The sequence below is a fragment of the Hyaena hyaena genome, unplaced genomic scaffold (assembly GCF_003009895.1).
Source record: "Hyaena hyaena isolate Hyena2069 unplaced genomic scaffold, ASM300989v1 scaffold_997, whole genome shotgun sequence".
NCBI classification, from domain to species: domain Eukaryota; kingdom Metazoa; phylum Chordata; class Mammalia; order Carnivora; family Hyaenidae; genus Hyaena; species Hyaena hyaena.
Window position 1 is genome coordinate 432,683 of NW_024081628.1, and position 144,179 is coordinate 576,861.

Below are 144,179 nucleotides of genomic sequence, written 5' to 3' on the forward strand. Positions count from 1 at the left end.
CACTACAAGCTTCCATAAAATTTGAAGGGCAGCCAAGTTGTATGTAAACAACTTGCATTTGTTCACGAATACTTGTACGCATTTGTTCACAAGCCTCAAGAGTCCAGAGAAGAGGGGCAACAGGCTTCTCTGCAGAGAGAATTAGAGATTTGAAGGCTAAGTGACCTTTTGGCTTTGGGAATCACAGAGTCAGTGACAAAGCTGCAAAAGGAGATTCAGTGTGTCCATCAAGGTTGCCAAAAAGAATATACAGTAAGCCATCTGGCTGAGGTTTCCAGGCAGTAAGCCACATCAGGCACGCTGAGACAGTCAGCCCCAAATCTCATGGGACAAGGAAATGGTTTCCATCATGAAGAAGTATCTTTTGACTCCAGAAGAATTCAGAAGCAAGCACAGAAATATTTAAGATAACCAAGGCCGTATGTTGCTCTATTGAGACAAGAGTGTGTGTGCAAGTTTAGTGCTTTCTGTTTTAGAAATATTTAGGAGAAATAAGTCTATCAGAGTTTAAACCTTCTAATTGGAAGTTTTGTTTATTTATTTTGAGAGGAGAGAGACAGAGACACACAGAGAGAGAGAATAAGTGGGGGAAGGACAAATAGCGAAAGGGGGACAGGGAGACAGAGGATCCAAAGTGGACTCCGTGCCAACAGCACAGAGCCTGATGCAGGGCTGGAACTCAGGAACCATGAGATCATGGCCTAAGCTGAAGTCAGATGCTCAACTGACTGAGCCACCCAGGCGCCCCCTAATTAGAATTTAAATGTGTAATTGAGTAGTCAGTATCAGCTTGTAATTTTGGGTTGAAATCTTCTACACTAGGAAGAAGCACCGGCACATTTAAAAGAAGTTTCGGTTCCCTCTCCAGCTGAACAGTTCTTTCTTGTAGATAACCTGAGCACCCGGTGGGGAGGTGGTGTCCTCTCTCTCTTACTGTTCCAGGATGCTGGGCTCCTCAGTGGCAGATGCCTGACCCTGAACCTCGGGGAGAAGAAACTGGAGCAAGAGCATGAGCATGTGGAAGGGGATTCTGAGGACCCCCACCTCAGGCCAGGAAATGAGGACAGGCTGGATGTAGCCCTGCAGAGTGCTCTGAGGAGGAGGAAAGTTTCTGCAGAGATTCTGGGCACAGTACCTCCTGGAGAAGGTCTCCCAGGCCCAGCAGGGAGTGGGAAGGGGGAGGGAGGGTCAACAGAGGAGGAGGCCCCCCGCCCCCCCTTTCCCCAAGGACATCTCCCTGCATCTCCCTGCCCCCACCAGTCCTGGAGCCACCAGGGATTATCCAACACTCTGTCCCCCCAGCCCCTTGCCACCATCACTAAACAGCTACCTCAGCAGCTACTCACCTCATAGGTTCCCCTCTCCAGGCCTCCCCCACTCAGAGGTCAGGAGGCATTTAGGAAGGTCTTCTACCTGTCTCATTGATTTCTAGGCATTCCTTCTATATTCTAACATGGGTCCTTTTCAAAACACAAATTGCAAATGTCAAGTCCTTCTGTGACCTGCCTTTCACTCTTTGTGGTGTCTTCGGATGAACACAAGTTCTTAATTTTTATCGTTTTGTTTTTCAGGCTCTTTCCTCTCAAAAAAAAAAAAAAAGAATTCTAAGTTTGTTATCTTTAGAAGTTTAATATATCCGATTTCTAAGAATTATTTAAACACTTGGAAAGGCTTATTGGTCAAATGATTTTTAAAACTAAAGACCTGAAATGTATTAAATACACAAATGCAGTGTAAAATGTTTGAAGATCTTTGATTAACAGAACCACAAATAGAGCCAAATATTAGAGTCTTACAATTGATTGCAAAAATGTGCTTGGTATATAAAAAGATTTGTACGCTGAACTTTAAGCCTTAAGGGGTTTGAATCTGTAATGATAATAAATTTATTATTAACGTCAAAAGTTGAAACGCCTCTGCATCATCTTTTTCTGAACTTAAAACAGCCCTTAAAGCATGCTAAAAAATTAACACTCAACACTTTTATCACCAGTCCTAATCCCTTTGGTCGTTCCTCTTATGATATGATTTACACACATCTCAGAACTTTAGTTACTCCTCTGAACTGGAATTTATCACTCTGCCTATGGGCACTTATTCCAAAAATTCACATTGATGCTTATCAATGTAACATCTAAGAGGTACCTAGTAATTTAAAACCACTAAGATTTCCTGGTGAAAGAAGCTCTAAAGTTGAGATAAACTGTAAAATAACTGAAATTTTAAGAAGCCAGTCCAAATTTGCTGATTTAGAGCTTCTTGGAGGCACAGAAATTAAGCTATCCATGTGGGCGTGTTGCACAATCAGCATAATGCAGTACCTTCTAGAAACTAACTTGTCTCCAAGTCCCTGCAGTTGGAATTTAGGGACCGTTAGAAACCCCACCCAGCACAATCTAACAAGAGGGTGCAGAAATAAAACAGGATATCTATAGACAGTTTGAGATCATTTTCCCCAATTCTACAAATATTGTTTTAGCATAGGAAAATAGTGCTATTGGCTTTGAATTATTTTCTAGTAGTGGTAGTTTTAAAGGATAAAATAAATACATAATGGATGGGAACTACAGCATAGGGAATATAGTCAATAACATTGTAGCTTTGTAGAATGACTGATGGTAACTACACTTATTGTGGTGACCTTTTTGTGATATATGGAATTGTCGAATCACTGTTGTACACCTGAAACTAATATAATATTATATATCTACTAACTTTCAATTTAAAAAATAAAATAGGGCTGCCTGCCTGGGTAACTCACTTGGTTGAATGTCTCACATTTGATTTTGGCTCAGTTCATGATCCCAGAGTCATGGGATCGAGCCCAGTGCTGGGCTCCATGCTCAGCATGGAGGCTGCTTAAGATATTCTCTCTCTCTCAATCTCTCTCTCTCTCTCTCTCTCTCCTCCCTCTCTCTCCACCCCTCTCCACTTCTGGTGCACGCTCTCTCCCTCTCTCTCTGTAAATAAATAAATAAAAATAAAATATACATACATGATGTTGTAGTGGGTTTGAACGTTTCCTATAACTATAGAACAGCATGGTAGTCATTAAATCTTTATTTTCCCCAAAACAAAAGCAAAATCCATGAATGGAAGATGTCTCCAATTACAAAGTGAAAGGACAGAGGTACAAGACCAAGTAGCAAAAAAGAAATATAGATGTTAAGGTAGATTTAATTAACGTCTTTACACATTTCACCTAAGGCTATGTTTTTCTTCACTATAACTCAGGGGCCATTTCAGTCATAATTGCATATGATTAAATTTAAGAGTAAAAGGAAAAAGAGCAACTTTCTGAGTAACCAATACCAGACTTGCCCTCCATCAACAACGATAAATGACAAATGAGACCATTATTTTTAGACATTGGACACCAGGCAGCACAGGACTGAGGTCCTTGAGAAACGGGAAGCCCATGAAGTGAACAGCACATTCACCCTGGATTTTTGCCTAGGGAAACCTTCCAAACCATAGGAGCCAAGAAGTGAAGTGCTAGTAGGGCACAGAGGTCTCCCTGCACCGAAGAGGGCGAGAGTGAAGTTCAGGGCTGCTAAAGGAATTTGTAGGGCATGGTACCAGCGAGAATGGAGCTGCAGAGATGAGTTCCTAGAAGTCTGTGTGGCAGCTCCTGGCAGATCCTTGGCTGAGGGCAGAGCTGCACACAAGCAGGGAAACCTCTGTAAGGCCCAGCAGAGAGCAGCTGTTCAAGATTGAGTGCTGAAAGAGGCAGCTCAGTGCTGGGAGGCTTTGGAGTTCCACCCTAGCTGGAGTGGGAGACCTTGCTAGGCTCTTTGACCACTTCCTAAGAACCTAGAAAGGCTATGTGATAGGAGGAAGTAATGTGGCCTCAAGTCTGGGGTATTCTTTAGAGCAGAAGTTGGCAAAATTATTCTTCTTGCCAAAGAGAAAAAATTTCAGGCTTACAAGTCATATGTTCCCTTTCACAACGTCTCAGTTCTGTCATTGCAGCATGAAAGTAGCCACAGACAACACATAAATGAATGAGCATTGTTGCATTCCCATAAAGTTTTGTTCATAGACCTGAAGGTGATCTAAGTCAAGGTCATAAAAGGACATAAAAGTAGTCATTATAAATATGTTTAAGGACATAACAGCAAATATAAACTAGTAAACACCCGGAAAATCATAGCATAAAAATGGAAATTATAAAAAATAACCAAAGGGAGGGGGTTCCTAGGTGGCTCAGTCAGTTAGTGGCCGATGTCAGCTCAGGTCATGATCTCACAGCATGAGTTCAAACCCCATGTCAGGTTCTGTGCTGACAGCTCAGAGCCTGGAGCCTGCTTCAGATTCTGTGTCTCCCTCTCTCTCTGCCCCTCTCCTGCTTGTGTTTTCTCTCTCTCTCTCAAAAATAAATAAACATTAAAAAGAATTTTTTAAAAAAATAACCAAATGGAAATTCTATACCTGGAAATTACATTACCTGAAATAAAATATTCATGAGATAAGCATAACAGCATACCAGAAATTGCATAAGAAAAAGCTGGTAAGCTTGAAGACAAATCAAAAAAATCACTCAATCTGAAGAATAGGAGAAAAAAATTGTTAATGAATAGAATCTTAGTAACCTCTATAAAGATACCAATGATCTAACATGTGTAATGAGAGTACCCGAATGAAAAGAGAAAGAGAACATAGCAGGAACAATATATTTGAAGGAAAGACAGATGAAATGTTCCTAAATTTTGTTTTTGGAAAGTCAGTTTACAGATCCAAGAAGCTTGGTGAGGCTTATGAAGGATAAACACACAAAGAAAAACAAACGGAGACATTTCACAGTCAAAATGGAAAAAAATCAAAGATGAGGAGAAAAATCTTAACAGAAACCAGAGAAAAAGGTGCATCATACTCAGGCAAACTATAATATAAACACAAACTGACATTTCAGCAAAAACTGTGGTGAAAAAAATCAGAAAATGAAATTTTTAAATGTTACAAGGGGAAAAAAACACCATCAACTCAAATTGCTGTATCCAGCAAAATTATCACTGAAATGAGGGTAAAATAAAACTTTTCAGATCAATGAAAACAGAAAGAATTTATTGTCAGCTGATTTATAAAAATAGAAGTGCTAAGACAATTTTTCAAGCTGAAAGAAAAAACGAAACCAAATGGAATCTCAGACTTATAGGAAGGCATAAAAAGGATGTAAAACAATAAATATGTAGATAATATTAAATAGGCTATATTTCTTTTCTCTTTGTTCCTTTAAAAGACAATTATTTAAAGCAAAAGTAGTAACATTGTTGTGTGTGAGGTTTATAAAGCCCATGGAAGTAAAATGGATGACAAGTTAGCATAAAGAATGGAGTAAAAAGGGGGCACCTGGGTGGCTTAGTCAGTTAAGCGTCCGACTTTCGCTTAGGTCATGATCTAGCGGTTCGTGGGTTCGAGCCCCGCGTCGGGCTTTGTGCTGACTGCCAGCTCAGAGCCTGAAGCCTATTTCAGTCTGTGACTCCCTCTCTCTCTGACCCTCCCCTGCTCACTCTGTCTCTCTCTCTCTCCTAGAAATAAATAAAACATTAAAAAAAAAAAAAAGAAGGAGAATGGAGTAAAAGGAACTATACTGTTGTAAACTTTCATTTTACATGAAGTGCTGCAGTATAAATTTAACAAAGACTGTAATTTTAAGAATTTTTATGTTTACTTTATTTTTGAGAAAGAGAGAGCAAAGGTGGAGGCAGGACAGAGGAAGACGGAGGCAGGACAGAGGAAGACGGAGACAGGATCTGAAGGGGGCTCCACATTGACAGCAGCGAGCTCAATGTGGGGCTCAAACTCACGAACATGTGAGACCATGGCCTGAACCAAAGTCAAATTCTCAACTGACTGAGCCACTCAGATGCCCCAGGAATTTTAAAAAACAATAGGAGAAATAAGTAGGAATGTTAAAAATTCAATTAAACGAAAAGAAAGTGGGAAAAGCATAACAAAGGAACAAAGACCACATGACAAGCAGAAAACAAAATACAAACTGATATTCGCTAACCCAACCATTTCAACGACTACGTAAAGAGTCAAAGAACTTTATACCCTAATTCAAGGGCATTTGAATTTAAAAAGCAAGACTGAAATACATCTTCTCTCCAAAGGGTGAAATTTAATTATAAAGACACAAGTATAGTGAAGGAAAGATGCATCATGCAAACTAAATGTGAGAAAGTTGTTGTGGCATATTAATATCAATCAAAGTAGATTTCAAGGCAAAAGAGTATTTCGTACAATAAAAGATCAATTCATCAGGAAGACATACTCCTAAATGTGTATGCTTCTATTATTACAGCTTCAAAATGCATGAGATGAAAACCAAGAAAACTGAAGGGAGAAATAGAATAATCGACAGCCATAACTGGAAACTTTAATACCTTTTAGCAACTGACAAAACACTTTTAAAAATCAGCCTGGCCAACACCTAACAGATGAGTATTGTGTCTGGTCTTCTTTCTCTCCGAGGCACCTGGTGTATCCCAATATACTCACAAGGATTGGAAAAGTTAAAATAATTCAATAGACTTTTCCCAGTATACATTTTTATAAAATGCTCTTTTCTTATCACAACCTTGTTTTCATAAACTTCTTGGAGCTGATGGTTTAGCTTATCTAATACATGGAGAACATTATGTACTAAATTCTATTCCCCCCAATTTGTATGTAGAAGCCATGACCCTTAGTATCTCAAAATGTAACTGTGATTGGAGACGGTCCTTTAAAGAAGTGCATACGTTAAAATAGTGCTGTTAACGTGCGCTTTAATCCAACCTGACAAGTGTCCTTATAGCAGGAAATCTGGACACACAGAGTCACCAGCAAGGCACAGATGTAGAGAAAAACCAAGTGAGGACACAGTGAGAAGGTGTGTAAGGCCACAAGTCTAAACGACTAAACCAAACTGACTCCATGACAGGCTTTAAGTTTCCTCTCTGAACTAGAAGGCCTGAGTTTCAGCTTTCCTGAAACTATCGGGCAGTTACACATTGCCCAAGGCAAGAGAAACCACCCTTGCAACACCCAATCAGGAAAGGCCAACGACCACCCTCCACATTACTGAGGGAGAGGCCAGAGATAGAAACTATAATAGGACCCTGTTACCTAATGTTAAAGTTAACCTGTTAGTCGCCGAGAAAGACCCGAGGCTCACTCTGTGATTGGTTGAATTTAAAGGTACTCTAAATGTTGTAATTGGATCCCGACAAAAGTAACGAATACTCTAGACAATGTGTATGGTCAAACCCGCTGTCAATTATGTTGAATTATTATGACTGGATCACTTTTCCCATGTCACAACTTCTGTAACTCCCCCGTCACAAACCCCATAAAAACCCTACTGTGCCCTTTTTCGAGGCTCTCAGCACGGACCCATACGCTGGTGAAGTCTGTGAGCCTGAGCTTAAGCCCCTAATAAAGCCCTTTGCCTTTGCATGTGTGACTCGGTCTCCCTGGTGGTCTCTGGTCGGTGAGGATACTGCGATCTGGGTATCACAGGTGATCACGTGCGAGCCAAGGAGAGTGGCCTCAGAAGAAACTAAAGCCTCTGTGAACTTGATCTTGGACGCATAGTGTGGCTGACTGGAACTGCAGCTGCCACTGCCCAGCATCACGAGAGTTATCATACTGCGTATCACTCGTCCAGGAGAAGGTCAAAATTCAAAACTGGAAATACAGCTTCTACTAAATGCATATCATTTTCGCACCTAATAAAGTAAAAAAAAAAATCGTTAAGTGGAACCGTCATTAAGTCTGGAACAGTCTGTACTATATAAGAAATCAGAACATTTGAATATGGGCTGGAAGTCCCTGAGTGGTGCTAGGGGCTGGGGGTTGGCGGGGGGGGGGGGGGGGGGGGGGGGGGGGGGTAGGGGAGCAGATCGAAGCTGCCATCACCTGACTGGCACTATTAGGCTCTAAAAGATTTCAAAGACTGGGGCACCTGGGTGGCTCAGTCCCTTAAGCATCTGACTTTAGCTCAGGTCATAATCCCACAATTTGTGGGTTTGAGCGCCCACATCAGGCTCTGTGCTGACAGCTCAGAGCCTGGAGCCTGCTTTGGATTTTGTGTGTCCCTCTCTCTCTCTGTCCCTCCCCCACTCATGCTTTGTCTCTTTCTCTTTCTCTCTCAAAAATAAACATTTTAAAAAATTTTAAAGATTTCAATGACCCATCTAGTATGAGTGGTGCTTACACTGGGACATAGGCAGGGAGGCCAAATCACACAGACCAAGGGGTTGGAGTTGGCATAAACTTCTGGAAAGGTGGGGCCATGATGGAGCCCAGATCAGGCTGGTTGAGTTTAACAATCCTGCTGTCTAGATAGATTAAAAGATAAACTAGAAAAGAGCTCTCTCTAGAGTCAGCAACTCAGTCTAAAACGCTCACTGACTGTCATCATGAGTCTAGACATCTGTATAACTGATTTTCTATAAAGGCAAATATTTGTTTATATGGTAATGGATATAAAACCTGAAAATGGAAATAATGATTTATATTTGATAATTTGAATGCGTTTAGTGCTTTATACTCTAATACTTTAAAACATTTAATGTTTTTACTTCTGTTTTAGAAAGAGGATGCAGAAACGTGAAGTGGTTATGTAGCATGTAAGGCACCCAAGACAAATGAGTCTGTTTAAGATGAAATCTGAAGCAGGTGGTGTTTGAGGTTATGGTCAGCGCTGCTACATACAGTTCTATGAGCATGTCTTACGTCAGACAATCATTTGATCTATCCTGTAAGACCTTTTGACAAGTCTTATGAAACAGGTCTCCAGAAACTTCCATGGAAGTTTGTGGAGGGGACAGAGCATTTATTCATTGATCCCTTACCCCATTGGTCAAGTGTTGCCTCATGGAGCATTGTTAACTGCCCCCTCCTGTCTCTTCCTGTCCCTTCTTCCCACCCCCAACCCCACACTTTAATCTTGCATATGTGTGAATGCCAAGAAGGCTCCTGTGAGTGTTCCCGTGAAGGGAGTCACAAAGGCCCCAAAGCAGGAAGTGAGAGGACTGGGGTGTTGGGTGAGGTGCTATTCAAGGGCACCTGCATGAAAATGGTTGATGCCTGTCCAAAACTGGTCACTGCAGCTATGGCCGGAATAAAAGGTGAGGCCAAGAGGATGTGAAGTGATACAAAGTGTTCACTACCTAGGAGCATTTAGGCAAGAGGATCAGAGGGACCGACATTCATCCTGTGCCCTTTTCTCCATAGCATGTTCCCTAGTGCAGGCTGCAACCACTGAGAGGAAGTGGCTTGCTTCTCTTATTTATACAAAGATGCCATACAGGGTAGCAAAGGCCCTGGTTTTCCTCATCAGGTGCTGCATATCACATGAGAATCTTAATTCCGATGTTCAAAAATCTAAAACAAACAAGAAAAAGAAATAAAAGCCATCTAAATTGGAAAATAAGAAGCAAATTAACTCTGTTCAAAAACAGCATGATCTTATATATGGAAAACTCTAAGTAGTACACATACATGTACAAACACACACGAGCCTATTATAGCTAATAAAAGAAATTAGCAAAGATGCAGGATTAAAAAATCATCATGCAAAAATTAGTTGCATTGCTATACATTTCCAGTGACCAATCTGAAAAGGAAATTAAGGAAATAATCCTGGGGCTCCTGGATAGCTCAGTCAGTTAAGCATCCAACTCTTAATTTTGGCTCAGGTTGTGGTCTCATGGTTTGTGGGTTTGAGCCATGCGTCATATATATATATATAATATGTTTATATAATATAAATATAAATATTTAATTATGTATATAATACATAAATAAATTATATAAATAATATAAGCATTTATTTATATAATATAAATATTTATAAAATATAAATATATTATTTATTTATATATTGTATTTATAATTCAAAGCAGGATCTCAAAGAGCTATCAGACAAATGGAAGCATTATTGACAATTACCAAGAGGTGGAGGCAACCTAAATATCCATTAAAAGATAAATGGATATTTGCAATGACATGGATGGAACTAGAGAGTATTGTGCTAAGTGAAATCAGTCAGAGAAAGACAAAGATCATGTGATTTCACTCACATGTGGAATGAGTGAAATGAGCAAAAGGGGAAATTAAGCAATGAGCGAAGGGGGAGAAAAAGAGAGAGACAGACAGAGACAAACCAGGAAACAGACTCTTAACTATAGAGAACAAACTGATGGTTACCAAAGGGGAGGGGCCTGGGGGATGGATGAAGTAAGTGAAAGGGATTCAGGAGTACACTTGTGATGAGCGCCGGGTTACCGCATTAGTGTTGAATCACTATTGTTAAACACCAGAAACTAATACTGTATATTAACTACTGCAATTAAAGTTTTTTTTTTTAGAAAGATGAATGGATAAAGAAAATATGATATATACTTATAAGGGAATGTTCTGCAACCTTTAAAAAGAATGAAATCCTGTCACATGCTAAAACCTTGCATGAATCTTGAGGACATTATGCTAAATGAAATAAGTCAGTCACAAAAGAACAAATACTATATGTTTCCATATAGTTTTACATGAAGTATCTAAAGTAGTCAAGACCATAGAAATAGAAAGTAGAAAAGTCATTGCCAAGAGCTAGGAAGGAGGAAGAATTGGTGTTTAGTGAGTATCAAATTTCAGTGTTGCAAGATGAAAATGTTCTAGAGATCTGTTGCACAACAATGTAAATATTCTTAACATTATTGAAATGTACCCTCTATAATAGTTAAGATGGAGGGACACCTGGCTGGCTCACCCAGTGGAGCCTGCGGCTTTTGATCTCAAGGCGGTGAAGTCGAGCCCCACGTCAGGTGTAGAGGTTACTTAAATAAATAAACTTATAAAAAAAAAGAAAGCATGAAGATGAGCATTTAACACTATATGTTCTTATACCATAATAAAAAAAAGCACAAAAACACCTCAAATGACACCCAAAAATAACTCAGTATTTTTATAAAAATAAAACGGTTGGTGAGAATAACTGAAATGACACCATTAATGAGACTATATATACACAGCTGGCTCACCATAAACATGTACAACAAATTCTAAAAGATGTAGAGCATGTTTTGATATAATCTCCAGCTTTTCTTTCCTAAAATCCTAAAGGAACTGGTTAGAGTTCAGCCTGGATTCTCTATTTGCTTCCCCACTCAATCCTTTAGATGCCTGCTACTTGCTTTGGGATCCTTAGGAGTGATGTCTTAAGGAGTTAGTTTTGCTTCTTAGCTTGTTCACAGAAATTCTTCGAAGACTGAGGTTTTATCAGCTGATTATGATAAAGGGCTTTGCCCATTATTGGCTGCAAAATTCTTGCATGGCTGTGAATTGCCAAGCTCTGCTACTCCATCTGTGGAATATGGAGTAATGGTGTGCTTTCCGCAAATCATTTTGTACACTGTGTATGGTTTGCAACCTATTTTAGTTGTTGAGACTCACTTCCTACTTGGAGTGAAAGCTACAAATAAAATCTCTGTTGACCGCGTTACTATTAAACATTCTCCTCTCCTTGCTTCACGGCCTCCTGCCAACCGTTGCTTAGGAGTGGGAACAAACCGATTTCCTCATCTAATGTTCTGTGAGTTGCCACAAGTCATCCAAAGTGATACAGACAGTAATAGTTGACAGGAGAACTGGAATCTAGATTGTTCTGATCATACACAGGATGTTCTTTCAACTATACTTCTTGACTATAGTGATTGATTATTGGTTAGCAATTCTTATTTCCCAAGAGTTTTATGTTTAGGGGCAGCTGGGTAGCTCAGCTGGTTTCGTGTTTGACTCTTGATCTCAGCTCAGGTCTTGATCTTACAGGGTTCTGAGTTCAAGTCCCACTTTGGGCTCCATTTTACTTTTAAAAAAAAGTACTTAAATGGAGCCTACTTTAAAAACAAAAAAAAATTATGTTTAAAAGATTATTCTCTTTAAATTATTTTTAAAGCCTAACAGTGAAAAAAACTGACCAAAATAGTAACACTCATTAACACAATTTTATAAGCATAGGAAAAGAGAGGGCAATTAACATATATTGAGCATCTATTCTTTAATAGACCTATACATTCTTTATTTCACTTAATCCTCACTACACTAGAGGGTATTTATTGGTAGGCAGGAATTTTTCTCTGTACTTTACAGAGCAAAAGTCTAAGACTAAAAGAAATAATGAAAGTAATGTATTCACATTATGCTCTGGCTGCCATCCCTGATTGGTTAAAGATTGCCCCACGGAATGTTGTTCTCTTGCACTTTTGGTTTGTGGGTCTGTCAGGGTGTCTCAGTGAGTTCCTGAAGACATCCTTCACAGCAAGAACAGGGAAGTAATAGGCCAGCCAGAGATACACAGCACAGCTAAGGCCAGGCACCTGCAGGTTACACCTACACATCTGGTTACTGATGCCAGATGATGTCCAAGAGGTAACCCATATACCTTCATGCTTGAAAAAACATGAAGAATCTTTGGGGAAGATATTCCCATCTTCTTTCTCTGCCCAAAGTATTAGTGATGTCTACACAGGAAGATTTTCAAAAGTGGTCCTCTTGGTTGTAATTATCTTTACAGAAAAAACTATCTGTAATTATCTTTGAGAAAAAAAAAAAAAAAGTAAGGAGGAGTCACCAAAGAGTCGACAGTGTGATCTTTTATTTTACAACATTATTGTAGACATTTGGGGGGTGAAAAATGTCAAACAAATGTGGAGATGAAAAATCTCTGCAGACTGGAGGGGTGCTGGGTGGCTCAGTCGGTTAAGCATCTGACTTCAGCTCAGATGGGGATCATGCAGTTGATGAGTTAGAAACCCGCGTCGGGCTCTGTGCTGACGGCTCAGAGCTTGGAGCCTGCTTTGAATTCTGTGTGTGTGTCTCTCTCTCTCTGCCCCTCCTTTGCTCACACTGTGTCTCTCTCAAAAATAAATAAACATTTAAAATGTTTTTTTAATCTCTGCAAACTGGAAAAATATCTTCCAAGGATATGCAAGAGATTAGAAAACAAACATCTGAGTTTCAACATAGGTGATTCAAAGCTAAAATGATGAAGAGGGAAAAAAGCAATCTGTGCTATTTATATAATTACTATTTGCTGTGAAGTAGATATGGAGCTCTAGAAAATAAATGGAAAAATTATTAAGCTGTAGAAATTACTATAGATGTGGCTGGATACTATTTTTAAATAAACAAGTTTTGGGGCACCTGGGTGGCTCAGTCGGTTGAGCATCTGACTTCGGCTCAAGTCATGATCTCACAGTTCGTGGGTTCGAGCCCCGCGTCGGGCTTTGTGCTGACAGCTCAGAGCCTGGAGCCCGTTTCAGATTCTGTGTCTCCCTCTCTCTCTGACCCTCCCCAGCTCACGCTCCCTCTCTCTCTCTTTCTTTCTTTCTCTCTCTATCTCTTTCTCAGAAATAAATTTAAAAAATATTTCAAATAAATAAATAAAATAAACAAGTTTTCACACATCCACTCACATTGGTATGCCCTCTGGCCCTTTCACATTTAGGCATCCAGGGCATTTTTCCTTTTTGCTTCAAGGCAGGTACTATCTGGCAAAATAAAAATAGTAATGGAGTGAAGTGATTGGCATTTTACTTTCAAAAGGCTGGGCCTTGGCTAGCATAGAGATGCACATAATTTGGGAACACACATTCTCTGAAATGGAGAGAGAAAACTAAAGAGACCAGGTTTTATTCAAGATCTGTGGAGAGGGTAGACCCAACAAGATTTATTAATTAATTGAGGAAGACGTCAAGGCTGGTTCCTGAATTTCTGTCCTGGGTAACCAACCACATAGATGGCGGTGCCATGCTGCTGTAGATGGGACCATAGAAGGAGCTGGGGGGCTGGGGGAGGGGGAAAAGGACTCAGCCTTCAGTTTTGGACATGTTGAGACTGAGGAGCCTAGGAGGCAGCAAAAAGGAGCTGCTCAGGAGATGGCTTGATTTCTGATGTTCAGGAAAGAGATTTTAACTGGAGACCTTAATTTGGAAGAGATTAATACACAGAAGATACAAAGCTATGTCCCTGATGAGACTGTCCTGGAAGAGTGTGTAGAACAAGAAGAGAAGGTGACCCAGGACATGACTTAAAGAAACACCAATAGTTAAAGGATGGAGAAATACAAAAAGGCCCTCAAAAAAGACTGCACAATGTTCAGAGTAGTAGGCAGAAAACGGTAGTGTAACAGAAGCTACCGGAGGAACATATTTTAAGAAGGGATTGGTCAGCAGTGTTGTATACTGCTGAGAAGTTAAAATAGAAACTGAAAAGTGTCCATTGAATTTAGCAATATGGAGTTCTTTGTGACCTTGACAAGAAGCACTTGGTTGGCATGGTGGAACAGAAAGTTCAGTTAAAGTGGGTGGAGGCATAGCAGGGGACAAAGACATCACAGAGGCAACTGCTGTGTCCCCTGGGCTTACAGCCAAGCACCACTGTAATGTTCACTTCCTTGAATGTGTCCCTTGGAGCCATTGCATAGAGGGAATGAGCAGCTGAGTGATGATTGGTCGGTGGGAAGAACTCACTTTGGTAATTTTCATATTTAAAACATAGCCTGATGTTGAACTGAAAGGTGATAAATACTGATCATTCACTAAAGCAAACATTGACTCATTGTGTGTTAGAGCCAGAACAAAAGCCGGGACTTTCAGCTGTTCTTTTATTCGTCTACTAGCTAGAAAACTTACCCCTAACTGATTTCGAGTTCAGATCTTGTACTGGAGATCATAAAAAAACAATAAAGACCTCTACGATTGCCAAACACATCAAGTTGTATACATTAAAAATCTGTAGCTTTTTGTATGTCAGTCACACTTCCATGCAGTGTTTAACTGATAGGCAGTCTTGAGGAATGTCACAAGATACGAATGTGTCTTTACTCTCTGCTTCATCTTAAACCCATGGTTGCATTGGGTTAAAGTAGTGTTTGTAAAGTTTTAAGATATTAAGAAATACTATTGTATCATGTAGCTTTACTGCAGAACAGCACCTCAAAGTAGTGATTAAAGCAACAAACACTATTACTTTTCACAATTTTGTGCGTTGGAAAAATCCAGTGCACGCTTTCCAATGGGTAGTTATGTCTGGGTCTGCTCAGCTGATGTGTGCTGGCTCATTCCTACATCTCCAGGTGGTAGGTGGCTCAGCTGGAATTGAGTGGTGCAGAATAGCCTCATGGTACTTGGCATCTATTAGTAGAGGGATATGGACATGATGTGTCTTTCTTCTTTCAGCAAGGTAGCTCAGGCTCATTCACATGGTTCTCTTAGGGTTCCTAATGCAACAAGACAACAAGCCCTAACACATAAGCACTTTTCAAGTGTCTACTTGTAGCACATTAGTTAATGTCCTGTTGGCTAAGCAAGTCACATGGACAAGCCCAGATTTACTGGGTGGAGAAATAGAACAAGCCTGTGAATGGGAATGCAGGAAAGCCACATTGCTAATGGGCATATGTACAGGGGTGACATAATTTGTGGTTATTTTTGCAATCTGTCACAACTATCTTAATACTCCAAGAACTTCCTCCTAATTTAAGTTTAAAGGAATCATAAATATAAGAGCCATATATATATATATACACCATATGTGAAAAGAAGAAGCATCCTGCTTTTTCTTTTCTTTAGAGGTGGTTCTAAGCCACCATGGAGGAAGGGTATTCTCGGGACTTTGAGTTCCTAAAGGGTCAGGTCCATGTTAGACTCTTTTCTGTTTCCCTAAAAGTATGATAACTTTATTTGAATGAATGAATGGCTTGTCACCTAAATCAACTAACATCAAAACAACAAGAATATAAAGCTGCTGTTTCTCACAGATCTTGATTTTCATGACTTCCTAAGAATAAAAAAAGGAAGAACTACATACAATCAGAATATACAGCGATACACTGAGGCTTATACATTTTGGTTTACTTTTACCGGTTTCTAGATTTTGGACTTTTTCTTCTGTGTTTATAAATATAAAGAAAAAGAACTAAAGAAAGAAAAAAAAGCTAGTGTATTTTCTTTCAAAGATCTGCATATCAGAAAGATATTTATTTGCAAGTCATATTCATTATCGACTGATCCTTGTCAGCTCTTCACTGAAACAGCTAGAGGGCATGGATCTTGGGAAGAAACCTGACGTTTAGAGTATGCATGCCATTAGGGTTATTCAAATTCTGGCCCATCTTCTTTCACAATAGCAACTCCTTCTTTGTGTCACCTATGGGACCTCAAGTAACAGTATGCTTTATTCAGCATATACACACCTTTGGTATCAGTTGGTTTAATACAATCTCCCAGGAGGGAGAAGGCAAGGTAGAGAATAAAATAAACCTAACTTGGCTGAAATATTGATTTGTTTCTGGTGATCTCTGGCTATTGGGTTCTATCACACAAGAAACAGTTCCCAAGAGCAAACATTGAAAATGGACCCCCTCTCGGGGCGCCTGGGTGGCTCAATTGGTTAAGCATCCAACTTTGGCTCAGGTCATGATCTCGCGGTTCATGGGTTCAAGCCCCGCATCGGGCTCTGTGCTGACAGCTAGCTCAGAGCCTGGAGCCTGCTTCAGATTCTGTGTCTCCCTCTCTCGCTGACCCTCCCCTGCTCCTGCTCTCTCTCTCTGTCGCTCAGAAAGAAATAAAACATTAAAAAAATGGACCCCCTCCAAAGAGAAAGAATATATACTCCCCCACATGGTATAGGAGGAAGTATGAGCCATAAAATCATTCTTTTCTGGACACAATCATTATACACCTTATTAGAAACCAGTGGACCAAAGAGACTCAAGCCCATCGGTGGTTTTTACAGATGGACTGTGCTCTGACCCTTCTTCCTTATCTCTTAACCTTGCTTCTGTATGGCATGGAAGAGAACTTGGCAGGGAAGAAGAGAATTCTCAGCCAACTTGTAAAGGAATTGGTTCAGATCACAGTGGCAGTTTATTTTAACTGCATTCAGAGCTGTCCCTCTGTTCTTTCTGGATCACACTCCCTTCCAGGTTTCCGTACACCCTCCACTACCCTGATTTCTCTGCTGCTACTAAAAAGTAAGCCCCATCCTTAACCTTTCGGTTTCCTTTACCTCCTTCCTATGGCCACCTGGATCACATCTGTTCTTTCCCCCCAATCTTGCTCAGCTTTTCCTAACCCAGTAAGGGGGGAATCCATGGGAAGTCACCTGAGAGGCATGGGCTGCCGTTCGAATCCCAGGCCCAGCCCTCCAGCTCAAACCATAGCTTAGACTGTACTTAACTGATGATCTCAGACCGTCCCCTCTATTCCTCCTCCCTTTGTGGACTGAGGTGAATGCAGCTATAGAAACAGCAGTTACTGATGTGGTTTGAAGTGTTGGGGTTCAGAGCCAATGGCCAAGAAAGAATTCTTGAGACATCTTTGGTGCAACAAGGTGGTTTTATTAAAGCACAGGGACAGGGCTCATGAGCAGAAAGAGCTGCACTGGGGTTGTGATGGGTGACTGATTATATACCTTCAGGTTGGGAGGGGATTAGGGTTAGCATAAGTCACTGAGGAATTTTGGGAGCAAGGTTTTCAGGACCTTGAGGGGTATGTTAGCAAAAAATCATATATTACTGTCTAGTAAAACCTTAGTCAAGAGACTCTTCGGATATATATCAGTGGGCCATATACTTGGGGGATGATAACAACATATATCTTGCAGGGGGCAGTGGAGATAAAGGAAGTTTCCAAGGAATTTTTTATGTAAAGTAGACTTACAGGATCCTGGAGATTGGGACAATGTTAAGGTAAGTTTCCCTTTTGCCCTTAGCAAAGGGCAATCATCAAGGCAGCTGAGCTTCTAATTTTTTTTTTTGAAGTTTTATTTATTTTTGAGAGAGAGATAGAGACAGCATGAGCAAGGCAGGGTCAGAGAGAGAGAGAGACACAGAATCCAAAGACAGGCTCCAGGCTCTGAGCTAGCTGTCAGCGTAGAGCCTGACGCGAGGCTCGAACCTATGAACTGTGAGATCATGACCTGAGCTGAAGTCAGACATTTAACCAACTGAGGCACCCAGGTGCCCCATAGCAGCTGAGCTTCTAGAGGAATGCCACTCTGCCTGTCTCAAGGCCTTGTCAACACGCTGTAGGCAGAAAGGAAATTCAATTTTTCCTTTGCCTTTGTTTCCCACATCAGTTACAGCCTTCTTTGAAGACTGGGAAGGATGATCTATAGAGTATGGTCTCTGGATGGAACCTGAATAGTGACTTTAGGCTTTCCTAAGAACAGGAGAGAGGCCAAAGAATGTGCCACTAATGGCCTCACTGTCTGCCTCATTGCCTGTCTCCCTTGAAGGGAAACTACTAGACCTTTTCCATTTGCATTCCAAATATGTCATGGCTTCAGAACAAGAATGCCTCCACTCTTGGGCTTCCAATGAGGAACCACCCATCCACATAGGATCCGGTAAAAATTACTTGTTATTTCTGTCCTGTGAACATGACATATGCATATGTTCATTTGATCATTTTGACAGAAGTTTGGGATATGAGGAACCAACAAGCTTTGCAAAAAACATTGTTTCTGTTTCTCAATCTCCAATAATCCAGTATTTGCCATGACATTTGTGTGACTTCGTTTAGATATAACCATGGACAACACAGACAAAAATATCCCTGTCCTCATAGACTTTACATTCTTATAAATATTTTTGAATTCTTTGATATTTCAGCGCTCTCCTTCTTCCTCCACACTTGCCCAACTGGCATTTTTCCCTTTAGAAAATGATTCCTTTATTTCTCAATCATATCCTCCTTTGGCTAAATTCATCAACTCTCACAGCTCCATTGTCACCTCTAATCAGTCCAACTTCTCTGCCAGGATCCTGGACAACTTCTACAGTTCCCAAGAGGAGGGACCTGGTGTGCTCTCCTGCTTCATGGGAAGAAGGAAGTGGTTATGCTTTTCACCATCCCACATTATTGCTCTTCAGTCTCACTGAGGTGGTTTCAGATCGAAAGCTCTAAACTCACGTTTTATATAATAAACAGGGATATATATCTTTGTGTTTACCCTTATAGTGTCCAGCTTTCACCTCAGGTTTGATAAAGAAAACTTATTCTCTTGGATTCGACATGTGCTAAAAACCTAAAATGAGCAAAACATTCTATTTGGTGGACATATAGGCAAAAGGATCAGTTTGGCTTAAAGAAAAGGCAAAGGAGTAGAAAGAAGTACAGATCCAATAAATAATTTTGCACTGCTTTGAAGCAAGGCCAAAGTATGAACATAAAACATCGTACTGAAGGTTCTGGAAGTTACCCAGGCAGAAGGTTAAGAAGCATAGGTTAACAAGCATAGATTAAAAAGATGACTTTGGAGATGATGGAAGAGAATCCAATTTGAGAATTGTTGTGCATAAAACAATGGGATTTATGAAACCCTGGATGTGAGGGATATAGGACTAACTGAAGTCAAAACTTGGGAGACATGAGGGAAGCCTGGGTAGCTCAGTCCGTTGAGCGTCCAACTTCAGCTCAGGTCATGACCTCATGGTTTGTGGGTATGATCCCAGAGCCTGCTTTAAATTCTATGTCTCCCTCTCTCTTCCCCCCTCCCCCTGCCCTCTGTCTCAAAAATAAATAAACATTTTTAAAAAACCTTAGGAGTTTTGTTCCTTAGGAGGCTCATTCATACCTTTGCCAAAAAGTGTATTATGTTTGAGGATTTTGGAATCGACTTTTGCTTTTTGCTTGATTTTTGTTTGTTTGATTGTTTTAAGTAAATTATGAAAGATTATTCTTAGTAGATTCTTAGTAGATAGTAGAACACCTAAACCATTCCTACATCTAACTAGGATCTAGTGAATATTTTTTAAGGCAGGGAATTATTATTCTAAAAAAAGGGGGGGGGTTCTGAAAGGGCTTATGTGTGTTTTTATTTTGGATAGTAAAACATTTGATGTACCTTAACTATGCAGCATATTTTCAAAATCAGAGATACTTCTTAATCTACTAATTTCTGATATTTTTTTCATCTTATAATTTTATAATTATAAATCATTTTATAATTCCCCAAACTATAACTTATCTCAACTAGTTTTTTAAAAGTTTTATTTATTTATTTTGAGAGAGAGTGTGTGTGTGAAAGCTGGGGAGGGGCAGAGAGACAGAGGGAGAGACAGCGAGAATCCCAAGCAGGCTCCACACTGTCAGTACAGATCCTGATGCAGGACTCCAACCCATAAGCCGTGAGACTATGACCTGAGCTGAAATCTACAGTCAGACGCTTAACTGACTGAACCACTCAGGCATCCATCAACCATTTTTTTAAGTTTACAATTTATCATTGCTATCACGTCAACCTCGCAGATTTTGCAAGTCAATTTATTTTAATATTCTCCTCTGAGTTCAGGAGAGCACCATGCCCTATCTTCCAAGAACACCTTACCTTTATTCTGTGGTACTTTACTATTGTAAAAGCACTTTTGCACACATTAAGTGATTTATTTCATCCTCACAATGACCCTGTGAGGAAAGGAAGAGAGACACTCCAGTCCCCATTTTACACGTAAGGAAATCGAGACTCAGAAAAACTAAGCAACTTGTCTTGTATCACAAGGCTATTAAGTAAAAAAAAAAAATCCTTACTCTAAGTTTTCTGATGTCTGGTCTTCTGCTGTGTTCACTGTATCTGCTATCTTTCTGGGCACCCTATATCTGTATATGGGCCAGGGTATGCCTGTCTGTATCAAAGAATAATTATCAGCTGTGCCTTACCCTTACTCTTCAGGCTACTCTCATTTCCCATCATCACCAGCCAAACTACCCAGACCTCCTGCACACATAAAAAGTAGGAAAACAAAACACTATGAGCCAGTGACACAGAGAGACTAAAAAGTAGTGCAAAGTGTGTTCATAGATAAATAGGTCAACATGTCTCCTTCCAACATCCCTAAACTTGCTCCCAACCAAGAATGATACCTCTGGCGGAAACTGAATTTCAGGATCACTGTGCATTGTTTTGTGCCTGATGAAAAGATAGTAAGCGATCTCCCTTTCCACACATCTCTTAAAGAAGGAGTGAAATAAATAGAAGGGACGAGGATGGGTCCCTGCCTCCCTATCCTGTGTTCCCTCTGCCCATAAAAATGTCCAAGGGCATGGGGTGCCTGGGTGGCTCAGTCAATGGACTGAGCATCTAATTCTTGATTTTGGCTCAGGTCATGATTTCATGGTTTGTAAGTTCGAACCCCATGTCTGGCTCTGTGCTGACAGCACAGACCTTCTTGAGATTCTCTCTTCCTCTCTCTCTGCCCCTCCTCTGCTTGTACTTGCTTGCTCTTTCTCGCTCTCAAAATAAATGAATAAACTTTAAAAAAATAAAATAAAATAATTTTTAAAATGTCCAAGGGTAAAAATATTTGTAATATTCTTGACACATGCTGCAGAATCATGTTGTCAATCACGCTTTGATAGGAAGCTGATTCCTTACATAAGGCCCATAACCTTTTCAGAAGGCTTCTGAATCTTTTTCACTGTAAAACCTAAATATCTGAGAAAAACATAACAATAATGTTACCTATCTCTAGCTTAAGGATTAAAATGTTAAGGGTAAGACTTTGAGGTATCTGGGTAAGGCTATTGAGGGTGCATAGGGCCATGTATTACCCATTTCAGATCTCTGTGTAGAAAGCCCCAAAGAGAGTCTCCTTTTATATCAGATTATTTTTTCCTTAAAAAAGAGAATCTTTTCTTTTTAGAACCATATGGTTTGTGGGATGGAGCCTTACATCAGGCTCTGTGCTGACAGTGCAGAGCCTGCTTGGGATTCTTTCCCTCTGCCTCTCCCCTGCTCTTTTCTCTCTCTGTCAAAATAAATAAACATTAAAAAAAAAAAAAAGAATTTGAGTTCATTGAAATAGGCTTTTGAATTTCATTATTTTACATACTAGGTACACAAGTTCACCAATTTTATTGCATATAAGATTTTAGATAATGTAAGATTTTGTTTGCCTCTTTATCAGCAACATGTGCCTGGTTATGTACCCATGTACAGTGCCTTCCTCTAAAAAAAGAGAATTAAATCCTATTTTGGATAGGCTTCTTATGATTATGATGTTAGGTGGTTGACTAGGCTGGAATGATGGAAGACAGTAATTCACAGATGGTGAGCTCCTCATGATGGCAAAGACCCAAAGCATAACAGTGACATTGGATGGGATGATAGAGTCAAAGAAAAACTCATGGAAAATGAGGAAATCAAAGACCAAAGATGTCAGATGGCCATCCATGTGAATGCAGACTTCTCCTAGGGTGATGGCAGGGTGTAGGGCTGAAGCAAAGACTAAGAGCCAGGTGCCCAAACCAAACTTTTGTGAATGAATAGAGAGACAAGGAGATTGGTGGACAGATTGCATAGCCAGATAGCATTAACCTCAAAGGCACAAGCAATTTACATAAGAGTTGAGGAGTAAATGTCTGGAAGCTGCAGGGAAATGGGAAAAAGACTCCCAACTGGTGTCCAGATTCCAACACCCAGGGAATGTGGGAAAGCTAGCAGCCTGCAGGGGAAGTCCTGTCTGCAGAAACAAGCCAGTCTTCAGGGAGGCAAGGAGACCAAGGGAAACAATGGTGGAAAGCCTGAGAGTATGGACGAGATTGTTAGTGAAGAACACTAGAAGAAGCAACAGGAAGATGCAAGAGATGAAGGAGAGGGAAGAAGAGAAAGGGGAGATTGCATCAAAGGAAAGAAACCACGGTTGAACTAATAAGAGTAAGGGAGAAGATCAATAATGACTTGGGTTTTGCTGGTCACCAGGACCAATGGGCAAACCAATTTAAATGAAAATATCTTTACAGGCTTGAATGGAAGTAGAACAACAACCATATGAGTTCCTCTGGATGCTGGGTGGAGAAGGAGTATACGACAGTGGTTCTCAACGCTAAGGGTGCCTTAGAATCTCCCAAAGAACTTTCATAAAACATAGACGTCCAGGCCCCACTCTCAACCAGTTAAATCAAAATCCATGAAAGTAGACCTCAACACTGGTAGTTGTTGGCAACAGTATTCCTTTTTCGGTTTTTTAAAATTTTATGTTTAAGTAATCTCTATACCCAATGAGGGGCTCAAACTCACAACCTCGAGATCAAGAGTCACCTGCTCTACCGACTGAGCCAGCCGTGGAGCCTGGCACCAGTATTCTTCCTAAGATCTCCAACTACATCACAGCCAGACTAGAGAATCACTAATAGATGGCAAAGACTCTTGAAGTGGGTCCTGGACTATACGTGTCACTGTAACCTAGAAACTTGTTAAAAATTCAAGTTCTCAGGCATCACCCTAGACTTACTGAATCAGAATTCTGGGGGTGGGGCTCAGCAATCCATGTTTTGACAAGCTCTCCGAGTGATTCTGATGCATGCTGAAGTTATAAGAGGCACTGGTATATGAGATGGGTTGGAGGTGGGGCTCCCCTGCTACACAGAGGCCATTATAGCTGTGTGTAGAAGCACGGTCGGCAGAGTTATGTGCTCATCAGCATTTTATGAGACTTCTTCCTGCCAAAATCTTCTTACATATAATTTTTGGGCAGTTTGATAGTAAAAAATAATTGTTTGACCTAAGATTGAACATTTTTCATGTTTATCATTAACATAAATCTTTCATGCTGCTATTGAAACTAATTCCTTTTCTTTTAGTCTAAAATAAAAAAGAGACCAGCCAGTTACTATTGAGTAGAAAAGCAAACACACTGAAAAGGTGTAAGGAGGTAAAAAATTCTCTTCTCCATCTAGCCTGCTTGATGAAGAATCGTAGGATAAAGATAGTGTCTTAATTGCTAACTTTCAACCAGAGAATATGAACATATACAACAACATCTGTTCATAGTCTCTATTTTCATAAAAAAAAAAAAAAAAAAGAAGGGAACCAGTCTCAAAAAAAACTGAGGGAAAGAAAACTAAGAAGAGGAAATTCCTCAAATTAAACAAGTTTAAATATTGGCAGTGAGTGCAGTAAAACACACACAGAAATGTGGTATACATTTCCTGAGAATGTTAGCTATTAAACAGAAGGGATCATGTTTCAGTATTTTCTTAAATAAAACTTAGCATATCCGGGGTGGTCCATAGGTTTTAAATAATAACAGTTTGCTCTCCAATCTGGCCTCACTTAGCTTCCTTTTTCACTGTAACATCTTGAATTTCTCCCAGGGCTTAGTTTGCAATTCACTCAAAAATAAATAAATAAATAAAAATAAATACAACAGCAGCTTCTTCCAATATGGGCTCAACTAACAAATCATTTACACAGAAGAAACTGTCTTTTCATTTCTACATACAAACTATCAATTCAAACCTCATTGCTGCTTACCTAGACTCGTAATTGTTTACTTCCTCCTTTTATTTCACTTTGCTACAAGATTAATTTTTTTTAAGTTTATTTTTTTGAGGGGAGAGGGGCAGAGAGAAGGAGAGAGAGTCTCAAGTAGGCTCTGCACTGCCAGTGCGAAGCCAAATGTGGGGCTCCACCCTGAGAACAGTGAGACGAAACCAAGAGCTGGACACTTAACCAGCCTCACTTAGCTTCCTTTTTCACTGTAACATCTTGAATTTCTCCCAGGGCTTAGTTTGCATCCCGTGATTAATTTTCTTATAGCAAACTTCAAAATCTCTCAGTAACCTATCCCCCAGTGACAACTCTTGAAATACAGATAAGATGTTTACCAGCACAGGTCACAGGGAGCCAGCTCTGTGGAAACGACAGAAGAGACAGGAATGTATTGATCTTAAAGACTGAGAAACCCCTGGGAGACTACAGGCCATCCTAAACCTTGGTTGAGGAAGTTTGCAGGGGTGGAGTATCAGGTAAGGAGAGCCCTGACGCATTCTGCTCTGCCTCTCTCTGATTTCCTTTGGATCCCTGCCTGTCTCAGGACCTGTGAGTCAGAAGGCAGTAACAATGGCCCACCTATGGGGAGACGAGAGGCTGACTAGTGCCCTGAGCACCCAGTCCTCCTTCCTGCATCCTCAGCAAGCCTGCCTAAGGGATAGTAGATCACATATGAGATAACTGTCTTCTCCCTTTTAAAACTTTAGAGGATTCTGGCCATAGGAATGCTTGTTGAAAGGGCAAGAGATGAGTGTTAACATCAGTTCTGGTGTCCCGGGCTTTGTGCCTTGGGGTTCATCTTCTAATCACTTAAAAAATTACAAAAGAGCCATAAACTAAGGCCTGAGCCGTGTTATCTCATCTTTGTAGTTGACAACGCTAGAGGAACATCAGCGTGCAGCCTGAAATACCTGAGGTTAGAACCACTACAGAACGAAAACCGCAAACTGAACAACATATATTGTATCAAGCAGAAAAATTGGGACAAGCAGATTGAGAATTAAAACAAGGGGCACCTGGGTGGCCCAGTTGGTTAAGCGTCTGACTTCAGCTCAGGTCATAATCTCATGGTTTCTGAGTTGAGCCCTGTGTCCAGCTCTGTGTTGACAGCTCAGAGCCTAGAGCCTACTTCAGGTTCTGTGTCTCCCTCTTTCTCTGCCTCTCCCATGCTCATGCTCTGTCTTTGTATCTCAATAATAAATAAAACCGTCAAAAAATTAAAAAAAAAAAAAAAAAAAGAATGTAAAACAAGCACAACCAGAGTTGAGAAAAAGATATTGGTAATAAAGGGGTGCCTGGGTGGCTCAGTCAGTTAAGCATCCGACTTCGGCTTATGTCCTGATCTTGTGGTTTGTGGATTTGAGTCTCACATCAGACTCTGCACTGACAGCTCAGAGCCTAGAGCCTGCTTCAGATTCTCTGTCTTCCTCTCTGTCTGCCTCTCCCCTGCTTGCATTCTCTCTCGAAATAAATAAATAAACATTTTTAAAAAAAGATATTGGTAATAGGAAACAAGAAAAAAGTCAGAAAGAGAGCCAAATGAAAAGACTATATATATATTATATATATATAGTAATCGTTTACTTATATATATTATATATATATATATATATAAAATTTGAAAGAAAGAATAGTAGATAGAATAAATAGCAAGTTGAACATAGCCACAGAATAAATTGTAAAACAGAAAGATCACACTGAGGTAATCTCTCAGATGGCAGGGGGAAAAATAGATTAAGAGAGAAATATAGAAACAAATATAGAGATAAAAGTAGACAAGCTGACTATGGGAAATAGGAATCCAAAAGGAGAAAAAAATAAAAGGAGGGAAAAATATTAAAGGAAATAATAAAAATCAGCATCCCTGAATTAGAGATGAAAGAACTCAAATGGAAAGAACTGAGTGCCCAATAAGAAAGAATAAGACCTCAGATATAGTACTGGAAAATTTAAGTACATGAAAGAGAAAGAAAATTCTGAGAACTTCCAGACAAAAAGAGCTTATCTCCTACAAATTTACAAAATTCAGACAGGCATCAGATTGTTTAACAGCAACACTGGATCCAAATATTTAAGGATTTTCCAGATAGCACTCTGTTACTGATTTCTAATTTAATGCCACTGTGGCCTGAAAACACACTTCGTATGACTTGAATCCTTTTAAATTTATGGAGACTTGTCTTATGGCTCCAAATATGGTCTATCTTGAGCAGACACTTCACCAAAGAAGACATATGGATGGCAAATAAGCACGCGAAAAAAATGCTCAACACAATTAGTCATTAGGGAAATGCAAATTAAAACCGTAATGAAATACCTCCAAACACCAACCATATCAAGTGTTGCTAAGAGCATAGAGGAATTAGACCTCCCCTGTGCTTCTGGTTGGAATGTGAAGTGACTCAACAACTTTGAGAAACAAGTTGACTGTTTCTTCAGGAGTTAAACATACACCTACCATCCAACCAGCCATTCGATTCCAATGCATTGTCCAAGGGAAAAGAAAGTTTATGTTCATTCAAAGACTTGTACCTGAGGGGTGCCTGGGTGGCTCAGTCGATAAAGCATTGGACTCTTGACTTTGGTTCAGGTCATGAGCTTATGGTTTGTGAGTTCCAGCCCCACATCAGGCTCTGCTCTGACAGTCAGGAGCATGCTTGGGATTCTGTCTTCTCTTTCTCTGCCCCTCCCCCACTCATGTGCACACACACCCACACCCACACACTCTCTCTCTCTCTCTCTCTCTCTCGCTCGCTCTCTCTCTCTCTCTAAAAAATAAACTTTTTAAAAAATTGCTCTTTATAAACAACAACAACGACGACAAAGACTTGTACTTGAATGTTCTTAGCAAATTTACTGGCAATAGCTCAAACTGGAAACAATCTAAACGTCCATTAACAGGTGAATGGATAAGTAAATTGCAACACTTTCATACAATGGAATACTAGTCAGCAATACAAAGGAATGAACTATTGATACATACAATAACATGAACAAGCTACAAAATAATTATATAAACAAGACAAAATAAAAGAATATATACTGTTTGACCCATTTATGTAAACTTCTAGAAAGTGCAACTTATCTATAGTGATAAGAAGTACATCAGTGGTTGTGGGTGAATGGGGAAGAAAGGCAGGGAAGGGTGTGAGCGCATAATTACAAAAAAACAAAAGAAAACTTTTGGAGGTGATAAATATGTTCATTATCTTCATCACGGCGATGATTTCACAACTGTATGCATATAGTGAAATTTATCAAAATGTACCTTTTAAGTATGTGCAGTCAGTTGTATGCCAATAATAAAGTGGTAAAGTTGTTAATATGAAAAAAGTTAACAGGAAAATTTTTGTCTGAATAGATGAAATGCAGGTCTCCATTTTTTATTCTAACAAAAACAAAGAGCAAATTAAAAAAACATATATATGTTTTAATAATGTAGAACTCAAATTCTAGATACTGATAACACAGTGGTGGAGAGGAGAAGCCAGAGGGACAGGAAATGATGTATACCAGCTGGGAGTCCAGACAAGAGATGGAAACACACACCTGTTGTTGACAGAGAGGATTTAACATAATTAAGGGATTGTTAGCCAGGTTTTAAAGACCTGAAAAATTAAAAAGGGGATCATTACCAGCACCAGCCCTCCTTTCTTCCAGTAGAAGCAGTCTGTTCCAGAAGCAATGGTTCATTCCAGTTTGCCATGTTTCCAACGTGTGTGCAGCGAGCCCTAACACGCCCTTCAGAGAGTACTACACCTCCTCAGAGCTTTGAGCCTGCCTCCGCGGGGCTCCTCCGCCAAATGTATGGGTTTTAATCATTTCAGTCTCCTCTAATATGCTACAGAAGAATTGGGGGAATATGAACACCACTTATTTAAGAAATAATTAAGGAACTTTCTGTAATTTTTAAAGCAAGATAATATAGTATTCAAGTTGTGTTTCCCCAAGAAAGTCTTTATCTTTTTAAAGATTAACAGTGAAATTGTGACAGATAAAAATCACATGATATCTGTGACCTGCTTCAAAATAGTCTGAGGGAAGGGACTGCTAGAGTAGGTGGGGTCATAGATGAAATAAGATTAGACATGAACTGATAATTATTACAAAAGGATAATACGTGGGACTTCATTATAATAGTCTACATTTATATGCTTGAAATTTTCCACTATCAAGCGTATTTTAAAGAGCATGAACACAGTAGTATTCATATAATAAAAACAAGCACAAAGGAAAACATTAATCGCATTAGAATGGTTGCCATTGGTGGAGGTGGGGATAGAAATCAAAAGTGGAAATAAAAGGAAATAAAAATGAATTAATGAATGAATGAAACAGAAGAGTCCAGCACAGACCAATGACCAATCTGCTATATACTAAGGAGTATTATTGACTCAGATGTCAGCACATTAGAGGAAGAAGAAAAAAAAAAAAAGTCCTAAGTCTTTAGACTGGCATTTTACCTGGTTTTGGATATTGCCTATCTCTTAAAACTTATTTTTTATCATTCACCATGAAATTCTAACATTCCATCATCAAAATAAAACACTCTTGCTGTTGACTATGAACAGCCTATTCTCTGATTCCATGATACAGTTCCTCATGGTCCTAAAATTCTGTCCAGGTCTCATCTCTCCATACCAACTTTTCACCTATCTGTCAAAGTCTAGCCCATATACCACCTCTACATGATGCTTTCTCAGTGTCCTGCTCTCTATTCTCCCAGTGGGGAGAAATTTTATGTACAAAACAAACAGACAAAATAGTACTTTATCAGAATTTTGCTTAACTATTCCTTTTCTAATTTGTTTTAGAAGTTTTTGTTTGTTTAGAGTTTTGTTTTGTTTTTGTATTTACCTACTGTCGTAAAGATCCTGTTCTTTGCAGCATAGTATTCTAGGAAATCTATTGGTTGTGTTCATCTCTGTATCCCATAATGCTTAGCACTGTGTCTCAAATCTTGCAAGTGTTTCCTAAATGATCAATGGGGGAAAAAAAAGAAAGAAGGAAGGAACTACTGGACTGAATGAATAAATTGAATTTCAATTCATGGTTCCTTTAAGGGAGAAAAGTGGTCAACAAAGCATCCAAACTCATTTAAAAACCATAAATAGGATTTGATAATCAAAGATGTTATCAGTTTTATAATTTTTATTTCTCAGCTCTCTAGTGCTTTTTCAAAGCATTTAAGTATATACATCAAACTGTATAAAAGAAACAAAAATACAAGATAAAAGCTGAAAATTCATTCAGAAGCCTTTTTATTAGGATACGGCAACTACTTTATGCCTGCTCCAACAGCAGAAATGTAGAAGGGTGTTTCAACCCTTTGCATTTGTGGGAAGGAAACATCTCCTTCCCACATCTTGCTCTATTTACTTCGGCTGATATGCCCAGAAAGAAGCAAAAACAGCCACGGGGGCAGAAGAAACTCAGAACCTTTTTATGAGAGGTGGCGTAGCTGGCTCTGAAGAGCCAGTCCTGGGGGTGCCTGGGTGGCTCAGTGGGTTAAGGGTCCGACTTCAGCTCAGGTCATAATCTCTCAGTCTGTGAAGGAGCCCCACATCAGGTTCTGTGCTGAAAACTCAGAGCCTAGAGCCTGCTATGGATTCTGTGTCTCCCTCTCTCTCTGACCCCCTCCCACTTGCACTCTGTCTCTCTCTCTCTCTCTCTTTCTCTCTCTTTCTCTCTCTCTCTCTCTCAAAAATAAATAAGCACTTTTAGAAAATTTGAAGCGGCAGTCCGGAGTTCAAATTCTGTGAATGCTTTTCGTAGGATGGTGACCTTGGGCAAGTCATTCAAGCTCTAGTTTTCTTTGTTGGGTTTCCTAATCTATAAATGGAATAACACCAAGAGCATACTTTACACACTGTATGTTAGCCAATTTGACAATAAATTATATTTTAAAAAGAAAAAAGAAAATTAACTCAAATAAATAAATAAATAGAAATGGAGTAACAGCTATTGTGGTCTCCACTGTTATTGCTAACTGCCTCGTCTCAATTTTCCTTTAAGTGACCTGATGCTTTAGAGGGTAAAGGGAGGCTGTTATAGTTTTCCTGTTAAGAAGGTAATAAATGGATTGGAGTGGTTGGATGGCTCAGTTGATTAACCATCGGGCTTTTGATTTCAGCTCAGGTCATGATCCCATAGTTGGTAAGATCAAGTCCAAAGTCAGTGTGGAGCCTGCTTGGGATTCTCTTTCTCCCTCTCTCTCAGCCCCTCCCCCATCCTCTCTCTGTCTCACAAAATAAATAAACAAGCATTATTAAAAGAGAAGGTAATGAATGGATTGGAACCACCTGGGCATACTGTGTAAATTAGTATCTGGGAGGAAAGTTGGCCAAAAAGAGGGTTAAAGGGTCCAGGTAGACAACAAGGTAAGAAGGTGCAGCAGAAGATTCCCTCAGAGACTTGGAAACCATCTGGCTCTGAGTAGAGCTACTTCCCCACCACGGAGAGCAAGGGCAGTCTGGCATTGAGGCCCAGACCCTTCTGGCCTCCGCACACTGAAGCTACCCAGGCTAAGACAACTAATTAGCATTGGGTGAGCAGCATCAGAGGACCTTCTCGCTCTCTGGGCAGACCTGGGAAATGTCTTGTAATCCTTCTGTGGCCTACAGGAACCAGAGAGCATGTGGGTCCCTTGTGGTGACACCAGAGGGCAAGCTTATACACCTGGTGTAAGACATCCCTTACAAGGGGGCTGAGGGGCAGGGCTGAGGACAATTGAACACATTCTGGGGAGGAGAACTGTGGTAAGTTGGGTATTAAAATTTAATGATATTTCATTTTGTGTATAATCCAGATGGATGAGGTCAAGACTTGGCTGTTGATGACAGTACGTACCTCACACCCTATTTTCCCAATTCTAAGATGCCATTAGTTATAAGTTGTGCCATCGATTTAAATAACAGGTTTTTTCTTTTTTTTTTTTTTTTGGAAAAATATTTTTTTAACCCTACCCATAACATCGATCATAAACAACGATTATAAAGTAAATCTTGAATGCAGAAATCATAAATTATAACAAAGAAGAATCAGAGTGGAGGAAATTTGATATTTACACTATTTAACAAACTTTCCTGTTATTCAGCAAGTAAATGCTTTGATGATGGTGAGATTCTTTACAAACATTACTTTTACATTTTGAAATAAGCAAGTATGGTTTTGCACAAAGTTTTTGCAAAGAGGTAAGGATGGATTATAAAAGATTTTGTTTAATAGTCTTTCCCACTAGTTAAGATAACTTTATTTTTTTTAATGTAAACTATTGAAGCAGTAAAACTTTCAGTAGAAAACAAAGTGATAATTTATACCTCAAAAAAGGGGAAAGTGCATATTATATACTTCCTAAAAGCTTTTGAAGTGTTTCATTTGGTCACCAGTAAAGGTTGCTAAAATTTCGTCACTTTATTCTCTATGAAAATGCAAGATGTATCCTACATAAGTATTTAAGTAACATTTTACTGGGCACAAAACACTATGTGCTTACCTAAGACTTAAAAATGAGATGTAGCCCACAAATTGTAGAATATTAATATTAAAACAGGCTTATTAGATGGAGAGAAAAGAATTTCTATTACATGTATAGAAAGGAGTAAACTTGATTAGTTGGGGGATATGAGGAAAAAAGAAATCCCTTCACAACACATTATTTTATCTGTAAAAATAGGTGATTATCACGGTTTACTCCAGGAAACGCAAAGACAATAATAGTTTCTGAAAATGAATAATGTAGAAAATTTCTATGTAGAAATATTTGCCTCCAGCTGCAATTTACTTTTAAAAGCTGTAGAGGGGCGCCTGGGTGGCTCAGTCAGGTAAGTGTCCAACTTTGGCCTAGATCATGATCCCATCCTTCCTGAGTTCAAGCCTCGCATAGGGCTCTGTGCTGACACCTCAGAGCCTGGGGCCTGTTTCAGATTCTGTGTCTCCTTCTCTCTCTGTCTCATTCTCTGCCTCACCCCGACTCATGCTCTCTCTCTCTCTCAAAAGTAAACATTAAAATAAATAAATAAATCAAAACTGTAGGAAAAGTTTGCATGTGTAATAAAAATAAATGTATTTTGTACTATTACCTATAACTTTCATCAGAGATCAATAATTTTATTACTCTGGAATCCTCAATAATTCAAGTATTTCACTATTCAAACAGTTGATAAACATGTTCTTTTAAACGTCGCTTTCCCAGAGAGGCCTTTCCTAAATAGCCACCCCGTCTCATCTAAACTATGTCCTCCTCCCTTATTCTTTGTCATGATACTCTTTTACTGTCATAAAGCCTAATAATTTTAAATTATGCATTAATTCATATGGATTTATTTAACACCAGTCTCCTCCTACCCAGCATGGCTGGAAACTGCGAAGGAACTACCTGCCTTTTGCTCACTTTTTTGTCGAAGTATTTAGCACATACCTGGCACCTAGTAGGCACTTAATAAATATTCATTAAATCTACTCCTATTTCCTCAGTACCATCACTTTCCTCCTCTACCTGCCTCTTTTTAATGAACCCCTACCCTCCCCAGCCCCTCTGTTAACCCCTGTGAAGTAGTCACTGACTACTGGAGCTAGAAGAACATCACTGAGACACAGGAAACTGATGCAGAAACTGATGCAACCAGATGGACGCCATCATCACAAGAAATGAGGAGGAAATGCCCACACTCTCCAGAAATGCTACAGAAAATCAGGAGGGGCTGAGGAAAGAAAAGTCCCTGACCTCAGGGTCCTCAGAGTCAACAGCTGACTTTGCAGGAGAGCCCTGGGCCTGGAACCTCTGTTCTCCTATAGAATTGGGGAAGAGCAGGTGGCAGAGGGATGCCTGGAGACCTGAAAGTGGAGAAGCAAGGTGGTGATCACCTGGATTTGAATTTAGATTCTGCCATTTACTAGCTATATCAATTTACAAGTAGGCTGAAATCCTCAAATTTTCACCTGGCACATGGAGATATTGTCACCACCTCGTATTGTTGACAATTAAATGAGAGGACGCTTAAGAGTCCGAACACAAGGACAGACCCACACTATGGCCTCCGTCAATGGAATGTAGCCTCCATAATTGTATGACCCTGGCCTTGAGTTGGATGAATCAGCCTCCTTGATCTCTTCCTGTTTTGTGAAATGAACCATCTACCCAATTTCTTCCCAACAATAGGCCTCCTCCTAGTGTACCTTCATACACTCAACTTGAGTATTGGACACTCTGCAAGCTTTCTCACAAGATAAAGGATGTCCCTTTTATTGTCTGTGCTTTGGGGCCTGAGTCCAGCTGGGAGGCCACATGCAAAACCTGCAAAACAGTTTTAGATGGTGAATGGGCCTTTGCCTTTTATTAATAGTATCTATAGAGAATGTTCTTCTGTAGAGAACTTTTTCAAAGCACTTTCATATATGTTATGTTGTTTACCTGCACAATGACAATGAACCAGAGCCGGAATTATGATCATTCCCACCAGTTTCTTCTTTAATTTTTTATTTATTTATTTATTTATTTATTTATTTATTTATTTATTTATTGAGATAGAAAGCACAAGCAAGGGAGAGACAGAGAGAGAGAGGGAGAGAACGAATCCCAAGCAGGCTCCACGATTAGCACGGAACCCGACACGGGACTCGATTCCATGACTGTGAGATCATGACCTGAGCTGAAATCAAGAGTTGGAGGCTTAAATGAATGAGCCACCCAGGTACCCCTCTTACTTTTTTTTCTCAGTCTCTTTTCCCCCAGAACCCAGGTGAATAAATTATTTTCCAAGGGTAATATCACTAGCACGTGAATATTTGAAGGACTGAATCGGTGAGTCATAATGAGCTGGTATGTCAGGAATCTAAGACACTAACACATGCCGTTCCTATTTTCTTTTCTTTCCTTCTCTTTATCATTTTCTTCTTTCTTTCATTTTCCCCTCTGTTCTTTCTTCTTCTCTCCCATGTTCTGGTAACTTCTCATAATCTGTATCAGTTTTTATGTCCTTCCTCTGGGACTCTGGAGTGCAATACTAGTGTGATTAATGAATTACAAGCCTCAGAGAAAACAAAACATAACAGCCATTGATTTTTATTACTTCTGCAGTGTCCTAAGTACAATTAAAAGAAAGCCAGCTTTCATCAATCATGCAACAACATGTTAGCTGAACTGAGCTGGTAACAGACTTTAAATGTTAAAGTAAATATTTGCTGGCTTACGTTGGCATGTCTTTGCCTTTTAAATAAACTACCATATAATCATCTGAATATAAAACATCCTAAAACTGCATAAACTAGCCATAACTTGAAAACTAAAACTTGGAAACCTCAAGTCATATTATTTTAATTAAAAAGCGATGACCCTGAATTTTTTTTTAAGATTTTTTTTTTAAAGTAATCTCTACATCCAACATGGGGCTCAAACTTACAAGCCTGAGATCAAGAGTCATGTGCTCTACTGGCTGAGCCAGCCATGTGCCCCCATCTAGAAAAATTTTAAATACATAAAAGAGAGAAAACTCTTGTTGAGTGTGCTATCTTCAACCAGAACTTACATTGTTTTCTTACAAGGAAAAAAAATGGGATTCATAAGCAACTTTGGGTGTAATATACCGAGTACGGATTAGATTATTTACATCTTACAAATGTGACATCATCAAATGTACCAAATTTTGGAAAAATGTGATTATTTGTACTTTCCCTCTTTAGTTTTAAATTCTAGATGTGTTCCACCATCTGCGGTAGGAACTGTTTATCAATACAGTCTGCCTGCAGAACAGTATTGTGTAATGTCAGCAAACGCTTGCTACCATTAATCGTTTTCGTCCCAAGTAATGTTTGAAAACAATAAAAACCTTAATCATGTAACAAGTCCAGTCAATTTAATTAACGTCAAGACAAACATTCCTTGACATTTTGACACTGTTTTGACTTAATGAGTAAATCCCATCATAAATCTCTCATAAACCCTTCAGATTTTAGATACTGTTTTAAATTCTAAACTTCCAAGGCTACATATTCATAACAGAAACCAGAGACTATCAAAGGTAACTAAAGCATCTGACTTTCAATAGCATTCCTCACTGATTACCTCATTTTGAAGTCATCTAAGAAGGAAGCTGTATGCCCTACCGGAAGACAAAGGGGGAAAAATCTTCAACAGAGAGATTTTATCCCCAGCTGGAGCAAAGGGAAATTCTCCAGAGCTGCCGTCTTTGTTGAGGTACAAAATCACAGCACTCGTAGCTAAATCATTAGCAAAACTAACCAGAAGACAGTCTGACACACATAAATCATCACGAAAACAATATGCGCTCTTTATGATTTTCTTCATAATGACACCTAAAATTATTGAGTTTATGTTCTTGTTTATTGTCTGTCTTCTCCCTCTAGAAAGAAAGCTCCATGAAAACAGAAATGTTGCTCTTCCCTTTCACCCAGTATCTTCGGCACCAAGAGCAGGACCCATGCAGAGTGGGTACGTAGTACATATTTGTTAAATAAACACAAATTTAACTCAACTGGCAGAGAATTGTCTTAGTTATATAACCACAGATTTTTACATATTGTCCAAACTTCCAAAAGTTCTTTGTAGCCCAGATCAACATCAGTACTAATTTCACAGCTAGTTTATGGACATATTTAATCCATGTTCTTAAGTATTAAAAGACATCTGTAAAAAAAAATCTCAGTTATTTGTTTTGCATAGTGAAAACTAGAAGATAGTGCCTTACTCTAACTTCAATAATAATATTATCTTCAAGGACAAATTCTCACATTCAAGGTTTCAGCTGTTGTCATGACCATTGTAATCTAATTACGACTTAGAAAACCTAATGAATTTCCCTATCACACATGCCCACAACTACAGGACTGTGCCCCTGACCTTGCTGAGGACAAGGTGAACCCTGATTAGTTTCCTGTATGTGGAAATGGCTCAGTGTAGGTATAAGAGAAATGTTCATTCGTTCACCCCTTAACTCCCCCTTTCTTCTGCCAAAGTACACAGTGGGCCCTAACCATAAAGGCCTATTCAAAATTTCGGTATTACTGTTGGTACATATGATTAGTTTTGCTTTCAACAATGAGAGAGAAAGGGGAATGAATTTGGACTCTGAAGGCAAACAGACTGGAATCAAATCTAAGTTCTGCTGTTTAGTTGCCGTTATAAGTCTCTGGCTGGCCTTTGAGTATGTTTCCTAAACTGCAAGCCTCCAATCCTCCTCTGTAAAATGGGCTAACACCTCATAGAAATCTTTCCCAACCTTTTTCATAACATTCCATACCTTGAAAATGAGAATGCTTTTACTGTAAAGGATGTTGCTGTCCACGGTGACATGTGACCAGACCAGGAGGCTCTGGCCACCCAAATCAGATCCTGCTTTGCCATCGCAAGGGCTGAGGCGAATGTCATTTTGGGATCCTGTTGCTAGGTAGGGCACATTAGTATTCCAAGGCATGCTTTTTGGGCAGCTCTGCCGTATTTGTTTCGTGTGGGAGGAATAAATGTCAATCTTCCTGATCATCAGTTCCCCTCCCTTCCCTAGATTAAGGACAAGCAGAGTAACATGTTAATCTGGGTGCCCATCTCCCTGGCTGAACACTCCTCTGAAGGTGACAGTCAGATGTGCCAGAGCAGAGCTGTCCGCACCAAGTGATGCTTGATGGCAGTCCTGTCTTTGGAGCCCTCCTGGCATGCCCTTCCGTATAAGCTGTGGCCTGACAACCTCCAGCATAGATCCACAGTGTTCCTACCCACAGCCATGGGGGCAGCTGCTGACTAGCAAGCTGTTCTCCACTTTGTGCAGGTATCTTTTTGGGGAGGGAGAAGGTAGAAAAGCCAGTGAAGATTTGCTTAAACGACTCTTACAGAGAAAACACTGGCAGTCCTCACAAAACCTTAAAAATGAGTGGGGGGGCAGGGAGGGGGATGGGCACGGAGGAGGGCACTTGTGGGGATGAGCACTGGGTGTTATATGGAAACCAACTTGACAATAAACTACTTGTAAAAAAAAAAAACAAAAACAAAAAACAAAGTGCCAGAGATCATTTTTTACTCACCATGGCTTTTACAGGTGCTGGGGTTTTGAGTAATAGGGGAGTGCCTTTTCAGGAAAGTCTACAACATTTTACCATTGCAACACCAGAAACATCTGTGGCAGGAAGATATTTTCGGAGTTTACTGTTACTTGAGCTTAGTAATGTTGTGCCTCCTAAAATCCCTACCTTGCCTTAATTGGTGCAACAGAAGTCATTCAGTGAGCCTCCCGCCACCCCACCCCACCCCCGCCCCCATATGTGTTCAATGCTCTGCATGTTATTTTCAGGCTTTACAAGCACTCATCAAAATATCACTTTCCCCCCATTATACAAATGATGAAACGCAAGCACAGGAGTTTGCCCAAGATCACAGAACTAGAAGGGATCAGAGCTGGAATTCCCAATCAGTTCTAACACTCAAGCCAAGACTTTTCCAGTATGCCACGTTCTCTGCCCGGTAGTAACAGAGCTTTTAAGACCTAATGAGTTTTCATTCTTTAAAACTAAATTTTTAAAAAATGTAGGTGGGGCACTAAGAACACTGCAGTTTAACATTAATATTGGTGGGGCATCTGCATGGTACTGTTGGTTGAGCGTCTAACTTCAGCTGAGGTCATGATCGCATGGTTCTTTTTATTTTTTTAATTTTTTAAAATGTTTTTTATTTATTTTTGAGAGAGACAGCAAGCCAGCATGAGCAGGGGAGGGTCAGAGAGAAACGGAGACACAGAATCCGAAAACAGGCTCCAGGCTCTGAGCTGGCTGTCAGCACAGAGCCCGACGCAGGGCTCGAACCCACAAACTGTGAGATCATGACCTGAGCCGAAGCCGGATGCCCAGCCGACTGAGCCACCCAGGTGCTCCATGATAATCTAATGGTTCTTAAGGTCAAGCCCCACACAGGGCTCTGCTCTGATAGCACCAGGCCTGCTATGGATTCTCTCTCTCCCTCTCTGCCCTCTCCCCCATTCATGGGCACACACATGTGTATGCACATGCATGCACACTTTCTCTCTCTCTCTCTCTTAAAAATAAATACACATTAAAAAATTTAATATTGATATTGATATAAGTATATTACTGGTCTCACATGGACAAGAACTAAGTCGAAGAGAATAGACCAGGGCTGGATCAATAAGTAGCCACAAGGAAAAGAGAAACCATATAAAGAAGGGGACTTATCCCCTCTTATCATAGGCTCCATCAACACACTGGAGACTAGTGGTATATTCAACAGCTACATATATTTGTGTACATGATGACTACAAATAAAATGATATTAACCATTGTATATATCAGTGCTTCTCACCTAGTCATTTGATGACCTTAGAAACTCTCACAAATATTGATTAAAATTTTTTTTAAACATTTACTTATTTTTAAGAGACAGAGTGTGAGCAGGGGAGGGGCAGAGAGAGAGGGAGACACAAAATCCAAAGCAGGCTCCAGGTTCTGAGCTGTCAGCATAGAGCCCAACGCGAGGCTCGAACCCACAAACTGTGAGATCATGACCTGAGCCGCTTAACCGACTGAACCACCCAGGAGCCCCTAACAAATATTTAAAGAAAGGCACCCATGTAATATTTAGAGTTAATCTCGATGCATTGAGAAACCAAGGTTTCTCAATCTTCAACATTTTGAGTTGAATAATTCTTGTGTGGGACTGTCCCAGGCATTGTAAGGAGAGGTAGTTTATCCATGAGTTGATTTTTCCCTTCAAAATAACTATTGAATGCCTAAGTATTAAAATAAGCAGCAGCAGGGGGTATGTGTCTGAAAAATCCCTCCCAGAAGTACAACTATGTTATTCCTTTGTTTTCGTTTTTGCTTTTAGGACAGGTCTTACTGAGGCAAAATTGCTTGATATCTAGTACAGTTGCCTTTCTCTGCAGGTGTAATTACGGTTAGCACTTTTTCACATTTCATCATCCACAAATTGCTGTGTGCCAAAGGTCAATTATTTGCTGTTATCTAATCTAGAATGAAGCTTACATATATATGAATGAAGGTGAGTGAAAAGGGGAGGAAAAAAATCGGAATCTTAAAAAAACATAAATACATGCCTTAAAGACTGTACTCATATTTGACAGTGTGCCCACTTTGACGGTAATAATTATCCACGCCAGCCATTGTGGAACAGTTTATACTACATGTGACAAGTAGGGCTTTTTAGTTTTGTTTTTAAATCCAAGGTCACATAATGTAGAACAATAGCCAAAAAAGTTGGAATACAAACAATTGGATAACATCAACTGTCTCCAATTTTAGGACAAAGGAAATTGATTTGCAGTAAGGGATTAGCCTATTGCTCCCTCCTTTTCATCTTCCTGGATCATGCCTCAGTACCAATTGCTCAAATCATCTTTTACATTCCTCACTTCAAGCTAACTACTCATAGGACAGTGAGATTCGCTTAAAGTTAATGGGATGGGGTGAACACCTGAAATGAGATTAGCCATGGGGTGATACTAAAGATGGTTAATTGGGGCGCCTGGGTGGCTTAGTCGGTTAAGCGTCCGACTTTCGCTTAGGTCATGATCTCGCCGTTCGTGGGTTCGAGCCCCGCGTCGGGCTCTGTGCTGACTGCCAGCTCAGAGCCTGGAGCCTGTTTCAGAGTCCGTATCTCCCTCTCTCTCTGACCCTCCCCTGCTCATGCTGTCTCTCTCTCTCTCTCCTAGAAATAAATAAAAATATAAAAAAATAAATAAATAAAGATGGTTAATTGATACATTACGCTATATCCTCTGTACTTTTGTGCTTGCTCGGAAATGTCTGCAATAAAGAATTGTGTTTCTTTAACCACACTCCAGTGAAGAGAGTGAATCTACTAGACTGAGCAATTACCTTTCCTGTCCCAACACATCAATCTTGGCATCCTTATCTTCTTCCCTAGTATCTGGTAAGAAGTTTGGGATATTGTTATGAAAAACCTCACCACTTCACACGTGTCCCGGATTCCATCATGTCTCCTGAGAGATCTTCTAAAGGCATCCTCTCTCATTCCCACATCTTTAGTCTCACCCCATGGACTCCTAGCCATCTTCTTTACACACTCAAGCTTCCTCATCTTAATACAGGCCTCACTTGATGGAGCAAACCTTTTGCAACTCTATATGAAAATAAGCACATTTATGTTTTGAAACATTCATATGAACTAAAAGTCTGCTTTAAAAACCAAGTTGGCAGTGGTTCTTTGTTTTGTTTTGTTTTGTTGACTTGGAATGACAATAGCACATCTCAGCCATATGTGTTAGATACATGTTACATAATACCAAAAAATTGTACTTTTTCCAAGTAATTTAGTGTTATTGACATCAGACAATGTATAGGTTGCGTGGGAAACCTCAGGTGAAGAAGGAAGCGTCCCTGATGATAACAAACACAACTTTGCTTAGATTGACAGCACAGTCCCCTGAGCAAGGGTGGAGACCACAGTCTTCTGCGTACTGCTCTTCTATGATAAAGCCCTGGGGTACTTCTTCAATGTAGTCAAATTCCAAGTACAAAGCGATGGCAGGGGAAAAAAATCCTTCATGCATCTTTTGCATTTTGTACTGTGTACACCTAAGTTCAGAAATAACTATTTGTTTCTACCAATAATTAAAATGCAAAGCAAGAAGATCTTCTCACCGTCAGAACAAAGGTTTTTTGGGGTAAAGGGAGCGTCAAAGGAGAGGAGGGCTTAGCAGAGGTGGTATCCAGCAAGCGCCAGGAGCCCCACGGGAGGCCCTCAGCTTCACCCAGACTGTGAGGTGTAGTAGAAAGTGCACTGTAGTTCAGATCCCTGAGTAGCCATTACTTGTTACTATTACTGGATCTCAGCTGCCTATGTCTTAAACATGGCAACAACCAGGACTGTTCTATGGATTCTAGATCAAAGTGCTCGGCATAAAGCAGGTGCACCATGAAGAGTAAATCACTGAGATCGCCAGGACACCATTTAGAGGATGTTCAAACCAAAGAGGCTGGGGCGGGTGACCGCAAAGCGGCCTGCAAATTTCTCCCTTAGCGACCCTTAGGCACAACCGTCTCTACTTTCCTCATTTGATCTCTGCGAGGTCAGCTCCAGGTTCTCAGCAGAGCTGCTGACTCAGGGAAAATTGGAACTGGCGTGACTATAGGAAAATAGATTTCTTCCTCCGTACCCAGAGGCCCGAAAACCAGCGAATGTGAAATGGCTGCTGCAACACTTAAGAGCAACAGCGGGATGTGGGGGATGGGGCAGTGTCAGGAGCGGAGGGCGAAGACTTTGCCCCCAAGCAGCATCCCCAGCATTGACCTCTAGCACGGAACCTGCACAAAGTGCTGAGTCACGGGGAGGCGGCACCGCGCGCCGGGAGGCGGGCCCGGCGCAGTCACGTGGCGGGGGCTGTATCACAACAACGACGCGGCGTGCAGCGCCCGCGGCCCGCGCCGCTTCCTCCCGCGACCGAGCCCCCCCCCCCCCCCCCCCCCCCCCCCCCCCCCCCCCGAGCATGCTCAGCTCGGCCCCGCGGTTGCTCCGGGTCCCTAGCCTCGCCGCTCCGTGGTCCGGGTTTTCCCGGCTGCCCCGGAGTCGGGGCTTGCGGCTGTCCGGGCTAGCAGGAGTGAAAGGTGAAAGCGTTGTCTGGACCGCCACTTAGCAGTGGATGGTTCGAGCCGACGGAGTCTGGTTTATTTTTCTCGCGGAAGATGTGACCAGGAATCCGCTTTGGGTAAGGCCTGAAGAAGAGCTGATTCTGCAGTCTATGAGCACCTTTTCCATGTAGCCGTCATTAAAGCCCTAAACGGTCTGTCTGGGGCTAGTCGCTGAAAACCTATTCGTAGAAGTGCCGAAGGGGTAAACCTAAAAATGAAAAACACTGTCAAATAGAGGGGATTGGTTGTTGAATGTAATTCCGTTGATCTGTGCTGGGGTTTTTACCCCCTTGTAACAGCAATTGATTAAGGCACTGTGGCGGCCACGGATTACATTTGAGCTAACTGCCAAATAGTGTCGCCATGCTGCACCCCCTTTGGGATTGTCCTGAGCCCAGGGGCTCTTGGGGTGCAGGTTCAGAATTCGAGTAAGAGAGGCCCCTTTCTGTGGAACCTGGGACTGAGTCTCAAGTTACAGCGCTCTCACTACATGCAGTACTACCTAGAACTTTGTCTACACTTGAACTCAAGTCTCTGAACTACCCCGTACCTGTTTGTTCATTAAAGTGAAACTGACACTCTCACAAGAGTCCAGCTTCACGTATTGTGAGGAAATGCAGCAGGTGTAGGTGTAGGGAAATGCAGCAGGTGCTTTGCAAAGCGTAAATGTCTATACCTGCGCTGTTTCAATTAAGCGACCACGGAGATAGTCTTAAATTTCCCATTAACCACCTTCAAAAACTAAAAAGAAACAGATGAATTAATTTAAGCACTTTTCTGTATTTTAACATACCCAAATTCCTGTTAGAGCAACATGTAATTGATATAAAAATATTTTAATGTTTTATTTATTTCTGAGAGAGAGAGACAGCGTGAGCAGGGGAGGGTCAGAGAGAGAGGGAGACACAGAATCTGAAACAGGCTCTACGCTCTGAGCTGTCCGCACACAGAGCCCGACGGGGGCTCGAACCCACGAACCATGAGATCATGACCTGAGCTGAAGTCGGACACTCAACCGACTGAGCCACGCAGGCGCCCCTGGGCCACTAAGTTTTCAATGGAAATACTTGATCTGTATTTCCATTTCATAAAATTAACCGACGAAAAATTCATATTCCCAACCTGCTCCAAATTTATTTAAAAGTTTTCCAGTAACCAAACGGAATTTGAAGTTTGAAAGGTATATTTCAGTGGATTAAAACAAAGATAAAGTTCAGTTTTACAGTCAAATTAGCCATGCTTCAAATGTTCAGTAGCCACATGTAGTTGATGGCTATTGTACTGAACAATGCAGGCCTATGCAAATACTAGATTATGAGAATAAAAAATGATCTTTTAGATGTCTCTCTTGCATGTGTTACATGAGCAACACTGCTGCCCTAGACCCCCCCCCCCCCACTACCTGGTTTCCTTAGGAAGCTAAGATATATAGGAAGCACTTTTCTAGAATTGAAGCTATAAAAGACATAAATTAACTCTATCCCAGAGAAAGTCAGATAGTATAGAGATATTGTTTAAATTATTCTATCATGTTGTAGAACTATAGGCATGTACAAATGCAACCAAATTACAGAGAGGAATAACGGGGACTGAGCAGATAAGCAGGAATGTGTCAGGTGAAGATGTCCAAGCAGAAAAATCAGTGGAAAACCAGGACCAAACAAGTCTGGTGATGTTGGTGCAGAGGATACAAGGAGGAGTGGGTGCAGTAGCTGAGGTTGTCGATTAGCTGTGAACAAATTAGAATGAAGCCTGTTTTTTATCCTGGCTGTGTGCTGGGGATTGAAATATCTCCTGAGCCTCAAACACCCCCACAAACCCACGACCCACCTCCCACCCCACACACATACACACAGTCTACTGGGGGAAATTATAACCAAACCTATGTCCCCAAGCCTTAAGAGGGCCACATCCAATAGGAAGGGTTTGGGAGAAGACTCCTACTATCATATATCCTTTCAGCAGTAAATAAGTGCTTAAGAAATGTTAACTTTGTAGTTGATGGAAGTGGGCACAATAAATACACACTTTTTGGCCTCAGTGCATGTGTGATCTAGTCGCTGTCACTTTTTCCCTCGATGACACATCATCACTCTGTCAACACATATTTACTGAACAATAACTTGGGGATGAGATACCGCTTTCCTTCTCTTTCCCAGCAGGATAGGGTCAACCCCAGCTGTTTCTAAAATCCTCTACTCCTTGGTAAGCTCACATGAACATCATTTTAGTCACACAATGGATGAATATTAGGTTTGGATGGGAGATGTGCTTTTGGAGAAGATTCCTTCAATAAATGCATCTGTAGATGTTGACAAAGTCCCTCTTGTTGCAATGAATGGTGTCTGTGCAAAGAATATAGGTCATCAAATACTTAGAGAATACAGAAATACTTGTAATATATATACATTGTATACATATATACACAAATTTGTATTCCTCTTAATGACCAGGTAATGTATTGGCCATCAACTCTATGCACGTTTGCATCGTGCACACTCTTGCAACGTAAAAGGCAGAATTAATATACTTTTGCACAGGTACATAAATAACTTTCCCAAGGTCTCACAGCCAGTAAATAATGGAAACTAGAATTGAACAGGTGTTTTATCTGACTCCCAAGCCGTGGAGTTATTACCATACCAGGCTGCTCTCACCTGTTTTTTATTGTGTGAGGCCTTTTCTCACCTCACAAAGAATATAGCGAGTTGTTCATTAATTCAAATAATCAAACTTCTTCCCCAACCCAAAGTTTATCTCTTCGGATTGGAGAAAACGAGTTTCCACACGTTTAGTTTACTTAAAGAGAGGCGATCCTCCCCCCCCCCCGCCCCCGGCGAGCTCCTCCCCTTCGACTCCGCCCCAACCACGCCTGCGCACGCCTCCTCCGTAGCTTCTCAGAGTCTCTTCGGGCGCTCGGCCACGCCTCCTCTCCTGCCCCGCCTTCTTTGCCCGCCCCCCGCCCGTAGTCTATAAAACCCGGAGCTACGGATTGCGCCTGGGAGCCGTGAGTGAGCTGATCGCAGGACTGGGCATGCTCGGCAGCGGCGCAGGTCTTGGTCACAAGTAGGAAGAAGCCCGTGCACGACACCGGCAAAGAGGAGCGGGAGCCGCTGCCGCACCGCGGCTGTGGGGTCTGTGGCCGCCGCCCGGGAGCCGGAGCGGGGCGGGAGCCGGAGCGGGCGAGGCCGCCTGGCCGAGAGCCGCCCAGCCTGCCCTCCCGTCCTCTGCCTCTGTGTCCGTGCGGCGCGCCGGACCCCTGAGTCGGTCACCTGGGCGGCAAGGACCCGCGCGGGGGAGCGGGAACGAAGCGGACCCTCCCTCCGTCCGCCAGCTGTGGCCCGAGGGCGCCCCCGAGGGGCGGAGCAGCTGCCGCCGCCGGCGCCTTCTGCGAGCAGCTGAGTGTCCGTCTCGCGCCCCCGGCCCGGAGCGAGCGGCAGCCGTCAGCCCCGAAGAGGAGGAGGAGGAGGGGGCAGCCATGGGGCTGCTGTCCCAAGGTTCGCCGCTGAGCTGGGAGGAGACCAAGCGCCACGCCGACCACGTGCGGCGGCACGGGATCCTCCAGTTCCTGCACATCTACCACGCCGTCAAGGACCGGCACAAGGACGTGCTCAAGTGGGGCGACGAGGTGAGCGCCCGCGGCCTCCGCCCCCGCCGGGCGCCCCTGTCAGGCCACCCGGTGCCTCCTTTGTTCGGCGAGGCGCGGCCCGGGGCCCCACGGTGGTCCGCGTCCTCCGGTGCGCCTCGAGGGTCCCGGGACGCTCTGTCCCTGCCCTCGCTCGGCGGGCGTCCGGGGAGTGGGGCCCTGCCTGAGCCTCCTCACTAGACTTCCCCCTCCCTCCCATTCATTCATTCTTAACGGGTTTTCCCCTTCATTCAAAAAAATGGGTTCGGCGCTGGGAGGGCGCGAGCTTGAGCCAGGGTGACATTTGGTGCTTCCTGGAGCTCTCAGTCTGATACATGTGCTGGCCGCGTATCGAGATCTACCGTCCCGTGTAAAAATGAGCTTTTGTGATCAGTGAGAGAGGGACAGAGTTGTCCTAGAAGGCACATTGCAGCTAGGAGTCAGGTCTCCAGGATGTTCGCTTCTGCCCCACCTGATGCAGGTTACCTTTTAAACCTCCCAACTTCTCATCAGCAACCTCGCACCCTCTTCACCCCACCCCCTACAGCCCCCTGCACCATCACTTTAGGAATTAGGGCTCGGTTTTTCTAAAGGGGAGGAAACTTCTTGTCCTGTTTAGTTCTAAATGGGAGTTCTTGAAACTTCACAGTTGGGATTTGTTAGTGCTTTTCCGTGGCCTAGATCCCGTGCCTAAACTTTACAGATCAGTGCTTCAACATGTGTTCTGCCTAGAGGTGAAATGTTTTTCTTTTCTCAATATGTTGAACCATTGTGTATGGGAATGGTCTGGAAAGCATTGCCCCTTTGGATTTAGTTTTTTTTTTTTTCTGCCAAAGCTTTTTGTGCTCTCCTCGTGTTTTGAAAGTCACATGTAGATACAATTCAGATAATTAAATGCTTTTTTGAAAAGTGCATCTGTTTGTTTTTACCATTTGTCTTCCAAGGCTTGCTTAGGTGTAAGCTTATCTGTAGTTAATGTTATTACTCTTGACCTAAGCGTCAAGGTGCTGGTAAGCCAATGCAGAATCTTGTTGTCTCTTTGCAAATTAGTTTGTTTCTAAGATTGGAAGATAATTCTGCTTTTTTACAGTTGAAAGAATTGTGCTGTATTAAGTTAGAAAAGTATAATGATCAGTAATTCACATTTCTACTAGAAGGGGTTTGTCATTCTTTGGACAGAAAAGGGGTACCGTGTTGTGTTTGGTAATTCTTGTTTTATTCTGAAGTTGTTTGTTTCTTCACAACATCTGATATGTTTATGTTTGTCATTTGTGTATTGCGTGCATTTTATGATCTATCTTCTATCCCCTAGCCCCCTTGAAGATTCTGCTGCAATCATGTGTCCGGACAGAGTATGGAATTTGCAAGAAGAGTAAAATTCCTACTCTCAAGTGATGACAGTCCAGTTAGAAGTAGGCAGCCTTTTGTAAGGGGAAGAAATGAGACTGTGAAGACTGTTCAGATGGTTAAGGGGAGAGGGGGGAGGGAAGTCCCATTCTGCTTTCTACATACATACTCCTGAAATGGCACTTCAGTGAAACCTTAGTCCCCTAAGTTTGGGTCTCTCTCCCATCCTTGACCCGTGGTTGTTGCAGAAACGAATTCTCCATTGTGGTATCTCTGTTTGGGCAGAGAGAAGGTGATGTTTTGAAGGGTGGTAGACAAGAGTCTCCTGCCTAAATATTTGCTGATGCTTCTAGTATCATGTTGAAGCAATTACTCTTATGATACAGAACATTGTTTTTCAAACTGCAGGTCATGATCCATTAGTGGGTTGAGAAATAAATGTGGATTTCCCTGGATTTGGGTTTTGTTTTTTTTCACTCTTCAGAATTAAAAAAAATAAAATGAAATGGAATAGGATGAAGAGTACCAATTTGCATAAACAGTGAGAGTATTGGGTCAAACTTTTGAGTTATTTATTTGAGGGCGTGTTGAGCGGGTGTGTGTTGACCTGCATGTAAATTATTTCTTAGCATGGTGGCCACTTCAGGAGTTTGAAAATCAGACTGTCCTATTTATCACAGGAGGCTTTCTTGATGAGATGAGCCTTCAAAAAGACCAGGAGAGAGGTCATCCACTTCAGTGTTAGCAGTATTCTTTGCTTATAGGGACTCACGGACCACATCTACGGAGTAGAAGTCTGCAGACAGGGTTAGGCAGCAAGTAAGCTTGGGCAGATAACAGTGGAGAAGGGTGTGGTGGGTGGTATGGTCCTGGAGATGAAGGATGGCCTTGCCAGACAGAAGATGGTGTTTGAGATGTGATATGTTGGACTGTGTTGGTATGATACCAAATTACTGCTCTTGGTGGGAAATTTTGTTGTACTTACAAGGCCTCCTCTTCCCGCCCTCCTCCCTCGCAAAGCCTTAAAATCGCAGTTAGAAGGAGACCCTGACACTTTTGGAAACGCTCAGCCCCAGTTACTATGACAGTATTTATATCTGACAGTGTTTATCAGAAAGAACCCTGGATTTGTAGTTCACGCATTCTAGTCGAAGGCTTGCCAAACGGCCTGTGTGATTGTGAGCCTCAGTTTCCTCTTTTGGAAAATGACAGGATTGGATTCTCCCATCCAGCTTTTATAGTTTAAGTATAATTTAAATAAGGTTTTTAAAAATAATATACATATTGCAAACCAGTTATTCTTTGAAATTCGCCTAGAGATTGATTATCTTTAGGCTGTTGAGTAAAAAAGAGAAGTCTGCCACCAATTGCTGTGATAAAAATGAGTTGTTCTGGGGGCGCCTGGGTGGCTCAGTCGGTTATCAGGTCATGATCTCGTAGTTTGTGAGTTCGAACCCCGCGTCAGGCTCTGTGCCAACAGCTCAGAGCCTGGAGCCTCCTTCAGATTCTGTGTCTCCCCTTCTCTTTGCCCCTCCCATGCTCATGCTCGGTCTCTCTCTCAATAATAAATAAAAATGTTAAATTTTTTTTTTTTAAATAAAAGTGGGTTCTGTAAAGGTGTGTGTATCCTGGCTTTTTGGAACTCAAAACTATTTTCCTGTGACAACCTTATGAATGGGTAGATCCCCAGACCAGCTTACAGATGCATGTTTCACCTTTGGTGTAACCAGTCCTAACCCTAGCCACCATTTATTCTGTTTCTGTAGGAGATAGAAGTTCTAACTCCTGGGTACCAGGAAAACACTTCATTTTGCCTCAGGATGGGGGCTGTGGGGGAGAGGTAAGATGGATGTTCCTGGGTGCTCCTACCTGCTAAGCATTCTGTGTTTGCAAAAAAAGAAAGCCCTTTTCACAGCTGACACACAACTTTTCAGGTACAGATTTTGTTTTATAACCAGAGCGTCCACATTAAAAGACCAACTTAGGAAATATATGCTGCAAATGTGGCAATAAATACAACTTCTGAATTTTTCCAAATAATCATTCTAGTGTTAGCTTACCTGTGTGTCCTTTCTGCTACATAATGGCAGAGGCATTATCAGAATTGAAATCTGTCTGACTCCAGGTCCATTTCTGAAACACGTTATACCAGGTTTTGGATTATTTACAATGTATGAGATTTCATCAAATCTCCTTTTACAGAGTTCAAACTGCAAGTTGTAAAGGTGTCAGAAAACAACATTTAAAAGCAAACGTTTAATTTTTCTAATTTTTTTAACCCAGTATAGTGGCTCTCAAAGTTAAGAAGGTAATTGACTATAGTTAGCAGAAAAGTGCATGTGATCATAGGAAAATATGCCTTTAATACTTGAGTGTGTTCTTTACATGCATAAAGCCAGTAAAACTGGGCTGGAGTATATTCAGTGCTGATAGGTCATCCGTTGAGTTTGAACTACAAATTTGCCTGTATAGGGTAAGAATGCTTAAGTGACTATTTAGAAAATGCATAGCTTGCTAATTAATAAGCGTATGGTCCTGTAAGAAAAGTAATGTAACCCTGAGCTATAAATCTAGAATGGATTAAAAAAAAAAGCATAGTCATTTGAGTGCAAATGAATGTGTAGCTTGGACAGATTGCTTTATCTCAACCTAAGTTTTGTTATCTATAAAATAGGGACGATAATACCTTATAGGGTTATTAAGATTAAACAGGATAATGTTGATAAAATTGTGTACGAGTAAGTGCCTCGCTTACTAAACACAGACTCAAATGGTAACTTAAAATGTTTACTTGGAAGTTCTGCTTTTGTTTTTGTTTTTAGTGTTCATTTTGAGAGAGAGTATATGAGCAAGAGCGTGAGTGGCAGAGGGAGACAGGGAGGAGAAGAGAGACAGTTGCAGGCAGGCTCTGGGCTGTCAGTTCAGAGTGACACAACAGTGAGGTCATGACCTGAGCAAAGATCAAGAGCCGACACTTCGCCAACTGAGCCCCTCAGGTGCCCCTACTTGGAAGTTCTTAAATATCTGCTGTATCTCGTCTAAATACCCATGATCAAACCGGTTTCCTACCTATAGAGAACAAACTGAAGGTTACTGGAGGGAGGTGGGCAGGGAATGGGTTAAACAAATGATGGCTATTAGGGAGGGGACTAGTGATGAATCCCTAAATTCTACAACTGAAACTATTATTACACTATGTTAACCAACTGGAATTTAAATACAAACTTGAAGGAAAAAAATAGCCATAGTAGTCATAGGGGGCTGAGGTATTCCTTGTATGTGGGTTGTTTTTTTTTTAAACTAGTTAACTTACATTTTTTTATTCAGACATAATTATATTTCATTAGCTTAGTTATTTTTGTCGTACTGGTGGTAATTATTGATAGTATTTCTAAATTGCATTTAAAAATTTAAATTGTGTCTTAAAAATACATTATTGCACACCGACTTACTAGAATCAGATATTGACCACAAATATTTCTTTATAGTCATTATGAAGATGTAGGTTTCTTTTACCTAGATCATTGCGTGTTTTGTGACCTATAAAGCCAAGTTGTTTTATTCTTCTCTGCTGTCACTGTGGACATTGTTTTATAGCATTTATTCAGGTGTTTAAAGCACAATGGTGAAATCAAGGAAAAAATGAATTTGTGTTCCTGAACATTATATATATATACTCCAGGCATCTGAATGTGTTGTTAAATTTAGAAAACTATTTGGGGCATTACAGGTGCTGCTGGTAATGGATGGATCGTATTCTAATAAGCTTGCTAATCTCTGTTGATGATTGAACCAAGTTAGTTGAGTTTTTAAAAGCCCTTTAACACCTTTATTTAGATATAACTGACCGACATTAAATTGCACATATTTAAAATGTACAGTTTGACAAGTTTTGATATAGGTGTACACCTGTGAAACTATCACCACAATCACAATAACATATCCATCATTTCTAAAAATGTTCTTGTGCCTCTTGTATTTCCCCCCTTCCCTCCCCACTTCCACGGGTAACCATTGATCTGCTGTCTGTCACCCCAGTAGAGTTTGCATTTCCTAGAGTTTTATATCTAGGAAATCTTAAAGCATGTACTTTATTGGTCTGGCTTTTTAAGCTGCATACATATTTTGAGATGGATTCCTTTTGTTGCATGTATCAGTAGTTCATTCCTTTTAATTGCCAAGTAGTATTCCATCGCATGGATATACTATGATTTGTTTATCCACTATTTGGATTGTATCCAATTTTTAGCTATTACAAACAAAATTTGTATGAACATTATGTCTTGGGACTTAATGCTTTTATCTACCTTGATTATTCCCTAGGAGTGATGTGTTTAACTTTTTAAGGAAACTATCAAACTTTAAAAAAAATTCTTTTAATGTTTATTTTTGAGACTGAGACTGTGAGTGGGGGGAGGGACACACACACACAATCAGTCGGAAACAGGCTTCAGGCTCTGAGCTGATGAGGGCTCAAACTCACAAACTGCGAGATTATGACCTGAGCTGAAGTCAGACGCTTAACTGAGAACCACCCAGGTGCCCCTGAGTTTGAGAACTCTTCATAAATTTTGGATGTAATTCTTCCCAGATAATGTTCATGTGTTCTCTCAGTCTGTTTCCATTATCCTAATGATGTCTTTTGAAGAACAAAAGTTGTTTGTTTTAATGAGGTCCAGTTTGCTTGTTCTTTCATACTTTTGGTGTGGTATCTAAGAAATCTTAATCCAATCATGAAAGTTTTTTCCCTTATTTTCTTTCAGAAGTTTTATAATCTTAGACTTTACATTTAGGTCTATGACCCATTTTGAGTTACTTTTGTCTATGGTGTAAGGTATGGATTGTTGATTTTTGGTTGCCGCAGCACCATTTGTTGAAAAGAATATCCTTTCTCTGTTGCCAGAGGAACATGGCCTTTGTGGCTTGTCTAATACCAGTTGTCTGTGTGTGTGGTTTTATTTCTGGATTCTTTGTATTTGATCTATTTGTCTTTATGCCTGCACTACACTGTTTATTGCTAGAGCTTTGTAATAGGTTGTGAGATCAGGCAGCATTCGCTTTCCAGTTTTGTTCTTTTACAGCAAAGTTTGGTTTGACTCTTGTGAGTCCTTTGAATTTCCACATGAATTTTAGAACCAGCTTGGCAATTTCTACCAAAACCAAACCAAACAGACCCTCCTGGGGTTTTGACTGCATTTGGATTGAATATGTAGATCAATTTGGGAAGAATTGACATGTTAACAATGAGTCTTATGACCCTAGAACAAGCCCAGCTTTCATCAGTGTTTTACAGTGTTTGTTTTTTTTTTTTTTTTTTTAAGTTTGTTTATTTGGTGGGGGAGAGGGAGAGAGGAGGAGGAAAGGAGGAGCAGGGAGTTGGGGAGGAGCAGAGAGCAAGAGAGTGGGAGAGAGAATCCCAAGTAGGCTCTGCACTGTCCATGCAGAGCTTGATCTCAGGGCTGCGAGATTATGACCTGAGCTGAAATCAAGAGTTGAAGGCTTAACTCCCAGATTCCCTGGCATTTTATAGTTCTTAATGTACATGTTTTACATATCTTTTGTTAGGCTTATCATGGTTTCATATTTTTTCCCTATTATAAATGCTGTTAAGTTTCAATTTCTGATTGTTCATTGCTAGTATATTGAAATAAAATTGATTTTTGCATATTTATCTTATATTCTGCGACCTTTCTAACCTCATTTTTGAACACGTGGGATATAGTTCTAAAATCTGTTTTAGTGTCTTTGCTAATACTTTCATCTTTGCTGTTTAAGGTTAAGTTCAGTTTTAAGTCTTGTCATTCTGAATATGCTTCCCTGCTTCTTTTCATGCCTGATAGGTAATCTTTTGTTTGATGCTAGACATGAATTTTACCTTGTTGGATGCTTGTTGTTTATATTTTCCTAAGAGTATTTTTTTAATGTTTATTTATTTTTGAGAGAGAATGAGTGGGGGAGGTTCAGAGACAGAGAGAGAGAGACACAGAATTCAAAGCAGGGTCCAGCCTCTGAGCTGTCAGCACAGAACCCAGCGTGGGCCTTGAGAGAGAGAGAGAGAGAGAGAGAGAGAGAGAGAGAGACAGAATTCAAAGCAGGGTCCAGGCTCTGAGCTGTCAGCACAGAACCCAACGTGGGACTTGAACTCACAAGCCATGAGATGGTGACTTGAGCCGAAGTTGTACACTAAACCGACTGAGCCGCCCAAGTGCCTCTTCCTAAGAGTATTCTTAAGCCTTGTTCTATAATATAGTTAATTTGGAGGTAGTTTAATCCTTTGAGGTCTTGATTTTGTACTTAGGCAGATCCAAAGAAGTCTCTAGGGCTGATTCTTCTACTGAGGCAAGACCCTATGAGTTTTTTCCCCAGTGCCCCTAAATTAGAAGTGACTCCTTTCTGGCCTGTAGGAAAACAACTGTGCCCCAACTTTGGGTGCTTGCCTCACGTATGGGTTGACTTACTACCTTACTGATCCCTAAGGCAGGACCTTCTACAGATCCCCTGCAGTTCTCTGGGCATCTCTCTTCTCTTTGGCACTTCCTTGGTCCTGTGAACTCTAATTGACGTGATTTCCTCAAACCTTCAGCTCTCTCTCTCCAGTTCAGGGAGCCCTCCAGGTTCTGCTTTACCTTCCTGCCCATGATGTAGAGCCTCTCTTCCAGGCTTTAAGCTGGGGCAGTTGTATGGCTCACTTAGCTTCTCCCCTCTGTATCTCAGGAAGCTCTGCCCTTTGTTACGTGCTATCCACTGTCTTGAAAAAGCTGCTCTTTCATGTTTCAGGAGGAAAGGTAAAATTGGTTGCTTTTACTCCATCTTGAGCAGAAGTCTTTTCCTTTTTATCTTTTTTTAAGCTCTTCTCCTTTGTAAACTTTATCCAAAGCCTGGCTGCCCTCGTGGTTATAAGATACCTCCAGCAACCAAGATTTAGCCAAGTTTTTAAACCAAGATTTTCTTTTATGCTGTAATGGTCATAGCTTAGCATCACTGATCTTGTCCTATGACTGGGTATATGGTGAAAACACAATTACTTAAAAGTTTGCATACATTTTATGAATGGACTTTGATTTGAAGATGCAAGTCTAGGCCTTGAATTTTACCCAAAACGATTGTGTTATTTTAGATACAGAACTTAAGTTCTTTAGACCACAAATTCCTCATCTGTAAGACTAATCAAAAAGACTAACCAAACACTATCTCTTGGTTTTGAATTGCATGTTGACATATATATATATGTTTATATATATATAGTTTCTGATTGTCTCTTTTAACAATTTAACTTTCAGAATACTTTAAATTCCACACAACTAATAAAAATCAGGAAATGTATACAAGAAATTATAGAATCTATTTCCTTATCCTGTCACCTTTTGGATTTTAACATTCATCTAAGAAAAAGTACTTCACTGGCTACTGACAAAGTAATCTAGTTATATAGTCATAGATATTAGATTTCTAGAAATTTTTTTTAACTTCTTAAGTGAGATTATTTGAGCCTCACAGCCTTGTTTTTTTGTTTGTTTTTAATTTTAGAGCAAGTGCGAGCGAGGGACGGGGCAGAGAGAGATAGAAAATCTTAAGCAGGCTGCATGCTCGGCACGGAGCCTGACGCAAGGTTCCATCCCATGACCCTGAGATCATGACCTGAGCCGAAGTCAAGAGCCAGATAGACACGCAACCAACTGAGCCACCCAGGCACCCTGCAGCTTTTCTATTAAAAGCAAGATGGTATTGCAAAAATGTTTTCTTCAGAAAAGCTAATGATTAAGTTTTACTCACGTATGGCAGAATACTAAAGGCTATATTTCCATGATGGATAATTTTTTAAACTAATTTAAATTCAAGTTAGTTAACATACAGTGGAGTATTGGTTTCAGGAGTGGGACTCCGTGATTCATCACTTACTTGTAGTCCCCCATGATCATCCCAACAAGTGCCCTCCTAATGCCCATCACCCATTTAGCCCATCCCCCCACCACTGCCCCTCCAACAACCCTCCACTTGTTCTCTGTATTTAGTATCTTATGGTTTGCCTCCCTCTGCTTTTATCTTATTTTTCCTTCCTTCCCTTCCCCATGATAATCTATTTTTGTTTCTTAAATTCCGCATATGAGTGCAATCATATGATATTTGTCTTTCTCTGACTAATCTGTTTGGCTTTGCATAATACACTCTAGTTCCACATGATGGATAATCTTTTTTTAATGTTTATTCATTTTTGAGAGAGACAGAGTGCAAGTGGGGTAGGGGCAGAGAGAGAGGGAGACAACAGATTCTGAAGCAGGCTTCAGGTTCTGAGTTGTCAGCACAGAACCCGACGTGGGGCTGGAACTCACGAACTGCAGTATCATGACCTGAGCAGAAGTTGGACGCTTAACCGACTGAGCTACCCACGCGCCTCTGGATAGTTTTTAAATTAAGTATCTGTTGTATATTTCTGTATCTCAAGGGCTTCCTGTGTTAGGTCACAGGGTTGAATAGAGAAATCAAGAAAAAGGAGAAGCTCTTTGCTTTTGAACTCCAGTGGAAGGAAGGTGGATGAACAAGGGGGAGGGAGGAGAGGAGTTTGCTGTATACCTAGAGTTCCTGGGAGCCTTAGGGCTGGGTAGTTAATCTTCTGGTGAGACTCCAAGGGAGAACAAGAAAGGCAAGGAAAGGGCATGTGCAAATATGAGATTATGGAGGTGCCTGAAGTCAAGAAAGTACTGCTGAAACACAGGACCAAAGCAGAGAAAAGGGAATGGCTAGAAGTTGAGGCTAGAAAGGTGAGTTGGGTTCAGGCTGTTGAAGGTCCTTTGTAGGAGGCCGTGTCAGAAGACTTAGTATTGTTAAGTACAAGGACACTACGAGGAAATTTCTTCTAGGTCCCTTTGGTCATAGTGTGACATGGGTTGAGAGGAATAACTGGAGATGGGGAGCCCGCACTACAGAGGACATGTCATTGCTAGGAGACAGAAAAGAGTGTAGCCTACGACTCTAGAGATAAAGATTTTTGTCTGTTAAGGGAGATACTTTAGAGAAGGAGTCCAAAGACCTGGCATGTGAGTTGTTATGTCTCTCACTTGGGTTCCTAACTCACATAACCAAGGGAATAAGACTCCCTGCAAGGGTAGTTCCTCAGAGAACTGGTTTGGATATTGTTTGCAACCCTTTAATTTAAGGGGCCTGGTTCTCCTTCAGTAGAAATACCAGGTAGACGGCAGAAAGCTGGAGCAACATTTGAGCTGCCTGTGTGTGTGGTGGGGCAGCCACAGGCCTAAAGATGGTGGTTAATACCAAAGTGGAGAGCAAGATAGACCAGGGAGAGGAAACCTTGGCGGCACCTCAGAACCCTGATGGATACACATCTAAAAAAATACATTTTTTAACATTTATTTTTGATAGAGCATGAGTGGGGGAGGGGCAGCGCGAGAGGGAGAGACTGAATCTGAAGCAGGCTCTACTAGAGTTCTGCACTGTGAGCACAGGGCCCCACACAGGGCTTGAACTCACCGTGAGATCATGGCCTGAGCTTAACTCAGACACTTAACTGACTGAGTCACCCAGGCGCCCCATGATGGATACACATATTAAGGGACAGGGATAAAGTGTGGGATCCTGAGAGGGAATGGTGTGAGGGATAGTAAGACTGCTGGGTGCGGGAAGAAGGCTCGCAGGCTTTTGAAAGGTGCGGAAGGATGAGAAGTGAAAGGAAGCCCCTGGGTTTGCTGGTTAGCTAGTAGGGGCCTGGAGGCTTCGGCAACAGTCTATCTCAAACATATTAAGAACTTGGGGGAAAAAAGCAAAAATTGCTTTCTGGCCAAAATAAAGGGCCCAAAGCCCATGGATGTCTTCACAGTTCATAGGGTCCTTGAAATCTTGATTACAATTTCAGCAAGAAAACAGAATTGAACTCTTGCGGTTGAACTGGATGGCATGTAAGTAATACCTTGGTGGCTATTAAGTTGTCTCTGGACTAGTACATTGAGAATGATTGTAATGGATTGAGTTTATTAGAATGATGACCCTGAATCTCCACTTAAAAGGTTGGATTTCTCAGACACTGTTTAAGAAGTTGGGGAAACATGATTACGCCTCAGACTTCTAGCCAAAAGAGCTCATTTTGGGTACATTTTGATAGGTATTTAGAAAACCTGGATAGACCAGTCCAGGTAACCTGGGCGAATATATGGCTATGGTTTTACTTTGTTAGACACTCCTTCGAAAGTTTTCTGTATGCCGAGGTTTTTTGTCTGTCATGGTCAGAATTTGAGATATGGTAGTTGTTTCCAGAACAAGATTACAAAAGAACCCCAAACCAGATGTTCCTAATTACATAAATGTTCACACAGACCCGCTGGCCTTGTCTCCCTTCTCCCAAGGTCCTTTTTGTAGTCCTTTGGATTTGGTTAATGCATTTTTTTTTTTTTTAACTGGATGTTGATTTAGCAGAGTTAAAACAAAACCTTAGGCAAGAGACTTCATGACCCTTTTCTTGGAAGCTTAGTAAGAATCTAGGCTGTGACTCTGCCCCATTTGGATTACCTGCAGGAGTCATGGGCTGCGGTACACAGGGCTTCACATATTTTAATGCTCCGGAGAGATGGTAAAGATCTTAAAGTACCTGTAAAAAGTTGACTGGCACTTGTCTGAAGTGGTTTCAAGAGTTGGTGACCTTCAATCCTTAGAAAGTTAACATTTTTAATTCTAAAAAAAGCTTTTGTTTGAAACGATTTACTCGGAGAACTTTAATCCTCAGACAAACCTAAGGAGATTATTTGGGAGTGCTTCCCTCGATTTCCTTCAGAAATGTTCACATATTTACATAAGTCAGGTATTTAGAAGGTACTTTTTTTTTAATGTTTATTTTTGAGAGAGAGAAAGAGCTTTAGCGCTTGAGTAGGGGGAGGGGCAGAAAGAGAGAGGGACAGAGAGGATCTGAAGCAGGCTCCGCACTGACAGCAGCAAGCCCAGTGCAGGGCTTGAACCCACAAATCGTAAGATCATGACCTGAGCCAAAGTCAGAGCCACCCAGGTGCCCTGGAAGGTACCTTTTGATCCAACACAATTTCAGCAGTGCTGCCTGTGCTAAGCATGGTAGTCCGCTCCTCTTGGCCCCCAAGGCTGCCATTGCTGTATTAAGTTGTATCTAGAGGTCCTGCTCTATGGGCTTTAGTACTCAAACAGGGAGAGCACCAGGAAGTAAACCAAAAGGCTTCTAAGTACAGAGTTTATGCACTTTACTCCTAAAAGCATTTTAAGCCTTTACCCAGAAAGCACTCACTTTATACACAGTTGCTGCAAGCTTGGCATCTGGTTTCTTAGCTTAGGATGAACTACATACAAATCAATTGAGGCAGAATCACGAGGGAGCAATTCCAAGAGCAACTGTGAAAAGCACGTCTAGATGTGGCAGCCCAGTCTTCCTCTAAGCACCTTCCTCTGCTATGATTCTAGTTAAAGAAATAAAATTGCTCATGATTCCAAAGCCTTAATAAAAAGTGACAGTGTGTTTAGGATCTTCCTATTGTGGTAGAAAAGGTTGTAATCTGTTTTAGAAGAATAATATACATAAATTTAAGAAAATTTTTTTTAATGTTTTTTATTTATTTCCGAGAGAGAGAGAGAGAGGGAGAGAGAGACAGTGTGAGCAGGGAAGGGTCAGAGAAAGAGGGAGACACAGAATCCAAAACAGGCTCCAGGCTCTGAGCTAGCGGTCAGCACAGAGCCCGACGGGGCTCAAACCCACGAACCACTTCGGACCTGAGCCGAAGTCGGACTCTTAACTGACTGAGCCACCCAGGCGCCCCTACATAAAAATGTTTAAGAGATCATGTGCTTGAAAGGGGTAAGCTTTGGGAAACAAAACAATGCATTTGAATAAAATTACCTTCCTGGAACAGAGTAAGTAATGTATTTGAGAGTGAAAGAACGTGGATGGTCACATACTAAGAGTTTCTGGAAAAGTTTAGTAGAAATACAGATTTTCCCCCACTCTCCAAAAGGGCATCCCTGTGAAACCTTTTGTAACCCCAAATCGTGTAAAGTAAAGAAGCAATTACCGTTAACTTTATAGTGAATTTATGAGCGTTCCCAGACCCCCAAAATAACCTCTTTTAGACTTTTTTGATACCTTAGGGCGTATCTTGCTAATGGGTGCCCAGAATCCAGATCAAGCTCGGGATACTCACTGACCCAGTTCAGAGCGATGGCGACTAGAGGCTGACATGCTGGGTGTGGCTCCCAGGGAAAGGGCTTGGTTGGGCCCTCTAGCTGTTCCTGGTGCCCTTTGTCACTGTTATAAGGGCTCGCTGCAGGAGGTGTTTCCTCCTTGGAGGGCATGAGTGAGGGAGGGGCAGGGAGCTAGAATCCCAAGCAGGTTCCACACTACCAGTGCAGAGCTGTGAGATCATGACCTGAGCCGAAATCAAGAGTCAGCTGGTTACCCAACTGAGCCACCCAGGTGCCCCATTGCCTTGTTTAAAGGCAAAAAATCTGCTTCAGATTTCTTTCAGTTAACCAGAACAGGCATAGTTATCCCTCACTTTGTGAAAGTTTGCCTGACAGCATTTCACTTTTATACGAGATGTATATTAGATTAGTATGTGTTTCGCTAACTGAAAGAAATCCAGAGAGAATTTTTGCTATTATGGTGGGGAAAGTTCCCATACTAAGGTAGGTCTTTGTAACAGTGAGTGGCCTACCACGAATATTTGGAAAGCCAGGAGCTCTCCTTGCTTTACACCGATTCTGCTTATGAAAGTTTTTATAGGAACACTCCATTTGCAAATAGCAGGAAAATCTATGCTCATGTAGGTCTTTCCTATAAACCAAGAGGCTTGGACCAAATATTTGAAGAGCAGTGGATACCTTTATTGGTTTAGAGCCAGAAGGGACTTTTTTTTCTCTCCTGTTTTTCTGGATGATGAAACTAAGGCCCTGAGACTAAAACACATTCCAAATGTCCATGATTGTAATACTTGTGAGAAAAGAGGGAAAATTAAGACTGTTCTGAGCAGGTTGGTTCCCGCTGGGGATGAGGACAAGAAGGAGGTCGTGGTAGAGGGTGGTCAGCAAAGATTTCTCTGAAAAGGTGGCACTTGAGACCCACAGAAGCCAGCTGCTTGCAGGACTGAGGTAAAATCTTTCCAAGCAGAGAGAATAGAAGTGCTGTCAAGGTCCTGACTTGGTTTTTGGAGAAAGAAGGCCACTGTGGCCACAACACAATGGGGAAGAGAGAGGTGGGGGGAAAAAAAGGAGGTGCAGAGGTCCAAAGACTGGCCTTAATGTTCCTAGTGAGGGGTGTTGGATCATTTAGCCCAGCGTGAGCCACTTGAAAGTTTCCAAGAGGGGCATGACCATATCTGCTTGGTGCAGGAACCCAGGGCTGCCTACTTGCAGAATTAGGCCCCGTTCTACACTAGAAGCTTTCACGTTAGACGAGACCAACAGTACTGGAAGCAAATGCCAAATGAAACAATACTTTGGTGAAATGGTGTTTCCATTCCCATAAGTGACATATTCTGATATTTCATTCTTTTTTTTTTTTTTTTAATATTTTTATTTATTTCTAGGGGAGAGAGAGAGCGTGAGCAGGGGACGGTCAGAGAGAGAGGGAGTCACAGACTGAAACAGGCTCCAGGCTCTGAGCTGGCAGTCAGCACAGAGCCCGATGCGGGGTTCGAACCCACGAACCGCGAGATCATGACCTAAGCGAAAGTCGGACACTTAACCGACTAAGCCACCCAGGCGCCCCCTGATATTTCATTCTTGATTTGAAAAAATTTTTCTAACTTTATTTTGAGAGAGAGCATGAGCGTGGGAGAGGCAGAGAATGAGAGGGCGAAAGAGAGAATCCCAAGCAGGCTACACACTGCACAGAGCCCGACACGGGGCTCAGTTTCATGAACCGTGAGATCATGACTTGCACCAAAACTAACAGTCGGATGCTTGACCGACTGAGCCACCCAGGCACCCCTCAATTTCAAAATTTTGATTTCATGTTAATTACAGCTTACTTTGGCCCATTACAGGCTTGTAACCACCATTCAAAAACCCCTCTAAGTCCCTGTTCTGCCTCAACCCAGGAGGCAGAAAACAATAGCCCGTAGCATCTGAGTGTGCTTTATACTTACTACTGGTTTAGGTACTTTGCATGCAGGTGTTGTTTGTTGTTGTTGTTGTTTTAATTTATTTATTTCTAGGAGAGAGAGAGAGAGAGAGACAGCGTGAGCAAGGGAGGGTCAGAGAGAGAGGGAGTCACAGACTGAAACAGGCTCCAGGCTCTGAGCTGGCAGTCAGCACAGAGCCCGATGCGGGGTTCGAACCCACGAACCGCGAGATCATGACCTAAGCGAAAGTCGGACGCTCAACCGACTAAGCCACCCAGGCGCCCCTGTTGTTGTTTTTAAGTTTCTTTGAGTGAGAGAGTGTGCAAAAGAGGAAGGGACAGAGAGACTCCCAAGCACGTTCTGAGTTGCCAGCACAGCCTGATTCGGGGCTTGATCTCACAAACCATGAGATCATGTCTTTAGCTGAGATCAAGTCAGACGCTTGACCGATTGAGTCAGTCAGGTGCCCCTCATGCAGATTTTATGTGCTCCTTACCAAACTGACGGACAGCAAAGCCTGAACTCTTGGCCCCCAAATAAGCAGGAGGAAAAGCACTCTGTGATAGCTTTCATGGACTCCAACCCAAGATGAGATTGAAGGTGCAAAGAAAAGGAAGAAAAAAAGAGGAAGGGATGATGGTGATAAAGGAAGTAAGCTTGTTTCTGAGGGAAAATAGAAATGTCTCAGGGCCACAGATGGTTAAGTATTTTTCGTTACCAGATGGCCAGTGATTCCCTTCTAGTGAAATGCCAACCTACATTCTTTCAAAACTGTAATACTGAATACGCTTGGTAAATTTCTCAGTCTATAGGAGGAATGCTAGCAGCTTTAATGATGTGACTGCAGCCTTCCCAGCTAATCTGTTGCTGGCACCAGAGCCCTGTGAAAAGGCAGATGCGGATGAGCCCTTTATATGAATCGCAGGCTGACCTCACTTGATAGTTATGCAGCCTGCGACAACCTCACCCTAGGCCAGCAGGTAGTGGGCCAGAATCAGGACCTTTGACTTATTTCAAATATGGCAGGAAAGGAGTTTTTATTAACGAGAGTCTCCATCCTCCTAATCTGATCTTAAGGGGGTTAGAATTGCTCTCTTGGAGGAATCGGCCCAAACATGCATCCAGGTGTCATTCTGAGGGGGAGCCCTGATACTGCCTTATAAGATGTGACTATGAAAGAGCATCTGTGCTCAGATTCTTGTGATCGTGGAATATGGTGTTGAATCCCTGCTCTCCCAGCCCCCCGCCCCTGGCTCTGGGGGCTGGATGGGTCAGAGCACAGCAGTCCCACTTGGGAGGTAAAATTTCTGATTTATGCTTGGCTCTCACTTAGTCTCTTTAGAAAGCCCCTTTTTTTTTTTTAAGCCTCTTTGTTTGGTGGGTTAATCTACAACTCGTTCCTAAAAACTGAAACTCCAGATTTCTCCTATTTTTTGGGCAGTCCTTGAATTTAAGCCCACCTAATTTATAGACACACCTTGAAAGATAATACTTGTTCCACCGTGGAGAGTGTGTGTTCTCTTCAGCAACAAGCATGCCCCTTGCTAAAGCCCTAAGCTCGCCCACACCTGGTTGGAGCCCCGTCCAGGGGCACACCTCCCCATACTGAGCACTACACAGTAGTTGATCAAAAGCAGACTTTATCTGGATGGGGACTACTATGCCTTCTTTCTTGTCGGCCGGCCCCGTGGTGACTAGGACTCTGGCAGAGGAATGTGTTTGCAGGAAAGAGCCAAGGAGTTCACTTTCCTGAAAACCCAAAAGCTACAGCTCTAAGAGATGTTTTGCGGTAATAAAATGATATTTAAATATTGTTTCTTCAGGAGGAATGGTCTTCGGTTTAGTTTTCTTTCTCTTCCTCTTCTATTTTTCTCTTTCTTTCCTTTCTTTCCCTCCTTTCCTTCCTTCCTTTCTTTCAGTGTCTGTGTTAATGGCCATGGGAAACATGACCTTTGGTTAACTTTACTTGATGAGCTACCTTTTGTGAGGTTAATTTGTGTGAGAAGACTGGTTGGGTTTTGCTAGAGTTGATTGAGAAAGAAGGTAGGAATGCCTTAAGATGGTCTGTGTAACCACTAGAAAATGAAAACGGACAAATGGCTGGAGTGTAGTGGTATGGTTAAAAAAAAAAAAAAAAAAACTGACTCAAATTCAGAGGTCCAGAAAATAAATGTCTCCTGCAATTGATAGGGCATGAAAGAGCAGATCTACTTGTAGGGATTTCCAGTGTAGTGAATTAATATGCCCATGTACAATTTCAAGATTGTGTTTTCTTTTGGGTGTTAGTCCGGTGCCATCCATTGTGACTCTCTGCAGTAATAGAAATGTTTGCTCTACTCCTTAGGGTAGCCAGCATCCCTTTGTGGCCAGTGGGACTTGGGGACTGAATTTTTCATTTTATTTTAAATCTAAATCAGAATAGCTACATGTGCTTACTATCTGCTATAATGGAGAGTGTGATTTTTCTTTTAGTGAAAGGTGTCATTGTCTCTCATAATTTTCCCAGCAGCTCCCATTTTTTTTCTCTTTTAAAGTCTTAGGTTTTTTCACTTAGGCTTCATATTACTAATCTCGGCATGTGAAGAATTTCTCTCTCTTTGGGCCAAGATAATGATTCAAGGAAGTAACTTCACCTAATCGTACGGAAATTCACTGATGTTATGCCTTGTTAAGATTGAGATTAACATATTATAAATAAAAAGCAACCTACTCTGTAAGCGAAAGTCCTACTCTGGGATGGCAACAGAAGACCAGGTTCGGGTGAGGCTATGTTTATTTTGGTTTCTAAAAGTGTAAACTTCCCTAGAGTACACGCTGTGTAATTCTGTGGTATGAAATGACATTTCACAGTAGGAGAGAAAGTCAAAATACATCAAATGTTGTAAGAATTTGATAACTTTAGACTAAACTACTGAAACATTTCTTTGGGGAACACAGGGCAGTTTAATATAACATATCAACAGTTTAAAACATTACCATATACATGGCTATACAAAAGCACATGTATTACAGTTTGTACTTCATAGTTATTGGTCCCCCCAAATGCTCAGACATGACCACATGAAACAGGGGTTTTGGTATTTGTAATGTTGTTAGATGTGTCTAACCTGGGAGTCCACCTTAAATCAGATTCTGAGCCACATCAAATTTCATTACATTCATAGAAGAATTTCTTACTCAAGTTTATTCACTATCTTAAGCACAGCTCTTCTTTTCGTCTTGTTATTCAGATCTTCCCTATTTAAGTATAGGGGTTTACAAAACATGAAGCATCAGTGTGGCTGGCACCTCTTTTTTAGGTGATCTAAGTTTGGGTTATCATGCTGACTACAGAAATGGATGCCATCCAACTGAATGGTTGAGAGTGCTCAAAAATACTGGTCCTTTTATTTTGCCCCGTGAGAAAACTGTCTTCTGGATAGTCAGCATGGCCGCTAGCTTGGAAACAGTTTATAATCTAGAGAAGGACTGTCGTGGCATGATCTCTATGGGGTGAGCCCAGGTTATCTGCCTCTCTGACCAGCCAGAGAGGCGATGCTGCTGCAGTCAGAATGGTGGTTGGGAAACCATGGGAATCCTGTGGGAGGTGGTTGAAACATCAGTAGACCCTCCCCTTTGGCCAGTCCCTTTCCTCCAGGAAGCCTTTCCAAACTAGACTGGATCAGTTCCTTCTATTACATACGCACAGTTATCTCCAGTGCTCACCCAGATCATTTCACCCTTTTTCTGTTATTGACTCTAGCAGCAATGGAGGAAGCTAGAGAAAAGGGAGCCATATGTGCCTGACTCTTCACAGTATTGTCAGCATCTATCCAACACTGGGCCTTGTCTGAGTGGGTGAAAGGACAAAGGGATGGGGGTTGGGGCAGCAAGACCACAGATTTTGGTACTGATTGATCATCAACTGTAACTATGGCCTTAACCCTCAAACTGGCTGTGCGCTTGTTTTGGAATTAGTGTAAGGAGAAAACTGGGTCTCAGAAGCAGCAGGCTATTCTAGCAAGAGTCAAGACTACTGCTTGGACTACTGGAATAGAGCCAGCAGTGGAGTTGAGGAGCTGGCCCTGAATTTTGAATTTCGGGAGGATGGCTGGAGACCAGAGAATTTCTCCAAGTATCATCTCTGTAAATAGGGAACTGCCTGTAATGCCTTCTGAGCTTTATAGAACTAGATTGCTTTCCTGATTAAGTACTGTTTTCAACTCTGGGGAGTAGAAATTTAAAAATTCCTGTCTTATAAAATGTCTAGCTTTTCTTCAAATTCCAAACTCTTTGAAACACTTACCTTCATGGTAGAGTATCAAAAAATTTTTTTACAAAGGAGGTTTTTTTAACTAGTGGTAAATACCATTTAAAGACTATAAATCCTAAAAAATTGAATATTTTTATATGAAGAGTTACTATTGTTACCTTGAACTCTGATGCCACGAGTGCTTCGCTGTCTACTATATATTCAGCATTGTCCTGAGAACTTACATCATCCTCAATTAAGATTCTTTACTTTTATTGGCCTAATTTCAGATGAACATAAAGCACCTCATGCTTGTGCAAACCTGCACTGAGTAACTAGTGGATTATTGTATTCAGGTCATTCCTAGCAACACCATATAACACATAAACTACACAATAGTCTTGTGAATGTGCCTTTGTCTTGGATTCAACAGCTCAGAGATCTATTTAGTGGCTTTCATTCTAGTGGGATAAAATTTACCCTTTTTCACAATGAAATTAAAAAATTTTTAATGTATAGAAAAAGGGCACATTTTAAAATAAGTGTCTCACATAGTGGTCGGTTATTCTTATTGTCTTTTCACTCCCCGCTTAAAAAGGTCACTAAAGGGCACAAATAGCAGTGTCCCTAAGTTACGTTTAGGGAGTTGTAATCTGTGTACTGAGAATAGAGCTCAGTGGCTATTTTTACTCCTTCCAAATATATGTTGATTACACAAATTTGAATTAGTCACTCTACAATCCACTTAAAATGTCTTGGAATTGTGTTACGTGTGCATTGTACATGGAGAGACATTGCTGTAACTCAGAATACACAGCCTAGATGCTATTCGAAGTTCAGAAGCTGGTACGGTTTAATCCTTGGAACCTGTTGTATTCAGAAGGGCTTCTGTATCCTGTTTCGTTATTTTTCTCTTCGATTTTGTCGTTTCCTCTCATTCTTTGGATGCAGAAAGGGTTTAAGATGGGGACAAAACCCAGATAATAATAAACACTTTGGCTTTAGGTATTTTACACTGGGAAAATCATTGCCTTAATGTATCACTTTATTATCACTCAACAGCTGGCTCTTTGAAGTAAACTCCATTTTGGCTCTAGTTTAGCTGTTAGGAGAGTTTGAGTTAATTATTTGACTGTTTGTGTGATCTAGAATTAGAAATATAAGTGTACTGAGGTGAGTGGAGGAAGATTTTACAAAGATAACAAAGCCAAGAGCTGAAAGAACCATTCTGAGCACTGATGCAGAAAAATCAAAGCCACTTTTGGGGGGGCAGTTGCTTCAGAACACCCTAAAATTGAGTTCGAAAAACATTGAAAGTTCTTAAGGCTTCTTACTGATCTTTGATTTTATCCAAAAGTAAGTTTATTTTTTCTCAATTGGATAACTATAGTTTAAAAAAAAAACCTTTTTTTTTTTTTTTAATGTTTATTTACTTTTGAGAAAGAGAGACCGAGTGCAAGCTGGAGAGGGGCAGAGAGAGAGGGAGAGACACAGAATCCGAAACAGGCTCCAGGCTCTGAGCTGTCAGTACAGAGCCCAATGCAGAGCTTGAACTCATGAACTGTGAGATCATGACCTGGGTTGAAATTGGATGCTTAAGCAGACTGAGCCACCCATGGGCCCCCATTTGGTAAATACTCTGATATCTTTGTTTCATTCACTTAATGAAATCATGAATGATTATTTTTTAATTAAGGAGCATTTGGTTTGTAAGCATTTTAAATGTCATGCATTTGGCTGATATTTAAAACTCAGACCGAGTTTGAGCTTTTTGCTCTTCAGTGCCATTCCCATGCTTTAAACTTGTGGCCTCAGTGATTTTGAAAACTAAGGATTTCAATTACTTCAAAACTAGGAAACCAATCAGAGTTCATTCCACTTTAGTGTGTATAATAGGTACAAAAATTATTACTCATTTTGGTAATAGACAAATGATGGGAACTCAGTAAGCTAGGAAGTATCTCTTCATCTGTCCTGCAGGAAACATGTTACCTGGTTAAGAAGATAACCCAGATAATAGATGATGCCATGCAGATGTGTTGGAGCCAGTGCACAAAGGAGAAAGTACTGACTGAAGTAGGAAAACACCTGAGAGTATTAATTAGCCAAGGCGTCCTAGAGCCAGAAGCTCTGTCCTGGGCCTAAGAGATGTGCTAAGGCATCTATTTAAATCTGTAACTGTAACTGATGTGTCAGCTTCTATGGTAGAATGTCAGGTCCACTTCATAAAATTGAGGCATAATCTGTTTCTTATGTTTTCAGCCAGTAATCTATCCTGTCCCTGCCTCATATAGCTTATAATGATATTTTTAAAAGCTTGTCGCTAACCAAGATCGGCATCTTCTGTAGTCCTAGCTGCGAGGTGTGCTGAGCCTGGAGGCCAGGCAGGCTGGGTTCACATCTGCTGACTGTTGTGGCCTTGGGTAGCTTACTCAGCCTCTCTGCACATCTTAGCACATCTGTAAAATAGGTGATGATGCCTGCTTTGAATGATGGGTTTGAAGATTGGATCCACATAGGAAAATTCTTGGCCTGTCCTTTCTCATTATACTCATTTAAAGGTAAACTTGTTTCTTACACTTCCGATATTTTCACATATCTATCCTGAGACTAAGTTTTGCTGTTCCATCAGCTCTTCGCTGATCAGGAAGATCAGGAAGGAGAAACTATCTAAAAACCTGTGCTTAAATTTGGAAGCAATTTCAGATTCTGCAGCCCACGGTTTTCAGGAATTTGACAGTGATTATAACAAGTACAGATTTCACATTTCTGTTCATGTAGCTAAGCCAAGTAGTCTTACCTATTTCTTGAACTAAATATGTTCTAATAGAAAAGCAAGAATGGGAACTTAAATTCATCACTAAAACTGCGTTCTTAGTTCAGGCTGCTGTAACATACACCACAGACTGGGTAGCTTACTTAAACAACAGACATCTGTTTCTCATGGTCCTGGAGGTTGGGAAGTTCACTGTCAAAGGTGGTGACAGATTCATTTCTGAGTGAGGGTCCTCTTCCTAGCTTCTGAACAGCTGCCTTTTTGCTGTGTCCTCACATGGTGGCAAGAGAGGTGATTGTTCCCATTTCTTCTAATAAGGGCACTGATGTTATCCCATTGGGGATTAAGGGCTTTAACATAGGAATTTGGTAGGGGTTGGGTTGAGCACATTCAGTCATAGTAACAACGAATAAAAGTTGGTTCAAAAGTTTGTTTAAATCTGCTAGGCTATTTCCTATGGTTACTAACATTTTCTCCCCTTTATAATTATATCTCTGAGCTGAGGTGCAAAACAGTCTCTGGTTGAATATTACTGTGTCTGTGGTGGGGCGTCTGATTGAAATGCCTTCCAAGGCCAGGCAGGTACACATAATAAGAATAAGAGAATAGGGCACTGCAGACCGGAGCATGTCTCTCAGAAGAGAGCCGTTCACACCCTGCTGTTGAAGACTGGGGCCAGCTACGTGGCTTCTGGGCATTTGTGAGGGGTTTTGTTTTTGTTTTTTAAATTAAAAAAAATTTTTTAAGTTTATTTGGAGAGAGAGAGTGAGTGTGTGTGCGTGCGTGTGTGTGTGTGCGCGCGCACACGCGGACACATACATGTGAAAGGGGCAGGAGGGAGAATCTCAAGCAGGCTCTGCATTGTCAGCGCGGACTCGGGAACCCTGAGATCACTCAAGACCTGAGCTGAAGTCCCACACTTGATACTTAACAGACTGAGCCACCTAGCTGCCCCTGGGCATTTATTTTTAAGGCTGAAAATCCGGATTTGCATGTGAAATGTCAGATAGATGGTGGAGATAGTGGATGTATTGCTGCTTTTTTTTTTTTTTTTTTCCCTTTTTCCTTTTTTTTATGACAAGCCAAACAAAACCCATCTGCTGACTGGGTGTGCTTTGTGGAGCATCAGTTTCCTACCCTTTCTTTTCTCTGTCTTGGTATCTTGTACAAAGGGTATTCTCAAGTTTTCCCTGTATGATCCATTTCTATACCTTTTCACTTACATATGGATAGTGTTTTATTTCAACTGTAAATCATGATTCATAGTCTTCACTATTTGTACCAACTCTCGTGATTTAAAGCATGTGATTTCAGGGGAAACAAAAGTAGGTTCTATTTGTACTCCACCCAGAAAAGTCCTCCTTTGGTATTTAACTCCTGATTTTATCAGAATTCCACCAGGTATTGTTATCAATGCAGTAGTGCACCTTACACTGTAAATTTTATATGGTTTCAGAGTGGGCACATTGCGTTAAGTTACTCATGAAAAACCAAAACTAAATTGTTGAAACTCCTAAAATACATTTCCATATTGGTGTGTTTATGACTGTGAATTAACTCTCCAACAATGCGACTTACAGTGGGACTTAATAACCTGCCAGTAGATGGGGCGCCTGGGTGGCTTAGTCGGTTAAGCGTCCGACTTCCGCTTAGGTCATGATCTCGCGGTTCGTGGGTTCGAGCCCTGCGTCGGGCTCTGTGCTGACTGCCAGCTCAGAGCCTGGAGCCTGTTTCAGATTCTGTGTCTCCCTCTCTCTCTGACCCTCCCCTGCTCACGCTGTGTGTGTGTGTCTCTCTCTCTCTCCTAGAAATAAATAAAAATATTAAAAAAAAAAAAATAACCTGCCAGTAGATAAGGAAAATCTACCATTATTAGAATGCCCAGATAACTACTTACTTGCCATTGCCATATGAGGAAATAAATTGCAAAATGCAGCTTCTTTGTGTAACTGCAGTTTACAGAACCTTAGTTTTGAAATATTTCTCTTTCGAAGTACAGTCTGTCAAAATGGGCATCTTGACCTTTCTTTAGGATATTAGTAGAGCAGAAGAAAGAAACAATTAAGGAATAAGTTCTCGTCCTCAAACAGTGCCACTGTTGACTGATGAGTTTCTCCAGGTTTTCATGTTATGCGAAAGAGCACGCATTGTGTGCAGTGTAAGCAGATGTGACGGTCTCTAGTTACTGTGGGTCCTTTCCAACCTTCGTTTTTCTGCCTTCTAAAGGTCACACGGGAAGGAGGAGTGTGGAAGGTTAACCTCTCTTTTACTTTCAATAGGTGGAATACATGTTGGTGTCTTTTGATCATGAAAATAAGAGAGTCCAGTTGGTCCTGTCTGGAGAGGAAGTTCTTGAGACTCTACAAGAAAAGGGAGAAAGGACAAACCCAAAGTAAGCTGATAAACTGAAGGATTGTTACAGTGTTTCTGAAACTGCTACAACTATTAAAATAGAATCTTTCCTCAGATGTATAGGAGACAGGATGGCATAGTGGTTGAGGGCACAGGCTCTGGTTCTGAGTTGCCGGGTTGCAAACCCTGGTTCCCCTATTTCATAGCTGGGTATAACCTTGCACAAGTTACTTCTCTGTGCCTCTGTTTCCTCATCTGTAAAGTAGGGATAATAATACTCTCCATGTAGGATGTTGACATTTACTATATATTAATGTATTATAAAGCACTTAGAACTATAAACTCCATATGAAACTTATTAAATATTAATAAATGTTTAAAAAAAAAAAAAAAAAAACCATTGACCAAGCATTACTGTGATCACAAATCCTGGTGCAAGATCGAACTTACAGAGGAATTTGTTTGACTGGTGGGAGGTTTTTTCAGTATTCCCTTAAGTAGACAAAGAGGTGAAGGGGCATGTCCTTTCCAGTTCATTTTTCTGCTCACTTGATTTTGGGAGGCAGCATTTGAGTTTGGAGCCCAGCATTGAACTGAAAGAGCCCGTAAGGCCTCCTCTCCTTTCTCACAAAGTGGACTAGCTTGTCTTGGACAGGGAGTGCCCCGTGTGTGGTTTTCGGTTACTTAATATTTTGGGTCCAGTACTTTTAACCCTTACATGGTTGGAGAGCTCTGGAGAATTATCAGCCTTTGAGAACTGTGAAGGAGTTCTTAGCTTCATTTATACTGAACAGTTTCTACATTTTCTTTAATTGGCTTTTTAAAAACTTGTAAAAATTGAGTAGACAGCAGCAAGATATGATGGAATGGAATTTTCCTTCCTCTGTAGCCATCCTACCCTGTGGAGACCAGAGTACGGCAGTTACATGATTGAAGGCACACCTGGACAGCCGTACGGAGGAACAATGTCCGAGTTCAACACAGTTGAAGACAACATGAGAAAACGCCGGAAGGAGGCAACCTCTTTATTAGGAGAAAATCAGGCTCTTTGCACAATAACTTCGTTTCCCAGGTTAGTTCCTATATTAACATGCCCCAGCAGATAGTTAAGAGCTTCAGGTTATTAAAAGCAAATCATGACCCAAGCATTTGACCGCACGGTTCTCATACTTCATAAACAGTTCATACTTTATATACTGCCTTTGATAGAATCTGTAACGTGTAGAGCTGCAGGCAAAAATTGCACACCAGTTCCAGTCGGTGGGTGGTGGCCCAGAGCATTGTGGTGAGTGCACTGGTCTGGCCTCAGTGGGCACGACCGTGGGGATCGCTGTGACGGATAGCCCCATGGCAGTGCCCACCGCAGGCCCGGCTGGCAGGGGCAGCGCGTCTGCCCAGCAGTTCTGACCCTGTAAGGAGTAGCTGAGTCTCTGATGATCATCAAGTGCTCTTCTCACTTGGCTCTAACAATCACTTCCCCAAGCCTGTTTGCCCACTAGTGAATGGTGGTACTGGTGGCTGAGGGGAGGGCCACCTGTTGGAAGACTGGCATCCTTGCTTCCAGTCTGCTCTTGATCCATCTTAACTGTGAACGAGGGGGTCATCAGGCCATGTTTGAGTGTTGTGTCGAAAAGGCAATTTACAGTTTGTCCTCAAATCTAGTTATGGCTGAAAGTTCATAAAAGTCAATCTCGAGTAAACATAAATAGTGAAGCTATATTCCTAGCTTAGAAGGAGGTATGTAAATATCGACAGTTAAACCTAGGAGCTCTGCATAGGAATGCAGTTCTCCCAAATTGTCAATCTGGCTTATCTATGCTAGATATCTGTCAGATTGTGGCAAAGTATGCTTACCTCCTCAAAAGTTCAAAAGAGCTTTGTTTGGGGATTGGTTTCCTTGGACTGGAACACTTAGAACTATTTTATACCCTCCCTTTTTTTTTGTTGTTGATAAATGTCCATAATGAACACAGGTGTTCGGCATTTTACCACTGGTCTTGGAAGGACACCGAATAGGAATTTTCTTTGTAAAAGTCTCCATCTTTTTTTTTTTTTTTTTCTAGGAGAGAGAGAGAGAGAGAGAGAGAGAGCGAGCGTGAGCAGGGGAGGGTCAGAGAGAGAGGGAGTCACAGACTGAAACAGGCTCCAGGCTCTGAGCTGGCAGTCAGCACAGAGCCCGGCGCGGGGCCCGAACCCATGAACCGCAAGATCATGACCTAAGCGAAAGTCGGACGCTTAACCGACTAAGCCACCCAGGCGCCCCATGTAAAAGTCTCCATCTTAACCTCTAAGTAGCTGAGACCCTATTTGAGCAACTTGGACATTTAGAGATACATCTCTTGTTTCCTGTGATTCATTGATTCCATTATGCAGACCGCTCCTCTTTCCCTGCCAAAATAAAATCCCTAGCTGAAGGAGGGTGGACAGGTTTGCTTGGAAGAGAATTGGCATGGCCCTTTGCCCTAGGTTTTTAAGGAGGAAGTAAAAAAAAAAAAAAAATTCCTGACTGTGCCCATCACTCTGATCCTTGCGTGCCCACTCCATGCCAGGCCCATGCAGCGTGGGGTGCCAGGCCCATGCAGTGTGGGGTGCCGTCCTAAAGGCAGAGGGGCACAGTTGTTGCCTGTGCGGAGACTGATCAGATACCTGCAGATCCACTGAACGGAAAGTTGAGGTAGCGCTGTGGGGAAAAGATGGGTGGTCAGGTGGGCTCTGCCCAGGATGTGGGGTAGGAGTCCTGGTGGGAATTGAGTGGGAGTGGGGAGGGGAGGGATGGCCTAGGAAGAGGGAGCAGAGTGGGCAGATGTCCCAGGATGAACGGGGAGAGCATGTAGAGCCTTGTGAGAACCAGAAGAAGGCTGGCCGGTGGGTGCTTAGAGTGTAGGGGAACCTGTGCAGGTAGTTGGTGGGGCCACATGAGGTTAACTGAGAATTTGGGTTGCTATCCTAAAGGCAGTAGGAGTTATAAAGGGAGAGTTGAGACAGAGGAGTAAGGTTTTTATTCCAAAAATTGAATTTTTTTAAAAAGGCTTAGTCATACATTGTTTGATAGGGTATTTTTGGATTTGTAAACAAAACAAAAATAATTATTACTTAGTTGTAGAAAGTTCGCCTTATACCCATGGTAAATGATAAAGAAGGTTTTGTTTGGGGGTCAAGAGAGAAAGGAGTACTCCGTTTCTTAAGTGTAAACAGTGTGATTTTTCTCTCTGTAAAGAGGCAAAACTCTGTATCATGGATCTTGAAACCCAAACAGTGCCCAAGAGAATAGTTAAATGTAAGCAGACTTAAAGGGAATATTTAGTTCCTCAGTCATACTAGCTTCAAGTCAAGTGTTCACTAGTCACACGCATCGGACACACTGGTATTGCACAGCGCAGACATTAAACATTTCCTCTTGTGACAGAAAGCTTTGTGGATGGTGTGAAAAGCAGTGCTGTAGGAGTCTGAAGACCTGAGTTCTGACTGCTTACGTCCTTGTCCTTTCCATTCAGCCTAATTCTGGTTGGCTAAGAATCCCCAAGATTGAAGCTTGCCACTCTTCCAGGACTTCTCCGGAGTTTGCAGGCTCATAGTAGATCATGCACATAGCTGCAAGAATTCTCAGGAACCCTCGTTAAAGCTGGAAACGGTTTCCTAGATAAGATCAGCAAATTCAGTTGTTGTTCACAAGGCGGATGTAGGCAGCCAGCAGGTACTTTATTTTATAAAAGGTTGGGGCTGAAAATAAAGCATGGGCTAGTCTTGACTCTTAGGCCAGAAGTTTCCTACCACTGATCTAAAGCCCTGACAAGAGCCTCCCTTGTTTTGCCTTCATGAACTTTGTCAGTCTTTGTCCTCTCTCACAGCAGCACACTTAACCATGACCTTAAACTTCTTAACCTGAAGAACTGGTGGAGTCACTGCAGTTGATGTGGAATTTGAGTTTTTCATCTAGGGATAAATACAGAGCTTCATTTTTGCATTGGAATTAAAGCTCTTCTTTAGGTCAAGTAACATAATAAGGTTAGGTTTCAGACATCAGAGGTAGATGTCAGGGGTGGAGGGGACATCTGTAGAGACACTACCTAATCTTGAGAACTCCTGAGGTGACCTGGAGAGGCAAAAAACAAGAGAGCCCTTCCATATTTGAACAAAGCTTATCAACAGGTTGGGGGGTGGGGGTGGTGTGCAGGGAGCAAAAGATAATCTGAGAAATGAGAGCTAGTAAAGGAAGACCTCTCAGAAGCTGCATTGGGGGAACCAACACCAGTGACAGTTGATATGACTGAGCCTAGGGACTTCCGTGCTGTTGGTCCTTGCTGTTAAGTGACGAGATGGGCAGAGGCGAATAAGCTCTGTGGAGATCCCAAGTGGATGAAAGGTCGGTCTCTAATACAGTCACTAAAGGGCCACAGTCACAAAAGATGTTGGCGAAGAAGGCCAAGTGCTGAAAGGGTGTTTGTAAAACACAGTATTGACATGGTGTCCATGTGCTGACCTTCCTCAGTGGGTAACAGGGACAAGCATGGTTCTTAACAGGGGAGGTGATGGTGAGGCAGAGTTAACTTTTGAAGATCAATCCTGCCTACTTAGTTCTTTGATTTGTTTTAGATTAGGCTGTCCTGGGTTCACGCTGCCAGAGTTCAAACCCAACCCACTGGAAGGAGGTGCTTCTAAGTCCCTCTTCTTTCCTGATGAAGCCATAAACAAGCATCCCCGTTTCAGGTGAGTATGGCTCTGCGTCTGAGTGCAGATGTGCCTCACTCTTACCCCCACCTTCTGGGAGTAAGGTACTCCTTTCCAGAATCCTTATAGCAGTTGCTGAACTCAGGCTCCTCTTGTAACTAACCAGAGGAGCCAGCGGGCATATGTGCACGTGGTTGGTTGCTTGATTGTTACTTCTTAGAGCCTGGCTGACTTGCCCATTTTCCAAGTCATATTCAAGTCATTAGCTTCTTTAATGTGGAACAACATTCTTGAGCAAGAAGCAGAGGAAGTGGTGTTAATGCAAACCCTTCTTACGAAACATTCCCTTAGAATATCTTGATCTACATTAAAGTCACTGTCTTCTTTAATGTGCAGATGCTTTTCAGTCCTAGTTCCAAAAATGCCTGTTTGGGGAAGTTTTCTCTTAGGGGCAGAAAAGGTAGGAATAACTGAGTGACCTACTCCTCCCACTCAATATACCTTCAGAATGAGGCAAAGTGAGGGGGGGAAAAAAAGGTACAACTCTGTACCTTCTGCTCTATTAACTTGTAGCTCTGTCTGTAGTTTCATTCCTGGGTTTTAAGTTGCTTTAGGACCCACACTAGTGTGATCTTGCTTTGTACCTTGAGTTTCCTTTGTCAGCCTCAGCTTAGGCTCCTGATCTACAGGCAGGGACCTCAGGACTTGTCAGTGTTGTCTCCTTTAACAGGTCTGCACACCTGCTATATGCAGAGCCTCTTGGGGGAAAACCGATTTATAGACCTCACTCCCAACTTCAAATGTTATATTGTGCCAAGGGGAAAATAGAGATAGTCGGCTACAGGAAAAGAAAGATTATACTGGATGCCGAAAGGCAGAGGCACCAGAGACCCTCCTTAGAGAAAGGATGCTTCTAGCTAGGGGATCACAGCAGGCACATGAAGGCGATGACCTGCATGTTGAGTCTGTGTCACCACTGTCCACTAGAATCATAACGTCAGCCCCAGATACAATTTTAAGTTTGCTAGTAGCCACATGAAAAAGTAAAAAAGATGGACTTAATTTTATATTTTCTTTAATCCAGTTTATCCAAAATTATATCAATATGTATCAGTATTTTAAAGTTATTGATAAGACCTTTTACTTTATTTTTATAGTAAGTCTTCACAATTTGGTGTGTATATTATCTTTACACCATATTATAATTAGGACTAGCCACACTTCAAGGGCACAATAGCTACAGTGGGCCTGGTGGTTTCTGGATTAGACACTGTGGGTCTGGAGAAGTATTAACATTGCAGATTGGGAGGGCAGTAACAAGGTATTGGGGCTACAGGGATGCTTAGGGAAAGTGCATACTTTCCCTAAAGTCTTTGGAGCTAATGTAGAGAATGTTACAAACATACAGTGAGACCAGACCATGGCAGACCCTGGACACTTGAAATCGATTTGGTAAGTTACAGGGAACTGGAGAATCGGGGGTTGAACAGGGAAGAGAACGGCATTCTTGAGCAAAAGGCAGATGAAGTGTTAATGCAAAGCCTTCTTATAGAACATTCCCTCAGAATATCGTGAGCCACATAAATATTCAGCAGGATTACCTCGGAGAATTGGTTTGAAGGAGGATTTCATTTTGTTTATTTGTATATGATCAAATTCTTCTTGTACATGATGGTTCTTAGGTGACCAATTCCTGACATTTGGTTGTCTGTTCTAGTACCCTAACAAGAAATATCCGACACAGGAGAGGAGAGAAGGTTGTCATCAATGTACCAAGTAAGTCCACAGTGAGGGGGTGGGGTGAGAGAGAGGCCTGTGGAATTGTTGTTTAATCCTGGAATCTCACCCATGTCCCTTTTTTTAATAATACAGTATTTAAGGACAAGAATACACCGTCTCCATTTATGGAAACGTTTCCTGAGGATGAGGAGGCAGCAAAGGCTTCTAAGCCTGATCATATATACATGGATGCCATGGGATTTGGGATGGGTAATTGCTGTCTTCAGGTACGGCTTCAAGTACACAGAGAGGCAAAGTGCCCTCGTCTTTTTCTGTTTGCTAACTTCTTTTCTTTCCAAAATGTGCATTTTAAAAAATTATGTTTTAATCAAGTTAATCTGAAAGCTAAATGTGCCTTTCTGAAAAACCAGCGATTTTAGTAAATTCATTAGTAGCTATCTCTTGATGGAGAATTGACAGAATCTCCAGTTTATTGCAAAGATAAATGGTTGTTAATTACTTTACAGTGTGAAGTATTCCATGATCACAGTCTCTAATCTTTCTAGTGATGGTATGACTTAGAGCTTGTAGCATCATTCAGATCTCTGTGAAAACGAACTCTGGATGCACTCCAGTGATTTTTGTCCTCCAAGGGAAGGACTGTCTGGACTTTAAATTTTTATATTCAGACAAGGCCATCTAGTGGCATAAAAAGAACTGCTTAGCAGCCTGTGTGTGTCTTGCCCCTGGCTAAGTCTATGTTTACTCGATTAAAACTTCCCCTAGATCTAATGAGATGGTGGGTACCCCTGGCAGGGATTGTGCCCAGGGACCTGGGTGGGAGGGCATAGAACCCATCAGGCAGCATATGGGCCTGCACTAGGGTCTCAGCTGTAACTCCTCAATTTGGGGAGCTCCCTTCACTTCTTTTGGTCTTGGTTTTCTCATCAGTTAACAGGAAGGTTTATATTAAGGCCCATTCTGGGTCTGACTCTAAGCTAATATTTGGTTCATTGTTTTTATCAACAGAAGAGCTGGTTTTGATAATCCTTCATTTGCTTAAAATCACATTAGGACAGGAGTCAGGAGTTGCACAAAGTATAAATTGAAATTTTCAAATAAAGAGAGAGGCCGCTTGTTATTGTCCAAGAAGATTGTATCCAGTTCTGATCACTTGAAGATTAGAAATGGTGTCCTTAGAGGCCTGGAAGGGTATAAAGCGGGGCCTCCTTGTGAGGTCACTGTCTGCCCACTCACCACCCAGAGGCCAAAAAGCACAGACTTCCCATCATCCTGGACAGATGTGTCATAGCCACCCTCCTTCTTACACATAAGCTCCAATGTGCTTATTTTTACAACTATGGATAATGAAAATTGAATGCCAGAGTCACATTGTTCTATGCTAAATGTTTTTACATGACCATAATTTTTTTTTCCTGATTTTCCTGGCTTTACATAGGCAGCATAATGTCTTCCAAACATAGGCCAGTAGGTTTCTTAACAAATGGTCAGATTTCATAAAGAGACCTTTTGACTTTTGCCTGCATACCTGCTTTCCTGCCTTAATTACCAGTGTTGTTGTTTTTCGTTTTATTTGTTTTTTAAAGAGCACCATTAAGCTCCAGGACTTAGTGCAGGGCTTTAAAGTCAGTCAGTGTAGTGGGAGTACTGATTGCCTTGTCTTGGTTTAATATGAAACCAACGAGCCTCGCCAGGGACAGCACAATTGCTTCATTCCACAGGGATGGTCTTTCCCTTGCAAACTAAACAAATAAATGTGCTCTAAAGGTGGGCAGTAACATTTTTATTGCCTGGAGATGCACTTTTCCATCCAATTTAAGATTTGTCATGGATTCAGGATTAAGTGTTCTTTTTTCTGGATGGCATGTCCAAGTCCGTACTTTGAATATACCACTTAAAATGTCATTAGTACAGGTCACATACAGTGTACGGGAAATGAGACGAATTCCACACCTCACCGCAGAAAACCCTGCTTTGTACCTCTCAAGTGGCAAAGTAGAAACAGCTTACTAAAGTAAAGCGGAAAAAGTTTTAAAGTAATTTAAAGGTTAACAGAAGACTTAATTGTACAAAACAAAAGTCATTTAGCCACAAATTCTTGACTCTTGGGGAGTTTTTCAGGAATCATTTAATAAGTTCGTGTGTGTTGCGCTAGGTTGTCCCCCTCTGAGAAAATCAGGTGGCTTCAAAACTGGGTTCTAGATAAATTTTACAGATTCAGGTTTCCAACATCTGTTTTTCATACTCCCCCCCGCACCCTGTTTCCTAGTGACATTTCTTCTCCTCTTGTAGGATACTTTAAAAGGACACCAGAAGCCAAAACTGTTTGAATATTCATACTTTAAGGCATAAGAACTCCTTTTTTTTTTTTCCCCCTTCCCCAACTAAAGCCATTAACCATAGTCATGTCCTGTTTGATTTGAAGATAGATAGGTTAGCTCTGGAGTACTGAAGCCAGTTACTAAATAGATTTAGAATAACTAAGTCACTTCACTGTTGTAACTTAACTATTGAGTTCCAGGTAGTAATTTTCTTAAGCAATCTTTTCCCCAAGATTTCCCTGTGAGTTGTCTAGTATATACTAGACCATCTAAGAGAAGCCAGTGAAAAAACTGAGAAAACACTTATATTGTATCTGTTTAAAAACGGAAGTACAGGCACACACTAAAATACCTCAGAGTATGAAAAAGGATCTAAATAAACTAAGAGATGCGTGTTCAAAAGAATTCAGTCAAAACACTTGGGGAACACTGAGGTATTTCTAATCTCTGTCCATCTGAATATGGCCTCTAGGGTCCCTGTTTTTCAAGTATCCACCATTTTATAACAACAGAACTTACCTTTACTCCCTCATAGTCTCCTCTTTAGCACCCTCTATCCTTCAAGATACACAGGTTCATTTAATAAATATTTATAAAGCACCAAGTAAATGTCAGACACTTTTCTTCACATTTGGAATAGAGAACGGCAAGGCCGATCCCTGCCCTCCGAGAGCTCACATTTCCGTGGGGTTCCCGGCACAGAAGTGTGTAAATACTTGGCAAGTGAGGAAACGGGAGACAGTAAGCCATTTTATACTTACCCTTGCACAGGCTGGTTGCTGAGTTCCCGCCTCACTGCGGAAACTGCCCTTGTTTTGATTACGAGTGACATAATTGCCAGTCATTCTTAATCTTTCTTTTAATCTTTGATACTCTTATTCCTTGATGTCTACGTTGAATTAGTTTGTAATGACTGGTTAATGGCCAGTACATTTGAATTAAAATAGAGCATTGAATCATTAACAGAAATTATAGCAAGTTGTCTAAATAATTTTTTCTGTAGTTCCTTGCCACCCTGACATGAATAGAATTCTGCAGGTAGGCCATGAGTCTCGAACAGAAGTTCCTCTGAGACCTGGCTAAAACTGTGGGAAATAACTGGTTGGGATTATAACAATGAACATATTCACTCAGCTACTTCCTCAAGGATTAAGCTCATAAATCATCTCCTGTACCAACACTAAATTCAAAATTTCATTATTAAATAACAGGACATGAAAACTGTTTCCAATTTGCAGTTTATACAGATGTGCTAACATAGCCATGATTTGTGTTCCAAGTCCCTTCCTTGGCACTGCTCCTTAACCCAAGGCACTCAGAACGTTTTTGGTTTCTTTTGGGTAAATGATTTTAGATTTGTGCCGATCAGTCATGTGATCTTTTCTCTGCCTTACTCTTAAATGTTCTGCTTGCCCCTCTTATGCGGGCTTCCTGCCCATCCTCAGAACCTGAGCCTCCTCCCCGAGTATTTCTCTACCTCAGACTTTGCTTCTGGACATCAGCCCTGGAGACCCCACCTCTTTAAAGGGCTTCTTTATCTGCTCTTTGCCTTTGTACACCCATCATGTCTTGGTGCCTCTACTCACTGTCTGTCGTAGGAACACCCAGGCCAAATCCCAAGTCATGCTTCGGTTATCCGGCCCCCAGAGGCTTTGGCTTGGACTCAGGTGTGCCGCTTGCACCAACCGTCCTTGGTTCTTCCTGGTCAGTTGCAGTATATTAACTCTCTCTCTTCCTCTAGTTATGCTCTGTTCCAAGCTATTCTTTGTACTTGCTGCCAGAGAACTTCGGAACCCATCCTTTCGTACCCAGGTTTATAGAACCCATCAGCTAACTGAAGTCAGTGGAAAGCTGTGGAGGGAAATAGGCCAGCACAGGAGGAAATGCCTTGCTGAACTCAACCATTTCTCCAATGTCTTACTTTTCTTTCCTGACATATTAATCTTATTTAACTTAGGAAATGGTTGTTTCTATGAGTTGCAAACATGATCAAGTACCATATTTTGGCAAAATTCAGCCAAGACAACTTTTTAAAAAATTTTTTTTAATGTTTTTAAATTTATTTGAGAGAGAGAGAGACAGCATGAGCAGGGGAGGGTCCGAGAGAGAGGGAGACACAGAATCTGAAACAGGCTCCAGGCTCTGAGCTAGCTGTCAGCCCAGAGCCCACTGCGGGGCTCAAACCCACAAACTATGAGATTATGACTTGAGCCGAAGCTGGACACTCAACCAACTGAGCCACCCAGGCACCACCCAAGATAGCTTTTAAACAACGCTTCTGTATTAAATGTTGTTAGCAGTGAAGTGACTGTGGTCCCTTCTCCAGCCATGTTCCTTGTCAGACTCTAGTCCTTGGGGAGGATGTTCACGATTTGTTGTTGTTAATAACTTGTAATTCTTCAACAGGTAACGTTCCAAGCCTGCAGCATATCTGAGGCCAGATACCTTTATGATCAGCTGGCCACTATATGTCCAATTGTCGTAAGTAGAAATGACATCTTTCTTTAAATGCTTCTTTGTCTAGAGGGTGCTTGTGCAGAATTTGCTGACTATGTGCTATTTAAGTCCAGTTAATACTTCATTCAGAAATGAACTAACGTAAATAGTATGCATTCAGCGCTAATGGACTGAGACTCTGTTGCTAGTAAGACATTTGAGTGTTAAAGTGTCAAGTTTGATTGTGGTCATTTCCCCCTCCTATCCTTCACATTTGTCATGTGAGAGAGGGGATGATTTAAAATGCATCAAATCCAAGGACTTGAGTCCCTTCTGGTGTCTTTGACCATGAGAAGGTGGGCACAGACGGATGGAGTAGAACTCCATTGGGGTTGCATAAACTGATTGTTCTAGGCCAGAGATAACTGCATGGTGCTCTTCTCAGCTTGTATGTGACACTTTGAACCTGCAGATGCTGACTCTTGTTTGTTTTTAGATGGCTTTGAGTGCTGCGTCTCCCTTTTACCGAGGCTATGTATCAGACATTGATTGTCGCTGGGGAGTGATTTCTGCATCTGTAGATGATAGAACTCGGGAGGAGAGAGGACTGGAGGTGGGAGTGATTTTCCTTAATAGCCTTTTAAATCAAGCAGGTAAAATGGTTATTGTAACAACTTGCCATTTTGAAAGTGTCCCTTAAAATTTTTGTCTTGAGTGGGTTATGACATAGGGGAAGAAATTCACAGGTTATCAACCTCTTTGATGTCATAGTGTTTGCATTGGGGTGAATACATGGGGAACAGGATTTGGTTTGGGTGAGGAGGTTCATCCTCTTCTAAAAACCAGTAGTGCTATTTTTCTATATTTTGGAAGTCCGTGCCAATGGGCTCTTGTTACCAGAAGGCTTTTTTGTGCTACATGAGCGTTTTGTATCTGATGCTTTGTGCTGTGGAATCTTTTGTCAAAGATTATTTTGCCCCTGGAAAGGGGTTAGATTCGCCTAATGACGGTAGGCTTGCCTCTTGCTTGCATGTGACCATGCACCTCTCCAGGCTGGAGTATGCCTCACAACCACCTATGGAGATGTTTGGAACTAGACCCCCAGGCCCATTTTCGATCTAATAAGCCAGTATTTCCAGAACTGGGACCTGGGCACGGTCTGCAGAGCCCTCCCCAGAGCCCCGGGCGTTCTCCACCAGGACTGCAGGTCCACTGCCCTGCTCTTGCTGTGGCTGTTCGTACATCGTTCAGCAGGTTGCCAAAGGAGAGAGAAACTGTAAAGGAGAAATTATCTTAATAGCTTCGTTTTACATTGATAGCTTTGCTTCCAACCATGGCATTTATTTTCCTAGCTTAGGAAGAAGTTAAAAAACAAACCAAAAAAAAGTATATTTAAATCCTATCCGAGAACAGCTACTTAAATCATTTCCAACATTTTCAAAAACATAATTTTCTTAATAACTTCTCAGGACTAATTTATTTTGAGGATCTTAAGGTTGGACATTTGTATGTAATTATTATATATAGAAAACCATTTTAATAGAACTATTTGGGGCATTTAGTTGATTTCCAGAACATTTTCTATGGCACTCATTGGTATGTTTTTCAATTTTAGCCACTGAAGAACAATAGCTATAGGATCAGTAAATCCCGATATGATTCAATAGACAGTTATTTATCTGAGTGTGGGGAGAAATACAATGACATCGACTTGACAATTGATAAAGAAATCTACGAACAGTTGCTGCAGGAAGGTGAGCAGCCACTCTTGTTCTCCAGATCTGATGGTACACCTTTAGTTTTTCATAGCTCTTTACAGTTCTTTGCTGAGTCCTGGGCTGGTTTCTGTTTCTAGTGTGAAGTCTCTAACTTTGCTTATTTGGCTGCTTGTTCGTAACGTTTCAGGTTCCTAATACTGAGATCTTCTTGGCCTTGAGCAAAGGAACTTACTTTGGAGGTCTGTATCTAGGTCCACACCAGTGCCCCAGCCAGGCATTGCATAAGTAGCAAATAAAACTCTGGCACTTGCTCAGGGTCCGTACGATAAAGCTGTGGGTGACATACACAGACCGAACAAACCAGCCACTTCCCAAGCTTCTCAGTGCTCTATATTGAGACTTGCTGAACTATCCTGTCTTCTGACTGGACTTAGACACAGTGGGGCCTACAGCTTTGATTGGACTCCTGTGTAACCTGTCTTGACAGGCATTGATCATCTCCTGGCCCAGCATGTTGCTCACCTCTTCATTAGAGACCCACTGACTCTATTCGAAGAGAAAATACACTTGGATGATGCCAATGAGTCGGACCATTTCGAGGTATCTCCTCTGTTTTGTTTAAAAAAAGTTTTTTGTAATGTTTATTTTTGAGAGATAGTGACAGTGTGAACAGGGAAGGGGCAGAGAGAGAGAGACCCAGAATCCAAAGCGGGCCCCAGGCTCTGAGCTGTTAGCACAGAGCCCGACATGGGGCTCGAACCCACGAACCTTGAGATCATGACCTGAGCCAGAGTTGGACGCTCAATTGGCTAAGCCACCCAGGCACCCCTATCTCCTGTTTTAAAAGCATTTCACTTCACTAACCAAGATGGAGGTCGTTTCTTTACCTGTGAACAGCTAGTAATACGAGAAATCTCCTGTGCCTTTCATGATCTAGTGAAGTAAAGAATTAAGACGATTTTAATTGGTTTACAGTACCTTATTTCAGGATTCTGACTGGTTATATCTCTGATTCTGCATTTTATCAGTATTTTCTCTTGCTTTTATAAAGGTGAAAAATTCAAACATGCTGCATGAAAAAAATGGCTTCAGTTATTTCTTTGCTACCAGCATATCACCCAACTTTTGTTAAATGCTTGTTTGTTTACCTGACACATCACATACCAAGAAAGTCTTACATTGTACCTTTTTGTATTTGTAAAGTAAAAAGTATTTGGTATTAATAGTGAATAGTCTTTCCTTGATAAATATCAAACCATCTTAATGTTTTACTGAATATACGGAAAATTGGTTTTATTTTCCACTTGTTTGTTTTTATATAGAACATTCAGTCCACGAATTGGCAGACGATGAGATTTAAGCCCCCTCCTCCTAACTCCGACATTGGATGGAGAGTAGAATTCCGACCCATGGAGGTAGGATACACATGGACGGGAAGTGACTCAAACATACCCATTCTTTGCCCATCACTCTTCTGATGCTCTTCTCAAAGGCTCTTGGAAGGCCATACAAGCTATATGTTTACAAGCTAAGGTGGATTGGTTTCCGAGAAGAGATTGTATGGGCAGAGGGCTTTGAGCCCCACGTGGGGCAGTAGGTCCTGGCTTGGGAAAGAGCATGTTTGTGTGGTTGGTACATAACTTTTCTGGGTTCCTGCTTGTCTAGGTTCAGTTAACAGACTTTGAGAACTCTGCGTATGTGGTGTTCGTGGTGCTGCTTACCAGAGTGATCCTTTCATACAAACTGGATTTTCTCATTCCACTATCAAAGGTAAGAGTATGTTTCATATACAGAATAGTCTAGGTATCTATGGATTATTATCTATTGATCATTTACATATAATACTTGAAATGTGACCTTATTTAGAATTTTCACCATTTAGAATAAGATATTTCTCCCTCCACCCTATTCTTTTTCCTTTGAAAGCTAAGCTCATGCTGTAGATTTTGGTACTGCCCTGGTGGAGATTCGTAGAAAACAAGGTGCTAAAGTAGCTCCTTTGCTGATTTGAAAGAAATTTAGGGTTGCTTTTGTGAATAACTACTTTTATACAGGCTTTCAATTTAGAGTGATGGTTAGAGAGAATCCACATACTGGTGTCATCTTCCCCCTGATGCCACTTTGGTGACCATATTAAAACTGAAAGGCAAACGTGTAACTGCAGGGAAGGGTCAACTTGGTGGAATCAAACTGGAGATGTTTCCGGAGATGTAGATTGGACTATCAGAAAAACAACTAATAGTTAATCAGCTTCAGACCAACAAAACCAAAAAAGGAGGTCTGGAGGCAGTTTCCCAGCAAAGCCTTGGAACAATTCCAGGCCATGAGGCAGCAGCTAACTAACTAGAGACCTTTGCTTCTGGGGCCACTGTATCTCTAGCCACAGAAGGTGTCTGGGAAAAGTGGTTGGGCCAAGTGAGGGGTCTGCTGAGGTTTTATTTCCAGAGAAAGGCGAAGTACAGCAGCCCTGTCATAGCAAGCACGGAAGGAAAAAATAAATGCCTAATTCAGCATCTGCTCCCACCATCAGGTGGGACTTGTCCCACCCACACACCCTGAGGGAAGTTTGGCCACCAGCCTGTCTCTGCCTGCTCTTAATGGGCAGGCTGAAAGTAACCCAGAGAATTGTCTGAGTCCATTTGCCCATATGGGTGTCCCTGCCAAGAGGGATCAGGCCTTGTAAGGAAAATTCTCTGTAAGCTGCCCATCTAAGCCTTTGTTAACAAGTATGAATAGATGTCAGAAAGTCCATAGAAAATGGGTAACTTTTAATAGTCTTAAAGGGCCCACCTGGGTTTATAGAATGCATTCCTCTCAGTGAACTAGTTAATTAAAAAAACTGGAAGAATTCTTAAAGACATGCTAAATTAGTGCCCTTGAAAAACTTCTAGAGAAGAGTCACATCTCTAAAATAAACAAGCAGTATGGACCAGAGAATTTGGAGAAGAGTTCTTAGAAAAAGCTACACTTGTAAAACTTCATATATTCACCAGTAGAGCCAATGTTACTGAAGATCCGAGTTAATGATTTAGGTAACCAAATTGAGATTTATCTCAGGATGACAAAGAAACAAATTATGAAAAAACAAACGTGGAGAATTGCTCTGAAAAGTTGAATGTTTCTGTAATGCTGTAGGAAAGAATGATCTATATAAAAAAAGGGATCTGGTAATCAGAGAAACAGAAATTTCCCTGACTGAAAGAGTCCACTAAGGGTGAAACAGGAATATTTAAAGAACCCACATCTAGGAATTTCTGAATCCTAAAGAGAGAAATCAGTCATTTGAACAGGAGAGAGAATTCAGATTGGATAGCTACCAAGTGCAAAAGAAATCAATTGATTTCCCTCCTCCTCTACAACATTAAATGCTAAGAGATGGAGAAAAGTTTACACAATCCTGAGGGGTAAAGAAAACAATTCTCGGGGTGCCTGGGTGGCTTAGTCGGTTAAGCGTCCGACTTTCACTTAGGTCATGATCTCGCGGTTCGTGGGTTCGAGCCCCGCGTCGGGCTCTGTGCTGACTGCCAGCTCGGAGCCTGGAGCCTGTTTCGGAGTCTGTGTCTCCCTCTCTCTCTGACCCTCCCCTGCTCACACTGTCTCTCTCTCTCTCTCTCCTAGAAATAAATAAAAATATTAAAAAAAAAAAAAGGAAAACAATTCTCTTCCTAAACTTTAAAATCGAGGTGATTCCTTAATAGATTATTAGAGCTAAAAGTATGTCAGAGCTCTTACCAACTCAGGGGGTGGTAAATGGAGATGTATGGTAGGTAGCTTTTAATGCTTGACATTTTGTTTTAAAATTCTTTTTAATGTTTTCTTTTTTGAGAGAGAATGCACACTTGTATGCACACCTGTGAGTGGGGAGGGGCAGAAAGAGAGAGGAGGACACAGAATCCGAAACAGGCTCCAGGCTCTGAGCTGTCAGCACATGGCCTGACGCAGGGCTCAAACTCACAAACCATGAGATCATGATCTGAGCTGAAGTCAGCTGCTTAACGTACTGAGCCACCCAGGCGCCCCTAATGCTTGACATTTAGAGAATTTCATAACAAAGCAAAAAGAGCTAATAGTATAAAAATCAAATTTCTTCTAACTTGCTAGTTAAAAAGGATGGAAAAGAACAAAACTTAACAATGCTAATGCACGAAAGTTGGGGGTGGAGCCTAGAGAGTGGTAAGACAGTATAGCCCACAGAACATAAAATGATGAAAATAAGATAAAGACAAATTATGAATAGACTAAACTATTACAAAGCTAAAACAGATGATAGAAAATAACAACATAATGGTGTAGGGTGTTTGCATACTTAAAACAAGGACAAGTGTGGAAAACAAAGAGCTAAATAATGATCTTTTAAAGAGAGAGCAGAAATTAGAAATTAATAACAAAATGTGAGAATTATTAAATAGAGAAAGCAGTTTTCTGTGTTCTTCCAAGATAATGTTAGATTTTTGTTTTCTTTTTATTCTTTTGGGTTTTTCTTTTTTGTTCCTAAAAAGTGTAGCAGATATTTCTTAAGAAACATAAAAGAATTTAAAGACTCTGTAGTGTGGTGTCTGTGATATGGCTCCATTGTGAGCATTAGATTGATAAATCACTTGTATTTCTTACTGGTTTTTTAAGCTAAGCAAAGGTACTACTCACGGTGCCTCCATTTGCATGTGTAGAAGTGGCGCTAAACAGCTGCTGTAAGAACATGTGGGATTCTTGGAGGTAAATCACTTAGCAGAGTACCTTGTCTGTTACTCAGTGACTAACAGGCCATATGATCAGAGAATGAGACAGGCCATTGGGGAATTAAATTGCCTGGTTAATCAGCTGGGTTGTATAGTCTTGATCACAAATCTCATACCACAGCACATGTTTTTTTCAAGTGCCCTGAGGAAATTTACAAAAATTAATCAAGGAAAATCTTCATTTCTCAAAAATAAACACCCATACAGGATGCATTTCCATCAAAATTGGACAAAAAGATGTTCAAGAGAAATTTAACTGTTGGAAATTTAAAAGCCCTTTCCCCCTAGGTTTTAGATGAACTCAAAACTAGAATTAGAGATTGTGTGGGGAAATGAATGGCAGCATCCTAGCTAGTTTTCTCTTGAGGGAAAAACCCTAGCTTTAATTTTTTTTTTTTTTTTTTTAATTTCTAGGAGAGAGAGAGAGAGACAGCGTGAGCAGGGGAGGGTCAGAGAGAGAGAGAGAGATACAGACTCCGAAATAGGCTCCAGGCTGTGAGCTGGCAGTCAGCACAGAGCCCGACGCAGGGCTCGAACCCATGAACCGCGAGATCATGACCTAAGCGAGTGGGACGCTTAACTGACTAAGCCATCCAGGTGCCCCTAGCTTTAAATATTTTAATAAAACACTAAAATAAACCTAAGCAGTGAAACTGAGAATCTGAAGTGCAGTAGTAAAGTATACTTGTAAGAGAAATTCTTAAGAACAAAATTTAAAATAGTCCTTTATGAGCTTTGATCAAGACTAAGAAGAAAAATTAGAAATGAAAACCATTCATAGCCATGATGGAATTTTAGACTTATTGGGATATGTTTCTAGAAGTGTCTAGATTATTCAGAAGGTTGTCTGTCTCTTAAAGAAAAAAAAAAAAAAACCATGACAATAGAAATTGAGTATGGGAGACAGGCTCAGTAATCAAAGACTTGGCATAATCCATCCTAGTTCAACAAGACCCTTTAACTTGTACATAGTAAGATTCTCCTAAGATTTCATTATGGGAAATAAAGGACTAAATTAAAAGCTCTGCTTTCAGGGTCTTAAAAAGTCATTGGAAAAATAGAGAATTCACATTAAAGATTTTTTTGTCCATGGAGACCAATGAAATGACACAGTGATCAACATTTGGGGGAGTGAAAAAGCAATTCTAAGAAGGAAATGTATAGCAATATAGGCCTACCTCAAGAAACAAGAAAAGTTGCAAACAGCTTTGCATCTAAAATGGCCTAGAGAAAAGAGAATAAAACCCAAAGTTAGGAGGAAGGAAATATAGATAATATCAATGAAACAAGAACTGGTTCTTCAGAAAAGATACATGAAATTGAAACACCTCTAGATTCAAGAAAAAGTGGACACAAAAACTAAAAAATGAAAAGTAACAGCTGACATCACAGAAATAGAAAGGACTATGAGAGACTAGTACGGGAAATTATATGCCAACAAATTGGACAACCAAGAAGAAATGAATACAGTCTTAGAAACAGAATCTTCCAACACTACATCAGGAAGAGCTAGAAAATCTGAGCAAACCAAATACTACTAAGGAAATTGAGTTGGTAATCCAAAAACTCAAAAGTCCAGGGCCAGATGGATTTATAGGTGAATTCTACCAAACATTTAAGGAGAAGTTCATACCTGTTTTCCTCAAACTGTTCCAAAAAATAGAAAAGGAAGGAGAGCTTCCAAATACATTACATTATCAAAACCAGGTGAAGATCTCGGAGGCTAATACTTTTGATGAACAAAATCCAAAAATTCTCAAAATAGTAGCAAACTATATTCAACAACATATCAAAAGGATCATTCACCACAATCAAGTGAGATTTATTCTGGGGAGGCAAGGATGGTTCAGTATTTGCAAATTAATTAATGTGATACACCACATTAATAGAGAATGATAAACATCATTATTTCTGCAGTTGGAGAAAATAAACATTTTACAAAATTCAACATCCATTCATGAACACTCCCAATAAAGTGGGTTGAGCAGGAACATACCTCAACATAGTAAAGGCTATGTGTGGAAAATCACAGCTAATAACCTACTCAGTGATGAAAAATTGAGAGCTTTTCCTCTAAGATCAGGAACAAGACTTAGTCAGCATAGTCCTGGAAGTCCTCCTAGTCCCAGTAGTTGGACAAGAAAAGGAAATCAAAGGCATGTGAATTGGTAATGAATAAGTAAAACTCGTTATTTGCAGATGACATGGTAATATAGAAAACTCTAAAGAGTCCACCAGAAAAACCTATGTAAAGTAATAAATGATTTCAGCAAAGCTGCAGGATACAAAATCTGTTGCATTTCTATACACTAATAACAAAGTAGCAGAAGGAAAACAATTTTATATTCAGTCAAATAAAAAATAATACCTAGCAATTAACCAAGGAGGTGAAAAACCTGTACTCTTGATGGAAGAAATTGAAGATGATACTAAGAAAGGGAAAGACATGCCATGCTTATGGACGAGAAGAATATTGTTAAAATGTCTCTGCTACCCATAGCAACCTGCAGATTCAGTAAATTCTTATCAAAGTACCACAAGTCTATTTCATAGTACTAGAATAACCCTAAAATTATATGGAACCAAAACAAAAAAATACAAAAACTTCCCCCCAAATACACAAAGCAGTCTTGAGAAAGATGTATCACAATCCCAGATTTCAAGATAACACACCACAAAGCTGTTGTAATTGAAACAGTAAGGTACTGGCCCAGAAATAGACCCATAAGTGAATGGAACAAAATAGGGAAGTCCGAAGTAAACCACCTGCTCTTATGCAGTCAATCTGTGACAAAAAATGAGGCCAGGATGTACAATGGGGAAAAATGCAGCCTCTTCGGCAAACAGTGTTGGGAAAACTGGACTGCTTTCTTCCCCTATACACAAAAGTCAACTCAACAAGGATTGAAGACCTAAATGTGAGACCTGAAACCATAAAACTCAGAAGAAAACCTAAGTAGTAATCTTTGACACTTATTGGTAGCAATATTTGTCTAGATTTGTTTCCTCTGGCAAAGAAAACCAAAATCAACTATTAGGACTACATCAAAATAAAAAGCTTTTGCATAGAAAAGGAAACCATCAGCAAAACAAAATGGCAACCTACTGAATAAGAGAATATATCTGCAAATGATGTAAGTGATAAAGGTTTAATGTCTAAAGTGTATTAAAAACCTCACCAAAAAAAAGGGGTGCCTGGGTGGCTCAGTCAGATAAATATCTTGACTCTTGATTTTTGGCTCAGGTGGTGATCTCACTGTTTGAGAGTTCGAGCCCCACATGAGGCTCTATGCTGACAGTGTGGAGCCTGTTTGGGATTCTCTCTCTCTTCCTCTCCTGCTTGCGTGCTCTCTCCCTCACTCACTCTCAGAATAAACAAACTTAAAAAACCAAACTTCAACACCTAAAAAAAAAAAAACAAAAACAAAAAAACAGAAACACCTCAAACCTATCTGATTAAAAAATGACCAGAGGACCTAAATAGACATTTTTCCAAAGACGACTTACAGATGGCCAACATACATGAAAAATTCTTCAGCATCACTAATTAGCAGGGAAATGCAAATCAAAACCACAATGAGATATCACTTTACATCTGTCAAATGGCTAGAATTAAAAAGACCAGAAATAACCATGTTGTCAAGGGTGTGGAGAAAAAGGAACCCTTGTGCACTGTTAGAATGCAAATTGGTGCAGCCACTATGGAAAACAGTATGGAGGTTCCTCAAAAAATTAAAAATAGAATTACCGTATGATTCAGTCAATTCCACTGGTGAGTATTTACCCCCCCCCCAAAAAAATAGAAAACATCAGTTCAAAAAGATATGTACCCCTACTATATTCACTGCAGTATTATTTACAGTAGCCAAGATACAGAAGCAATTCAAGTGCCCATCAATAGATGAATGGATAAAAGAAGTGGTATGTATATACAATGGAATATTGCTCAGCCATAAAAAAGAATGAGATCTTGCCATTTGCAACAATGTGGCTGGACCTAGAGAGTATTATCCCTAAGTCAGAGAAAGACAAATACCTTATGTTTTCACTTCTGTGTGGAATCTAGAGAAGCAAAATGAAGAAAAAACAGAATCCGACTCATAAATGCGGAGAACAAATTGATGGTTGCCAAAGGGGAGGGAGTTGGGGAGTGAGCAAAATGGGGAAGGGCAGTAGGAGGTATAGGCTTCAATTATCAGAGAAGTCACAGGGATGAAAGATAAAAGCATAGGGAATATAATCAGTGGTACTCTAATAGTATTGTATGGTGACAGACAGGAGCCATACCTGAAGTGAACACAGCATAACAGAGTTGTCGAATCACTGTGCCATATGCTGGAAACATAAGATTGTGTGTCACTGATGCTTTGATAGAAAATAGAGATACTGATACCCAGGACCCACAGTCAAAGGCTCCGATTTATTGTGTGGCCTGGGCATGTATGTATGATCTTGCAGTCTTAAAATTGGGGGGCTCATGAATAGTTGATGTGGCCAGAACTACCAGATTGGTCCCTCTCGGAGTACTAAGCTTAGTACTTAGTACTAAGTTCTTAGAGGGCTAATCTTATTCCAGATCTGTTAACCTATCAACTCTCTTTTCCTTTCCTCACCAGTGAGGAAAGTGAAACCCTGGGGGTAGGGAGGGCACAGCACTGAGCCGGAAGTTCCCTGGGTTCTCAGCTTTTTGTAAGCCTGGCATTGTGTGTGAGTCACTGTGCTGTGTGAAGAGAACCAAGTGCCTGCCCTCCACAGGTTTCCTACAAGGTTCAGTCACAAAGGGATTTTGGAATGCAGACAGCCGATGTGAATATAAGTTTTGTTGTTTTTTAAGGTAAACTTAACATTTTCTCATTCTTACTAAAAAGCACATGCCAATCTGTGTTTGAGTAACCCAGGCTCCACATAAAAGTGAAAAGTCTCTTCTTAAAACCAGAAAGCATTGAAGGCGAAAGTTGAACTCTTAGGCGGTGGGTCTTAATTGCAGAAGCAAGGAAGGCACCGCAGCTTCTATGTTGAATCGAGAATGCTCTGACATAGCCGTGATTATTTTTCTCCCTTAGGTTGATGAAAACATGAAAGTTGCACAGAAACGAGATGCTGTCCTGCGGGGAAAGTTTTATTTCAGGAAAGATATTTGCAAAGGTATTCATTCTCTTGGATTTCTAGGGTCACTCCTTTTATTTTTAAGTGTTTGAGAGAGGCGATGTGTGCACACACCAGCCAGGGAGGGGCAAAGAGAGGGGGAGAGTGAGTTCCAAGCTGGCCCTGGGCTTTTAGTGCGGAGTCCAACACAGGGCTCGATCCCATGAACCATGAAATCATGACCTGAGCTGAAATCAAGAGTCAGATGTTAAACCTACCTACTGAGCCAGCCAGGCACCCCATGGTCACTCACTTTAGGCTGTAACAAGCTGCTGAAGCTCCTCTGTCCTCTGGCAGGTGGGAACAATGTGGTGGATGGTTACGGCAAGGCCCAGAACAGCTCGGACCTGGCCACGGAGGACTATGCCCTGATGAGCATAGACACCATCATCAATGGGAAGGTAGGGGCCCTGCCCAGCGCACCTCCCCACCTGCACCAGTGGGCAGGGCGCTAACAATGTGTCTGCTTCTCGTAGGAGGGTGTGTTTCCTGGGCTGATCCCAATTCTGAACTCTTACCTTGAAAACATGGAGGTGGATGTGGACACCAGATGTAGTATTCTCAACTACCTAAAGCTAATTAAGAAAAGAGCATCCGGTATGGTATCCTTCGCTTTTGTTTGAAATCTTAATGTTGTAGGCAAAACCTGACAATTTTACAATACTGTTTCCTAACATAGTCTTTTCAGATATGTATCAGTGTGTTCTTTTTCACATTGAGGTCTCTGCAGTGGGAGACACCTTATCATTGACATTTTAGTTATAGGAGCTTTTTTTCTTACTGGTTCATAAAGCAGTGGTGCCTCTTGAAGTTGGTGGCATCTTAGTGAAATACAGTATCTAAATTGCCTTTTAGTCGCATATGGGAAGCTGTGTTTGTTGGACATCATTGTCGGCTCTATAAGGCTACGTAACTGTAGGTTAAATAAGTGACGGCTACACTGTCTGCTGCTTCAGACTCCTTCCATTCAGTGAGCCACCCCAACTCTCTTTTTTGTTTCGAGATCACATTGACCAACTGTGCCTAATGAGGGCCCAGCCCAAGGGAGCTGTCAGCTGTAAATAAGAGTAACAGTGTCCTCTACATTACACTTGAGGCTCTTGGAAACTTCCTGGAGTCACAAAGGATATACCCCCAAAAATGGTGTATCTGCCACTCTCTCTCCTCATTCTTGACTATTATTTTCTCCACCTCTCTGATCAAAGATGGTTCTGGAAACTCCATACCCTCCAGTGCCTGGATCAGTTGCAGCTCTTTAGCTAAACGGGAGGACACGTGTTACCTGCAGTTATTTTATTTCTTTCCAGCTTTTTTGAGGGATAGTTCACATGCATCCCTGTGTCAGATTAAGGTGCACAGCATGGTGACTCAGTTTACATATATCGTGAAATGAGTACCACAATAGGTTCGGTTAAGACCCTCTTCTCGTATAGACAGAGCAAAACGAAAATGTCTCCCTGTGTGAGAACTTAGGATCTGCTCCCTCACTAGCTTCGCTGTCACAGAGCAGGCAGGGTTGCCGCTAGTCCTCGTGCTATATGTGACATCCTTAGTGGCTCCCCGTTTCTGAGGAGCTGGCAGTGTCCCTGTGTGGATGCATCTGACCTTTGGACCCCATGTTTCTAACTGCCTGTCGTCTGCAACCTAAAGTTCTCCTCCAGGAGGAATTCTTGTGGAAAACCTTGTTCCCCATGGCCCTGCAGTGGGTACACCAGAAGGTCATACTGATTTTTCTTCAGGATTGGGCTTATGCTGGTCACTAAATGACAAGTTACAAAAAAAGAAAAAAAGACACTTCTCTTATGTTGTCTTATTTCTCCCCCCCACCCCAACCCAGGAGAACTAATGACAGTTGCCAGATGGATGAGAGAGTTTATCTCCAACCATCCTGACTATAAGCAAGACAGTGTAATCACCGATGAAATGAACTACAGCCTCATCTTAAAGTGTAATCAAATTGCAGATGAATTGTGTGAGTGCCCGGAGTTGCTTGGACCAGGGTTTAGGAAAGTAAAATATAGCGGAAGTAAAACGGACCCTTCCAACTAGACATTCTGTAGAAGGAAAAACACTCTGCTATTTTATTGAAGACCTGACTGCGTGACTCTCTGCCGTGTGTGTGGTATGAAGACCAAGTTCTAGAACGGCACTGTTCCTTGGGCCACTTGGCCAGAAATGGATTTAGAGGCTTTCCTTCAGTAGGTAAATCTAGAGTTTATACAGTGTACATATACATAGTATTTTTATGATTAACAATGCATTTTAATAACATTGTATCTAATGTCCTTGTGAACTGGCTTGTACATTTTCTGACTCTGGAACACCTATTGACTAAACAGTTTTGTAAATGTAATGTACGGTAACTGTACTATACCTGCATTCCAGAGTTGAAGGCATTGACTGTAAATTTTTGGTTTTTTAAAAGCCTTTACCTGGGACCTGATTCACTGAAATTTATCACTTCCCTTTCAGAACAGTTGGCTTGTGAATTCTCTGAGTCATCTTCTTTGTTGTGTGCTTAAAATCCATTGCAATGCTTCAAGGGTCACGCTCAGTTTCTGGAATAGCTAATGCCTTGGTCACCCTCCCTCCCTCAAGGTTTCATCTCTAAAAAAAAATCCACTGAACCGAATGTACTTTGTTTAAATTCGCTGATGTAGGCATTAGGAGACTGCTCTCCCAAGTTCACCTGTGGAGATTGGAGGCGGTGATTTTTTTTTTTTTTTTTTTTAAATGGGCAGAATTGTTTGTCCTCCTGTCCACACCCAGAGTAATGTCAGCAACTGCACCAGCCCTTGTGTTGTGGCCCACGGGGATTCAGATTGCTGCTATCTACTTAAATTTTGAAACCAAATGCAGTTTCTCAAGTTTTAGTTCTGTTACTTTTTCTCTAGTTTCCTGTAAGCATATTGACATTCTTCCAAAACCTTTCTAGATTAACGGGAGAATATTCTACATAATGCTTATCTTCTCTGTGAAAATCATAAATGAATCATGATGTGCACTAAGTTTTGTGAATCAGGACCCTACATGTTAAATTGTAAATAATTTAAGTTTACATAATTGTCGTTAGTGCATTTTGTTAAAGGGTACCCCCCCCCCCCAATTAGTTAAGTCCTAACTGCTTCTGAAATAACTGTGCCTAGATGGTACAAACCTTTACAGGCATACATACTTAAAGTGTAATGCTAATTTTAACAAATCGCCATAAAGCTACTTCAGCTAAGCCTGTATATGTATAAATACTAGGCTTTGTGCTATGTTTCATACGTGTATTCTGGAGGATTAAAGAATGCCTGTTTTTTCATTTGCAGTTTGCTTGTGTAAATTAGGTTGTAAAAAGGCAGATGAACTAAATGTGGTATGAGGAAATAAAAGATGGAATTAGCATTGTGAAAACCCTTGCTGTGTGAGTCCCACACCTAACTGGGGGGTGCTGGGGATCGTTGTCATTAGCCTGGATATTCTGTGACACTTACTTCTTTGTTTCAGTCCTCAGATGTCTTTAGAAAGAAGCCTAGTCTCAGAGAAGGTGTCTTCTCTCCCTTAGTAGCTGTCAACCCCTGTGGGCAGGGGAGGGACTTGCTCAATGGCTGAAAGAACCACTGGATGTGGCTTTCAGGCTGCTGCTAGGTCAAGCCCCTGCTGCCATGGGGTGGTCTCGGGGCACTTAGGTGCTGTGTGCACTCAAGGCTGGAGACACAGGCTTGTGAATCAACAAGCCTGGCCTGGAGCTGTTGTGAGCCTGTGTCTTTGGATCAGCACCTCTCTCCCCCAGCCCCTTGTAACATAGTGGTGTCCTTCATCCGGTCAGTCCGCTTTTCTCGGAGCTCTGACTTCTTTATCTGAAAGACCCTAGGGTAGGACTTGTCAGACTAATCTGCATACAGATGTGTAGGGGGTCTTAGTAAAGTGTACATTCTAGCTCCGTGGGCCTGGGGTGGAGCCCTCACTCCCCAATTCTAGTAAGCTGCCAGGAGATGCGGTTGCTGCTCTGTGGGCCACATTGAGTAACAAGGACTTAGATCACGCTCTGGACCTCAGTTATAGACCTGTCCATTTAGGTCTCAAATAACACTTGTTTTTAATTCTAATGTGTTGTACCTAGTTTTTTCTCTTACTGAAACCCAGATCGTGAGCTTTACCCTCTCTGGACACAACTGAGAATTCAAGGTTTGGGGAACAGGACTAGAAGCAGTGAGAAGAGCCAAAAAGGGTGCTCTCTCTATTGGAAACAGCTGTGGCTGAACCCAGACTCTCAGAGCCTCACTTAGACTATAACTGGATTTACTTAACCCAAACTGCCTGCCCACGAGGGATCCTGGGTCAGTAAGAGGCCCGCTTTCAGTTCCAAGATGCCTCTGCCATTTGACTCATCCCTGAGGCTGTTTATGAGCCTTCCCGTTCAAAATGGAGAAAGCCTGCCTTGGCCACTTCTTTCTAAACCGTCTCCACAAACATTAACCACGAGATCTGTGGACATCCAGAATATGGTGTGGGTTTCCTCAAGGGGCCCATTTCAGAACCATGAATAGGCTGCCCAATTGGAAGATTTTTGTAGGCACTAATAAGCTTTCCAGTTCCATTAAAGCTTCCTTCCCTGTCCTTGAGTATAAGCCATCTGAGTTCTACCTGCTGCTTTCTCTTCCATTATGCTTTTCTGTAAATTTTTAAATTACCTGAACATACGTGCCAAGAGATACTTACAAAGTTTGAATTAGAAGTGAACTGATGCGGTCTGTGTTGGAAACACAGAGACCTTGGTAGGCAACCTTGGCTGGGAAAAATAGACTCTTCATGTTTTCTTGGTAAGTAGAGATTGAAATGAGCTGGGTAATGCCTACAGTCCATTCACTCTTAACATTACAAAGCTAATATGGCAGATGCATTGAGAAAGAGCAATGGTGCGTCCAGCTTTGTTCTGACTTCATATTACAAAGCTGTAGTGATCCAAATAGTATGATATTGGATTACTGAAGTAGATTAATGAAAGACTAGCTCCCTCCCCCCCCAAAAAAACCCCACATACATGGTTAATTTATGACAAAAGAACCAAGAACATACCATGGGAAGAGGACGCTCTCTTCAGTAAATGGTGTTGGGAATACTGGATCGCCACAAGCAAAAGAATAAAACTAGACTACTCTTTGGCACCAAACACAGAAATTAACTCATGATGAATTAAAGACTAGACTTTCTGGTCCAGGATGACATGGTAATGGAAGACCTTGAACTCCCCTCCAGGTACACATCACATTTACACCTATTGAAAGAACGATTCCCTGAAGACCTGGGGGTTGGCTGAGCAGCTGTGCTGCAAAAGACCACATAAGAGAGAGAGAGACACACACACAGAAACAAAGGGAACCCCTATCCCCGACACTGGGAACTGCAGTGGGGAGAGAGTACTAAGGGGCCGTGAATGGATTTGTCTTCCCTGGAGCACAAAAAAGCTGTGGTTTGAAAGGGAAACTAGAGGATAAAGGATCCCTCCCTAGAACTCTGACAAATGGTGGGGCTGCTGCTGACTCTGGGTTGGAGCAGCTGGTGAGCACCACAGTTTTCATTCCCCTTCCACCTCAGTAGCATGGACAGGAGCCTGTGCAGGCATCCTAGCCAGCCCTCTATCTCAGCCCCAACCGCAAGCTCACACCAGGCTTGGCCATTCCACCAAAGTGGCCCCCGTGAAGCATACACCAGGACACTACCAGTGAACACACACAGCTGTAGCCATCTCACCAAGGTGACCCAGGCACAAAGCATCTCGAAACCTCATGTTGACATTTGAATTCATCTACTTTCTCTCCCCAGATCTGCACTATTTCAGTTCCCCATAAATTGCCAGGGCACCTAAACTGCACACACCTTGGCTCTGGTGACCCTGCCAGGGCACCCCCTGTGTGAAGTGCTCAGTGACACCCCCCCCCCCCCATCCCCTGCAGCATGTGCCCTGCATGGACTCCAGCCACTCACCAAAACACCTGAGAGGAACACCTGGAGACAGCCCAGCTTGTACCCACTTCAGCTGTCCTGCCAGAGGATACTCTGTACAGAGAGCCTTGAAACTGCTCCAGCCTATGCCCATTTCAGCTCTGGGCATACCACTAGAGCAGGCTCAACACAATGCCCTGGGACGCCTACTCATGCCAGCCACACCTCCAGCCAGCCAAAGTCACCAGGCACACACAGTCTACACAGGAGACAACCATGCACAAGACCACTCCTTCCAGCTAATTCACAGAAACACAAAACGTCCAGCAAAATGACACCTAGGAATACGTTCCAAATGAAAGAACAAGACAAATATCTCAGGAAAAAAAAAAAAGATTATCTACTTGATAAGGACTTCAAAAGTAATGGTCATAAAGATGCTCACTGGACTAGAGAGAAGAGTGGATGAATTCAGAATGTCAACAAGAGAGTAAATATTTTTTAAAAAATCAGAGCTGAAGAATACAATAACTGAAATATAAACTCTAGAAAATCATCGTAGATTAGAGCTTGCAGAAGAAAGGGTCAGCAAACTGGAAGACAGTAACAGAAAGCACCCACACCGAACAGCTAAAAGAAAAAAACATGTTTTTTAAATGAGGACAAGAGATCTCTTGAATGTCAAACACACAAACACTTGCATTATAAAGGAGCCCAAGAAGGAGAAGAGAGGAAGGGGCAGAAGAATGATTTAAAGTAATAATAGCTGGGGAATTCTTTAATCTGGGGAAGAAAATAGACATCCAGGTTGAGGAAGCAGAGAGAGTTCCAAACAAGATGAACCCAAACAGGTCCACACCACAATACCTAATAATTAAAAAGCAACAAGAGAGAAGCAACTAGTTACATATGTAAGAAAATGCCATGAGCCTGTCAGCTGAGTTTTTAGCAGAAACTGCAGGCCAGAAGGGAGTGGAACAATATATTTAACATACTAAAAGAGGAGTGCCTGGGTAGCTCAGTCAGTTAAGTGTCGACTTTGGCCCAGGTCATGATCTCATGCTTTGTGAGTTCAAGCCCAGCATCCATCTCTGCCAATAGGTCAGAGCCTGGAGCCTGCTTCAGATTCTGTGTCTCCCTCTCTTTCTGCCCCTCCCCTGCTTAAACTCTTCCTTCCTTCTTTCCTTCCTTCCTCCTTCCCTCCCTCCCTCCCTCCTTCCTTCCTTCTTCTTTTTCTTTTTCTTTCTTTCTTTCTTTCTTTCTTTCTTTCTTTCTTTCTTTCTTTCTTTCTTTCTTTCTTTCTTTCTTTCTTTCTTTCTCTCTCTCTCTCTCTCTCTTTCTCTGTCTCTCTCAAAAATAAATACATATTAAAAAATAAAGTGCTAAAGGATTGGGGCGCCTGGGTGGCTTAGTCGGTTAAGCGTCCGACTTTCGCTTAGGTCATGATCTCGCGGTTTGTGGGTTCGAGCCCCGCGTCGGGCTCTGTGCTGACTGCCAGCTCAGAGCCTGGAGCCTGTTTCAGTCTGTGACTCCCTCTCTCTGACCCTCCCCTGTTCACACTGTCTCTCTCTCTCTCCTAGAAATAAATAAAACATAAAAAAAAAAAAAATAAAGTGCTAAAGGAAAAAAATCTACAACCAAGAATACTCCGCCTGAGAATGTTATCATTCAGAATTGAAGGACAGGATAGAGTTTCTCATACCAAAAAAAATTTTTTAAAAAGTTTTTAAAAATGTTCATCACTACAAAATTAACCTTAAAAAATATTAAAGGAATTTCTAAGTGGATAAGAAAAAGAAAAGGCCCTGATCGGAAGAAAATTATGAAAGGAAAAAAATTTTATGAGTAAAAGCAAGCATACAGTACAGGTAGTAAGCAATCACAAAGCTAGTATGAAGAAGGTTAAAAGACAAAGTAGTGAAATCAATTGTATCTAAAAATTAGTTGGGATTTTTAAAAGATATAAAATATGACAACATACACGAAATGTGAAAGAAGGGGAGTAAAAATTTACTGATTTTTAAAATATGTTCGAACTTAAGTGACAATCAACATAGGCTGCTATATTCTTAGGATGTTATGTATGAACTTCATGCTAACCACACCAAAAACCTAAATAGAAGAAATAAAAATTTTAAAGAATAAAAGCATAACACTAAAGAAAATTATCAATCACAAGGAAAGAGAGCAACAAAAGTAGAAAGGAACAGAAAAGAACTGCAAAAATAATCAGAAAACAATGAACAAAATGGCAGTAAGTAGATACCTACCAATAATTACTTTAAATGTAAATGCCTTAATTGCAACAATCAAAAGACATGGGATGACTAAACTGATAATAATAATAATAATAATAATAATAGGAATAAAAATAATTTTTTTTTTTTGCCTATAAGAAACTCACTTCAGATCTAAAGACAGAAAAAAAAAAACAGATCTAAAGACAGATACAGGATGAAAGTGAAGGGATGGAAAAGATATTCGATGCCAATGGAGGCGGAGGGGTCAGGGAGGAAGAAAAAGCTGGTTAGCAATACTAGAATACAGTTCAAAGCCTGAAGCCTGCTTCGGATTCTGTGTCTCCCCTTCTCTCTGCTCCTCCTCTGCTCATTCTCTCTCTCTTTCCTCTGAAAGATGAATAAATATTTTTTAAATTGACTTTAAATTAATAATTGTAACAAGATACAAAGAAGGGCTTTACTAATGATAAACACATTGATCAGAGAAGAGGATAAAACAATTGTACATATCTATGCACATAACATGGGACACCTAAATACACAAACCAAATATTAACAGACATAAAGGGAGAAATTGACAGTAATACAATGACATTAGGGGACCTTAACATCCCATTTACATTAGTGAATAGATCAGCCACCCTCAAAATAAATAAGGAAGCAGTGTTTTTGAATAACACATTAGAACAGATAGACTTAACAGATATATGCAGAACATTCTATCTAAAAATGGCAGAATATATATTATTTTGAAACGTACATGGAATATTCTCCAGGAGAGATCACATGTTAGGCCACAAAATAAGTCTCAATAAATTTAAGGAGATTAAAATCATATCAAGCCGGGAGAGAGGCAAACCATGAGAGACTCTTGAATGCTGACAAAAACTGAGGACTGATGGATGTGGGGGGGAGGGGGTATGGGCATAGAGAAGGACACTTATGGGGATGAGCACTGAGTGTTATGTGGAAACTAATTTGACAATAAACTATTTGTAAAAAAATAAATAAATAAAATAAAATATAAAAAAAATCATATCAAGCATCTTTTTATAGCAGTGTTATACAATTAGACATCAATTGCAAGGAAACAAACTAGAAAAAAACAATCATGTAGAGGTGAAACAACATGCTACTAAATAATGAAAGAGCCAACCAAGAAATCAAAGAGGAAATTTAGAAATTCATGAAGGCAAAGGAAAATGAATGCCCTACAGTCCAAAATCTTTAGGACCCAGTGAAAGCAGTTCTAAGAGGAAAATTTATAGAGATGGGTCCACCCTGAGAAACAAGAAAAATCTCAGACAATCTAAACTTATACCTACAGGAACTAGAACAAGAAGAAAAAAATCCCAAAGTTAGTAGAAGGAAGAAAATAATAAAGAGAGCAGAAATAGATGACATAAAGGCTTTCAAGAGAAATAGAAAAGATCCCTGAAACCAAAGGCTACTTTTTTGAAAAGATAAATAAAATTGATAAAACTTCAGCTGACTGATCAAGAAAAAGAGAGGACCCTTATAAATAAAATCAGAAATGAAAGAGAAGTAACAATTGACACCACAGAGATACAAAGGATAAGAGACTACTACAAAAAAAGTATATGCCACCAAATTGGACAACCAAGAAGAAATGGATAAATTCCTAGAAACACACAATCTTCCAAAACTAAATCAGGAGAGATAGAAAATCTAAGCAAACCAATTACTAATAACAAAACTGAACTCATTGCAATACTACATGGCAATGAGAAAGAATGAAATCTGGCCATGTGTAGCAACATGGATGGACCTTGAGGGTGTTATGCTGAGCGAAATAAGTCAGGCAGAGAAGGACAAATATCATATGTTTGCACGTATAGGAGGATTAGGAGGAACTTGACGGAGGAACAAGGGGGAGAAGAAGGGCGGAAATGGTGGGGGAAAGGGAGAGAGGCAAACCATGAGAGACTCTTGAATGCTGACAAAAACTGAGGACTGATGGATGGGGGGGAGGGGGGTGATGGGCATGGAGGAGGACACTTGTGGGGATGAGCACTGAGTGTTATGTGGAAACTAATTTGACAATAAACTATTTGTAAAAAAAATAAATAAATAAAATAAAATCTGATTGGGATGAAAAAAAAAAAAAACTGAACTGGTAATCAAAAATCTCCCAACAAACAAAAATCCAGGACTAGAGAGCTTTATGTGAATTCTAACAACATTTAAAGAAGAGCTAATACCTATTCTTCTTAAACTGTTCCAAAAATAGAAGAGGAAGGAAAACTTCCAAATACATTCCATAGGTCATCATTACCCTATACAGAAATTTTTTTTAAAAAGCTACAGGCTAATATCCCTGATGAACACAGATGCAAAAATTCTCCACAAAATATTAGCAAACCACATTCAACAATACATTAAAAGGACTATTCACCAAAATCGAATGGCATTTATTCCAGGAATGCAAGAATGGTTCAATATTTGCAAATCAATTAAGATGTTATACCACATCGAAAAAAAATCATGTGACCAGCTCAATAGATGCTGAAAAAGCATTTGACAAAATTCAACATCTGTTCATGATGAAAATCCTTAACAAAATGGGTTTAGGGAGGAGATACCTCAAAAATAATAAGGCAATACATGAAAAACCCTCAGCTAATATCATTTAATATCATACTCAATGATGAAAAACAGAGCTTTTTTCCTCTAAGATCAGGAACAAAACAAGAATGTCCACTAACACCACTTTTATTGCAGACAGTACTGGAAATCCTAGCCACAGCAATCAGATAAGAAAAAGAAATAGACACCATCAAAATTGGTAAGGAAGAAGTAAAGCTGTCACTTTGCAGATAGCATGATGCCATACATAGAAAACACTGAAGACTCCACAAAAAAACTATTCAAAGTAATAAATGAACTTAGTAAAGTTGTAGGATACAATATTAATACCAGAAATTGGTTCCATCTTTATACATTAATAGTGAAGTAGCAGAAAAAGAAATTAACAAACAATTCCATTTACAACTACATCAAGAATAATAAAATAACTAGGAATAAATTTATCCAAGGAGGTGAAAGCTCTGAATTCTGAAAACTATAAAACACTGATGCAAGAAATTAAAGATGACAGAAACAAATGGAAAGACATACCATGTTTATGGATTAGAAAAATTACTCATTAAATGTCCGTACTATCCAAAGCAATCTATAGATTCAATGCAATTAACAGAATTTTTCACAGAAATAGAACAGAAAATACTAAAATTTGTATGGAACTACAAAATACTTCAAATAAACAAGGAAATCTGGAGAAGAAAAAACAAAGCTGGAGGCATCACAACACCAGATTTCCAGAGAGACTATAATGCTATATTACTCAAAACAGTATGGTATAAATACAGACCTATAGGTCCATGGAACAGAATAGAAAGCCCAAAAATAAACCCATTTTTTTAATTGGAAGACTCTCATGAGGTCTCCATCCACTTACTATTTATTTTTAATGTTTATTTATTTATTTTGAGAGAGAGAGAGACTGAGCAGGAGGGACAGAGAGTGAAGGAGAAAGAGAATCCTCAGCAGGCTCCTTGCTATCAGCGTAGAGCCCAATGCAGGTCTTGAACTCATGAACAGCAAGATCATGACCTGAGCAGAAATTAAGAGTCAGTCGCTTAACCACCTGAGACACCCAGGTGTCCCTAAAATCATTCTTATATAGTTAATTAATCTATGACAAAGGAAGTGAGAATATACAATTTGGGGAAAAAGTTTCTTCAATAAATGGACCTGGGTAAACTGGACACCTACATGCAAATGAGTGAAACTGGACCACTTTCTTACACCACACACACAAAGAAATTCAAAATGGATTAAAGACCTAAATGTGAGACCTGAAACCATAAAAATCCTAGAAGAAAACATAAACAATAATGTCTTTAACATCAGCCTTGGCAACATATTCATGGATATATCTCCTCAGGCAAAGAAACAGAAGCAAAAATAAACTTGGGATTATGCCAAAATAAGAAGGTTTCACATAATGAACATTAACAAAAGGCAACCTATCAAATGGTAGAAGATATCTGTAAATAACATATCTGATAAGGGTTTAATGTCCAAAATATATAAAGAACATATACAACTATACAACTCAACACCAAAAAAACAACAACAACAACAAAAATAAGAAAAAACAACAGTCTGATTTTAAAAATGGGCAGAAGACTTAATAGACACGTTTCCAAAGAAGACATACAGGTGGCAAACAGACACAAGAAAGAGGCTCAACATCCCTAATCATCAGGGAAATGCAAATGAAAACCACAATGAGATATCACCTGAGTCCTTTTTGAATGCCTAGAATCAAAAAGACAAGAAAAAACAAGTGTTAGTGAGAATGTGCAGAAAAAGGAACTCTTGTGCACTGTTGGTGGGAATGCAAATTGGGGTAGCCACTGTGGAAAACAGTACAGGTTTCCTCAAAAACTTAAAGATAAAAATGTCATCTAATCCAGTAATTCCACTACTATTTACCCAAAGAAAATAAGAACATTAATTTGAAAAGATTAAGCATCCCTAGGTTTATTGCAGCATTATTTACAATAGCCAAGATATGTAAGTAACCCATGTGTCCACTGATACAGGAACAGATGATGAAGTGGATATGTGCAGTGTGTCACACTGCATACACACACACACACACACACACACACACATGCACACACTGAAATATTGCTCAGCCATCAGAAAGAATGAGATCTTGACATCAGCAACAATATGTATGGACTTAGAGGATATTTATGCTAAGTGAAATAGGTCAGGCAAAGAAAGACAAATACCATGATTTCACTTATATGTGGAATCTAACAAACAACCAAGCAAACAAATATGCAGAAACAGACCCATAAAAGACAAATGTGGTTGCTAGAGGAGAAGGGGTAGGGGGATGGGAAAATGGGTGAAGATTGAGAGGTACAGGCTTACAGTGAGAGAATGAATAAATCATGGAGATGAAATGTATAGAATAGGGATATAGCCAATTATATTACATGGTGACAGATGTGAGCTACATTTGTGGTCAGCATAGCATAATGTACAGAGTGGTCAAATCACTATGTGTACAGTTGAAACAAATGTAACGTTTGTATGTTCACTGCAATTTTTTAAATGACTACAGAGGAACCTCAGTGGGTCAGTTGATTGAGAATCCAACTCTTGATTTCAGCTCAGGCCATAGTCCTGGGGCATGGGACTGAGCCCTGCATCAGGCTCCACACAGAGCACAGAACATGCTTAGTGTCTCTCTCTCTCTCTCTCTCTCTCTCTTCCTCCTTTCCTCCCTCCCTCCTCAGCCCTTCTCCCATACTCACATGCTTTTTCTCTCTAAATAATAAAAACAAAAAACAAAAACAACTTACAGATTTGAATGTTAAATCTTAGAAAAAAGATGGTAATCTTCTTGACAATCTTGGTGATGATTTTTTTGGATTCAGCATCAAAAGGAAAGTCAGGAAAAGCAAAAATAATCAACTAGGACTACATCAAACTAAAAAACTTCTGCACAGCAAAGTAACCACCAGCAAAATGAGAAAGCAACCTACTGAATAAGAGAATATTTGCAAATCTTCTGATAAAATGTTAATATCCAAACTATACAACTCAATACCATAAAAGCCATCTGACTGAATAATGAGCAGAGGATATGCATGGACATTTTGCCAACGGAAATATACAAATGGCCAACAGGTACATGAAAAGGTGCTCAACATCACTTATCATCAGGGAAATGCAAATCAAAACCACAGTGAGATATCACCTCACACCTGTTAGAAGAACTCTTACCAAAAAGAAGAAAGAAGTATTGGCAGGAATGTGGAGAGAAGACACTGCTCATGCACTGTTGGTAGAAGTGTACATTTTTGCGTCCACTACTGAAAACAGTACGAAAGGTCACTCAAAAAATTAAAACTAGTACTACCATATGATCAAGAAATTCTATGGGTATATATCTAAAGAAAGTTAAAACGAAAAGATGCCTGCACCCCCTCACCACCATGTTCACTGTAGCATTATTAAAATAGCAAAGATTGGAAAGCAATCTAAGGGTCCATCAGTGAACGAATGAGTAAACAAGTATGGTCTATCCATACACAATGGAATATTATTCTGCCATAAAAAGAAGGAAATACAGTAAAATCTTGATTTGCAAACATAATTCACTCTGGAAACATGCCTGTAATCCAAAACACTTGTATGTCAAAATGAATTTCAAGAACCATTGGCTCAGTTGTGATCATGTGACATTCAGTGTCATGTACTACTCATATTGCAAGACATCATTCGTTTATCAAGTCAAATTTATTAGAAATGTTTGCTCGTCTTAGGGAAAACTCACAGAACAAGTTACTCATAATCCAAGGATTTACTGTACTTCTATTTGTGACAACATGGATGGACCTTGAAGGCATTATACTGAAATAAGTCAGACAAAGACAAAATACAGTATGATCTCACTTACATGGGGAGTCTTAAAACAAATACACACACTCACAAACTCATAGATACTGAAACAGATTTGTGGTTGCCAGAAGTAGGGGATGAAGGCTGGCAGAAATGGGTGATGGGGTCAAAAGGTACAAACCTCCAGTTGTAAAATAACTGGGGATGCAATGTACAGCATGGTGACAGTTGATAATACTATATTACATTGTTTGCAAGTTGCTAAGAGAATAGACTTAAAAAATTCTTATTACAAGAAAAAAATGTTGTCATTAGGTTTAGTGGCAGATTTAACTGGACTCACTGTAGTAATCATTTTGCAGGATTTATATAAAATCATACACCTGGAACTAATATAATATTACATGTCATTATACCTCAATTTTAAAAAAGAAGAGCATGTGCCATAACACAAGGATAGAAAAGGAAGAACTGTTACTCACAACAGGAATGAGTCTCACAATTCTCATGTTGAGTAAAGAAGCAGATTAAAAAAAAAAAGAAGAATAGATACTATATGACTCAATTTAGAAGTTCAAGAACAGACAACACTAAGTGACAATTATCTAACCTCATCAGTGGTTGCTTCTGGGCGGGAACGGACTAGCATCAAATGGAAAGGCATAAAAAAAACCTCCACAATGTTAGACTTGTTCTGCATTTATCTACGTGATGATTCATGGTTATTAATATGTTAAAGTGACCAAGATGTGCACTGAAGATAAGCTCACTCATTCATTTTATGCATGTTATACCTCAAATGGGGGGGAAAAGAGGGTAAAAATGATTTAGAAGGAATTTTTGAGCAAAAACTGGCTCTCAAACTGTGGTTATCTACTCAATAACTGCATTTTAGTATCTTTTAAATACATTATGCTTTCACTGCATCTCTTCTTTTTTTTTTCATTTAAGACAAAGAATACTTTTATTCAAACCTATCAGAGAAATGGACACCTTGAGTCAGTAACAAAGTGCTGTGTTTTAAAGCATAGGTCAGTAATTATATATGAGAGTATATGCTGCTACATACACATTAACTGCTCAGAGCACAGCCTTTATTCTTTTATTTTTTTAACATAATTTATTGTCAAGTTGGCTAACATACAGTGTGTAAAGTGTGCTCATGGTTTTGGGGGTAGATTCCCATGGCTCATCGCTTACGTACAATACCTAGTGCTCATCCCAACAAGGGCCTTCCTCAATGCCCATCACCTATACCCCCCCCCTCACCTCCCCATCAACTCTCAGATTGTTCTCTGTATTTAAGAGTCTCTTATGGTTTGCTCCCCTCCCTCTCTGTAACTATTTTTTCTCCTCCCTTCCCCCATGGTCTTCTGTTAAGCTTCTCAAGTACCACATATGAGCGAAAACATATGAGGTCTATCTTTCACTGACTTATTTCACTTAGCATAATACCCTCCAGTTCCATCTATCTTGCTGTAAATGGCAGTATTTCATTCTTTCTCATTGCCAAGTAGTATTCCACTGTATATATAAACCACATCTTCTTTATCCATTCATCCATTAATGGACATTTGGGCTCTTTCCATAATTTGGTTATTGTTCAAAGTGCTGCTAGAAACATTGGGGTACATATGTCTCTGTGAATCAGCACTCCTGTATTCTTTGGATAAATTCCTAATAGTGCTATTGCTGGGTTGTAGGGTAGTTCTATTTTTAATTTTTTGAGGAACCTCCACACTGTTTTCCAGAGCAGCTGCACCAGCTTGCATTCCCACAAACAGTGCAAGATGGTTCCTGTTTCTCCACATCCTCACCAGCATCTGTTACTTCTTGAGCTGTTCATCTTAGCAACTCTGACCAGTGTGGGGTGATAGCTTACTGTGGTTTTGATTTGTGTTTCCATGGTGATGAGTGATATTGAGCATCTTCTCATGTGTCTGTTGGCCATCTGGATGTCTTCTTTGGAAGAGTGTCTATTCATGTCTACTGCCCATTTCTTCACTGGATTATATGTTTTTCAGGTGTTGAGTTTGGTAATTCTTTACTAATTTTTGATACTAACCCTTTATTTGGAATGTCATTTGCAAATATCTTCTTCCATTCCATTGGTCACATTATAGTTTTGCTAACTGTTTCCTTTGCTGTGCAGAAGCTTTTTATCTTGATGAGGTCCCAATAGTTCATTTTTGCTTTTGTTTCCCTTGCCTTTGGAGATGTGTTGTGCTAGAAATTGCTGTGGCTGAGGTCAAGGAGGTTGTTTCCTGCCTTCTCCTCTAGGGTTCTGATGGTTTTCGGTCTCACATTTAGATCTTTCATCCATTTTGAGTTTATGTTTATGTATGGTATAAGAAAGTGGTCCAGGTTTTTTCTTCTCCATGTTGCTGTCTAGTTCTCCTAGCCATTTGCTAAAGAGTCTGTCTTTTCTCCATTGGATACTCTTCCTGCTTTGTCAAAGATTAGCTGGCCATACATTTGTGGGTCCAATTCTGAGTTCTCTATTCTATTCCATTGGTCTATGTGTCTGTTTTTGTGCCAATACCATACTGTCTTGATGACGGCAGCTTTGTAGTAGAGGCTAAAGTATGGGATTGTGATGCCTCACGCTTTGGTTTTCTTCTTCAATATTACTTTGGCTATTCGGGGTCTTGTGGTTCCATACACATTTTAAGATTGTTTGTTCTAGCTTTGAGAGGAATGCTGGTGCAATTTTGATAGGGATTGCATTGAATGTGTAGATTGCTTTGGGTAATAATGACCTTTTAACAATATTTATTCTTCGGATCCATGAGCGTGGAATGTTTTTCCATTTCTTTGTGTCTTCTTCAATTTCCTTCATAAGTTTTCTATCGTTTTCAGCATACAGATCTTTTACATCTTTGGTTAAGTTTATTCCTAGGTATTTTATGGTTCTTGGTGCACTTGTAAATGGGATCGATTTCTTGATTTCTCTTTTTGTTTCTTCATTATTGGTGTATAAAAATGCAACCGATTTCCGTACATTGATTTTGTACTCTGCAACTTTGCCAAATTCATGTATCAGCTCTAGCAGCCTTTTGGTGGACTCTTGGGTTTTCCATGTAGAGTATCATGTTGTCTGCTAAAAGTGAAAGTTTGACTTCTTCCTTGTCAATTTTTATGCCTTTTATTTCATTTTGTTGTCTGATGGCTGATGCTAGGACTTCCTACACTTGTTAAACAACAGCAGTGAGAGTGGACATCCTTGTCGTGTTCCTGATCTCAGGGGGAAGCTCTCAGTTTTTCCCCATTGAGGATGATGTTAGCTGTGGACTTTTCATATATGGCTTTTATGATGTTTAAGTAAGTTCCTTTTACCCCGAATTTCTTGAGGGTTTTTATTAAGAAATAATTCTGTTTTGTGAAGTGCTTTTTCTGCATCTACTGACAGGATCATATGGTTCTTATCCTTCCTTTTATTAATGTGATGTATCGCATTGATTTGTGAATATTGAACCAGACTAGACATGAATCCCACTTGATCATGGTAAATAATTCTTTTTATATGCTGTTGAATTCTATTTGCTAATATATTGTTGAGAATTTTTACATCCATGTTCATCAGGGATATTGGTCTGTAATTCTCCTTTTTAGTGGGGTCTCTGTCTGGTGGCTTCATGGAAGGAGTCCAGGATTTTTCCTTCCGTTTCTATTTTTTGAGCAGCTTGAGAAGGATAGGTATTAACTCTGCTTTAAATATCTGGTAAAATTCCCATGGGAATCCATCTGGCGCAGGACTCTTATTTGTTGGGAGATTTTTGATAACTGATTCAATTTCTCCACTAGTTATGGGTGCAACCTTTATTCTTAAAACAGAACAACCTTCCCTGTAAAAGTAGCACCTTTGTGACATTGTTAACTTTAGCATTCCTCTCCTTCTTCTATACCCTCTCTTTCATCAGAATCCATAGTAACTTCCTCATAATCCTTCTCAAGGGCAGCCATGTCCTCATGGACCTCAGAAAACTCTCCTTCTTCCATGCCCTCACCCACGTACCAGTGAACGAAGGCATGCTTGGCATACATCAGGTCAAACTTGTAGTCCTGACAAGCCCAGGCCTCAGGAGGGCTGTGGTGTTGCTCAGCATGCATGCAGCTCGCTGTGCTTTGGCCATGACTCCATCAGGTATCACAGTGGGAAGTTAGTAATTAATGCCAACTTTGAAGCCAATGGGCACCAGTCCACAAACTGGATTGTACACTTGCCATTCACTATACTGACATCTTTGGGAATCACATGACCACAGTAAAACAGGCAGCAAGCCATGTATTTACCATCATGAGGGTCACATTTCACCACTGGTTGGCTGGCTCAAATCATGCCTTGGTGATCTCTGCTACAGAAAGCTGTTCATGGTTGGCTTTCTCAGCAGAAATGAGTGGGGGCATATGTGATCAGAGAGAAGTGGATGTGGGGATAGAACACCAGGCTGGTCTGGAATTCTGTCAGATCAATATTTAGGACTCTATCAAATGTGGGGAAGCAGTGATGGAGGATACAATTTGACCTATCAAACTGTTCAGGTTAATGTATGTTGGGCATTCAATATCAAGGTTTATTTGGCAGATGATGTCATAGATGGCCTCATTGTCTACCATGAAGACATAATCAGAGTGCTCCAGGGGTGTATAGGTAGCGAGGATAGAGTTTTAGGGCTCAGCTATAGCAGTGGAAACCTGGAGGGCTGGGTAAATAGAGAACTCCAGCTTGAACTTCTTGCCATAATTCACTGAGAGATGTTCCATCAGGAGAGAGGTGAACCCATAACCAGTTCCCTCTCCAAAGCTATGGGAAACCAAGAAGCCCTGAAGCCCTGTGCACTGATTGTCCAGTTTCCAAATTTGGTCCAAGACAAGGTCACTGATCTCCTTGCCAGTGGTGTAGTGCCCTCGGGCATAGTTGTTGGCAGCATCTTCCTTGCCTGTAATGAACTTCTCAGGGTGGGAAAGCCGGAGGTAGGTGCCAATATGAACTTCACTAATGGCTGTGGGTTCCAGGTCTACAAACAATGCCCTGGAACCCAGGGCACATGCTTGCCAGCACCTATATCACTGAAGAAGGTGTTGAAAGATAATCTCTTCTCCCAGTGGTCTTGTCACCTGGCATCAGATCACTGGGCTGGATGCCATATTCCAGAGCTCCCAGCAGGTATTGCCAATGTGAATACCAGCCTGGCCAATGTGGATGGAGATGTAATCATGCATGCTTTAGAGCAGCCGAGTAGATGGTGGAGAGGAAGAGGAGAGGTTGTTGCTTCTTACAGCAGGACTCTTAGGCAGTCAGTAAGAGAGAACCTGCCTCATCATGCCCTCTTAATGAAAGATGATTAACAGCTAACATCTCAATCAGAACTATTGTGTTCTGAAGTTCCTAGGAAACTTGTGAGGTCTGGGTTCGGATGGGGTACAAGCACATCTAGCATAAAACAAGAGCACAGACTTGAGTTCAAGTCCTAATGTTTATACATATTAGCTGCATGACATTAGACAGTTCATAACTTCTTTGTCTCTATTTCATCTGTAAAAGAGACACAAGAATTCTTTGCAGAGTTGTTATGGGCTGAAAATGAGATGATCCACATAAAGCAAAGTACATCAACTGTTCAGTATTTTTACTCCCTACTCTTTACCCCTTGAGAGTCAGACAGAGGACATTAACTATTTGTATTAAAGGTGACACAGCATGCATTACCTTCTACCAGCATATTTTCTTAATGGTCTTTGAAATAATTTACCCTCCAAGAATGCAATGGAGAAGTCAGCAGAGAAAAAAACAATTGTATCCACAGCTTAAGAACTGAAATTTCTGGGGGGAAAGCAAACATGAAAATGTCCTTATAGGTTTTTCTATCCTTTGTTATCACCTTACGAACCCAATCCTGGGTAAGTTACCTAGAACCCTTTTTTTTCTCTTTTCAAAATAAGTCTTATGTTCTGAATTCCACTGGAGCACTGGCAAAGCAGGAGAGCTTCACATATTCAAGATTCTTGGTTGCAAGTGATGGAAAACCCTGTACCAAATGGCTTTAAGTAGAAAGGAATTACACAGGCTTGCCTAACCAAAGCATCCAAGAGGTGGCAGTATTTCAAGCATATCTTATTGGGCGCTCAAATGCCACCGGGTCTTGGTCTCTCCATCCCCCTTTGCCTACCCTTATAGACAGCAGCTGCAGCAATTCCGGGCATACATCTCATAACAGGGAAATCCCAATGGAAAAGAGTTTCTTAGCACAAGCCCACAGGAAAGTAAGTCTAGGTCTGTCTCTGATTTCACAAAGAATCACCATGTGCTGTAAGTCAGGAGACTAGTGCCTAGTTCTGGCATTACTCCTAGAATTTGTATGATGTTGCGCAAGTCATTTGCTCTCCCCCCCCCCCCCCCCCCCCCCCCCCCCCCCCCCCCCCCCCCCTGGCATCTCATTTGTCTCATTTACAAAATAAAGGGATAAAATCTCAGTGTTATCATAGGTCTGTTCCAGAGCTGATACTTCTTTCCTTTTTCAGAGTAAATGCTTTTTCCTCTGGAGTTAGAGAGTAGTGCCCTCTTGTGGTCATTCTATAGTTGCCTTTTTATTTCATTCCATTTTCCAGTTCCAAGGAGAAAATAGTCTGAACAAAGGTACTGTAAAATGAAATTCAAGATTGACATCTATTTTATTTCTATTCTCATTTTAAAATGGAAATAGGCTTGTGTTCTAATATGAACGGTTAAAGCTATGGATTTCATATGTATTGCTGTTTTTGCTGTATCCATTTTCCCATGGGATATTTTCATTGTTGTTCAGTTGTAAGTATTTTTAATCCATTGTGATTTCTTTTTTGACCCATGTGTCGTTTAGTTACTTCATTTCAAAATCTTTGGCAATTTTGTAGATGCGTTTTTTATTATTAATGTCTAACAATTTCATTGTGGTTATACAATAGTCTGTGTAAGCTTTAGACCGATCTTATAGCTCAAAATATGGTCTCTTTTGATGAATATCTCATGTTCACTTGAAAAGTGTTTTTGACATGTCCAGCGTATAGTGTTCTTTACTGCATTGAGTTCTTTTTAATACTCAACTCTTCTGTACCCTTCACACTTCCCTTTGTTTTACAGTCAGTTACTGAAAGTGGAGTATTGAATCTCAAAATATGATTGTGGATTTGTCTATTTCTCCATCTAGTTTTGTCAATTTTTCCCACGTATACTTTGAAATGCTGTTAGCAGTTACCTTCACATATAGGATGGGTAGATCTCGTTAATAAACTGACCTGTATACCATAATAAAATGTCCCTTTTTATCTCTGGTAATATCGTTTTGAAGTGTATTGTGTCCAATATTAATATAGCCACACCACCTTTCTAATAATCCATGCTTGTATAATAAACATTTTCTGTCATTTTACTTATAACCTATATGATTTCATATTATGTTAGTCCACTAACATTTACCGTGATATAATAATTGACACGATTGGGTTGATGTGTGTCATCTCGTTATTCATTTCCTAGTTGTTTTAGCTGTACTTTGTTCCTTTGATCCTCCTTTCGTGCCATCTTTTGGCATTCCACCTTATCTCTTCTACCGACTTAATTATATTTCTTTCTTTTAATGATTCCTCCTGATGCACCTTTTACGTGGTTACAATATGCATCTCTAACTTCTCATGGTTTGGCACGGATTAACACTGTTAGTTCATACAGAATATAAGGACCGTACCACAGTATGCTTTCACTTACCTCCTCTCATTCTTTGTGCAGCTATTGTCATGTATTTTACTAGTACGTATGCTACGCTACTCATAATCCAATACTGACATTTTCCTCTAAAAGTAAAATGTAGGGGTGCCTGGGTGGCTCAGTCAGTTAAGTGTCTGACTTCGGCTCAGGTCATGATCTCACGGTTGGTGGGTTCGAGCCCCGTGTCGGGCTCTGTGCTGACAGCTAGCTCAAAGCCTGGAGCCTACTTTGGATTCTGTATCTCTCTCTTTCTGACCCTCCCCTGCTCACGCTCTCTCTCTCTCTCTCACTCTCTCTCAGAAATAAATTAAACATTTAAAAAAATTTAAAAGTAAAATATATTATAAGGTCTTGTATCCTTATATCTAAAATGTATAAAGAAGTCTCCAAGCCCAACAGTGAAGAGCAAATAATCCAATTATCAATAGGGCAAAGTATATGAAGAGATGTTTCACTGATGAGGAGAGAGGCAGAGGGCCAAAAAGCTCATTAAAATATGTTCTACATCATTGGTCACTGGGGACATGCAAATTAAAATCACAATGAGATACTACTACACGCATATCAGAAAAGCTAAAATTTAAAAAAATGGCAATAATACTAAATGCTGGTAAGGATGCCAAAAAACTGGACCACTTATACATTGCTGTACAATGGGGCATTCTGGAAAACAGCTCAGCAAGTTCTTATAAAACTAAACATATAATTACCATTCTTACCCAGAAGTTGCTCTCTTGGGCATTTACCCCAGAGAAATGAAAACTTATATTTACACAAAATCTGTACACAAATATTCATCACAGCTTTACTCCTAGTAGTCAAGCCCAGCAAACAACCCAGATGTCCTTTGAGGGGTGAATGGTTTAACAGTGGTGAACATATACCATCAAATACGACTCAGCAATACATAGGAACAAACTATTGATATAAGCAACAATCTCGGTGAATCTCCATGAATTATACTGAATGAGAAAAGCCCAATATGAATTAGTGGTTGCCCAAGGTTAGGGAGAGGGGTGGAGAGAGTGCAAGAGAGAAGTGGGTATGGTTATCAAAGAATAGAATAAGGTGTCTTTACGATGGGTCTGTTCTGTATCTACACTGTGATGTTAGATATATGGATCTGCACGTGTGATACAATTATGTAGAACTAAACACACACACACACACATAAATGAGTACAAGTAAAACTGAGGAAGTCTGAATAAGATCTCTGAATTTTATCAATATCAACATCTTGGCTGTGATTCTGTACGATACTTCCATGAACTATTAACCTGGAGAGAACTGGGTAACAGGTACATGAGATCCCTCCAAATTATCTCTTACGACTGTATATGAATATATAATTATCTCAAAATCAAAAGTTTAATTAAAATAAAAAGCTTCTGGGGTGCCTAAGTGGCTCAGTCAGCTAAGCATCTTACTTCAGCTCAGGTCATGATCTGATCTGTGAATATGAGCCCCGCATCAGGCTCTGTGTTGACAGCTCAGAGCCTGGAGCCTGGTTCGAATTCTGTGTCTCCCTCTCTCTCTGCCCCTCCCCACCTTGTGCTGTCTCTCTCTCTCTCAAAAAATGAATACACATTTAAAATATTAAAAACAGAAAGGGGAGGCAAGATGGCAGAGAAGTAGAGAGCTCCGTACATTTCACTCGCCCCCATTTCTCAAACGGAGAAGGCCTAAAGCCATAGGAACCATTACAGAATCCAGGAGTTTGGGAGGAAAAGGAGACAGAGTTTGCTGAGAAAACAACCTTATAGTGTGAGTGCGAACTGGGGAAGATAAAAACGGGGCCGGGACAGGGAGACACAGAGGGAGGGGGGGAGCCCCCTTTGCGGGGAGCTGTGGTGAGTCTAGGGGGAAAGAAAAAGCAGCTGAAACTGCTCAAGGACCTGCCCCTGTCCCTGGAGAAGAGAAAAACCTTGACTTGGGACACAGAGCGACCCGGTTTCCTGCTGTCCAGCTGACCCTAGGCGGGACGCATTGGTCCCAGGCGACGCGGGAGAAATTTCTCCTCACTCGCCGGCTCTACCCAAGGGGTCGTGGTGCACCTGAAGCTGCGCCTTTGTGCTTCTGGCTCAGCTCCATCCCCAGGGGGGTGGGCAATAGGCTTGAAACTACTCGGAAGGAGGGACTCGGTATCAATGGGGTACACAGACCAAGAACTGGAAACGAAGCCTGGCTTGGGACATAGAGCACGGCCCACCTTGGCTACGTCCGTGGCACAGGGATTTGGGACCCAAAAGAGTGAGTTCCAATGCTTGCTTCGTAAAGGGACTGGGGCGCCACCACTTTTCTCCCTACACCCATGAAGGCAGGACGTTAGGGAGCAGCAGGCAGGAAGCAGTGGAAACTAAGACCTGCCTACACCAAACCACACCCATCCCGGCTACAGAGCTGGTTTTTTTTTTTTCTTTACCAGAGCCAGGCAAGACCAACATGGATACACTACCATGATTAATTCTAGATCATTTCTTTCTATTCATATATATTTTCCCTTGTCTCATTCGTATCCCTCTCCTCTGCTAGACTGGGCACTCTGGTCACTGGCTTGCTTAAACAGTCACATTTAATCCATTCTCTACATGTAAATTCTACACCTCCACTGCTACCTTTTTATCTCTCTCTCTTTGCAGTAATCAGACTATATAGTTTCTCTGAGTAACATTACCTTCATTTCTTTTTCCTCATCTCTAACCATGTTCCCATTTTTCTCTCTCTGAATTAAGCCTCTTAGTCTCTCTGCCTGGTCATTTCATTTCCAATTTCGCTTCCTCCCCGCCCTGTCATTTCTCTCTTTGCATATGCTCTTCCACCAGCACTGCATATACACGGCTCTTTATTTGTAGCTGGGAATTCTGGTTTATGCTTTTACACTGTCCTTTGTCTTTGGGGTTTTTTCTTTTTCTTGTCTTCTTTTTTATTTTTATTTGTATTTTTGTCTCCCCTCCTTCCTCTTTTTTTGGACCCTTCCTTTTTTTCTTTTTCCTTTTCCCTTTCCCTTCTGTGTTTGCAGGATTTGTCTGTGCTTTTGTGTGCCTTTGTTCCCGGTGTGTTTGCCTGTCTGTTTTCTTTCCAGGGCTACCTCAAGAAACAAGGCAAAGTACACATGGTGGAGAGTCCCAAATACCACTACGAGTAGGGAAATAAAATAACCAAGGTCTCAACAAGAGAGACCAAGAGACACGATTCAAAGAACATTTCATGAATGGACAGGCCCTGGACAGTCAAAGAGCCCTCTTTAACACAGCAGTATTCGGTGGTGCAGAGGGCATAACAAGCTTTTAAAATAACAAGGGATAGAAAGCTAACCAAAATTACGAAATCGAAGAACTCTCCTCCAAAGAAATTCCAGGAAGAAATGACAGCTAAAGAACTGCTCAAAACAGATATAAGCAAAATACCTGAACAGGAATTTAGAACAATACTCATAAAATTAATCACTGGGCTTGAAAAAGGCATGGAAGACATCAGAGAAACTATTGCTCCAAAAACTATGGAGCTTAAAAATAGTTGTGATGAATTTAAAAATGCTATAGATGAGATGCAAAATAAAATGGAGGCGTCCGATGCACAGATTGAAGAGGCAGAAAGGAGAATAGGTGAATTAGAAGACATAATTATAGAAAAGGAGGAAGCTGAGAAAAAGATAAACTGATCCAGAAACACGAAAGGAGAGTTCGTGAGCCCAGCGATACAATCAAACAGAACAATATCTGTATCATAGGAATTCCAGAAGAGGAAGAGAGAGGGAAAGGCGCTGAAGGAGTCCTGGAACAAATTACAGCAGAGAATTTACCCAGTCTGGGGAAGGAAACAGACATTGAAATCCGAGAGGCACAGAGAACTCCCCTCACACGTAAGTTGAATAGATCTTCTTCACAACATATCATAGTGAACCTGGCAAAATATAAGGACAAAGAGAGAATTCTGAAAGCAGCTGGGGATAAAAGGGCCCTAACATACAAAGGGAAACCTATCAGAGTGGTCACAGACCTATCTACTGAAACGTGGCAGGCCAGAAAGGAATGGCAGGAGATCTTCAATGTGATGAACAGGAAAAATACGCAGCCAAGAATCCTCTATCCAGCAAGCCTGTCACTCAGAATAGAAGGAGAGATAAAAGTCTTTCCCAATAAACAAAAATTGAAAGAATTCGTCACCACTAAACCAGCCCCACAAGAAATCCTGAGGGGGATTCTCTGAGGGAAATGTTGCACGGAACACAAGATACCAGAGACACACCACAAGCATGAATCCCACAAAGGACACGATGACTCTAAATCCACGTTTTTCAATAATAACACTGAACCAGCCCTGTAACCCAGGAATGAATCCCACTTGATCATGATGGATAATTCTTTTTATGTGCTGTTGGATCTGATCTGCAAGTATCTTGTGGAGGAGTATTGCATCCATATTCATCAAGGATATTGGCCTGTAGTTCTCTTTTTTTGCTGGATCTCTGTCTGGCTTGGGAATCAAAGTGATGCTAGCTTCGTACAATGAGTCCGGAAGTTTTCCTTTGATTTCTATTTTTCGGAATAGCTTGAGAAGAATGGGTATTAATTCCGTTTTAAATGTCTGGTAGAATTCCCCAGGGAAGCCATCTGGCCCAGGGCTCTTTATTGTTGGGAGATTTTTGATAACTGATTTGATTTCTTCACTAGTTATGGGTTTGTTCAGATTTTCTCTCTTCCCGTCTGAATTTTGGTAGTGAGTGTGTGTTGAGGAATTTGTCCATTTCTTGTAAGTTGTGTAGTTTGCTGAAATATAATTTTTCATAGTATTCTCTGATAATTGTATTTCTGAGGAGTTGGTTGTGTTAAGTCCATTTTCTCTCATGATTTTGTCTATTTGAGTGCTCTCTCTTTTTTTTTATATCGATTTTATTTATTTTTGAGAGAGAGACAGCGTGAGAAGGGGAGGGTCAGAGAGGGAAGGAGATACAGAATCTGAAGCACGCTCCAGGCTCTGAGCTAGTTGTCAGCACAGAGCCCGATGTGGGACTCGAACCCACAAACCATGAGATCATGACCTGAGCCAAAGTCAGATGCTTAACCGACTGAGCCACCCAGGTGCCCTCTTCTTTTCCTTTTGAGAAACCTGGCTAGAGGTTTGTCAATTTTGTTTATTTTTTCAAAAAACCAACTCTTGGTTTCGTTGATCTGTTCAACTATTTTTTTGGTTTCTATATTGTTTATTTCTGCCCTGATTTTTATTATTTCTCTTCTCCTACTGGGTTTGGGGTGCTCTTGTTGCTCTCTCTCTCTAGTTCTTTTAGGTGCACTGTTAGATTTTGCACTTGCGCTTTTTCTAATTTCTTGAAATAGGCCTGGAGTACAATGACTTTCCTCTTAGGACTGCCTTTGCCGCATCCCATAGAGTTTGGATTGTTGTATTTTCACTTTCATTTGTTTACATATATTTTTAAATTTCATCTCTAATTGCCTGATTGGCCCATTCGTTCTTTAGTAGGGTGGTCTTTAACCTCCATGTTTTTGGAGGTTTTCCAGGCTTCTTCCTGTGATTGGTCTCAAGTTTCATAGCGTTGTGGTCTGAAAGTGTGTATGGTATGATCTCAATTCTTTTATATTTATTAACGGCTGATTTATGTCCCAGTATGTGATCTATCTTGGAGAATGTGCCATGTGTACTTGAGAAGAAAGTGAATTCCATGGCCTCAGGATGTAGAGTTCTAAATATATCTGTCAAATCCATCTGGTCCAATGTGTCATTCAAATCCATTGTGTCTTTAGTGATTTTCTGTCTAGTTGATCTATTCATTGCTGTAAGTGGAGTATTAATTAAAGTCCCCTGTTATTAGCACATTCTTATCCATAAGATTGTTTCTGTTTGTGATTGTTTTAAGTGTTTAGGTGCTTCCATATTCAGTGCGTAGACATTTATAATTGTTAGCTCTTCCTGATGGATAGACCCTGTAATTATTATATAATGTCTTTCTTCATCTTTGTTCCTGTCTTTACCATGAAGTCCAGTTTGTCTGATATAAGTATAGCTACTCCAGCTTTCTTTTGACTTCCGGTAGCACGATAGATATTTCTCCATCCCCTTACTTTCAATCTGAAGGTGTCCTCAGGTCTAAAATGTGTTTCTTGTACACAGAAAATAGGTGGATTTTGGTTTTGTTTTTTTTTTTTATCCATTCTGCTATCCTATGTCTTTGAATTGAGGCAGTTAGTCCATTTACATTCAGTGTTATTATTGAAAAACGTGGATTTAGAGTCATCGTGTCCTTTGTGGGATTCATGCTTGTGGTGTGTCTCTGGTATCTTGTGTTCCGTGCAACATTTCCCTCAGAGAATCCCCCTCAGGATTTCTTGTGGGGCTGGTTTAGTGGTGACGAATTCTTTCAATTTTTGTTTATTGGGAAAGACTTTTATCTCTCCTTCTATTCTGAGTGACAGGCTTGCTGGATAGAGGATTCTTGGCTGCGTATTTTTCCTGTTCATCACATTGAAGATCTCCTGCCATTCCTTTCTGGCCTGCCACGTTTCAGTAGATAGGTCTGTGACCACTCTGATAGGTTTCCCTTTGTATGTTAGGGCCCTTTTATCCCCAGCTGCTTTCAGAATTCTCTCTTTGTCCTTATATTTTGCCAGGTTCACTATGATATGTTGTGAAGAAGATCTATTCAACTTACGTGTGAGGGGAGTTCTCTGTGCCTCTCGGATTTCAATGTCTGTTTCCTTCCCCAGACTGGGTAAATTCTCTGCTGTAATTTGTTCCAGGACTCCTTCAGCGCCTTTCCCTCTCTCTTCCTCTTCTGGAATTCCTATGATACAGATATTGTTCTGTTTGATTGTATCGCTGGGCTCACGAACTCTCCTTTCGTGTTTCTGGATCAGTTTATCTTTTTCTCAGCTTCCTCCTTTTCTATAATTATGTCTTCTAATTCACCTATTCTCCTTTCTGCCTCTTCAATCTGTGCATCGGACGCCTCCATTTTATTTTGCATCTCATCTATAGCATTTTTAAATTCATCACAACTATTTTTAAGCTCCATAGTTTTTGGAGCAATAGTTTCTCTGATGTCTTCCATGCCTTTTTCAAGCCCAGTGATTAATTTTATGAGTATTGTTCTAAATTCCTGTTCAGGTATTTTGCTTATATCTGTTTTGAGCAGTTCTTTAGCTGTCATTTCTTCCTGGAATTTCTTTGGAGGAGAGTTCTTCGATTTCGTAATTTTGGTTAGCTTTCTATCCCTTGTTATTTTAAAAGCTTGTTATGCCCTCTGCACCACCGAATACTGCTGTGTTAAAGAGGGCTCTTTGACTGTCCAGGGCCTGTCCATTCATGAAATGTTCTTTGAATCGTGTCTCTTGGTCTCTCTTGTTGAGACCTTGGTTATTTTATTTCCCTACTCGTAGTGGTATTTGGGACTCTCCACCATGTGTACTTTGCCTTGTTTCTTGAGGTAGCCCTGGAAAGAAAACAGACAGGCAAACACACCGGGAACAAAGGCACACAAAAGCACAGACAAATCCTGCAAACACAGAAGGGAAAGGGAAAAGGAAAAAGAAAAAAAGGAAGGGTCCAAAAAAAGAGGAAGGAGGGGAGACAAAAATACAAATAAAAATAAAAAAGAAGACAAGAAAAAGAAAAAACCCCAAAGACAAAGGACAGTGTAAAAGCATAAACCAGAATTCCCAGCTACAAATAAAGAGCCGTGTATATGCAGTGCTGGTGGAAGAGCATATGCAAAGAGAGAAATGACAGGGCGGGGAGGAAGCGAAATTGGAAATGAAATGACCAGGCAGAGAGACTAAGAGGCTTAATTCAGAGAGAGAAAAATGGGAACATGGTTAGAGATGAGGAAAAAGAAATGAAGGTAATGTTACTCAGAGAAACTATATAGTCTGATTACTGCAAAGAGAGAGAGATAAAAAGGTAGCAGTGGAGGTGTAGAATTTACATGTAGAGAATGGATTAAATGTGACTGTTTAAGCAAGCCAGTGACCAGAGTGCCCAGTCTAGCAGAGGAGAGGGATACGAATGAGACAAGGGAAAATATATATGAATAGAAAGAAATGATCTAGAATTAATCATGGTAGTGTATCCATGTTGGTCTTGCCTGGCTCTGGTAAAGAAAAAAAAAAAACCAGCTCTGTAGCCGGGATGGGTGTGGTTTGGTGTAGGCAGGTCTTAGTTTCCACTGCTTCCTGCCTGCTGCTCCCTAACGTCCTGCCTTCATGGGTGTAGGGAGAAAAGTGGTGGCGCCCCAGTCCCTTTACGAAGCAAGCATTGGAACTCACTCTTTTGGGTCCCAAATCCCTGTGCCACGGACGTAGCCAAGGTGGGCCGTGCTCTATGTCCCAAGCCAGGCTTCGTTTCCAGTTCTTGGTCTGTGTACCCCATTGATACCGAGTCCCTCCTTCCGAGTAGTTTCAAGCCTATTGCCCACCCCCCTGGGGATGGAGCTGAGCCAGAAGCACAAAGGCGCAGCTTCAGGTGCACCACGACCCCTTGGGTAGAGCCGGCGAGTGAGGAGAAATTTCTCCCGCGTCGCCTGGGACCAATGCGTCCCGCCTAGGGTCAGCTGGACAGCAGGAAACCGGGTCGCTCTGTGTCCCAAGTCAAGGTTTTTCTCTTCTCCAGGGACAGGGGCAGGTCCTTGAGCAGTTTCAGCTGCTTTTTCTTTCCCCCTAGACTCACCACAGCTCCCCGCAAAGGGGGCTCCCCCCCTCCCTCTGTGTCTCCCTGTCCCGGCCCCGTTTTTATCTTCCCCAGTTCGCACTCACACTATAAGGTTGTTTTCTCAGCAAACTCTGTCTCCTTTTCCTCCCAAACTCCTGGATTCTGTAATGGTTCCTATGGCTTTAGGCCTTCTCCGTTTGAGAAATGGGGGCGAGTGAAATGTACGGAGCTCTCTACTTCTCTGCCATCTTGCCTCCCCTTTCTGTTTTTAATATTTTAAATGTGTATTCATTTTTTGAGAGAGAGAGAGACAGCACAAGGTGGGGAGGGGCAGAGAGAGAGGGAGACACAGAATTCGAACCAGGCTCCAGGCTCTGAGCTGTCAACACAGAGCCTGATGCGGGGCTCATATTCACAGATCAGATCATGACCTGAGCTGAAGTAAGATGCTTAGCTGACTGAGCCACTTAGGCACCCCAGAAGCTTTTTATTTTAATTAAACTTTTGATTTTGAGATAATTATATATTCATATACAGTCGTAAGAGATAATTTGGAGGGATCTCATGTACCTGTTACCCAGTTCTCTCCAGGTTAATAGTTCATGGAAGTATCGTACAGAATCACAGCCAAGATGTTGATATTGATAAAATTCAGAGATCTTATTCAGACTTCCTCAGTTTTACTTGTACTCATTTATGTGTGTGTGTGTGTGTTTAGTTCTACATAATTGTATCACACGTGCAGATCCATATATCTAACATCACAGTGTAGATACAGAACAGACCCATCGTAAAGACACCTTATTCTATTCTTTGATAACCATACCCACTTCTCTCTTGCACTCTCTCCACCCCTCTCCCTAACCTTGGGCAACCACTAATTCATATTGGGCTTTTCTCATTCAGTATAATTCATGGAGATTCACCGAGATTGTTGCTTATATCAATAGTTTGTTCCTATGTATTGCTGAGTCGTATTTGATGGTATATGTTCACCACTGTTAAACCATTCACCCCTCAAAGGACATCTGGGTTGTTTGCTGGGCTTGACTACTAGGAGTAAAGCTGTGATGAATATTTGTGTACAGATTTTGTGTAAATATAAGTTTTCATTTCTCTGGGGTAAATGCCCAAGAGAGCAACTTCTGGGTAAGAATGGTAATTATATGTTTAGTTTTATAAGAACTTGCTGAGCTGTTTTCCAGAATGCCCCATTGTACAGCAATGTATAAGTGGTCCAGTTTTTTGGCATCCTTACCAGCATTTAGTATTATTGCCATTTTTTTAAATTTTAGCTTTTCTGATATGCGTGTAGTAGTATCTCATTGTGATTTTAATTTGCATGTCCCCAGTGACCAATGATGTAGAACATATTTTAATGAGCTTTTTGGCCCTCTGCCTCTCTCCTCATCAGTGAAACATCTCTTCATATACTTTGCCCTATTGATAATTGGATTATTTGCTCTTCACTGTTGGGCTTGGAGACTTCTTTATACATTTTAGATATAAGGATACAAGACCTTATAATATATTTTACTTTTAAATTTTTTTAAATGTTTAATTTATTTCTGAGAGAGAGTGAGAGAGAGAGAGAGAGCGTGAGCAGGGGAGGGTCAGAAAGAGAGAGATACAGAATCCAAAGTAGGCTCCAGGCTTTGAGCTAGCTGTCAGCACAGAGCCCGACACGGGGCTCGAACCCACCAACCGTGAGATCATGACCTGAGCCGAAGTCAGACACTTAACTGACTGAGCCACCCAGGCACCCCTACATTTTACTTTTAGAGGAAAATGTCAGTATTGGATTATGAGTAGCGTAGCATACGTACTAGTAAAATACATGACAATAGCTGCACAAAGAATGAGAGGAGGTAAGTGAAAGCATACTGTGGTACGGTCCTTATATTCTGTATGAACTAACAGTGTTAATCCGTGCCAAACCATGAGAAGTTAGAGATGCATATTGTAACCACGTAAAAGGTGCATCAGGAGGAATCATTAAAAGAAAGAAATATAATTAAGTCGGTAGAAGAGATAAGGTGGAATGCCAAAAGATGGCACGAAAGGAGGATCAAAGGAACAAAGTACAGCTAAAACAACTAGGAAATGAATAACGAGATGACACACATCAACCCAATCGTGTCAATTATTATATCACGGTAAATGTTAGTGGACTAACATAATATGAAATCATATAGGTTATAAGTAAAATGACAGAAAATGTTTATTATACAAGCATGGATTATTAGAAAGGTGGTGTGGCTATATTAATATTGGACACAATACACTTCAAAACGATATTACCAGAGATAAAAAGGGACATTTTATTATGGTATACAGGTCAGTTTATTAACGAGATCTACCCATCCTATATGTGAAGGTAACTGCTAACAGCATTTCAAAGTATACGTGGGAAAAATTGACAAAACTAGATGGAGAAATAGACAAATCCACAATCATATTTTGAGATTCAATACTCCACTTTCAGTAACTGACTGTAAAACAAAGGGAAGTGTGAAGGGTACAGAAGAGTTGAGTATTAAAAAGAACTCAATGCAGTAAAGAACACTATACGCTGGACATGTCAAAAACACTTTTCAAGTGAACATGAGATATTCATCAAAAGAGACCATATTTTGAGCTATAAGATCGGTCTAAAGCTTACACAGACTATTGTATAACCACAATGAAATTGTTAGACATTAATAATAAAAAACGCATCTACAAAATTGCCAAAGATTTTGAAATGAAGTAACTAAACGACACATGGGTCAAAAAAGAAATCACAATGGATTAAAAATACTTACAACTGAACAACAATGAAAATATCCCATGGGAAAATGGATACAGCAAAAACAGCAATACATATGAAATCCATAGCTTTAACCGTTCATATTAGAACACAAGCCTATTTCCATTTTAAAATGAGAATAGAAATAAAATAGATGTCAATCTTGAATTTCATTTTACAGTACCTTTGTTCAGACTATTTTCTCCTTGGAACTGGAAAATGGAATGAAATAAAAAGGCAACTATAGAATGACCACAAGAGGGCACTACTCTCTAACTCCAGAGGAAAAAGCATTTACTCTGAAAAAGGAAAGAAGTATCAGCTCTGGAACAGACCTATGATAACACTGAGATTTTATCCCTTTATTTTGTAAATGAGACAAATGAGATGCCAGGGATGAGGAGGAGGCGGGGGGGGGGGGGGGNGGAAAGGGAAAGGAAGGAAGGAAGGAAGGAAGGAAGGAAGGAAGGAAGGAAGGAAGGAAGGAAGGAAGGAAGGAAGACAGACAGCTCTCTAGCAGGGATGGGCTGGTGAAATGCCTTTTAAAGCCTGTGCTTGCATAACACATGGACAAAAGCCAGAGTGCAACACCTGAACAAATTGTGCTTGCACTCTTCTGACCTAGAGGCCACCACAGTCAAGTGAGAGGCCAAAATGCAAACCAGCTGGACGCTCCTGATGGCTCCCAGCCAGCCCACGAGGTCCAGCAAGAGGTCCTGAAGACCGTTCCCTTGGTTCATGTCCTGAAAAATCTCTCCAGGCTCTCGGGTTCCACCTATTGGCTCACTGCTTCTCCTCACCTGTTCTCAGTCTATACCAGTGGTTCTCAACTGGGGCAACTTTTTCCCTTCAATGGACAGTTGGCAATGCTTGGGAACACTTTTTGTTGTCACAACATGGGGAATGGGTGCTATTGGCATCAGATGAATAGAATCCAAAGATGCTGCTAACCTTCCTACAACACACAGGATAGTCCCCCACATCAAAGAATCATCAAGACAGTATGGTATTGGCACAAAAACAGACACATAGACAAATGGAATAGAATACAGAACTCAGAATTGGACCCACAAATGTATGGCCAACTAATCTTTGACAAAGTGGGAAAGAGTATCCAATGGAAAAAAGGCAGCCTCTTTGACAGATGGTGCTGGGAGAACTGGACAGCAACATGCAGAAGAATGAAACTAGATCTTTTTCTCACACCATGCACAAAACAAACTCAAAATGGATAACGGACCTGAATGTGAGACAGGAAACCATCAAAACCCTAGAGGAGAAAGCAGGAAAAAACCTCCTTGACCTCAACCGCAGCAATTTCTTACTTGACACAACCCCAAAGGCAAGAGAATCGAGAGCAAAAATGAACTATTGGGACCTCATCAAGATAGAAAGCTTCTGCACGGCAAAGGAAACAATCCATAAAACTAATAGGCAACCGACAGAATGGGAAAAGATACTTGCAAATGACATATCAGATAAAGGGCTAGTATCCAAAATCTATAAGGAACTCCTCAAACTCCACACCCAAAAAACAAATAATTCAGTAAAGAAATGGGCAGAAGACATGAACAGACATCTCTAAAGAGGACATCCAGATGGCCAACAGACACATGAAATGATGCTCAGCATCCCTCCTCATCAGGGAAATACCAATCAAAACCACACTGAGATACTATCTCCCACCAGAGCGGCTAAAATGAGCAAATCAGGAGACTCTAGATGCTGGCGAGGATATGGAGAAACGGACACCCTCCTGCACTGTTGGTGGGAATGTAAACTAGTGTAGCCCCTCTGGAAAACAATGTGGAAGTTCCGCAAAAAATTAACAATAGAACTCCCCTATGGCCCAGCAATAGCACTGCTAGGAATTTACCCAAGGGATACAGGAGTGCTGATGCATAGGGACACATGGACCGCAATGTTCATAGCAGCACTCTCAACAATAGCCAAAACATGGAAAGAGCCTAAGTGTCCATCAACTGATGAATGGATCCAGAAGATGTGGTTCATCTATACGATGGAATACTACATGGCAATGAGAAAGAATGAAATCTGGCCATGTGTAGCAACATGGACCGACCTTGAGGGTGTTATGCTGAGTGAAATAAGTCAGGCAGAAAAGGACAGATACTATATGTTTGCAAGTATAGGAGGATTAGGAGGAACTTAATGGAGGACCGTGGGGGAGAAGGGGAAAAATAGTTGGGGAGAGGGAGGGGAGGCAAACCATGGGAGACTCTTGAATACTGGGAACAAACTGAGGGCTGATGGGGGTTGGGGGGAGGGGAAGGGCTGTGATGGGCACGGAGGAGGGCACTTGCGAGGAAGAGCACTGGGTGTTATATGGAAACCAACTTGACAATAAACTATTTAAAAAAATTTTTAATTAAAAAATAAATAATTAGAAACAAAATAAAAAGGTTTTATTTTATTAAAACTTTTATTTTATTAAATAAAAATATCTTATGTTACTATTTTTATTTTATTAAAATAAAAACAAATTGTGCCAGGAGGTATAAAGAGATAACAGATATTTTTGTTTTGGAGACAGAGTTAGGATGCCAATGGTTTTAGAGATGGCAAGGCCTGATTGGTCACACCCAGGAAACAATTTAGTTGTGTGAAGTGAACTTTGTTGTCTGACATCGTCCTGGTCAACATTTACTGCCCATTTCTAAATGCTTGATATACAGTATTTCTTTTGATCCTCACTACAACCTTCTGAAGTAGGATTTTTTATTATGGCCATTTTACTGGTGAAAAATCAAAGCATAGTCAGATTAAATAACTTCCCTAAGTCATTTTTTTTCAAACTCAGGGCAGTCCTGTTTTGGCCAATCTTGAGTAATATTTCAGCATTACAGAAAGGACACTAGATTACTTTGTCAAAATCTTGGGTTCTAATTCCAGTATGCTGATTCACATTTTAACTTGTGAAGTGATTCGACCACTCAGTTGCCGCATTGGAAAAAAGAAATTGGAGTACATTTCTGGAATCCTCATAACATTAGCATTCTATATTTTTATGATTCCCCAATTCTAAAATGAATGGTAGAAAAGAATGTTTTCCATCCCTATTTTGATAGTTAGAGTCATCTCCAGTGACATCATTCCTTTTCCCTTTTCCCTTGAACCATTTAAGTATTTATTGAACATCCACTATAAGTTTATGTTGAGTATTTGGTTTTATTTGGGTTCCTGATGCCTCCCTTCCCCCTACCTTTCTCTACCTCTTCCTGTAGAAGGCTTACCTAATGCCTTCAGTCATGGCAAATTTTAGATGATGACAATAGCAGTCATTTACTGAGTGCTTTCCAAGTGCTAAAGATTGACAGAGACGGTGTTATCTAAGCAACACGAAACCCAGTGAAATGGTACTATCATCACTTTTTTATACTTGTGCCTTAGAAAATGTAGATATCTGTGTTCAGGACAGTCACTGATAGTGGAAGGTTGAGACAGGTCTCAGACTCTAACCTACCTACCTCAGACATATCGGGCAACATTGTCTATCCTTTGAAACCTTCCAGAAGGTCCTTTTTTAGGAAGTGGATTACTCCATTATGGTTTGACACTTTTGTTTTTTAACTTTCTCCCTTTCTTTCTGAAACTTCACATTTGATTAAAAAAAATCATTTTAACTCAAAGCCCCTTGGAATTCCTGCAGCTCCCTTAAGGTGGCAGTGTAAGTATAATTCATGTACACGCAGCTTTTAGTGTCCAAGAGCCAAACTGCAAGGCAAGCACTTCAACAAATCTGCTTTTGGTCAGTTCTGGAGTTATGTGAAATGTAAGAGAGAGAGCACCCTGATGGAAAAACAGAAAGAGCTTGGAGCAACCAGGATAGTGACCCCAGAGAAATCCAACCAACTTGGAAAAAAAAGAACATAACTTCCTGTGGGGAAAAAACAAAGCACCTACTTGTTGCTGCCCACACATTTGATAACTGGCCTTAATAGCCTTCCAGCAGCAAACACAATAGCCCTAGCCACAGATGTTTTCCCATTTCCTCTGTCTGCTTGCAAACAAACATTTGAGAATAAATAGCCTATTGCTTCTTTCTTGATTTGCTCCAATGGTTGTAAACAAGGGAATGACTGGCATATAGAAATGACACCTATTTTTTTTAACACCTATGAATCCCTGCCTTGGGACTAAATTAAAGAACTGAATGATTCAGCCCAGGCTCCCAAAGTCAGGACAAACACAAACAAGATATAAACATTTATTCAGTTACATCCAACTATATCTTTGGGCTGTCTGTCCAGCACGTGACTGTGTTTGTTGATAAATGTCTTATCCACCCGCAAAATTAGTCTCCAGGAGCCATGGTTTTACTTCATGACTCTTGGTCATAGCTAATTGTATTAGAGATAAAAACTTGACTCCAGAAGAGGTAACTCACTGGCTGGCCAGGAGTCAACTGCATTCTCTCTTGAGGACACTAGCTAACAGACAGAGGACCACCTTACTAAGTCCCCTTATGGATGGAGCATTAGAGAGAAAGCCCAAGGACTCTTGTTGGTGAGCCCCTGGCTGTTCAACCTTACTCAAATTCTAGATGGTACCCTAAGTGGTTTTTGCTTCAGCTTATTTTGAATGGGTTTCTGTTACATGCATTTCCTATGAAAGACATTTCCTGATCTTGTGCAAAGTCCCATGAGAAAATAACAAGGAATTTATGACTTACTCCCTGCCCCCATGGGAATGGATAATCTTCCTTGCTAGAGAAGAGAACTGGGTTTCTGGAATTCAACACAGATTCATAACTCTGAAAATGTCCTTTGTTTCTCTAAGCCTCAACTTTGTTCTCAGCATGGAAATTGTATCATCTACCTAACAAAATCATCTCCAACAGAAGTGCCCATCTGGCTAGGTACCTGGCTCACAGAAGATGCTCAACAAATGTCAGCCTCCACTCTGCCTTGTAAGCAGGCCCTTTGGATAGCCTCAAATACAAGTTACATGAATACCATGGGAGTTTTTCATAGGAAACACATTTATCATTCTTATAAAGAAAAAAATATATATAGCCATAACAACAGCTGTTTAACCAGAGATAGATTCTGTTTGGAGTTTGCTGAGGGGGTGAGGGTGGGGGGAGCACTGTTCCAAGAAATAGGCTTACGGACAAGATTGAGGCCTGATTCTGGAAAGAAGGATGTGAGTAGCTCCTATATTTTAAGCCAGTGTTGAAGGTTGAGTAGGAAAGTCTGGAGGAACCTTTGAGCCCCCATGCTTGAGAATACTGGAACAGAGAGGGTGTAATCCTCCTAACTGGGCAGCTTCCCCTTCCTGCTAATGGCCTCTCTTGTGAAGAAAATTTTCACATGATGAAATCATTCTCATGAAAGGGCCCAATATGGGTACCCTTCTCTAGGTATTTTCAAAGAAGTTAGTGAAGAGAACACAAGTAGAAAAAAAAATCTATTCATGTAATTTCAGGCATCACTGGTGAAACCTTTCTTCCTAGGATGGCTTTCAGAGTGTCTTTAAATCACCCCATAATAGATGGGATGTTAGATCCCCTGCTGTGCCTAGAGAAGATTACCAGGGCCTGGGGCTTGGGTTCTCACTGTCCTGTTACCTAGATAGCATTGACAATGCAGCATTAAGCCATACCTGGCAGCCAACAAATGTTCCCTGAGAGTCCACTCAATGTTAGGGACTACAGAACAGGAGATGCAGCATGACCAAGACAAACACTTCCTCCCCTCAAAACATCCTGCATGAGTATACACCAAGTGTATACACATGGCTTCCAACTCAGATTTTTTTTCATAGTCCAGTCTCCTTGGATTCATTTCTGACTTCTGTGGTGAATGCAGAAGAGCTATTTCCTGAAATCCCTTTATTATTGTGGGGCACCAGTATCTCTCTTTACTATTCCTTAAAAAAATAAAACACAGAAAGCAGAGGACATTTTTACCCATTTTGCTGCTCAAGTTTGAATAGCTTTGCCACCCCAAGGGTTCCAACATAACTGCTGTCACTCACCAGGCATTATATCCCTAGGTAGGCCCATAGTCGGGCTGCCCAGGTTGGACAGGTATGGAGATGACACACTTGCCTATGCGCGTGCATGAGAGAGCCACTGAAATATAACTAGAACATGCCATGAAGCAAAGGACAATGAAAGAGCACCTACGCAAGTGAGTGGAGAAAAAGCAAATTTTTCAAAATTAAAAGACTATGTGTAAATAAGATGCCCTTTGAAAAAATAAACAAGATATGAAATAAGGATCCAGGTTTGCTTTGGTATCACAATGCTGATCAGAAAGGTATCTAAAATCTTTTAACTGTTTTCTTCCCTGTTTTTTAATATATGTCCCTCAAAAAGCAAGCCTGAGCTTGGCCAAGAGAGCTTAGGGTGCATTCTTTGGTAGATGAAGAAGGGATGAGTTTAACATACTGCCTGGCTTTAAAAAAAAAAAAGAACAACAACAACAAAACAAAACAAAACTAAGGCAGATCTTCTCTTCTTGTTTTCTGTCTCAAAAAAGCCCCTGATAAGAGGAAGTTACTATTAGTGAAGTGAATGTTTAGTATTAGTAGAGTCCCTTACAATATATCAGTGTTTGTGAAGAGCACACCAGCATAAGAAATCATTTACCTGAGAGTTATTGAAATAGTAATATATAAACAAATAATACAAAAACCACATGTTTTGTATGTTACATGTATTATATACTGTATTCTTAATTAAGGTAGAAAAAAAGTTATTTAAGAAAATCTTAAGGAAGAAAAAATACATTTATAGGGCCATACTGTATTTATTGGGGAAAAAATCCACATAAAAATGAACTCATGCAGTTAAAACCCATGTGGTTCAAAGGCTAACTGTATATACAAATATCAATCATTATGCTGTATACCTAATCCTATATGTCAATTATACCTCAAAACCAAAAAATCATCCTAAATGAAAAAAAGATATTCAAAAGGCTATTATAAATTTTAATTTGATATAAAACATCAAAAAATCATCAAAAAATGGAAAGATGAATAACTGGGAAGAATATTTACCACAACTTGACAAAAGGTAAATATATCCTTAATATATAAAGAGTTTCTAAACACTGAAGACTAAAGATATTAAGACTGCCTACAAAAGGTAAAGGATATGAAAAATGGTTCACACAAAAAAATAAAGCTTGGAAAGATATTCTGTGTTCATGAATTGGAAGACTTAAAAATCATTATTATGTCAATACTACCCAAAGTGATCTACAAATCAGTGAAATTCTTTTCCAAATCTCAATGGTATATTTTGTAAAAATAGAAAAATCCATCCTATAATTCTCATGGAATCCCAGGGCACCCTGAATGGCCAAAACAGCCTTGAAGAAAAGAAACAGATTTAGAGGTCTTATATTCCATTATTTCAAAACTTATTACAAAGCTACAGTATCTAAAATGGTGTGGTACTGGCATAAAAATGAATATATAGGCCAATGGAAGAAAATAGAGATCCTAGGAATAATCCCTCACATATATGGTCAAAGGAATTTTGATAAGGTGCCAAGACTATTTTGGGTTTGGATATGACACCAAAAGTAAAATGAACAAAAGCAAAAATAGCCAAATGGGACTGTCAGCACTTACAGGAAGTCTTCATAGCCCAGAGGGCCAGAGACACATCTGCTCACCAGAATGCCCATAACTGTCACACTGAAACTTGCAACAGCAGGGCCTGGGGCCCCTCTGCCCACTAGTATGCCCAAGCACTTGCAACCAGGCTTCGCAGTTGCCAAGGTTGTGCAGCCAGCTAGGTCAAGTGTACCAGTACTGCCCACCAGTGTACCTGAAGCTGTCCTAGTCAGTCCTCACAGCCAGCCCATATGCCAGTAGGCCCACAGCAGTTGAAGCTATGCTACAACAGAAAGGCTCACACAGCCCATAGAAAAGAAGTCCTAGAGCACCTGGCTCTAATAGCCAGAAAGCATATTCTTCTGGGCTCCTCCATACATCTATATAGGGCCATTCTTTTAAGACCAAGACACATAGCTAAATTACCTAGTACACAGAAACAAACACAGAGAGTCAGGCAAGATGAAGAAACAGAAGAATATTTTTCAAATCAGCAAGCAAGACAAAACCTCAGGAAAAGAACTAAATGAAACAAATATAAGCAGTTAAAAGTAAAGATAAAGAGTTAAAAGTAATGGTCATAAAAAGCTTACCAAATTCAGGGAAAAGAATGGATGAACACAGGGGCACCTGGGTGGCTCAGTCGGTTAAGTGTCTGACTTCGGCTCAGGTCATGATCTCGTGGCTTGCGACTTGGAGCCTCATGTTGGGCTCTGTGCTGACAGCTCAGGGCCTGGATCCTGCTTCAGATTCTGTGTCTCCCTCTCTCTGCCCTTCCCCCACTCACTCTTTGTCTCTTTCTCTGTGTGTGTGTCTCTCTCTCAAAAAATAAACATCAAAAATTTTTTAAATTAAAAAACAAAAAATGAATGGATGAACCCAGTAAAATCTTTAACTAAGAGGTAGAAAGCATTAAAATTTACCAATCAGAGCTGAAGTAAATAGCAGAAATGAAAAATACACTACAGAAAATAAAGAGCAGGGGTGCCTGGGTGGCTCAGTCGGTTAAACGTTCGATTTTGGCTCGGGTCATGAGGTTACAGTTTGTGAGTTCAAGCCCCACAATGGGCTCTGTGCGGACAGCTCAGAGCCTGGAGCCTGTTTCAGATTCTGTGTCTCTTTCTCTCTCTCTGCCTCTCCCTTGCTTGCACTCTGTGTCTCTCAAATATAAACATGAAAAATTGTTTTAAATTAAAAATAAATAAATAAGAAAATGAAGAGCAGGTTAGGGGATACAGAAATTGGATCAACAATTTGGAGCTCAGGGTACTGTAAATCACCCAACTGAACAGCAGAGAAAAAGACTAATTTTTAAAAATGAAAAATCTTTAAGGGATCTCTGAGACAACATCAAGCATACTAATATTTGCATTATAGGGGTCTTGGAAGGAGGAGAGAGAAAGGGCCAAAAAAATTATTTAAAGAAATGTATCTTAAAACTTTCCTATCTGAGGAAGGAAACAGACATCTAGGCTCAAAAGGCACAGAGAGTCCCAAACAAAATGAACCCAAAGAGATGCACACCAACACACATTATAAATGAAATGTCAAAAATTAGAGGAAATCTTAAAAGCAACTAAAGAAAAGCAATCAGTTACATACAATCCCCCCTCCCCATAGGACTTTAATCTGATTTTTCAGCAGAAACTTTTAAGACCACAGGGGGAGGCATGATATATCCAAAGTACAGAAATAAAAAAATAAACAACCAAAAATATTCTACCCAGTAAGATTGTTCAAATGAAGGGGAGATCATTTCCCAAGGAAGCAAAAGCTTAAGGAGTTAATTACCCTAAACAAGTTTATAAGAAGCATTACAGGAACCTTTTAAAGTGGAATAGAAAATATCATAGCCAGAAATAAGAAAATAGAAGGAAAAAACATATAAAGAAAATGCAGTAGATCAACCACTGAAAAGCTAGTATGAGGATTAAAAGACAAAAGTAGCAAAATCAACTATAGTTACAATAGTGAGTGAAGGAACACACAAAATAAAAAGATGTAAAACACAATATCAAAATCAAAACACATGGATGGGTTAGGAAAAAAATAAGTACTTTTAGAAATGCATTCAAACTTAAATGACCTCCAACTTAAAATAGACTGCTGTATACACGGGTTGTGGGTACATGAACTTCATGGTAGGCACAAACCCAAAACCTATAATAGATACACAAAACATAAAGATAAAGGAATACAAATATAAACATAACATGAAGAAAATCATCAAATCACATGGAAGGAAAATAAGAGAGGTAGAAACAAACAGGAAAGCCACCAAAACCACCAGAAAACAATGAACAAAAAATGGCAATAAGCACATACCTATAAATAATTACTTTAAATTTAAAGTAATTAAATGCTTCAATCAAGACATAGAGTTGCTGAATGGATTAAAAAAAAAAACCAATATCCAGCTATATGTTGCCCATAAAAGACTCACTTCGGATGTAAAGACACATACAAACTGAAAGTGAAGGAACAGAAAAACATCTCATGCAAATGGAAATTGAAAGAAAGCTGGGATAGCAACACATGGATCAAATAAAATAGACTTTAAAACAGAGGCTGTAACAAGAGACAACGAAAGGTATTACATAATGATAAAGAAATGAATCCAACCAGAAGATATTAATAAATATTTATACATAGGAGTACCTAAACATGAAACAAATATTAACAGAGGCAGAAGGAGAAATTGACAGTAATACAATAACAGTAGGAAGACTTTTAACACCTCCTTACGTAAATGGAGAGATCATCCAGTCAGAAAATACAGAAACAGTATATTTGAATAACATATTAGACCAGATAGACCTAAGAGAAATATACAAAACACTCCATCAAAAAAAACCAACAGAATACACATTCTTTCAGGTGCACATGGAACATTCTCCTGGACAGATCAGATGTTAGGTCACAAAAAAGTCTCAATAAATTCAAGTAGAATGAAATCATATTGGACATCTTTTCTGACCACAGCAATATGAAAAATAAAATCAATCTCACACACACACACAACAAATTGGAAAACCATGAACACGTGGCAGGCTAAACAATATGCTACCAGATAGCTAATGGGTCAATGAAGAAATGAAAGATGAAATCAAATGATATGTGGAGACAAGTGTAAATGACAACACAACAGGCCAAAATCTTTGGGATGCAGTGAAAGCAGTTCTAATGAGGGATATTTGCAGTGATAATAGGCATACCTTAGTAACAAGAAAAATTCCAAACAGTGTAACTGTACACCTAAAGGAACTAGAAAAAGAACAATAAACAATAAACAATAAACAAATAAAGCCCAACATGAGTAAAAGGAAAAAATAACAAAGATCAGAGGAGAAATAAATAAAATGGAGACAGAGAAATAGAAAAGATCAATGAAACTAACAGTTGGTTCTTTGAAAAGATAAAAAAATTGATAAAGATAAGAAAAAAAAAAGAGAGAGGGCCTAAATCAATAAAATTATTTTAAAAGAGATGAAGTGGGGTACCTGTGTGGCTCAGTCAGTTAAACATCTGATTCTTGATTTTGTCTCAGGTCATAATCTCACAGTTTGTGAGACTGAGCCCCACATTGGACTCTGCACTTGCAGAACCTGCTTTGGATTCTCTCCCTCTCCTCTCTCTCTCTCTCTCTCTCTCTTCCTCTGCCACTCATGCTGTCTTTGTCTCTCAAAATAAATAAATAAACCTTAAAAAATTAAAATAAAAAGAGAAGAAGTTAACAGACACCATGGAAATACAAAGGATTATAAGAAACTACTACAATTATACATCAACAAATTGGATGACCTAGGAAAAAAGATAAATTCTAGAAACATACAATATCCCAAGACTTAATCAACAAGAAATAGAAAATTTTAACAAACCAATTAGTAATAACGAAACTGAATTGGCAATCAAAAAACTCTCAACAAAGAAAAGTCCAAGACCAGATAGTTTTATAGGTGATTTCTACCAAACATTTAGAGAAGATTTATACCCACTCTTCTCCAACTCTTCCAGAAAATGGAAGAAGAATTTCCAAATTCATTTGGCAAGGTCACCAAAACAAGCCAAACATACTACAAAAACAGAACAAAACTATAGGCCAATATTCCTATTGAACATAGATACAAAAATCCACAAAAAATATTAGCAAGCCCCATTCAAAAACACATTTAGGGGCGCCTGGGTGGCTTAGTCAGTTAAGTGTCCAACTTACGTTCGGGTCATGATCTCATGGTTCGTGGGTTCGAGCACCACGTCAGGCTCTGTGCTGACAGCTAGCTCAGAGGCTGGAGCCTGCTACAGATTCTGTATCTCCCTCTCTCTCTGACCCTCCCATTCTCATGCTCTCTGTCTCTCTGTCTCTGTCTCTCTCTCTCTTTCTGTCAGAAATAAAAAAAACATTTAAAAAAATTTTTAAAAACAAAAACACATTTAAAGGACCATTCATCACCATCAAGTGGGATTCATTATAAGCATGCAAGGAAGGTTTAATATTTGCAACTTAATATAATACACCATTTTACCAAAATGAAAGTCAGCAATCATATGATTATCTTAATAAATGAAGAAAAAGCATTTGACAGAAATAATTTGTTCATGCTAAACCTCTCAACAAAATGGGTTTAAAGAAACCATACATCAACATAATAAAGGTCATATGTAAAAAACTCATAGCCAATCTGATCTTCAATGGTGAAAAATTGAAAGCATTTTCTCTAAGATCAAGAGCAAGATAATAATAAGAATGAAAAAAAAATGAAGAACAAGACAAGGATATCCACCTCACCACTTAATTGAACTTAATGATTAGCAGTAGCAATCAGACAAAAAAAAAAAAGAAAGAAAGAAATAGAAGACATATAAATTGATAAGGAGGAAATAAAACTGTCACTGTTTGCAGATGACATGATACTATTCATAGAAAACCCTAAAGACTATACCAAAAAACTGTTAGAATTGGTAAGTGAACTCAATAAAGTTCCAAGTAAAAAATCAATATACATAAATCTATTGATTTTCTATACATTAATAACAAACTATTGGAAAGAGAAGTTAAGAAAACAATCTCATAGGGGCGCCTGGGTGGGTTAGTCGGTTAAGCATCCGACTTTCGCTTAGGTCATGATCTCGCGGTTCGTGGGTTTGGGCCCCGCGTCGGGCTCTGTGCTGACTGCCAGCTCAGAGCCTGGAGCCTGTTTCAGTCTGTGACTCCCTCTCTCTCTGATCTTCCCCTGCTCACGCTGTCTCTCTCTCTCTCTCCTAGAAATAAATAAAACATTAAAAAGAAAAAGAAAAAAAAAAAGAAAACAATCCCATATATAATTGTACCAAACAGAAGAAAATACCTAGAATAAACTTAACCAAAGAGAGAAAGACTCATACTCTGAAAAACCATAAGATATTGATGAAAGAAATTGAAAATGACTAAAATAATGGAAAGATATGCCATGCTCATAGATTGTAAGGATATTGTTAAAATATTTACAGTACCTAAAGCAATCTATAGTTTCAACACAATCCCTATCAAATACTAACAGCATTTGTCATAGAACTATAACAAATAATACTAAAATTCATTCGAAACCACAAAAGACTCCAAATAACCACAGAAATCTTGAGAAGGAATAATGAAACTGGAGGTATCACTACTCCAATTTTAAGATCTACCATAAAGCTGTAGTAATCAAAACCATATGTTACTGGCACAAACAGATCCATAGAACAAGAAATGAGGATAGGGACCTCAGAAATAAACCCACACTTATATGGTCAAGTAATCTACGACAAAGAAGCAAGAATATACAATGGGGAAAATAATTTTCTTCAGTAAATGGTGTTGAAAACTGGTCAGCTACATCCTAAGAATGAAACAGGGCCACTTTCTTACACCGTAGTTGAAAGTAAACTCAAAATGAATTAAAGACATAAGTGTGAGACCTTAAACCGTAAAATGTTTAAGAGAGAACATAATCAGTAGACTTTTGGACACTGGTTGTAACGGTAATTTTTTTTATATGTCTCATCAATAATGGGCAACAAAAGCAAAAATAAACAATTAGGGCTATATCAAACTAAAAGCTTTTGGACAGTGAAGAAATTATCAACAAAGTGAAAAGGCAACCTAGTGAATGAGAGTAGATGTTTGCAAATGATACACCTCATACAGGATTAATAGCCAAAATATATAAAGAATTCCTACAACTGAACAAGGGAAAAAAAACTCAATCTGATTAAAAGATTGGTGGAGGTGGGGCGCCTGGGTGGCTCAGTCGGTTAAGCGTCTGACTTCGGCTCAGGTCATGATCTCATGGTACGTGGGTTCCAGCCCTGCATCCGGCTCTGTGCTGACACCTAGCTCAGAGCCTGGAGCTCAGAGCTTCGGATTCTGTGTCTCCCTCTCTCTCTGACCCTCCCCTGCTCACACTGTCTCTCTGTCTCAGAAACAAATAAAACATTAAAAAAAATTAAAAAAATAAAAGATGGGTGGAGGATCTGACTAGACATTTTTCCAGAGACATACAGGTGGCTAACAATCACATGAAAAGATGTTCAATAATACTAATGTATAAGAAAAATGCAAATCAAAACCACAAAGTCGTACTACCTCAGATCTGTCAGAATAGCTACTATCAAAAAGACAAGATAGCAAGTTTTGACAAGGATGTAGAGAAAAGACAACCTGAACTGTTGATGGGTACGTAAATCGGTGTAGCCATTGTGGAAAATGGTATGGGCATTCCTGAAAAAATTAAGAATAAAAATACCATACCATTCAGCAATTGTACTTTTGGGCATTTTTCTGAAGAATACTAAAATGCTAATTTGAAAAGACATATGCACTCTTATGTTTATTGCAGCATTATTTACGATAGCCAAGTTATAGAAGCAACCAAAGTATCCACTGATAGATGAATGCAAGACAATGTGGTATACATATTAAACAATATTACTCAGCCATAAAAAAGATTGAGATTTTCCCATTTGGGAAAACATGGATAGATCTAGAGCATATTGCGCTAAATGAAGAAGTTAGAAAAAGATGAATAGACTACTGTGTAGTGTCACTTGGCATCAGAAAACAAAACAAATGAACAAAACATTCTCATTACTAGAACTAGTGACTGCTAGAAAGGATAAGGGTGTGTGCGGGGTGGGGGGTGAAAAATAGGTGGAGGGCATTAAGACATTCAAACTTCCAGTTAAAAAATATTGAAGTCATGCTGGATGTAAAGTATAGTATAGGGTAAGTGTCGATAATACTGTAATAGCTTTGTATGTTAACAGATGGCAACTAGACTTATGGTGCGGATCATTTTGTAATGTACATAAACACTGAATAACTGTGTTGTACACCTGAAACTAACACATTACTGTATGCCAACTATAATTCGAGAAAATCAAAACTGAAACCAAAATAACCCCCAAACCCTACATTGCTGTTATGCCTTTCCTGGCCAAGTTCTGGAAGATCTTCCCTGCATTACCTCTAACACTTAAATTTTGGACAATTCAGTGCCAAGTAAATAAAACCATAGGGTAATAAGCATAACAACTTAAAAAACAACCCCTGGGAATAAAGGAAACAATAAAATGAGTGATAAGCAACCTATAGAATGAGAGAAGATATTTGCAAATCTTTTATCTGTATATAGATATTTGGGAGATTTTACTACTCCGCAATAGTAGCAAAAAAAAAAAAACAACAATTTAAAAAATGGGCAAAGGACTTGAATATACAATTTTTCAAAGACGACATACAAATGACCAACAAACATGAAAAGATGCTCAATGTGACTAACTAATCATTAGAGAAATGCAAATCAAACCACAATGAGATACCATCTCACACCCCTTAAAATGACTAGTATTTAAAAAACAAAACAGAAAACAAATGTTGGCAAGGATATGGAGAAACTTGCAGCCTTGTGCACTGTTGCTCGGACTGTGAAATGGTGTATCACTGCTATGGAAAACGCTCAAACAGGTTTTCAAAAAATTTTTAAAAATAAAATTACCTTATGATTCAGCCACTCCACTCCCTGGTATATACACCAAAGTATTGCAGGCAAAGCCTCAAAGAGAGATTTTTACACCCATGCTTATTACAGCACTATTCACAATGGCCTAAAAGTGGGAACAACCCAAATGCCCATCAACAGACAAACGGAAAAACAAAAGGCAGTGTATACATACACTGGAATATTATTCCATCTTAAAAAGGAAACCAATTCTGGGGCACCTAGGTGACTCAGTCATTTAAGTGTCTGACTTCAGCTCAGGTCATGATCTCACAGTTTGTGAGTTCGAACCCTGCATCTGGCTCTCTGCTGTCAGCATGGAGCTTGCTTCAGATCCCCTGTGTCCCTCTTTCTCTCTGCCCCTCCCCTACTCATGCTTCCTCTCTCTTTCTCTCTTTCTCTGTCTCTCTCAAAAATAAACAAACATTAAAAATTAAAAAAAAAAAAGGAAAGGAGTTCTGGCACATGTTACAACATAGATGAACCTTAAGGACACTGTGATAAGTGAAATAAGCCAATCAGAAAAAGACAAATACTGTTATTACACCACTTATATGAGATACTTAGAGAAGTCAAATTTGTAGAGACAGTAAGTAAATTATTGTTTCCAGGGGTAAGAGGAATGGTTGCTTGTTGTTTAATGAACATAGAGTTTAGTTTTGCAAGATGAAAGATTTCTGGGTATTGGTTGTACACAATCTGAATATATTTCACACTACTGAGCTTTACACTTAAACATGCTTAAGATGCTAACTTTTACATTATATATACACTTTATCACAATTAAAATATTTTTTAATTATTTCAAAATAATAAAAAGGAAAGCTATTGAGTATATGGAAAACTATATATACTCACTTGTAATAAGAACATGAAAATTAAAATAGGGATCAGTTTTTACTGATCAAATTAGCAGAGTTTTTTTTTAAGGATCATACTTGATATTGGCATAGATGTAGCAAAATGGGCACTTTCTCATATTCAATAGCACTAAGCCTAAGAGCCATAAAATATTCAGATCTTTACCCAGAAATTTTATTTTTAGGAATCCATTCTGAGAAATACAGAGTGTATATACAATGTATATTTATATCCATATAAAGATAGTTCTTCACAGTGTTATTTCTAATAAAGAAAATCAGGGCATGGGTGGTCTGACAGTGTGCAGCCTGCTTGGGATTCTCTTTTCTCCTCTCTCTCTGACCCTCTTCCACTTGTGCTCTCTCTCTCTCTCATTCAAAATAAATACAGTTTTTTAAAAAAGAAAGAAAATTAGACAACGCAAAGTCCAACAAGGAAATGATTTCAAATGTTAACATATGGAATAAACTGTATGTAGCATTTTACAACCATTACAACTGGTATTTATGAACAATTTCTAATGACATAAGAAAAAGGTTAGGATGCAATTTTAGTACATGAAACAGGCCAAATCTTAATACGTGATATACCAATTGTGCAATAAATACAAGTGAGCAGAGGGAAAAGGATGGAAGCAAATTGAGATATGTACAATGATTTCTTCTAGTTAGTCAAACTTGGGGTATTTGGATTTTATGTTTTTTCTTGAGAGAGCATGCACATGCATGAGCAGGGGAGAGGGACAAAGGCAGAGAGAGAGAGAGAATC

General features: G+C 40.4%; 1 protein-coding gene and 1 pseudogene across 1 annotated transcript; one reads left to right on the top strand and one right to left on the bottom strand.

Annotated features, from left to right (window-relative positions):
- Positions 1–44,958: 44,958 nt before the first annotated feature.
- GCLC (glutamate-cysteine ligase catalytic subunit) lies at positions 44,959–96,531 on the top strand. Its single transcript, XM_039221677.1, has 16 exons — positions 44,959–45,580; positions 70,295–70,407; positions 71,257–71,439; positions 74,961–75,074; positions 76,753–76,811; positions 76,908–77,041; positions 81,503–81,577; positions 82,029–82,145; positions 83,148–83,286; positions 83,738–83,850; positions 84,573–84,665; positions 84,916–85,020; positions 93,050–93,131; positions 93,429–93,532; positions 93,608–93,728; positions 94,969–96,531. The coding sequence occupies exons 1-16, from the start codon at positions 45,431–45,433 to the stop codon at positions 95,178–95,180; spliced, it is 1,914 nt and encodes a 637-aa protein (XP_039077608.1). The 5' UTR covers positions 44,959–45,430; the 3' UTR covers positions 95,181–96,531.
- Positions 96,532–111,628: 15,097 nt separating this feature from the next.
- LOC120223506 lies at positions 111,629–112,972 on the bottom strand (annotated as a pseudogene).
- Between the last annotated feature and the right edge of the window lie 31,207 nt (positions 112,973–144,179).

Bases quoted from the DNA above. Each gene is read 5' to 3' on its own strand.
- GCLC (XM_039221677.1), top strand. From the start codon at position 45,431: ATGGGGCTGCTGTCCCAAGGTTCGCCGCTGAGCTGGGAGGAGACCAAG. The intron at 93,132-93,428 runs GTATTCATTCTC...GTCCTCTGGCAG, and splicing joins CAGGAAAGATATTTGCAAAG to GTGGGAACAATGTGGTGGAT. The intron at 93,729-94,968 runs GTATGGTATCCT...ACCCCAACCCAG, and splicing joins AATTAAGAAAAGAGCATCCG to GAGAACTAATGACAGTTGCC.